The 144,179-nt window shown below is 41.6% G+C and overlaps 1 protein-coding gene across 3 annotated transcripts; it reads left to right on the forward strand.

Annotated features, from left to right (window-relative positions):
- The first annotated feature begins 10,815 nt into the window (after positions 1–10,815).
- On the forward strand, positions 10,816–87,554 carry LOC309568086 (uncharacterized protein). 3 transcript variants are annotated; one of them, XM_082273661.1, is made up of 5 exons: positions 10,816–10,997; positions 13,934–14,053; positions 14,716–14,868; positions 20,588–20,740; positions 24,794–25,132. In XM_082273661.1, the coding sequence occupies exons 1-5, from the start codon at positions 10,949–10,951 to the stop codon at positions 24,934–24,936; spliced, it is 618 nt and encodes a 205-aa protein (XP_082129787.1). In that variant the 5' UTR covers positions 10,816–10,948; the 3' UTR covers positions 24,937–25,132. The 3 variants fall into 3 exon arrangements, with proteins under 3 accessions (XP_082129787.1, XP_082129789.1, XP_082129788.1); XM_082273663.1 differs by lacking the exons at positions 13,934–14,053; positions 14,716–14,868; positions 20,588–20,740; positions 24,794–25,132 and adding exons at positions 73,963–74,082; positions 77,988–78,143; positions 83,522–83,674; positions 87,234–87,554 and having other exon boundaries at positions 10,853–10,997; XM_082273662.1 differs by lacking the exons at positions 10,816–10,997; positions 13,934–14,053; positions 14,716–14,868; positions 20,588–20,740; positions 24,794–25,132 and adding exons at positions 65,368–65,509; positions 73,963–74,082; positions 77,988–78,143; positions 83,522–83,674; positions 87,234–87,554.
- Positions 87,555–144,179: the final 56,625 nt, after the last annotated feature.

The following is a 144,179-nucleotide window of genomic DNA, read 5'->3' on the forward strand; positions in this document are numbered from 1 at the left end:
ATTTTCCAGCTAAATGTCTGTAAGTTGGTTGGCATGTTTTTATAGCCCGCATCCTCATATCAGCCTGGCATTCCCACCCTTGGCTGTCATAGGTCTATCTATAGCATATGTGTACACTGGTCGGTAAGGAATAAGGGCTGGTTGGGGAGTTAACCTGAAAGAGTAAGAGTGCGGAGCTGACTCACAGTTGATTCAGGATGTTTCAGGAAATGAAAATTATGGTAAGTAAACAGTTTTCCATTTTTTTTAATCACAGAATGTTTTTGCATATAATTAGCCTATTTTTTTTATTTTGTATACCTTTTTATTTCTTTCTTTTTTTTGTCTGTTTGATTGTTATTTGTAGACTGTCCCTTTACATGTTTAACTCTCTATTAATTTCTTTCTGTGAAAATAAAAAAGGTAATGGGGGGCTGTTTTTTTTTGCACAAGAACGGGTCCAGTATAATTGAAAAGATCTTCTGTAACCCTCAGAAGCAACTTAACCAATTGCCTACTGGCCACTTTCACCCCCCTTCATGCCCAGGGCATTTTTCAGCTTTACACACGGTCACATTTTGAATCATAATTGCACGGTCATGCAACCCTGTACTCAAATTAAATTTGCATCATTTTTCCCCCACAAATAGAGCTTTCTTTTGGCGGCCACTGTTTATTTTTATTTTTTTGCAAATTAAATGAAAAAATACTGAAAATTTTGGGGGAAAAAAAAGTTTTCATAGCTTGTTATAAAATTTAGCAAACATGTTATTTTCTCTTTCTCTGATGTGAGCTGATAAGGCTGCACTGATGTGCACTGATAGGCTGCACTAATGGGCACTGATGAGGCAGCACTAATGGACACTGATAGGCTGCACTGATAGGCACTGCTGAGGTGGCCCTGGTGGGCACTGATGAGGAAGCACTGATAGACAACACTGATGGACACTAATAGGCGGCACTAATGGGCATTGATAGGCACTGGTAGACGGCACTGATAGGTGACACTGATGAGGAAGCACTGATGAGGATGCACTGCTAGACAACACTGATGGGCACTAATAGGCGGCACTAATGGGCACTGATAGGCACTGGTAGATGGCACTCATAGGTGACACTGATGAGTAGGCACTGATGGGCACTGATTGGCAGCACTGATGGGCACTGCTGGGACTGCACTGATAATCAGTGCCCTGATTATCAGTTTAGATGTCCCTTTTAGAGAAGCCGGTTATCGGCTCTCTTCTCCTCACCTAACCTCATGCTTTAAGCATGAGGAAAGGAGTGCCGATAACCGGCATCTGTTTACCTTCATGATCAGCTGTGATTGGACACAGCTGAGCACATGGTAAAGAGCTGCTGATTGGCTCTTTACCTCAATCTGTGATCAGCAGAGTCTGGAGGACACTACGATCACAGAGCACGCCTCCCGCCTCCAGCAGGTGACAGGCACAATCACAGGACGCCGTCATATGACGACCTCCCAGAACTTGACGACCGTGCTGTAGCTGCCATTTGGCTATAGCGTGGTTTAAGTCCATTGCACACATGAAAACCACAAAGGGGCCTTAAGTTCACACTAAAGGTGGGTTTGAAATTGTGCGAGTTCAGCTGAACTCGCACGATTTCAAACCCCGTTTCTGTGAAAGACATCTGCGTGACTTCATGTCTATTGAAATCGCCCCCGAAGTCACCAAAAGTAGTGCAGAAACTACTTTTGGAAATTGGTGCAGTGCCGCAAAAACGGGGTTGCAGTGATTGGGATAGTATTCCAAGATCTTGGTGCGCATGGTAGGTGGTATGTAAAGTTTGTCGTTGTAGTAGAGGAAGCCTTCTGCATCAGTATTTAGTTGTGGTGGGGGTGAATCCAAACTTATACCATGCAGAACCTCTTCCTTTAAGGAACGGACAACTCCAATAATGCGTTTGTGAGGTATTATAGGAACGGAAGGGATTTCAAAGTAGTTTTCTTCAGTTAGTCGTGATAGTGCATCCGCCTTTTTGTTCTTATCTGCAGGTGTGTAGGTCACTAGGAAGTTAAACCTTAGAAAGAATAGTGACCATCGTACCTGTCGATGCGAGAGAGTTTTGCTAGTCTGAAGATATTGGAGATTTTTATGGTCCGTGTATATAATTATTGGTAGTTGGGTGCCTTCGAGTAGATGTCGCCAATTCTCCAGAGCCAATTTTATAGCAAGCAGTTCCTTTTCACCCACGGGGTAATTTATCTCAGGACTGCTCAAGGATTTAGAAAAAAAAGCGACTGGATGAAGTGGTGAAGTGTGGGTTGGTCGTTGGGAGAGCATTGCTCCTACTGCCATGTTTGACGCATCTACTTCCAGAATGTATTGGAGGGATGGGTCTGGATGGCGTAATATGGGAGCAGAAGTAAACCTTTTATGTTAATATCCAAACAACATTGCAATTTTAAACATCAGTGTCATCATTTTTCTAGGAGGCCTGTTCATCAGGCTTCATTACTTAACAGTAAAGTTGCATGCACATTACAGAAACTGTCCTTGTCAAGGTTCAGACAACTGGCTAACAGGGCAAAAACATGGAAAGACAAAGGCTAATGTCTCAATTTAACCACTTAAGCCCCGGAAGATTTTACCCCCTTCCTGACCAGGGCCTATTTTGCGATTCGGCACTGCGTGAATTTAACGGACAATTGTGCGGTCGTGCGACACTGTAACTAAACGAATTTGGCGTCCTTTTTTTCCCACAAACAGAGCTTTCTTTTGGTGGTATTTGATCACCTGTGCAATGTTTTGATCATGCGCTATAAAAAAAAAAAGAACGTCAATTTTGCAAAAATAACAATATTTTTCACATTTTTTTTATATGAAATTCCCCCCCAAAAAAATGTAAAAATCAAAATTTTTTAACATCTTAGGCCAATTTTTTTTTTTTACCACGTTTGGTAAAAAAAAAATCGCAAAAAGCGTATTTTGATTGTTTTGCGCAAAAGTTATTGCGTTTACTAACAAAGGGAAAGATTTTTGTCATTTTTGTTGTTTTTTTTTAACGCGTAATGGCGGCGATCTGCGATTTTGTTTGCGGGACTGCGACATTGGGGCGGACAGATCGGACCCTTGACTGACATTTTTGACACTTTTGGGGTTACCAGTGACATTACTACAGTAATCAGTGCTATATATATGCACTGTTACTGTAAAGATTACACTGGCAGTGAAGGAGTTAACTGTATTGGAGAGGGAGGGGTTAAGTGTGTCCTAGGGGCATGCTTCTAACTGTGATTGGCTGTGGCTGTGTGTGTAAGAACAATGATCAACGGTCCTACATAGTAGAACCGTTTGATCATCATTCTTACACAGGGAGAACTGACAGGCGGCTTTGTTTACACTAGCCGCCTGCCTTTCTCCCGCTGTCACGGACGATCGCGAGTGCCCGGCAGACATCGGGTCCGCCGGGCACACGCGCGGGGGGGTCCGTGACCGAGCGGGAGTGGGAGCGCGCCTCCGGCGGCGCGCACTCGCTCCCCACACCCTTACAGGCTAGCGACATATCCCTACGTCGCTCTGCCTGTGAGGGGCTGACTGCCGGCGTAAATAGTCGTGCGGCAGTCGGCAAGTGGTTAAAAAAGAGTGCTATGGCTTCACTGTGGAAATACCAATGCTTAAAAAAGTGTTAATAAAATAAAGGATTCCCCGGGTGACAGGAAAACCCTTTGGACTGGGTGATTCCTGATGTAGGGCTGATAAGTTTATTTTAGTGGGCCTTCTTGGATATTGGCAAATACATCAATATTTGGCAAATCTTGGCCAAGTGGTACTACATATACAACAGACCAGTTATACACATGTTGGGCCATTGAGGGGATCCTCCTTCAAGGTGAGCTACTAGTGCAACCACGTCCTTTAATTATTAATGGACCACTATAGAAAAAACATTGTGCCAGGACTGAAGCTGACCATGGCCTGGGGGCAGCAGGGCTGTCAATAACAGCATACAGCCATGCATAAACCATGTTTTTTGACAATCAGCATCTGTCTTGACACTTCTGGGGTGACTGAATTTAAGTGACTGGCTACACATGCCATGGTATGTTCCTGACACTCATTAGGAACCAATTTACATAAAAAGTGAAGAGTCTTCATTGCAGAACAAGTCCAGTTGAATGTGACCAACTACTACTATGTTCTCTGTGGCCCTTCTTCTCCCACATAACTTCCTCTTTGTCTTCCCCTGCACCTTCAACCCAGCCACCATCTTTTATTCAGCATTTTTCTTCATTTCCTGGGTTAAAGGGTACGTAAACCTTAACAATGAACTTTTCTTATTTGGATCCTTGTGGTTTGTTAACTATACAATTAAACATATTATGTTTGATGGTTTTGCCTTATGCTGTGTTGGACTACAGTATACTGATTGACCTCTAAGATATCATAATCAAGACACAATGTTTATCATGGAAATTGTCTTTAACGTATGCTTGCATGAGTTGATGTACCGTTTCTGTTTGTACCTTATTTGATATGTTGGCATTCCTGTTGAGTGCCTTGTTGTATGTACTTTATGCTTTTTCTCCGCTAATAAATAGAGTTTAAAAAAAAATATACAATTAAAAGCCTTTTATGTGTTCTCGGCCTGTGCTGCACTCTTATTTGTTATAATGTTACCATTCTAGGCAATGAACCTCATTACCCACCCCCATAAATGACACAATTATTTGGGGATTGCTAAAATAGTGGCCAATATATTGCTACAACATACCCGGTTTTCCAGTAGGCCTTCATTAAGCAGGTATTATACCTGGCAGAGAGGTTAGGGAGACCCCAGTAAAGACCCTTTCCATTGTAGATTTCGTGGGACTAGAGCACATCAAGGGCCTTCTTCTGTCTACCGATGTGGAGAAGGCCTGTGAATTGGCTGCCTGGAATTTCATAGCTGCTAACCGGCAAGATTTGTCTTCTAGGTTTTCTACCATACATAAATACAATGATCTCTAATCTATACTCTAAATCTTCTTTTTGTGTTTAATATCTGTTTATTATAGAAAAATTATGGAAAACAGAAATAGCACATAATCAATGTATAAAATGTTTTACAAGTATGGATACAAGCATGTGTGTTACCTGTAGACCAACAGGGACAGAAAACTCAAAAAATTAGAAGTATAACAACAGTAGCCTGGGTCCAGGTAGTCATTACAAAATAGGCATTAACCAAATGTTAAGGTAGATAGATTGAGGATATACGAGGAGGAAGTGGGGTGGGGGGGGGGGGGGAGGAAGACATAGAGAGGGAAGGTATACTCTAAACCTTCTACAAAATTACTTCCTCTCTTAATTGCTTTACTAATAGAACATGACAAGAGTTCCCTCTGCCCCCATCATTTTTGTTTTACCTAGTGAACCCTTCTTTAGAACAATAAACTCTACCAATATCAGGGGTGTTAGGGTGGACTTAATGACTACCCTGTAAAAGCCTTCATAGATGACTTACTCTTCTATATAATACGATCTTCAACTCATGTCCCTAATCTTCTACAGTTTTCTGAAGAATACGGCTGCCTTTCCATATTCAAAATCAATTCTAGAGGCCCTAACCATAACAACCCCCTGGCAACACTGGATATCCCTAAATTATTCTTTCCCTTCAAGTGAACATACTCCCATATACAATATTTAGGTACAAATATCACAGTCATACTGTCATGGTCTGGAGTCAAGCTTGGAGGCTAGTAGCTATAGCAGTGGAGCAGCACACAACGACAAACAAGACAGGTATACAATCAGGTAACCCTAGCTGATGATACCGGTTGACTTGGGGTGCGGGGTCTAAATACTAACAGGTAGTCACCAGAGCTCCTGATGGTAGAGATTGTTTTTTCTGTGTGTTAGTACCAGGTCACTGTCCTCAGGATCGCCCCACCGGAAGGAGAGCAAGACGGGGTCCAGTAGCAGATATAACAGGTAGGGATCAAGCAGAAGTGTGTTCAGGAAACAAGCCAAAAGGTCATTAACAAATAGTTGCAGGTTGGGATTAAGCAGGAGTGTAGCCAAGGAACAAGTCAAAGGTTGGTAACGAATTGTAGCGAACATACGGACGACAGCAGGAGAGACAAAAGCGAGATATTGGCTGGAGGGAGCACAATAATCTGGCAATCAGAAAGTGCAGAGACATGGCTTAAATCAGGGAGTTCATGGGAGGAGCAAAGAGCTCAAGTTTCAAGACAAACAAGATTCAAGGCAGGATAATTTAGGATATTGTCCGGGGAGCTGTCCAGCTTTCCAGGGGGCTCAGCAAGCAGAGTCATTGCCAGACCCAGTAGAGGTCCCAGCATCAAGTCCAGGCTCTGACACAACCTTTCCAACTTAGTGGCAGCTAACTTTATACAACTACAAGTGGACCTTCTAAATTTCTTTTGCCTTGGTAGGATTATATTTATCAATATTAATGTTTTCTCTTTTTTTTATATCTAATACCAATGATCCTTATTAGCAAATGTTGTGTCAGTCATGGGTTGGTTAGCAGTAGGTAAAGGGGTAATGGTATCAGTTAAGTCTCTGGTGGTATTCAGTGAGTTACAGTCATTGCTTACCTTGAATGAGGGAGTTCCTGTGGAGAGTCGAGGCTTGCTCTTGGCAGGGCTCTGGGAGAGCGGTGTTGAGGCTGTTGGAGCTCTGGGTTGTGATTTTTTTTCTGGGTGTCGTCTGTCACAGGGCTCTCGGTGGTCTGCGAGGAGCCGCCCAGAAGAGGCTGGCAAGCTGCCACTAGTGCCATCTTATTCATGTGGCCACTCAGCAGGGAGGAAGAAGTGAGGGAGCTTTGATGGGTGCAGTGTAATCTTCTTTCTAGTCATCCTCCAGTTCTAAAGGTGCTGCAGGTGAAGGCGGGTGTTTTTGGAGCTGTGGATCACCCTCAGTCAGCTGTATTCCCTGGTGGTGAGCAGCTGCTCGGTCAGACTTTTCATTCAGCCGAGCTATCCATGCCCCCCCCCCAAAAAAAAAAAAAAAAAACCTCACTGATTATTCATCTATTGAATGTAGCAAAATCACTTATCCAAAACATTGAAGAAGTGATATACCTCGCACTTTAGTGGAATAGATTGCATCAGTAAACTGTAAAGCGAAACTGGAATAGGCCGAGACCAATGCTAGAGACATACTTGATGCTTAGAGAAAAAATAGATATGCTGGCTTCTAACCTAATTCCTAGCAGCTTCCTTCAGGTTTCGTTCACATATTGGCATCTCAGATCACGGACAGAATCGCCACGATTCTGCCCGCGATCCCGAATCATTGCAAGTTTGTGGGATGCCCATGCGATTCCCGTGACTTGCAATGGCACCCTTAACAAGGAGCGATTTTGCCGCATCGTTACATGACAAATTGTGGTAAAATTGTGCAAACAGAATCGTGGGACGCCTGTCACCCAAAAAAAGTACATGAACTTCTTTTGGGCGACAGGCGTCCCATGATTCTGTTTGCGCAATTTTACCGCAATTCATCTGGCGACAATCACGACAAAATTGCGCTGTGTTTGGGGTGCCATTGCAATTTACGGGAATTGCACGGGCGTCCCGCCATTTGCAATGATTCAGGATCGCGGGCAGAATTGTGGCGATTCTGCCCATGATCCGAGATGCCAAAATGTGAATGGAGCCTTACTGACCATCTTTCTCAGACAACTTAAATAACTTGTAACTAACCTGCATGACATTTCAAACCTAAGAGCAAAGGTTCCTACTGTCCAACCAGTGTCTCTGAGTGATGAAAGACTACTGATGTTGCTTTTGAAACACTTTGGCTGTTTTTATATGACTTTTTAGCCAAAAACGAAAATTATCGTGAGCTATTTTACCCAGTTTTGGTCTAGTGCACCTTTTTTTGTATTTATATGGTTGGATTTACTGTTGGGTGCCCACCTGGAGAAGCCTTGCTGTGCAGGAGCTACCGTGCCAGAACTATTGAACTTCTTTGAATTTTCCCTTCGTTTAACTACACGTGCAAGTCTAAAAGTTCCCAGCTCCTCCTTGAGTATGTTGTTATGGATTACTTATTCAGGGCATCCATACTTTAGTGTATTTGCTGCCTGGGTACAAGGTCCTTACATATTATGTTTACCTTTACATTTATTTAGGCTCGGGTCACACTATTGCGATGCGGGAAGGCTGCGAATTCGCAGCCTTTTCCCGCATCGCACACGCACCCCCGGCAGTTCACACTGCCATATGCGATACGCTGGGGGTGTCAATGTAATCTTAACGACACCCCCAGTTTGATCGCATATCGCAGTGCGATCGTGCAGTTCGCACAGGATGGGATCGCACAAGTGTGAACCGCTGTGCGATCCGATCCTGATGCGGCTGCAAAAATGCCTCCTGTGCGTGTTTGCACCGGGTGCGATGCGAATTTAGCCATACAAACTGTATGGCTAAACTCGCACCGCACAGCTGATCGCATGTAATGTCGGAGCAGTGCGCTCCGACATTACATGCGAACCCGGCACTCGCATGAGTGTGAACCGGGTCTTAAAGGTTCTTTAAATTTAGGATACTGTTCTCAGATAAAAGGTAACATTTACAAATTCCTTATTGTATTTTTACTTTGTTTTAAGGCAAATTTCAACAAACAAATGTACATTGGATTAAGCACAGTTTTAACCACAGCCTACCAGCTGGCCGAAGGGTCACAGTACAGATGTTTCTAAGTGAACTTGAAAAGGGTGATGAACCTTTCAAACGGAATAAGGGGAAGGCGGAAAAGCATAGGAGGTTTAAGGGGCAAGGAATGTAAAATTCAGTGTGTGTGTAGAGCCATCCCTCATAGTTTTCATGATTATAGCATCATGCCTTCCTTTTTAAATTACTTGCAAACTTTTTCTCCAGAGCCCCAAATGCTTGGGGTGGATAGAATAAAGTGCGGGGCTTTAAATGTGCCTTAACAGGAGCATATACAGTAATGCAATGTTTAATTATTTATTGTATACCTGCTTGGATGTTGTAAAGAAGAAAGGATTGCATCTATTCAAGACCAGCCCAGGTGAATAAATGATAAAAAGCAGCCTCAGCTTGGATGTTGTCTTACATCGATGTTTGATATTTCTGTACAGCCATATCTTATGCTATAAATATTGCATGGATCCTCAGGAAGCAGAGATAGTGGTAAACGCTTTGATCCACTACTCTGGTCTTGGAAATGTAATCATGTGTCCATCACAGTTGTAATAATATGGCATTCAATGTACTCCTGATGCATGTTTTATCCATGTAACATAGTTCGCTGTTTTTTTTTTACTTTTGCGTTGCATGGTGCCAATGAGGCACTTTATTCTCTCCACCTTTGAGTATTTGGGGCTCTGGAGAAAAAGGTTTGCAAGCAATTTGGGAGTAAGAAATGATCTTGGTCTTGGTCCAGGTCAAGAGGGAGCCCAAACCAAATATTTAGCAGTACAAAATATTCCAGTACCTAAGAGTGTGCTGCTAATGTTCTAGCAAGAGGTTGATATGCTCTGGAGGCAGATTTTTATCTACCTATAGAAATACAGAGTGAAGAGTCTGACCAAAACTGGATTAAAAAGAGCCCAAGATAATTGTAATTGTTGGTAACATCTTAACACCAGTTGTTGAGCAGAAGTGGTCTCCATTACTGCTTAACAACTGCTGTTAAGTGGTTACTCCATGAGGAGAGTACATTAGTGGTTCTTATTTAAATCTGTCAATAAAAAGAAAGAAGGATGGCGCTCAATGGTGCATATAAAGGAACTCAATATGTGGAAGATGGACAAAAAACTGTCTCAAATTGAGCCATAAAAGTTTAATAATGAGAAAATGGACATAAAATTGGTAATAAATCATCCAAACCAGTCTAGGAACCTCTGAATCTCCTTGGGATGCTGTGGGGATCCCTGGTGATGTTGTGGTGGAATCCGATCACATTGGATGATTTATTACCAATTTTATGTCCATTTTCTCATTATTAAACTTTTATGGCTCAATTTGAGACAGTTTTTTGTCCATCTTCCACATATTGAGTTCCTTTATATGCACCATTTAGTGCCATCCTTCTTTCTTTTTATTGTTAGTTTTGATTATCATCCCATGTTAAGGATTTGGCAGCTCAGGTGCTATTGATTAAATCTCAACATAGCCACAACATGGCAGATTTTGGGTTTACAACTTTGTAGGAATCTGCGTATAGGACTAGCGCCTGGACTCTTTTTGTGTTTTTATTTAAATCTGTGAAGTCACTGTTTTATCTTGGGTTGAGCACTGATGAAAGAGTACTGATGTTGCTTTTGAAACACGTTGGCTGTTTTTATATGACTTTTTAACCAAAAACTAAAATTATCTTGAGCTATTTTACCCAGTTTTGGTCTAGTGCACCTTCTTTGTATTTATATTGTTTGATTTATTGTTGGGTGCCCATTTAGAGAAGCCTTGAGGTGCAGGAGCTGCCAGAATTATTGTACTTTTTTAATCATCCCTTCGTTTAACTACACGTGCAAGTCTAAAAGTTCCCAGCTCCTCCTTGAGTATGTTGTTATAGATTACTTACCCATGGCATCCATACTCTAGTGTATTAAATATTCTTATCCACAAAGATCGCCGTTATCTTTTTATGAATCCTTGCTTGGGTGATCTTGTTTTTGATTATGGCGAGGCAGAATATGGGTTTTTTCCATGCCTTGTCTATCGTTTAGCTGCCATGATCCCTTTTTATTGGAATCTACAAATCATTTTTCAGGATTTTGCACAGGTGTCTAAATATTTTAGATCATTGGTTGAGTAAACATAAACATTCCATAAATTTTAATTTCAAGAATACCAAGAGGAAGAAGAACTGTTTGCACCTTGGCACAACATGACACACAATAAAGTATAAATATATATCCTGTCACCATAACTCGTCACTCAAAGCTAGACTCAGATAGATGACTACAAGACCTGACTAGCAACTCAACTATCAGCCTTCAAACCTGAATCGGGGCTTCCATAACCATGAATAAAATCTTCGTCTTTTTGATCTTGAGCTGTTTGGCAATTACTGGTAAGAAATACTTTGAAATTGTATGTTATTATTTATGTTGCACCAACATACTAAGCAGAGTATTCTTTTATATTAGTGCTTTTCCTTTATATGAAGCATTCAGTTGAAGTCCTCCACTTACTCATATGCTCTCTAAAGGCAGCCATTTATAGTACATGTAGACCCTACATGTAGGAAGATATATTAAATTTATTTGTTTTAACTTTTGGCCTAGGCCAGCATGATGTTATACACCCTAATATTATTCCTCTAGCATTTCTAGCAGTGATGGTGAACCTTTGCACCCCAGATGTTTTGTAACTACATTTCCCATGATGCTCACAAACTCTGCAATGTAGTTGAGCGTCATGGGAAATGTAGTTCCAAAACATCTGGGGTGCCAAGGTTCATCATCACTGATTTCTAGCCACAGCCATCTTGAGCAAGGGCAGGTGAATTGGGTGCTTAGCTGAGTTACTCCCCTCCTCCAGATGAAAGGGGACAAAATTACTATTTGTTTCCTCTCATCTGGAGGAGGGGAGTAGCTCAGCTAAGCACCCACCTCACCTGCCCTTGCTCAAGATGGCTGTGGCTAGAAATGCTAGGGGATAGGAGGGTTTTCAAAGTGATTTCTCAACAAAATAAAACATGGAGACATAGATAGATGGGTGAGTTCTGCTTTAAATTTACCAATACATGTGTTTCTGTAAACCTGTTCAGTAAATGAAATGAAAAAAAAAATCCACAAAGCCACCAGTTTGGATTCCTGGAGTGTGGTTCAGGAGGTTGGATACCCTATTTAGGGATTTGATATTTAGAAAAGGCCAAGCTAGAGTACGTCTCCAGGTGCTGCAGTTACCAAGAGGCAGGGGTGGTTTGGCAGTGCCACATCCTTGAAGCTATTTCTTGGTGGCCCAGCTTCAGTATATGGGAGGCTGTGCCTCAGGAAATAATATCACTAGTTATAATTCACGTGCTTTGCTAGCCTGTATTCCACATATTTCTTTGGCGCATTAGAAACAGACTCACTGAAGAAGGAGGGTCAATGCCCTACGCAGGGCTGCTGTTAGAAATTGCGGGGCCTCGTAAAGACTTTCTGGCAGGGCCCCCCCAAGAAAATATTAAAGATATATTTAGATAAAATTACAACAAAATCACTATTACCAGACACAAATATAACATAACTCGCATAATTCCTGGCTAAATCTAAAAAAAAAAACTATGTTAAATAAAAAAGAAGATGAGATGAGAAAAATATACAGGCTGGGCAGTTGGAGCTCAGTGATCAGAGAGACAGAGAGAGAGAAACAAAGTTACAATTTACAAATAAACTCCTGAGCAGAGATACGTGCTAGGAGGGGGGCCCACACAAGGGAGGGGGATTAGTGAGGGACAACTGTCTCTTTCTCAACAGATAAAAGCTGATAGCAGGGAGAGGGACAGATCAGATTCAGGTGCTGGAGGAAGATTTCTGTATTTGTTGTCCATCACTAATCCCCTTCTCTGTGTGGGCCCCCCTGTGTGCTCGGGCCCCCTACAAGAGGGCTGGTGGTCCCCCCCTATCAGCGGCCCTGGTCCTACGATACCATTTTTATCGAAGGTGTAGCATAAAACAGAGTCCTTGTTTCGGTACACAGGGTTTATAGAGTATGCGCCCATATGGGGTAATAAAAACTTACCTGAGCTTGAGGGGCAGGAAAACTTGAATATCTGGAAACAGAGGGGGGTGGTAAGATTGTCGCAACTATATTGTGCTTGGGTAATAAAAATGTTCCAGAAGTTGAAAAAGAAGTTTGGGTTTCCAAGTAAGTTTTATATCAGTATTTACAGATAAGACACATGCTGTCAACTCATTTTAAAGATGTAGGGTTGGAATGGAGTAAAGCCCCCTTATTAAAAAAAACATTGGTAGATGCCACATCCTTAAAAGGATTGATATCAGAGCTGTATACGAATATACACTATATTACCAAAAGTATTGGAACACCTGCCTTTATATGCACATGAACTGTTATTGGGGCCCGTACCCTGACCGTTAATGCAACTGGGGATACTAAACTGACCATCAATGTAACTGGGGCACTACAACGACCACCAATATTACAGGGACACTACATTGACCACTTATATAACTAAGAGCACTACTTTTAATGGTATATTTAAAGCACTAGAGTGAGTTCTGCTTTAAATATACCATTAAAAGTGTTTCTGTAAACCTCTCCAATCAATGCAACTGGAGGTACTAAACTGACCATCAATGTAACTGGGGCACTACAAAGACCACCAATATTACAGGGACACTACATTGACCACTTATATAACTAGGAGCACTACACTGATCCCTAGTGTAATGGCAGAACTTCACTGACTGTAACAGTGAATGGCTCACGTGACCAATGTAACTGGTGGTACTAAACAGATCACCAATGTTGTCCCGGACCTGGGGGGACTACACTGACCCTCAATGTAATAGTGACAATACACTAACTGTAACTGAGGGCACTACAATGCCCTCAGTTACCAACATAATTGTTCCTCTACACTGCAGAACAATATTACAGGTACACTGCATTGGCCACCAATGTAACTGGGTGCAGTGACTGACCACTAGTGTAATAGGGAAACTGCACTGACTGTAACTAGGGACACTTCACTGGACCAATGTAACTGGTGGTACTAAATTGAATACCAGCATAACTAGTGGAACTAAACTGACCACCAATGTAACTGGGGCACTACACTGAACAATAATATTACAGGGACACTACATTAACCACCAATGCAACTGGGGGGGCTTAAGTGAACACCAGTAAATTGGAAGCATTGCACTGACCATTTCTTATACAATATATGTGCATAATGACATTTCGGTTCCCGCAAATGATTTAATATGATTACATTTTTGTACTTTGCCAGGTAGGTTATTAATCCCTGTGCCTCACCTTTTCCTATTTCAGGCCAGCTGACTACCACATGCAATTGGTGCTGGAATATTGGCTCAACCGAATGCTGTGATGAAAGAAAGCTTCAATGTGATGGATCAGGTTGCATGACCTTGTCGGAGTACACCGTTGTCGGTAAGTGGGATTGTGTTTTTTCATCTTCGCTTGTTTAGGGGGTAAGATGTATTTAAAGGGAAATCTGGACCATTTAATTAAAATTTATAATATGTTTTCAAGTCTATGAATGCACATTGTATTTAATGTTTTCATTAATTTCATACCATCTTCATTTTGTAAAAAAAAAGTATCACCAAGTGCTGCCATGACACTTCACTGAATGCTTTGTTGCCACCCATTAGGAGCTATATATATATATATATATATATATATATATATATATATATATATATATATATATATATATATATATATATATACATATACATATATATATATATATATATATATATGTATATATATATATATATGTATATGTATATATATATATATATATATATATATATATATATATATATATATATATATGTATATGTATATTATATATATATATATATATATATATATATATATATATATATATATATATATATATATATATATATATATATAGCTCCTAATGGGTTGCAACAAAGCATTCAGTGGTGAAGTGTCATGGCAGCAAAAAAAAAAAAAAAAATATATATATATATATATATATATATATATATATATATATATATGTTTTAGGGGTTTAAATACATTTGAATGTTTATTTTCTAATTTTCTTCTTCCATCAGCTGGTGTGGAATATCGTACAATAAAGAAAGGCTGTTCTATGCCACTATTATGTGGTAATTGCTTTTCTGTAACAACCAAAGATCCATTTCTTGTCAGAGTGAGCGGTCAATGTGGGGAAGGAGATTGTAGCAATGAAAATCTAAACTATGATGGTGAGTTTATGCATCTATATCTTTGAAAATAAATTTTAAAAAATGTTATAATATAATAGTTACTTTGTTGCATACTTGCCCAAACCAAATATGCAGATAAACTCAGAGGAATAGTGAAAATTCCTGAATGGAAATTTTTGTTCTTTATTGAAAAGAGTGACTGACCTAAAAACTGGTGTCAAGTTAAGTACTGGTCCCATACAAGTTTCATCCTGTGCTGATCCCTGATGAAGGGGTTGTGTTGCTCCGAAATTCATTGGCTGTTTTCATATGCCTTTTTTGTTTTTACAAATTATTTAAACCAGAGTCCCCCTTATCAGAGGTGGGGGACTCGAGTCACATGACTTGACTTAAGTCAGACTTAAGTTACCAGTTTGAGGACTTGAGACTTGCTTGACTAAAATTAATAAAAGACTCGACTTGACTTTGACTTGGTATTCATGACTTGAGACTTGACTTTGACTTGGTATTCATGACTTGAGACTTGACTTTGACTTGAGACATATGACTCGAAATGACTTTACTTTTTTAAGTTATTAAATATTTGCATTTTACTCAAGATGTGCTAAAGCAAAATGAATGTGCCTGTTATGTTTCTGACACCACAGTCACTTAAAACACCTCAGTGTGTTCTGATTTTTAGGACACTGGCTGTTTAACAATGGAAATACTTTACATGTTTTTAGTGACTGTGGTGTTGAAACATAACCGGATGAAGGTTTTTAAATTGTTTGGGCATTCAACGTGTAAAAATAAAACAAAACCTTTCCTGACCACTGACTTTTAACTCATTTAAAGGTGAAGATTGGGGTAGATCGGTATTTTGACTTGATTTGTGACTTGACCAAAATAAATGACTTGACTTGGCTTGCTTGAATTCTAGCAGGGACTCGACTAGACTTGCTTGCTTTCCGCCACTGTAACTTGGGACTTGATTGATACTTGAGGGTTAAGACTTGAGACTTGCTTGTGACTTGCACATGTGTGACTTACTCCCATGTCTGCCCCTTATATTAGGTTCCCCATCTCTGTCCTCCCTTATATTAGGTTCCCCATCTGTGTCCTTCCTTACATCAGGCTCCCCATCTGAGTCCTCCCTTATATCAGGTCCCCTGTCAAAGTCCTTCCTTACATCAGGGTCCCCATTAGAGTGTGCCCTTACCTTACATTTATACCTTAAATGGAGAAGCAGAATGGGAGGAGGGAGGCAGAGCAGGTCTTTCCTTCTGTGATTGCTGGGGTAAACACGTGATTGGTTGCTAGGCTGCTGGCAGTCTTAGTAACCAACAATGGGGAAAATGACAGTGCAGCAGTGGAGTGAACCTGGCCTGAACCAATGTAAGAGCACAGTGGGCCCACACTGAAGGTGTGCCACTGACCAAAACTGTTCCCTTACATCAGGCTCCCCATCTGAGTTTTCCTTTACATCAGGCTCCCCATCTGAGTCTGGCTTACATCAGGGTCCCCATCAGAGCTCCAATTGCATTAGGCTTACCATGTGATGCCTCCATTACATCAGGTCCCCTATCAGAGTCCCTTACATCAGGATCCCCATTAGAGTCTGCCCTTACCTTACATATACAGCATAGCTGGAGCAGCAGGATGGGAAGAGGGAAGCAGAGCAGATCTGTCCTTCTACGATTGCTTTGGCAAATACATGTTTGGTTGCTAGGGTGCTGACAGTCTTAGCAATCAACAATGGAGAAATTGACAGTACAGCAGAGGGAACCTGGAATGAACCTGACCTGAAGAGAGACCACACTGAAGATGTGCCACTGACTAACTGTTCCCTTACATCAGGCTCCCCATCTGAGTTTTCCCTTAGAACAGGTTTCCCATCTGAGTCTTCAGGCTCCCCATTTGAGTCCTCCCTTACATCATAGTCCCCATCAGAGCCCCAATTGCATTAGGCTTACCATTTGATGCCTCCCTTACATCAGGTCCCTTATCAGAGTCCCTTACATTAGTGTCCCCATTAGAGTCTGCCTTTACCTTACATATACAGCATAGCTGGAGCGGCAGGATGTGAAGAGTGGGGCAGAGCAGATCTGTCCTTCTATGATTGCTGGGGCAAATACATGTTTGGTTGCTAGGGTGCTGGCAGTCTTAGCAATCAACAATGGAGAAATTGACAGTACAGCAGAGGGAACCTGGAGTGAACCTGAGCTGAAGTGAGACCACATTGAAGGTGTGCCACTGACTAACTGTTCCTTTACATCAGGCTCCCCATATGAGTCTTCCCTTAGAATAGGTTCCCCATCTGAGTCTTCCCTTACCCAAGGGTTCCCCATCAGAGACCTCCTTTACATCAGGGTCCCCATCAAAGCCCTACTTATATCAGGCTCCCCGTCCGAGTCCTCCCTTACATCAGGCTTCTCATCAGAGCCACACTTACATCAGGCTTCCCACCTTCCTATAGGAGTCCTCTCCTACATCAGGGTCCCCATTAGAGCCCACCATTTCCTTACACTTGCAGCATAGGTAAAGCAGCAGGATGGGAGCTGAAAGGCAGGAACAGATCTGTCCTTCTGTGATTCTCGAAGAAAGCACATGATCGGTTGCCAGGATTCCGGCAGTCTTGGCAACCAATAATGAGGAAAATGAAAGAGCAGGAGAAGGAACCTGACCTAATGTGAGACCCACGTAAGAGCACAGTGGGCTCACATAGAAGGTATGCCACAGGCTGGATAAAATCTTGCGGCATTTTGCTGTATTTCAGTGCATTTCCTTGCAGAACAAAATGCAGCAGTTTCTACTTTTGTTGGAATGGTGTGAACTTTACCATTGAAATCCATGTAACCTATTGTCCATGAGTTTTTGATGCAGAAAGAAAATGCACTAGACTGCACGTGGGGTGAACTGGCCCTAAAAAGACTCTGACATCTTTTCAAATACTAGCTTCCTGGCGGTTGTCTAAATGGTTTGACCCTGAACATTCATAGAGATAAGATAAAGAATGAATGGGACATACTCTGAAACATACTATTGCCACATCCCTGTAATAACGAAATAAAAAAAAGGGGGAGAGGGGAATGAGAGAATCCCACAAATCATTGGGGTCTCTCAGCCTCTCAGATATGTTGGGACTTTATAGGCTACTAGTAAGTGCTGATCTCGGTTGGAATAAGTATAACAGTCATCTAATAAAAATGTATCATTTATTTAACATGAACGTACAAAAGTGCAACAGTAGACATGTGTACAATAAAACATGGTATATACATGCACATAAATCATAAGACAAAATCTTTAGCCACTGGAACCCCAATGCCTCTATGAACTGAGGCAACTCATATGAGTATAATACAAATCATGATAAATCATGATGAAAGGTCATAGAAATGTAGGGTTCACTTGTAGTATATGTGGAATCACGACGCGTTTCGCTTGGTCGCTTCCTCGGGCGATTCCTGAAAGGTTGTCTAAAGAGCGGACACTTTTAATTAACCCCTTAATCAAAATAGGGTGTCCAGTTTATATGCAAGTATATCTCATATGGCTCCACCGTTATATCACTTATTAGCCGCCAATAGAATGCTGGTGATTACAAATATGGTTGTAGGGAACATCCGTTTGTTGCAGAGGAGTCGAATTATCCAGTGCACCCTTCACTTTAGGGCAAATGCTCAGAAAATATTGTGTATACGGAAGGAAACACCGGTCCTATGTGAAAGTGCCGACGGCCTCTCCTCAAGGAGCTCACGCTGTCTCTGACCCTGAACATTCATAGGGATAAGGAATTCCGACTCTTTTCTGGCACTCATTTATATCATACAAGTAACTAGCATAAAAACTCATAAGTTCAGCGCTAAACAATACATACGGTGATCATACATATTACCATATGTCACAACAAAAATAAAGAGGCGTATAGGAATCACACCACAATTCATAACGTGAAAGTTCACAAAGGGCCATCAATAATGTGTCCATGTAAAATAAAAATCTCCAAAAGTGCTTGGAGTGATGATTTATAGATGATATCGGACATTCCCACCACCATGGGTAATAATAACGCACTTATCAGAGAGTGTGGACCCAAATACTTTATGGCAGTGAGTCACACAGACAGGGGTTATTAAACATCACATAGGGAAACCCAATCGCTCAGGTGTCTCATGTATGGATGGATCTCACGCGAATCCACTCAGTTCTGGTAGAGATGGATTTCTTCTTGAATGTACAGTATCTCTCAGATCAGACACATATCTAGAAATAGACCAAGTAGTCGCAGATAGTGTGGAACCATTATAATCAGATTTATTTTAAAAGTACAGAACACTTACAGAAGATTTAAGTATACAATCTTCTGTAATTATACAATCTTCTTATTATATGAAATGACCTCGGCAAAAGCTGGACGCTGATGCGTTTCGTCAAACATGACATCCTCATAGAGCTGGCCTATAAGGTGATACACTATATTGCCAAAAAGTATTGGGACCCCTGCCTTTACACGCACATGAATTTTAATGGCATCCCAGTCTTAGTCTGTAGGGTTCAATATTGAGTTGGCCCACCCTTTGTAGCTATAACAGCTTCAACTCTTCTGGGAAGGCTGTCCACAAGGTTTAGGAGTGTGTCTAAGGGAATGTTTGACCATACACAGAGGCGCATTTGTGAGGTAAGACACTTATCAGAGAAGGCCTGGCTCGTGGTCTCTGCTCTAATTCATCCCAAAGGTGTTCTATCTGGTTGAGGTCAGGACTCTGTGCAGGCCAGTCAAGTTTCTCCACCCCAAACTCGCTCATCCATGTCTTTATGGACCTTGCTTTGTGCACCAGTCCAAATCATTTGGTGGAGGGGGGGTTATGGTGTGGGTTGATTTTCAGGGGTTGGGGCCCTCTTACTTCCAGTGAAGGGAATTCTTAAGGCGTCAGCATACCAACACATTTTAGACGATTTCATGCTCCTAAATTTGTGGGAAAAGTTTGGGGATGGCCCTTTCCTGTTCCAACATGACTGCGCACCAGTGCACAAAGCAAGGTCCATAAAGACATGGATGAGTAGTCAAACATTCCCATAGACACACTCCTAAACTTTGTGGACAGCCTTCCCAAAAGAGTTGAAGCTGTTATAGCTGCAAAAGGGGGCGCTAAAGACTGGGATGGCATTAAATTGTTTATTACCCTAAAAATCAAGCGGTTAAATGTGAGCCAAGGGGAGTGATTCTAACTGTGGGTGGGCGTGGCTTCTGAAATGACCATAGAGACATGTGATCCTATATAGAAGGTTCACAGGGTGTCTGTGATCATTCCAGGGAGAACAACGGGTGGCTGTGTTTACAACAGCTGACCGTTCTTCTCTCTCAGCGGGGAATGATCGCGGGTGTCAGGCGGCAATCAGAGCCTCCTGACACACGCATCGGCTTCCGCATGCTCGCCCCCTAGCCTCCTTAGAGCGAGCGACGTTTCCCTACGTCATTTTGCCCAGGAGTGGCTGCCTGCTGCAGTATATCTGTGGTGGGAGGTCGTAAAGTGGTTAATAAAGCACAGATTCACTTTGTAATCTAACAGAGGGGGTGATGTAAAGATCACATATTGGCTTAACAGCCACTTTAAAGTTCATGTGCTTACAAAGGCGTCCCAAAACTTTTGGTAATATAGTGTATATCGTTCTGCTTGCATGAATATTTCTGACATTACTGCAACAGATATTTTATGAATAGGCCCTTTATTATGAATATTTTATTTCTTATTTTCAATTTTTTTCCCTCTAGACATTTGTGACACTCAGTTACAACCAAACGGATATCAGTGTCCAAGCTGCTTCATCACTGGTTCCCCTACGGGTTGCGAGAGCACAGGATATGTGGACTGTCTTGGACTGGAAAAGGAATGTTTTCAGTATGGTGCCTTTGTTATGCTGTCTGGTAAGTATCTATTCCTATCAATGCACTTTCTGCAGCTAAATTAATCATTTACTGAGTATGCAGCTTCTTTATCTTTTAATCCTTGCCTATGTCCAGTCTATGTTGGTACCACAACCACTGCCCCAGGTTTCCTGTTTCAGGGTGGCTGCTCTCACTTGTAGGGACTAAAGTTGTGTCTTCCTACACTGTGTGCACCAATAGAAACACAAAGCCCCATAGCCTAAGATGGCAGGGCACAAACCCTGCTCTTCCCTCCCCCTCAGTACAAAAGAGTGGTTAGAGACTGCACTGTCCATTGTTAATTCTTGCCAGTCAAGACTGGAAGTTAAAATGGTTTAAAAGGCTCAAGATTTACCTTCATTTATTCTATGAAAACTTCCATGGGTGTATAGCCCCATCTCGATCCAGCAATGTGCACCAGAGTCTCAGATTTTCTGACTCTCTCCCTCCTCATTGGCTGAGACAGCAGTGGGAGCCATTGGCTTTCGCTACTGTCAATCACCGCCAGTGAGCCAATGAGGAGAGAGTGGGGGTGGAGCCGAGCAGAGAGTGTGTGTGTGAATTGACACAGCAGGACACACAGAGCGAGCCTGCTTGGGTGCCCCCACAGCAAGCCGCTCTCTGTGGGGGCACTCGGCAGGAGAAAGGGCCAGGAACGCCAGCAAGGGACTTGAGAAGAGAAAGATCGGGGCTGCTCTGCGCATATATATATATATATATATATATATATATATGCCTTTATTATCACTTTAAGGGGAGCAGCACTGATAGACAGTAGCCAGCAGCACTGAAATGTGTGAATATTTATTTTGCTGTGCTCAATGTTTTAAAATGATTGTAAACTTTCATTTTTTTTTCTATTAAAATAACAAATATGTCATACTTACCTTCTCTGTACAGTTGGTTTTGCACAGGGCAGCCCAGATCCCCCTCTTTTCGGGTCCCTGGCTGGAGCTCCTGGCCCCTCCCTCCTGTTGAGTGACCCCACAGCAAACAGCTTGCTATGGGGGCACCCGAGCCAAGCTGCAGCTCTGTGTATTAATTCAGGGACAGAGCCGCCCCGTTTCTCTCCTGATTGGCTAACTGAGTTTGATTAACAGCAGGAGGCAATGGCACCACTGCTGTGTCTCAGCCAATCAGGAGGGAGAGTCCCAGGTAGCGGAGACACACGTGCACATCACTGGATAGAGATGGGGTTCAGGTAAGTATTAGGGGGGCTGAGGGGGGCTGCTGCACAACTTGCTATGGGGGCACCCGAGCTGAGCTGCAGCTCTGTGTATCAATTCAGCGATGGAGCTGCCCTGCCCCGTTTCTCAACTGATTGGCTAACTGAGTTTGATTGACAACAGCGGGAAGCAATGGCACCACTGCTGTGTCTCAGCCAATCAGGAGGGAGAGTCCCAGGCAGCTGAGACACTTGTGCACATTACTGGATAAAGACGGGGCTCAGGTAAATATCAGGGGGGCTGCTGCACACAGAATGTTTTTTTTATCATAAAAAAAAAAAAACTTCTCACTTTTCAACCACTTTAAGCTAAAAAACGCGAGTTACTACTTTATATGCCATATATATAGGGCCATACTAAGATGTATGTATAGGAAAAACATTTTTTTTTTTTTAGTTTTGAATCAAGTAGGAGAGGATTGAAATGCCTGTCGAACTTTTATTGCTGTCTATGTCCATTGGGGTATTCATCCTCTCTATTCTACCTGATGACCAATGTCACCAAGACAGAGAGTGATGAGAAAATCGAAATCTGACTTGTCAAAAACTGTGTGTTTCTATTTATTGTTTACTTTTTTGTGAATGATTAGGGTTAATACGTGCCTCATACCCATTCACATAGGGGTGCTGTATCTGGGTGCCTCCTGACTGTTAAAGGGGGCGTTCCAGATTGAATAAAGGCTCCTGCCCACAGACCCCCACAACCACTGGGCCAAGGTTGAAGGGAAGAGTCCCTTGTCCTCATGAACATGGAGATGAGGTGCATTGCCAGGCTGATACCTCATGTTTGGGGGCATGATGGCTGGTCTGGTTCTTTAGGTGGGGCTCATGCTTATCATACCTTCCCCTTGTCTACCAGGCTGCATGTCCGAACAGGGTTTGGTATGTATTTTTGAGGGGATTCCAGGAAGTTTTCTATGGGGTCCCCCTTAAAATTCATGTCAGACCTAAAGGGCCTGGAATGGATTTTGGGGGGGACTCTTGTTTTTATGGGGGTCCCCAAGTAACTTTTATTCCAGAATCTTATCTAGGATAAGGGTCTGGTACAGATAACAGAAGCAGCCTAAGCTGTTCATTTTTTTAAATATTTTCTTTGCTTTGCTACATGTTTCTTTTAGCCAAAACTACTTTTTAAGATTCAGCTCCCATTGACTTTAATTGTGTTTGGATTTGGCACCCAAACCTCTGTAATGTTCTGCAAACCTACCTCGAACCAAATGCAGGTTCATTTGGCTCTCTATCCAAAAAAACTGAGACTGATTTCTGAACTTTAACCACTTTATGACCGCCCGCCGCAGTTATACTGCGGCAGGCAGCCGCTCCTGCGCAAGCCGCCGTAGGTATACTTCGGTTGCGCGCAGGGAGCTAGAGGGCGACCACACGCCGCCGGCGGCACGCTCCCGCCCCTGCTCATCAGCGGGAAAGCCGATGCACGGGGCAGGCGGCTCTGATTGCTGCCTGACACCTGCGATCGCTCCCAGCTGAGAGAGAAGAACGGTCAGCTGTTGTAAACACATCTGACCGTTCTTCTCCCTGGAATGATCACAGAGCCCCTGTGATCCTTCTATATATGAGTAAGTGAAGTAGTCAGCGCTGCCTCTCTCTTTGCAATAAATGAATATATGTGCTGGATCATATGAAAGTGCTAAGTGCTATTAAATAGTTTTGCAAAATAATCAATTATAAGTATCAACATATGGTAAATCTCATCAAGTGCTAGTACTGTTATGAGATCTGATCAATATCTAATCAATAAAAAAAAAAAAACAATAATAAACAATCAATATATTCCTTAATGGACGAAAGGATCTCTATCTTATAGGATCACAGGTCTCTATGATTATTTCACAAGCCACGCCCCCCAACAGTTAGAAACACGCCCCTAGGTACACATTTAACCCCTTGATCACCCACATTGTTAACCCCTTCCCTGCCAGTGTCATTATTACAGTAACAGACCATATTTTTAGCACTGATTACTGTAGTAATGTCACTGGTCCCTCCAAAAAGTATCAAAAATGTCAGTCAGGGGTCCAATCTGTCTGCCGCAATGTTGCAGTCCTGCAAAAAATCGCAAATCGCAGCCATTACTAGTAAAAAAAAACAAAAAAAAACAGTAAATATGACATAAATCTTTCCCGTAGTTAGTAGCCCCAATAACTTTTGCGCAAACCAATCAAAATAAGCTTATTGCGATTTTTTTTACCAAAACTATGTAGCAGAAAACAATTTGGCCTAAAATGTTAAAAAATTTAGATTTTTACATTTTTTTTTTTTGGAATATTATATAGCAAAATGTGAAAAATATTGTTTTTTTTTTTTCAGAATTGTCGCTATTTTTTTGTTTATAGCGCAAAAAATAAAAATCGCACAGGTGATCAAATACCACCAAAAGAAAGCTCTGTTTGTGGGAAAAAAAGGACATCAATTTTATTTAGGTACAGTGTCGCACGTCCGCGCAATTGTCCGTTAAAGTAACGCAGTGCCGAAACGCAAAATATGGCCTGGTCATTAAGGGGGCAAATCCTTCCGGTCCAGAAGTGGTTAAAGAACCTTCAGACTCTTAACATCCTCTGCACCTTTAGTAGTTATCTTTAAGAATTAAGTCACATATGTCCAAAAACTGATGAAAGCGACAAGAAAAATAGGGAATAGTTTATCACAAATTATAAATGATAGAAATTATAGTAATCATTTTTTTTTTTGGTTTGTAAGTTATAAAAAGGGTGCCATTTGAGTAGTATTATGCCTAGGCAAATAATATTGTTCATACTTTAGGTATCATGGAAAATAAAACGTTATTTCAATATTTGAAATTTAATTTGCAGATGGAAAAACAATGAATGTGTCACTCAAAGGATGCATGACCACCGGTGGCTGTGACATTGGATATGCAGGTGTACCTGGAAACCAGGAACTGCAAAGGCATCATATGATTTGTACACCCGCAGATAAAAAAGAAGAAGAATAGAATGTTGAATATCACTATGCAAGGAATGCACATCAGACCCTGCATCATTGTTAATGCATAGAAACTTGTATACGAGATCTATAAAACATAAGCTTTGCCATAAAATCTCAGTTTAAGTCAATTAAATCTAGCAATTGTTAAAAAGTAAAAGGTCAATGTGCTTAATAATTCTGAATAAAATCTTGGATTCCTTGTATGTGTCACTTTATTTTTTAAGTTTATGCTCAATATTGCATATGGAGTACATGCTTATGGAAAGATAACTCAGTGAAGGCATCAAAACTCAAACCTTGGAGATTAAAAATGTACTCTATTACCTAAAGTATTGGGACGCCTACCTTTACATGAACTTTAATGGCATCCCAGTCTTAGTCCGTAGGGTTCAATATTGATTTGACCTACTCTTTGCAGCTATAACAGCTTCAGCACTGCTGTCCATAAGGTTTAGGAGTGTGACTATGGGAAAGTTTGACCATTCACCCAGAAGCGCATTTGTCAGGTCAAGCACTGATGTTAGACGAGAAGGCCTGGCTCGCAGTCTCCACTCTAATTTATCCCAAAGGTGTTCTGTTGGTTTGAGGTCAGGACTCTGTGCAAGCCAGTCAAGTTCCTCCACACCAAACTCATCATCTAGGTCTTTATGCACTGCTTTGTCCATTGGGGCACAGTCATGTTGGAACAGGAAGGGCCAAACCCAAACTGTTCCCACCAAATTGGGAGCAAGAAATGATCCAAAATATCTTGGTATGCTGATGTCTTAAGAGTTCCCTTCACTGGAAATAAGAGGCCAAGCCCAAACCCTGAAAAACAGCACCACACTATAATCGCCACTCCACCAAAGGATTTGAACCGGTGCACAAAACAAGGTCCAAAAAGACACGGATGAGCGAATTTGGGGTGGAGGAACTTGACTGGCCTGAGTCCTGACCTCAACCTGATGGAACATCTTTGGGATAAATTAGATCAGAGACTGCGAACCAGGCCTTCTCTCAAAAATTTGTGCCTGACCTCCCAAATGCACCTCCGGAAGAATGGTCTAAAACATTCCCATAGACACACTCCTAAACTTTGTGGACAGCCTTCCCAGAAGAGGTGAAGCTGTTATAGCTGCAAAGGGAGGGCCAACTCAATATTGAACCCTACAGACTAAGACTGGGATGCCATTAAAGTTCATGGGCGTGTAAAGGTAGGCGTCCCAATATTTTTGGTAATATAGTAATATCTAGGAGGGTGCTACAAGAGGTCTTAATTAAACCAAACCAACAGTCAAAGGTTTACAGAGCAAACTATGCTCCCAGCTTATTTGTTGCAGCAATTTCTTGATCTGAAATATTAAAGCCGTTTTGGACTCCTTTATGAATTTGGTCTGGTGCTCCTTCTGTTGGTTTATGTTATAACTGATGTTACTGGAGATCCATTGGAGGGTAGACATGTTTGCTAGAGAGCTGCCTAATCAGAGCCAGTGAAATCTCCAAATTATTGTTTTTACCTTAACCTGTATAATCAGGCATTACAGTCCCAGCACATTCTGGATGCATCCCATTGGAACCTTCATCGTTTTGAGGTTTTAATTACTGTATGTGTCAATGCTAGTGAGAGTCACACTTTCTGTATGTCCCAATGGCCACTGCCACCAAAAGCCAGGAAAAATCCAAAATATTTAGTTCTCACTAGAACAGAAAGAGAAGACAAATAGGCTACACAGGGGGTTTTTCATAGTAAGGGCTACAAGATTGTGGAATTCTCTACCACAAATGGTAGTTACTGCAGGGAGTATGGCTACTTTTAAAAGACTCTTGGACGTACATATCAAGGATCAGAACATTCAGGGGTATGTGAGATGATTGCGTCCACACACACCTACACAGGTTGAACTGGATGGACTATCGTCTTTATTCAACCTCAACTACTATGTAACAATGGAACTCCCGTAACAAATCTTCCAATGTGGACACTTGCTGTAGTGACAACTGTCTTAGAGTAGATTCAGCTCACTTTTGTGACTCTTCCCATTTTCTGTTGTGTCAAGACACACAGGAACGAGAGGAGGAAGGAAATGTGGGAAGAAAAAGAGGGAAGCAGGGAAGCCCAATACAAATATAAAAATATCAAATTTGTCCTCTCGTATCCAATCTGAGGGAGAGATGAGTCTCCTACAAAAGGGACTAAACTTTTCACCAATTTGCAAGGCTAATCTTTTCCAATTGTTAGAGGATTTGAATAAATTTATTATGGATGTAACAGTAAAGCATTACTATTATCTTACACATAGCAAAAAATCCATCCAAACTACCATAGAGAAAGTGGACTGTGACACACAGGAAAATATATTAGCTAATCTTTCGGATGGTACTAATAGGCTGGAATTATTGGTGGTGCTGGAAGTATTGTATGATGAGGGCTGTATATATGATATAAGTGAGATGATGTTGACCCCCTATAGCAGGGATCCTCAAACTACGGCCCTCCAGCTGTTGCGGAACTACACGTCCCATGATGCATTGTGAAACTCTGACATTCACAGACATGACTAGGCATGATGGGAATTGTAGTTCCTGAAGAACTGGACTGCCATAGTTTGATGAGCCCTGCCCTATAGCAATCCATTTGTTCCTACAAGTACGACCTTGAAACCCAAATCCTTATTTTACCTCCATCAAGCTAAAACTAAATTTATCAAAACTTTTTATTCTATGGTGTACGGAAAACTCATGAAATTGAGTAACAACCCCCAGACTAGGTGCTCATTAGGGATGATCGAACGGTTCGGGTCGACCATCGGTTCGACCCGAACATTGACTGTTCGAAATTCGGCCGAATTTCGAACTTTTTGCTGAAAAAGCTCGGAATTCGGCAACCAGAACCGACCAAAATGCAATGGGACAGAGACTGGGCTTTAAAAGCCCGTGATTGGACCAGAACCATCAGTAAAAGCCAACTGAGGGGGCAGGAGAATGCTAGGAATGGGATTGGAGTGACTAGGGGGTCCAGAGGCCAATCATTAGTGAATACGCCCCCCAGTATATAAGATAGCCCCGCCAAATCTCTACCATTTTAATACAGGGCTGTGGAAGAGAGTGGAAGCAGTTCTGTTACTTCTGCTCTCAAAGTGTCATTTAGCAATTATTAGTGTGAGGAAAGGGATATCTAGTGTAGTTAGGGTACTATTTTCCACTATAGTTAGATTTAATAATCTAGTTTCTGTAGGGAAAGTGTTAAGTGTAAGGGGACCGTAGTGTAGTGTAGGGTTAACTGACTCTGACTGCTATGGCAGGGTGACAAAACCCTTCCATGTCAGGGTGACCGCCATAGAAAAAAGATAGTTTCTCTTAGAACACATATGGAACATGATGGTGGCTTCTCCCCTGTCACCCGGCTTTTTGTTGCAGGCGTTTATAGGGCTTTTTTGAGGACATGTTTGGAGTCAGGCATGACATCTGAACTTCTGTGTAGGGGTATGTATACACACACACACACATGTATGTATATATACACATACACATATATAGGTGTGAAAGTAGCAGAAACCTATTATTGCGCTAATGAAATAATTAACACCCATATGGCTTCTCTGCTATAACACCTATATATGTGTATGTGTATAAATACATATAAGTGTGTGTGTATATATACCCTTATACAGAATTTCAGATGTTATGCCTGCCTCCAAAGACCCCCAAAAAGTGCCCAAAAAAAACGCCTGCTGCAAAAACACACCTGGGCGTTTTTGTAGCAGGCGTTTTTTTGGGCATTTTCTGGGCGTCTTTGGAGGCAGGCATAACATCTGTACTTCTGTGTAGGGGTATATATACACACATGTATGTATATATACACATACACATATATAGGTGTGAAAGTAGCAGAACACTATGCTTGCGCTAATGAAATAATTAACACCCATATGGCTTCTCTGCTATAACACCTATATATGTGTATGTGTATAATTACATATAAGTGTGTGTGTGTATATACCCCTATACAGAATTTCAGATGTTTTGCCTGCCTCCAAAGACCCCCAAAAAATGCCCAAAAAACCGCCTGCTGCAAAAACACACCTGGGCGTTTTTGTAGCTGGCGTTTTTTTGGGCATTTTTTGGGCGTCTTTGGAGGAAGGCATAACATATGTACTTCTGTGTAGGGGTATATAAACACACACACATGTATGTATATATACACATACACACATATATAGGTGTGAAAGTAGCAGAACACTATGCTTGTGCTAATAAAATAATTAACACCCATATGGCTTTTCTGCTATAACACCTATATATGTGTATGTGTATAAATACATATAAGTGTGTGTATATATACCCCTATACACAAGTTCAGATGTTATGCCTGCCTCCAAAGACCCCCCAAAAAATGCCCAAAAAAACGCCTGCAACAACACACCTGGGCGTTTTTTTTGGCGCACACCTGGCACACCCATAAATACCAGCCACTTTTACCCCCTTCCTGCCAAAGCCAATTTTCAACTTTCATCGCTGTAACATTTTGAATGACAATTGAGCGGTCATGCAACACTGTACCCAAACTAAATTTTTTTATTTTTGTTCACAAAAATAGAGCTTTATTTTGGTAGTATTTATTCACCACTGGGTTTTTTAATGTTTGCTATTTAAATTAAAAAAAACAAACATTTAAAAAAAAAAACACTTTTTTTTTGTTTCTGTTAAACGTTTGCAAATAAATAATCTCTCTTCAAGAATTTTTGCCAAAATGTATTTTGCTACATTTCTTTGGTGAAAATAACCCAAATCAGTATATATTATTAAGTCTGTAGGAAAATTATAGATACATTTATTTTGAGGCGCTGTGTGATGGTAACGTGAATACGAACTCCTAAAATACTGTGTGCTAATCCAAAAAATTGTATTTATTGTATTTTGTAATATGGATTTGCAGACAGCATTTTAAGAGTTCATATTCACGTTACCATCACACAGCGCCTCATAATTACTTTATTCATTTAGGTTTGGTATTTACCAAAATTGACGGCTGCTGTCTTCACGGATACTAATTTTATTTTACCACTAGGAGGCGCCATTTTAATATATATTTTGTACAGGAAAATTATATAGTATATAGATATGAAAATGGGTCCATCCCATGTAGTGACGGCTGATCTCATTTCTTGAGGCCCTGAAATGCCAGGACAGTACAGATATCCCCCAAATGACCCCTTTTTTGGAAGTAGACTGTCCAAGGGATTTAGTAAAAGGAATGGCAAATTTTTTTTACATTGTCATTTTTTGTCTTTTTTTTTTTTTTTTACATCCTGTCACCAGTGAAGTAGAGCGTCATCATATAACGGGTATGGAGATGATCAGGGACACTGATTGGTGACAGTATAGAAAGAAATTACTATATTCTTTTTCTTCTATTTTTTTTTTACAAAAAGCTTTATTTAACAATGTGCACATAAAAGAGGGAGCACAACAGTTGGACCATTCCAACCAACATTCTCTGTGTTTTTTTTTTTAACACGCTGTGACCAGAGCAATATAATGTTACCATAGTAACATTGCACTACTCTGGGGAAGTGATCAGTGTTTTTTTTTTTTTTTTTTTTACTCATTATGTTTGTTAATAGCAATGAATTTCATTGCCCTATGCATGCATTTTACTGAAAAAAAAAAATCAATTCATTCAGCTTGTTTTGTTGTGATTAGCTATGATTGGCCACAGCTGATTACATGGCACTGATGGGCCGTGAATGGTCCAGTCTGTACCATGCAGTCACTGTGACTAATCATAGCTAGCAATACAATTGTACACAATGGATGGCTTGAAAGGAAGCCTTACATTGTTTACAACTGTCATATAACCTGCTGTGATTGATTAGAGCGATCACATGGTACCGGCAGCGGGTCAGTACGGTGATCAGTCATTGGCTGTGTCCGGTGGCCCTAAGGCCGCGTGGGGGTTAGCGATCGGGGAGGTCATCATATGATGTCCACCTGGATCAACAAGAGGTCCCCCTGCCCCCATAGGCTGGGTGGGAACTGGCTAAAGTGGAACTAAACTCTCTCAATCAACATAACCTATTTTTTATCCTTATGCTGCTAGCATTAGTAAAGAGATAGGAAGGTATATTAGATTTTCTTGTTTTAACTTTTGGCCTAGGCCAACATAATGACATACATCCCAGGAGTATTCAAGGGAATTTTTTTTTTTAATTTGGAGGAGGGGAGTAGCTCAGCTACACACACTCTCTTGTCTGCATGCCTAAGTTAAAGTCAGATGGATTCCGGGAAGTAAATGCTACCTAATTCATTTGCCCTAACTCAAGATGTCTGAGGCTAGAAATGTTAGGGGACTGGAGGTTTTCAAAGTAATTTCTCAGCAAATGAATACATGGAGACATGGATGGAAGGGTGAGTTCTGCTTTAAATATACCATTAAAGTGCTTTATTAAATCTGTTATGCAAGTGCTGCATTGAAATCCCAAGCTGTGTTACCAGTCTTGCCCAGCTCTCTGGGGACTATAGGAAACCTTGCACCTATTTTGTGGAGAAGAGGATGGGGGGGGGGGGGAGGTGGCTACCAGTTTAAAGGAGGCAATACATTTACTATTAATGTAAATGGGTGCACTAGCCTAAGTGTTCTGCACTGAGTGTCACAGTAGTTGGGGGCACTACACAGACCCCCCCCCCCCCCCAGTGTAATAAGGGAATGTCACTGACGGTAACTGGTGACACTTCACTGGAGTAATGTAACTGGTAGTACTAAATTGACCATCATTGTAACTGGGGAGACCACACTTACCCCCAGTGTAATAGTGGCACTACACTAACTAGTACTGGGGGCACTACGTTGACCGTCAATGCAATTGGGGGTACTAAATGGACCACCAATGTAACTGGGGCACTACAATGACCACCAATATTACAGGGACACTACATTGACCACATTTATAACTAGGAGCACTACAGTAATCCCCAGTTTAATAAAGGAGCTACGCCAACTAACAGGGTACACTTCGCTGGACCAATGTAACTGGTGGTACTAAACAAACCACCAATGTAACTGGTTGTAGAAAACTGACCAGCAAAGTGCCTGGGGGGACTACACTGACACCCACTGTAATAGTGACACTACACTAACTGTAACTGGGGCACTACATTGCTCTTCAATGTAATTGTGTGCACTAAACTGACTACCAACATAATTATTCCACTTCATTGAAGAACAACATCACAGAACCATGCGTTGATAACAAACAGTGCAGCGCTAAATTTTATATACGATAAGTGAAATAACTATACACATTAATTAAAATGGTGACTTATGCTCCAAAAGAAATGAATATACATAAAATAAAGTCCCAAATCTCCGGAATCTGAATGGTTAAATAGAAGATTAACAGTCCCACAAACCACGTTCAAGAGGCGGAGATGAATAGGAGAAAAACCAGAGTGTCACCAAAGAAAGCTCCTATTGCTCTTACCAGAACTTGTGTAACCCCTTAATTAAAAGTGGTCAGATCACACTCAAAGTCAAAGGACATACATCCACCATCAAGGTTGCAGAGAGCTCCTGTCCCTTCTCCTCCTCCAGGCAACTGAATGATATAGGGGGCTTGGTTTCTGCTGTTATTAAACACACTATATATCACGTACTTGGAGATGAGCCTGACACTGTGAGGAAAGCCTCTCTTGCGTCTTCGACTCGGGACCCCTGATAGAGCAGACAGGGGGCACCGGAGTATAGAGTAGCACGAGTGTCTGGAGGTTTGCTTGAAGCAGACGATGGCCACTGGTGAAGACCACCAGAGAAGTCCGGTGAGCAGGGTGATGAGCAGGCAGCAGGTGCTGGAAGCAGGAGTTCCTGGGTAACGATGAGCCTCCTGGGCAGGATGGACGGAACTGGGAATGACAGAAGCGTGGTAAGACAAGCCGAGTCAGTAGCCAATCGGTAACGTAGAAGCCAGTAGGAGCAGACAGGAAGAGAGGTCACAGGACAAGCCAAGGTCGGTGCAGGTGGAGAGCAGAGAATCGTCAGGACAAGCCGGATCTGGAACTAGGAACAGATGCAGGTAAACAGGTAACAGGTATCCAAGGCTGAAGACAAAGCAGCACTGGAGCAGTGTAAAGGCTGGGTTTAAATAGTCCCTTTGGCGCCAATGTCTAACGCACGTTGCGTATTCGCGAATGTGCGTGCGCGGTTGCGCGAGTTAGCGCATGCGCATTGGCAATTGTCAGGTTTCTGACGGGAACACGTCTTTGTACAGCAAACGTTCTCTTACACTATATCTCAGGTGGCTTTGGTGGCCACCAAAGGAGAGAGAAAACATAAAACAGATCCCCAGAGAGGGACAAAAGTGCATATAGAGCATTGGTTAGTCTTATCCCCCAGGTGTTTTTCAGCCATGGCTCTAGTTCCAGACACTGGTCTAAACAGAGTGCAAGCAAAAGGGAGACATAAGGATAGACCTAGGTGTAAAAAATGACCTATAGGGATCGTCCCACCCCAGCCACACTTTTTTGAGTATCTGAACCTCAGTCACAAGATGATGACCTCACATTATACCAGAAGCTGGCATGAGATGTCCAACCACTGAAAACAAAGAAATCTAACCTTTGACCCTACATTCCGCATTCAATTAAAGGATGGCTAACATACTGTAACTGGACACCTGAGACATAGTGGGCTTAATGACAGTGGATACCAAGCCCCCCATAGCATTCGGTTGCTTGGAGGAGGAGAAGGACAGGAGCTCTCTGCAACCTGGATGGTGGACATGTATCCCTGGACTTTGAGAGTGATCTGACCACTTTTAATTAAGGAGGTCACAGAAGTTCTGGGTTGCCCAATAAGAACTCTCTGGTGACACTCTGGTTTTCCTCCTATTGATCTCCACCTCTTGAACATAACTTGTGGGACTGTCAGTCTTTTATTTAATCATTAAGATTCTGGATATTTGAGACTTTATTTTACATATATTCCTTTCTTTTGGAGCATAAGTCACCATTATCACAAACTTTTGCATACTTATTTCACCTATTGTATATAAAGTTTAGCACTGCACTGTTTGTATTTAAGCTTTAAATGTCATGTATCATGGCATAGTGTGCAGCAGCTTTAGTGGTTTTCTATAATGTAGGCACAAATTTGCTTTATATATACACAAAAGGACGCTGCATTGGCCACCAATGTAACTGGGTGCACTTCACTGACCCTCAGTGTAATAGGGGAACTGCATTGATTAACTAGGGACACTTCACTGGACCAATGTAAATGGTGATACTAACTTTACCACCAGCAAAACTAATGGTACTAAACTGACCACCAATGTAATTGGGGGGACTATGCTGACCATCAATATAATTAGGGGGTAATAAATTGACCAACAATGTAACTGGGGCACTGTACTGACCAATATTATTACAGGGACACTTCAATGACCACCAATGCAACCGTGGAGGCTTAAATGAACATTAATAGATTGGAAGCACCACATTAACCATTTGTTTTACATATACTGTAAAAAATTTGGGGGAGCATACCCATGTATTTCTAAAGCTGGTGCAGCTATGAACCAAAAAAACATGTATATTAAAAAAGAATAGCGCACACACGCAAAAGAAATTATTACCAAATTTGAAGACAATCCATAAATAAAAATGGGGATTTGGTCCCACCATATGGCCATATAGTGCTCAAGCCCACCACTACGTCAAAGTACCCCATTATCAGTGGGTCCTACACTATCCATGAAAAAGAGATGAATCCAGCCTTTCTAACCCTTGGAGATAATACTCCTTGCTGGGAAAGATGTGCAAATGCACTACAGGGGACTCCTCCTATATCCACTTGATAGTGGACACTGATTAGAGTACAGGTGTGTGTGGGGGGTGGGTGAGGGTTGCTCAAATTCGGTAGTCTGGTCAGACCGAATACATAATAAACAAGCAAAAAATTTTTTTTTGGGGGAGCATACCCCCAAATTTTTTGCTTGTTTATTATGTATTCGGTCTGACCAGACTACCGAGGTTGAGCAACCCTCACCCACCCCCCACACACACCTGTACTCAATCAGTGTCCACTATCAAGTGGATATAGGAGGAGTCCCCTGTAGTGCATTTGCACATCTTTCCCAGCAAGAAGTATTATCTCCAAGGGTTAGAAAGGCTGGATTCATCTCTTTTTCATGGATAGTGTAGGACCCACTGATAATGGGGTACTTTGACGCAGTGGTGGGCTTGAGCACTATATGGCCATATGGTGGGACCAAATCCCCATTTTTATTTATGGATTGTCTTCAAATTTGGAAATAATTTCTTTTGCATGTGTGCGCTATTCTTTTTTAATTTACATATACTGTACACAATGACATTTCTGTTCCTGCAAATGATTTCATATGAATACATTTTGTACTTTGCCTGGTTGGTTATAATCCCTGTGTCTTTCCTTTTCCTATTTTAGGCCAGCTGACTACCACATGCAATTGGTGCTGGAATATTGGCTCAACTGAATGCTGTGATGAAAGAAAGCTTCAATGTGATTGATCAGGTTGCATGACCTTGTCGGAGTACAGCCTTACCGGTAAGTGGGATTGTGTTTTTCAGCCTTGGCACTAGTACCCATAAAAGTCATTGATACATCTTCCCTTGTGTGGGGGGTAATACGTATTTAAAGTGGAGTTCCGGCCTATTTTGCAACTTTAGTGATTCCTGGAGTGCTCGCTATGCTGATCAACAATTGGGCATTTTCAATTTTTTTCAGGGGTTCCTTACCTTATTTTCAGGGCATTTTTGATTGTACTTCCTCCTTCTTCCCCCTCTGTGGCCACGGCCACCGACATCACTTCCGCCTTTGCATTGCATCCTGGGAGCTGTTTGTCATCACTCCCAGGAGGCTGGAATCAGGAAGAACTCCCAGAACACTCCCTGGAATCAGGAAGAAGGACACAGCAGATTACACTGAGGCTTCAGATGCCCACATCCAAGATGGCCACGCCCAGACAGCATTTTTAAAGTAAGATTTTGACTAAAATCCAATACTGTACACCTTGTAAGTATGAGAATAGCGGTTCTGTAAAGGGCGATGGATTAGTATTATAGGGGTATTTTAAGTTAAAAAAGGTATTTGAGGCCGGAACTCCACTTTAAACAGGAAAATATGAGGGCATCTGGTCAATTTAATTAGAGTTTCTAGAATATTTTAAAGGCTATAAATGCACATTGCATATAATGTTTTAATACATTTCATAACATTCATTTTAGAAAAAAAAATATTACCATGACAATTCACTGAATGTTTTGTTGCCACCCATTTGGAGCTGCTTGTGGGTTGCCTCTTTCTAACTGATATGCTATATAGCAGTGATGTTTTACACTAATACACACTTTACACTGCAGAGCGCATGAGCATCAAGGGAAATCTAGTTCCAAAACATCTGGGATGCCAAGGTTCGCCATCACTGCTATATAGGATCTAATGGATTGGAGACTTTGGGAGGGGTGTGTTCTCACTGGCTCCTAATTTTTCTATTTTATTCACATTCGAGGACGTGGGTCCTTTTTTGGGGGCCCACATCACTGCCATGGGCTCCTATTGACTGCTCTGTGATGGGCTTCTCTCAGGCTCCATAAGACTGCACAGCATGATAACCAAATAATGACGTGGGCACAGGTTGCAGTGGCTAAGTGGTTAGCACTTCCACCTGGCAGCGCTAGGGGAGTTATTTGTGTATTGGCTCAGTATGTTTTCCAAAAGCAGACCACTATTTTTCGGTGAGGTATATTACTAAATTACCAAAACAGGAATGCATTTCTTTGAAAGTGTATTTCCTATAACATAAAGTTTAGGATTCTTAAAGAATATAAAAAAATGTACTGTAATATATTACAGGGAGTCATTTCATTATGGTCCTAAAATGTGGTGTTTGCATTTGTTTTCTTTTTTCCGACTAAGTACATTTTCCTTAAGGACAGAAAAATTCTTGTTGACCCTGCCAGAATGCCAGTGTTCTTGTAGCTTTAGGTGCACTAAAATGATATTGCAAACAATATTTCCAGCTTTCCTAGCAAAAGCCCTACTGTGAACTACAAAACACCACATCTATGTAATGAAGATAAGGGGATGGTGAGGTGTTTGTAGTCCAGAGCAGGAGTGAACTGCCTAGGGTGACAATGCTGCTCCTCCATAGACACAGTACACTGAAGGACAGAAACTGTATTACAGGCAGGACTAGGACCACCAGGTGAGAATAAAAAAACAAAACAAAGCCATAAAATAAAAAGACAACTAATGCAACCACCACATGTAAAGACTGGTAAATATATATATATATATATATACAGTATCTCACAAACGTTCAAACGTTTTATGTCACAAAAGTTTTATGGTCTCAGTGATCTTCCTATAGCCTAGGCCATCTTTATGTAGAGCAACAATTCTCAGAGAGTTCTTTGCCATGAGGTGCCATGTTGAACTTCCAGTGACCAGTATGAGAGAGTGAGAGCGATAACACCAAATTTAACACACCTGCTCCCCATTCACACCTGAGACCTTGTAACACTAACGAGTCACATGACACCGGGGAGGGAAAATGGCTAATTGGGCCCAGTTTGGACATTTTCACTTAGGGGTGTACTCACTTTTGTTGCCAGCGGTTTAGACAATAATGGCTGTTTTGAGTTATTTTGAGGGGACAGCAAATTTACACTGTTATACAAGCTGTACACTCACTACTTTACATTGTAGCAAAGTGTCATTTCTTCAGTGTTCTCACATGAAAAGATAGAATAAAATATTTACAGAAATGTGAGGGGTGTACTAACTTCTGTGAGATACTGTACATTAGGGATCGACCGATTATCGGAAAAGCCGATATATCGAGGGTCGATCTGCACTTTCCCCCGATATATCGGAATCGGCCACCAAGTTGACCGATGTTGCGGATATTTCGGGAAAGTGCTGTACCGGAGTGATGCCTGCAGCTAGAGGTATCACCCCGGTACCGGCGTCCATAGCTGACGGTCGGCTGTCTTGTAATGACAACCGATGCCGCTAAGAAGTTGCTAGGCTGTCATTACAAGGAGCGGGAGGGGACAACCCCCGGCCCGCTGCCTTCCGCGGCTTGCCTGGGTCTCCCGTCCCACCGGGAGTCCCGGGCAACCAGCCTGCACGGCCGCTGAAGACCTGATCAAAGCCGCTTTCGGCTCTGGTCGGGTCTCCATGTAAAAACCCAGAAGTGATGTCATGCTATCACTTCCGGGTACTCAGCGCCAGATTAAAAAAATGACAGCATTCAAAACAGCCAAACTTGGCTTTTTGAATGCTTTTAATGTGCAGAGGAGGGGTTTGGGGTCTTTTAGACCCCCAGATCCCTCCACAAGAGTACCTGTCAAAGGGAAAAAAAAATAAAATTAAAATGTACGAAAATATCGGCTCATATCGGCCGATACCGATCAGCATTGAACAAAATATCGGTATCAGTATCGGCAACGAAAAACTGATTTCGGTTGATCACTACTGTACATACATACACACACACACACCTTTGTATTGGGGTTTTATATATATTTTAATGTTTATTTTCTTTGTTTCCTCCATTAGGTAGTGATGAATATTCTACTATACAGAAAGGCTGTTCTATGCCACTATTATGTGGTAACTGCTTTTCTGTAACAACCAAAGATAACTTCCTTGTCAGAGTGAGAGCTCAGTGTGGGGAAGGAGATTGCAGCAATGAAAATCTAAACTATAAGGGTGAGTTTAGGCATCCATATCTGTGAAAATAAAAAATATATATATAATATAATAGTTACTTTGTTACATACTTGCCCAATCAAATATGCAGATAAAGTCAGAGAGATAGCCAAAATTCCAGAATGGAAATTTTTGCTTTGTTTTAATGACTCAGAAAGTATTGAAAAAAAAACGCGTAAAAACGAGTACGAACGCGACCGAACGCGTTCACCCGTGTTTAGCGCTTGCTTTTTCGGGAGGCCTTTATATATGATATATATTGTGTATATGTATATATATATATATATATATATATATACACACACACACACACACACATATATACAGTGGGTACGGAAAGTATTCAAACCCCCTTAAATTTTTCACTCTTTGTTATATTGCAGCCATTTGCTAAAATCATTTAGGTTCATTCTTCTTCCTCATGAATGTACACATAGCACCCCATACTGACAGAAAAACACAGAGTTGTTGACATTATTGCAGAATAATTAAAAAAGAAAAACTGAAATATCACATGGTCCTAAGTATTCAGACCCTTTGCTGTTTAACTCAGGTGCTTTCCATTTCTTCTGATCATCCTTGAGATTGTTCTACACCTTCATTTGAGTCCAGCTGTGTTTGATTATACTGATTGGACTTGATTAGGAAAGCCGCACACCTGTCTATATAAGACCTTCCAGATCACAATGCATGTCAGAGCAAATGAGAATCATGAGGTCAAAGGAACTGCCTGAAGAGCTCAGAGACAGAATTGTGGCAAGGCACAGATCTGGCCAAAGTTACAAAAAGATTTCTGCTGCACTTAAGGTTCCTAAGAGCACAGTGGCCTCCATAATCCTCAAATGGAAGACGTTTGGGACGACCAGAACCCTTCCTAGAGCTGGCCGTCCGGCCAAACTGAGCTATCGGGGAGAAGAGCCTTGGTGAGAGAGGTAAAGAAGAACCCAAAGATCACTGTGGCTGAGCTCCAGAGATGCAGTCAGGAGATGGGAGAAAGTTGTAGAAAGTCAACCATCACTGCAGCCCTCCACCAGTCGGGGCTTTATGGCAGAGTGGCCCGACGGAAGCCTCTCCTCAGTGTAAGACACATGAAAGCCCGCGTGGAGTTTGCTAAAAAACACCTGAAGGACTCCAAGATGGTGAGAAATAAGATTCTCTGGTCTGATGAGACCAAAATAGAACTTGTTTGCCTTAAATCTAAGCGGTATGTGTGGAGAAAACCAGGCACTGCTCATCACCTGTCCAATACAGTCCCAACAGTGAAGCATGGTGGTGGCAGCATCATGCTGTGGGGGTGTTTTTCAGCTGCAGGGACAGGACGACTGGTTGCAATCGAGGGAAAGATGAATGCGGCCAAGTACAGGGATATCCTGGACAAAAACCTTCTCCAGAGTGCTCTGGACCTCAGACTGGGCCGAAGGTTTACCTTCCAACAAGACAATGACCCTAAGCACACAGCTAAAATAACGAAGGTGTGGCTTCACAACAACTCCATGACTGTTCTTGAATGGCCCAGCCAGAGCCCTGAATTAAACCCAATTGAGCATCTCTGGAGAGACCTAAAAATGGCTGTCCACCAACGTTTACCATCCAACCTGACAGAACTGGAGAGGATCTGCAAGGAGGAATGGCAGAGGATCCCCAAATCCAGGTGTGAAAGACTTGTTGCATCTTTCCCAAAAAGACTCCTGGCTGTATTAGATCAAAAGGGGGCTTCTACTAAATACTGAGCAAAGGGTCTGAATACTTAGGACCATGTGATATTTCAGTTTTTCTTTTTTAATAAATCTGCAACAATGTCAACAATTCTGTGTTTTTCTGTCAGTACGGGGTGCTATGTGTACATTAATGAGGAAGATGAAGGAACCTAAATGATTTTAGCAAATGGCTGCAATATAACAAAGAGTGAAAAATTTAAGGGGGTCTGAATACTTTCCGTACCCACTGTATATACTGTATATATATATATATATATATATATATATATATATATATACACACACACACACATATATGTATATATATATATATATATATATATATACTCACCCGCGTTTAGGGCTTGCGTTTTCAGGAGGCCTTTTTATACAGTATATATGTATGTATATATATATATACACACAGTATATATATACACACACACATATATATCTATATATATACATACGATCACCCTGGCATAGCAGAGTCAGGTCACCCTAAACTCCGGTCACCCTGACATGGCAGTGTGGTTGAACCCACATGTGTTTTTTTTTTTACCACTACTATTCCTTTATACTGGCTTTTAAAATTTACAAATGCAGGAATTTAAAATTTGGATGAAAAGTTTAGCACTGGGAAAAACTTTGATAAATAGTGCATTTTATATACAATTATATAGATTATACCAAAATGAGGAACAAAAGGAGGAGGAAAGAGGGACAGAGGGACTTTGTTCCAATTAAGGGACAGTCCCTCGAAATAGGGACAGTTGGGAGCTATGATGATGCCTGGTTTGCTCATGCTCACCATACCTTCCCTTTGCCTACCAGGCTGCATAAGGGTCTGGTATTGAATTTTGGGGGAACTCCAGGTTACTTTTTTGTGGGGTCTCCCTTAAAATTCATGCTAGACCTTAAGGGCCTGGGATGAATTATGTGGGGGGGGGGGGGCTGTTTTGTTTTTGCTAGGGTCCCCAATTAACATTAATTTCAGAATCTTATTTAGGGAAACAGTCTGATATAGATGAAGGAAGCAGCCAAAGCTGTTATAAACTGTATTTTCCTATTTGTAAATGTCAGTTTTCCCTTAGTAGGTTATTACTAAATTATTTTTTTACATTTTTGTTGCTTTTCTACATTTTCCCCAGAGCATTGCTCTTGCTCAGCCCCCCAGGTATTTAATAATCCCTTCCCTATTAGCCTAGAAAACAGCCAAAACTAAATTTTAACTTTCTGCTCCTATTGACTTCAATAGGGTTTGGTTTTGGCAAACAAACTTCTGTAATGTTCGCCAAACCTAATGAATAAATACGTAAAAACTGTGCAAGTTTATAAGTCATATCATACCGGTTACTAGCATACTTTTATCATGACACTTTGAAGATAACACACTGCACTTGGTCACCAACCAAATACTTAATGAGCTCTATTTATAAAACACTCCTTGCCCGAATGTCAGAAACATTCATGCAAGCTGAACAAAATTTCATCATGATTTTTAATACATTCATTCCTGTATCATCAGCTCTATCTAGTGGCCAATATGCGGTATACAGGTAGCTTTCGGAAAGACTGAATAAGAACGTATACCACAATCTGTCCACTAGATAGAGCTAATGATGCAAGAATGAATCTATTAACTTGTTGCCGACCGCCTGCCGCAGTTATATGGCGGTAGGCAGCCGCTTCCAGGTGAATCGCTGTAGCTGTACATCGCTCGCTCTCAGGAGTCTAGGGGTGAGCGCGCGCTGCCAGTGGCACACTCCCGCCCCCACTAGTCAGCGGGGAAGCCGATGCAGTGGGCAGGCGGCTCCGATTGCTGCTTGACACCCACGATCGCTCCCCGATGAGAGAGAAGGCCGGTCAGCTGTTGTAAACACAGCCAACCGTTCTTCCCCCTGGAATGATCATAGAGCCCACGTGATCCTTCTATATAGGATCACATGTCTCTATGGTAATTTCAGAAGCCACGCCCCCCCCACAGTTAGAATCACTCCCCTAGGCTCACATTTAACCCCTTGATCACCCATAATGTTAACCCCCTTCCCTGCCATAACAGCACTGATTACTGTAGTATTGTCACTGGTACCCCCAAAAGTGTCAAAAATGTCAGTCAGAGGTCCGATCTGTCCGCCACAATGTCTCAGTTCCGCAAAAGATCGCAGATCGTCGCCATTACTAGTAAAAAAAAAAAAAAAACACAATAAAATGACATAAATCTTTCCCGTAGTTAGTAGATGCAATAACTTTTGCGCAAACAAATCAAAATACACTAATTGCATTTTTTTTTTTTTTTACCAAAAATATGTAGCGGAAAACAAGTTGGCCTGAAATGTTAAAAAAAAATTTGATTTTTACATTTTTTATGAGAATGTCATACAGCAGAATGTGAAAAATATTGTTTTTTTTTTTTTTTCAGAATTGTCGCTCTTTTTTTGTTTATAGAGCAAAAAATAAAAATCCCACAGGTTATCAAATACCACCAAAAGAAAGCCGCGCAATTGTCCATTAAAGCGGAGTTCTGGCCACAATATCCACATAATCAATTTTGGGCCATCCGCTTGCTTTTGGTCACCTGAAAAAGAAATAGATAGTTAAGATTTTTTTTTTTTTTTGGTTACTTACCTAGTTATTGAAGAAAAATATACTCACCTTTCTTCCACTTCTTCCCTCTGCGGCCGCGGCCCGTGCCGTCTCTTCCTCTTTGCATTGATTCTTGGGAGCTGAAAGATATCGCTCCCAGGAATCAATGCGCCTGCACCGGCCCCGCTCGTCACTTCCGGTGTGGGCGCCTCATTCCCTGCTAAACAGCTTCTGGGCATGCCCCGAAGCTGTACAGGGATGACGCACCTGCCCCGGAAGTGACGAGCGGGGCCGGTGCAGGGCATTCTGGGAGAAGAGGACACGGAAGAGGACGCGCTGGCTTCAGCTGCCCACACCTAAAATGGCAGCGCTGGAGAAGAAATTTTCAAGGTAAGTATTTCTTCTAAAAGGTAAGTGCGACCAGGGACAGTACAGAGGCTATCCATTGTGGAATGTACTCGCCCTGACTGTCCTGGGGGTATTTTTATTGAAAAAAAAAATTTGTGGCTGGAACTCTGCTTTAAAGTATTGCAGTGCCGAATCAAAAAATAGGGCCTGGCCAGGAAAGGGGCAAATCCTTCCGGTCTTAAAGTGGTTAAAAGACGTGTAATGATATTTTGCAGCAAACACAATAAGGGATATCACCTTTTATGCACAAACCTAAATAAAAAGAGTTGTGCTACATATATAAATACATACAAAGTAAAACATATCAACTCTGAAAATTAATAGGTCAATATTTAAGCTCAAATGTGAATAAAAAAAAGTCCCCAATATATTCAAAGTCTTTAAATGTAGTAAAGAAACAAAAGATAGTGACTTCTTTCCATAACAAGGAGTGACCAGAATAAATCCACCACCTTCACCCGAAGTGATAACGCATAGGCTATATACAGATAGGCATGACCTTCTAACCAAAGAGAAAAGGGTAAAGAACACCCCACATAGTGTAGAAAGTCCAATTAAAATGCTTTATTTAAAAAGTAATGCAATTACACATATTAAAAACCCATATGCATGAAAAATAAACAAACTGGCATACAGATCTAAACACTTCTGGGTGGACGCTACAGCGTGATGACGTCAGCAGTTGGCTAACTTTCTACACATTGGAGTCAATTCACTAAGAGTTAAATAACGGCAAATAAAATGCGGTAAAATAACGCATGCGGTAAATCAGTTGTGAAAGTTCAATTCTTTAAAAATTCAGCGTTAAATAACAAATGTTAAATATCGATTTTTCGGTAACTACCGCATTTTCTCATGCAGGAATTTTTTGTACGTGACGGTGGTTAAGAGTTGTTTAACCACTTCAGCTCCAGAAGGTTTACCCCCCTTCATGACCAGGCCATTTTTTGCGATACGGCACTGCATTACTTTAACTGACAATTGCGCGGTCGTGTGACGCTGTAAATAAATAAAATTGATGTCCTTTTTTGCCTTAAATAGAACTTTCTTGTGGTCTTATTTGATCACCTCTGCGGTTTTTATATTTGCACTATAAACAAAAAAAGCGACAATTTCTAAAAAAAATAAATAAATATTTTTTACTTTCTGCTATAAAACACAGCCAAGAAAAAAAAAAATGTAAAATTTAGGCAATTTAATTTAATTTTAGGCCAATATGTATTCTGCTGCATATTTTTGGTAAAATCCTAATAGGAATATATTGATTGGTTTTCACAAAAGTTATAGCGTCTAAAAACTATGGGATATTTTTATGGAATTTTTATTAATGAATTTAATTTTTTTAACTAGTAATAGCAGCAATCAGCAGCGAATAGCAGCGGGACTGCGACATTGCGGGGGACAAATCAGATACTGGTCCCCAAAAAGTTACACTAAGTACTAATCTGCATGCTTACAACTAAGCATAAATTTCCTCACCTCCCAGTACAAATCCATCCCCCTCTCAGCACAAATCTTTGCCCCATCCCCTAAATTCCCAAAGCTTAAAAAATTCACCCCTCCTAGCACAAATCCTGTACCCTTTAAATTCCCCTCTCCTACTTCTAGCACAGATTCCCCCCCCCCCCCCCCAATTTCCCCTCCTAGAACAATACCCTCTGCCACTCCCAAAAATTCACCCTTCCAACACAAAACCCCTCCCCCATATACTCCTTGTGGTGCCCCCCTCCTCACATGATACCACAGTGCCCAGGACAGCTGCCCCTCCTGACCACCCCTTGTCCCCACCCTGACACTATATGCAATATTGAGCATAAACACGAAAAAATAAAGTAACCCTTACAAAGAGTCCAAGATTTTATTAAGATTTATTAAGCATATTGACCTTTTACTTTTAAGAGATTTTTTGGCAAAGCTTTTTTTTTATACATCTTTTACAGGTTTTACTTAGGGGCGCAGGTTGGCATCTTCATCCTGGGCTTGACCTGGCACTCTATGGAGTACATGCTTATTGTAAGATAACTAGGTTGGGAATGTGGCATTCTCCATTTTTAGAGATTCTATTACCACTGGATCAGTGAGCCTACACATCGGCAACCCTATTCCTGAGGACCAGGAAGATTGAAAACATGTTATTTTAGCTTTGGATGGAATGGAGAAGGATTAAAACTCCAGGGAGGTTGTAATTACCAAAAACATAAATCAACAGATGGAACACCATAAAGGAGTCCAAAATAACTTTAGGCCTCTTTTACATGGGTTAAGGTCCCTGATGCCTCTCCAAAAAAACAATCTATGGTGGATTGCTTTTGCAGGTGTCTGGAAGGCCATACTGTTGCTTCCCTTCCAAAATACCTGTTTTTTTTTTTTTTTCTTTTTTTCCTCTAACCTATGCATTTAGGTAAAAAAAACCTGTGCTGCAGGATCCCCCCCCCCCCCCATACTTACCTGACCTCAATCAGGAACCAAATGTGCATGGAAGCAGTTCTCACCACTCTCTCCCTCCTAACTGGGCAGATTGATAGCCGTGGGAGCCATTGGCTTCCGCTGCTGTCAATCATAGATAGTTACATAGTTAGTCTGGTTGAAAAAAGACACAAGTCCATCTAGTTGAAAAAAAAAAAATAGGGGGAAGAAAATGACAATCCTATATACACAAGCTCATACCCACAGTTAAACCAGAGGAAAGCAAAAAAAACCCCAAAAAAACAAAGTATGATCCAATTTGCTCCAGCAGGGGAAAAATTTACTTCGTCATTCCCCCAGGCGGCAATCAGATATTCCCTGGATCAAATTTACCTATAAATCAAGTACTGCCACCGGGTTGGGGCCGAACCATCTTGTCTGGGTCCATTGATGCAGACAGGGTGGCTTGGGAGTGAGTGTCACCATAGAAAACGGCTTTCTGTTTCTATTACTCACCAAAGAGGAGAAGCCAAGAGCGCCACCTGGGGACCTGAGAAGAGGAGGATTGGGGCTGCTCTGCCCATACCATTTCACAGAGGAGGCAAGTATAACATGTTTAATATTTTTATTTTTAAAAATTAAGCATTAAAAGCTACTTTAACCCCCCTGGCGGTATGATTGTTTCGGATTTTAGGTGCTGAAAGCGGTACCATTATTTTGCATGTAATTCTTAAGAACGAGCAGCCCAAACCAACTATTTACATATGATTTTTTTTTACTGTGCGTTCTTCTTTATAACATCTTGGATATGATAAAGTTTGAAACACAAAATCATAAATTATAATATAATAAATAACTATAAATAAGTTAAAGTATGTATGTATATATATATATATATATATATATATATATACAGTAAAACTGCAGGAAAGGGCACTGGGGGGAAAACGAATGTGAATTTTATAATATTTTGTAATGTATCAGTGTGTTTGTGTGTTTTACAATTTGAATTTGCCGCCGGTTACACCCCCCTGCGAGCGTCACGTCGCAGGAGACGGAAGCCGGGGCTCACAGCATTGGACGGAAGATCCGAATGCTGCATGGACACATCGCTGGATCCTGGCGACAAGGTAAGTAACCTCTCTTACAGCATCCAGCGATGCTCACTAGCGGTACCCCGAGTGTGGCTCGGGGTTACCACTAATGGCTCTGAAATTTCACCCCGAGCCGCACTCGGGAATACCGCTAAGGAGGTTAAAACGGACTTCGAGCCTGGGATGAACAAAATTAAAAGTCAGCAGCTACAAATACTTTAGCTGCTGACATTTAATAGAAGGACACTTACCTGTCCAGGGAGACCACGATGTCGGCACCCAAAGCCGACCCGTCCACCAGCATCCTTACTAAGGGAAACATGAAGAAAAGACTTGCGGCTTCACAGCCTGTTTCCCACTGGGCATGCGCGAGTCACGCTGCACTTTCTGAATGGTCCCACTGACTTCTGGGACCTTTTTGTCTCCCAGTCGGCATCGGGGGGGAAAGGAGGAGGGGCCGAAAATGACGTAGGTCTACAGGGCGTCCCTGCACGAAAGTGGGAGCGGGTATCTGTTTTTGACAAGTATCCACTGCCCCCCAAAAGGTGCCAAATGTGGCACTGGAGGGATGGGGGGGGGGGGGAGGAAGCAGTAAAGGTGAGCTTCCAGTTTTGGGTGGAACTCCCCTTTAATGGAACCCAAACAACAGTCAAAGCTTTACAGAGCAAACCATGCTCCTAGCTGGTTTGCTGCATCTATTTTTCTATCTGAAATATTAAAGGGGTTTTGGACTCCTTTATGAATTTGGTATAGTGCTCTCATGTTGGTTTATGTTACGAGTGACATTACTCTACCCCATTGGAGGGTAGACTTGTTTGCTTGAGAGCTGCCTAATCGGAGCCAGTGATATCTCCAAATGATTGTTTTTACCTTAAACGTTGTGCCTGAATAGGCATTACAGTCCCAACACCTTCTGGATGTATCCTTTAGGAACCATCATACTGTTGAGATTTGTATTACTGTCTGTGTCCCTGCTAAGGAAATTTACTCTTCCTATGTATCCCAATGGTCATTGGCATAAGTACTAAAAGTCAATCCAACATCTTTAGTCGTCACTAGAACAGAAAGAGAGAACAAGTCTTCCAATGTGGACACTTACTGCAGTGATAATTGTCTAAGAGTAGATTCAGATCACTTTGGAGACTGTTCACACTTTTCCATTGTATTGAAGGAATAAAAATGCTGACTATGACCCTAAGAACACCATACTTAACCACTTAAGCCCCGGAGGATTTGGCTGCTAAACGACCAGAGGGTATTTTGCGATTCGGCACTGCGTGAGTTTAACGGACAATTGCGCGGTCGTGCGACGCTGTACCTAAACGAATTTGGCGTCCTTTTTTTCCCACAAACAGAGCTTTCTTTTGGCAGTATTTGATCACCTGTGCGATTTTTTGATCACGCGCTATAAACAAAAAAAGAGCGTAAATTTTGCAAAAATAGCAATATTTTTCCCTTTTTTTTATATGAAATTCCCCCAAAAAAAAAGTAAAAATCAAAATTTTTTAATATTTTCGGCCAATTTGTTTTATGCTACCTATGTTTGGTAAAAAAAACCGCAAAAAGCGTATTTTGATTGGTTTGCGCAAAAGTTATTGCGTTTACTAACAAAGGGAAAGATTTTTGTCATTTTTGTTGTTTTTTTTTTTAACGTGTAATGGCGGCGATCTGCGATTTTTTTTGCGGTACTGCCACATTGCGGCGGACAGATCGGACCCTTGACTGACATTTTTGACACTTTTGGGGTTACCAGTGACATTTCTACAGTAATCAGTGCTATATATATGCACTGTTACTGTAAAAATGCACTGGTAGTGAAGGGGTTAACTTTATTTGAGAGGGAGGGGCTGTGTGTGTCCCTAGGGGCGTGATTCTAACTGTGATTGGCTGGGGCTTCAACTGTATGCAGAGTGATCAATGGATCTACATAGTTTACACAAGCTGCCTGACTTTCTCCCTCTCCCCCACCGATCGCAGAGTGGCCGGCGGCGATCGGGTCCGCCGGTCACACGCGCGGGGGGGTCCGTGACCACGCGGGAGCAGGAGCGCGCCTCCGGCGGCGCGCGCTCGCTCCCTAAACCCTCACAGGCGAGCGACGTAGACCTACGTCACTTTGCCTGTGAGGGGCTGACCGCCGACGTAGATAGTCGTGCGGCGGTCGGCAAGTGGTTAAAGTCAAGCATGGATGTGGAAACATTATGCTTTGGGCCGGTTTCCCTGCGAAAGGTACAGGCCGACTTTGCCACATTGAGGGGCCAATGAACGGAGCCATGTATTGTTCAATTTTGGATGAGAAACTTCTTCCCTCAGCTAGAACACTGAAGATGGGTCACAAATGGGTCTTCCAGCATGACAATGACCTAAAACGCCAAGGCAACAAAGGAGTGGCTCAAGAAGAAGCACATTAGGGTCATGGACTGGCCTAGTCAGTCTTCAGACCTTAATACTATAGAAAAGTTATAGAGGGAGCTGAAACTTCAAATTACCAAGAGACAGCCAAGAAACCTTAAGGATTTAGAGAAAATCTGTAAAAAAAACAGTGGACCAAAATCCCCCCTAAGATGAGTGCAAACTTGGTCACCAACAACAAGAAATGTCTTACCTCTGTGCTTCCCAACAAGGGTTTCTCCACCAAGTACTAAGTCATGTTTTGCTTGGGTGATCAAATACTTATTTTACTCACTGAACTGCAATTTAATTTATAGCATTTGTTTGATGTGTTTTTTTTTTAATGGATTTTTTGTTGATATTTTATCTCTATCATTTAAAATACACATATGATAAAAAATTATAGACCCTTCATTTCTTTGTAAGTTGGCAAACTTACAAAACATGCAGGGGATCAAATAATTATTTTTCCCACTGTGTAAGGAGCTGACCTTCTGTAACCTAGGGTAGGGGTCTTGGTGTTTTAGGCATACATGACAGATATTTTTCTACAATTATTAGGAAACTGCAGAAAACACAACAGATTTTTTTTTTTTTTGCCACATTTTGCTGGCTGGAAGGGAAAGAGTGGGAAATTTAAGTAGAGAGTGAAAAACAGTTTTGCTTTTGACTGCTGGCAATTGCTTATGTTTGAAGTTGTTTTCTTCTTTGGGGGTCTTTGCTAGTATTTTTTAAAAACACCCCTTTCTGTCATTTTTTAACCACGTCCCCTAGTTTGATGTCATATGACGTTGTCGGGTTTAAGTGGGGATATCTGAATGATGGGTGCAGCTGCAGGCATCATTCAGATATAATTTTAATTCTTCAGGCGATTCCCTACAATATAAGAACAATCATAGTGGCTGAACAGCTGCTTGATCAATCTTACAGGCGGGGGGGGGCATCCCCCCCTCCCGCCGCCGTTCCGTGCTTCTACCAACTCGCCTGTACAAACGGCGAGCCGGAGAAGGAATCGGCCGCCGGGCAGAAGTGTACCATAGAGACTGAGAGGACCAGATGGTCCCCGGCAGTCTCTATGACTCTCGGAGGCCCAGGCGCAAAGTGATGACGTCAAGCTCGGCCTGGCAGTTTCAATACTGTCGAGATCTCGGCATTCAGCTAAGATCTTTTATTTATTTTTTTCAGGCTTTCTTATTGACAGCAGCTTATTTCTTATTGACCCCAAATCTCCCTATAAAGAGGACATGTCATTTATTTGTGAATACAAAAGTTGACTTTGGTGACCAATCAGATCCTTTGCCTAATTTGCCAAGCGACAATTTCCCAATCAGCCGCTTCTCATAATTTTTTCAATTTTTTGTTTAATATTTTGTTTGATAGCTTGACTAACATTGATAGCTGCAGTTGAAATGTTGGAGAAAAACAATTGTAAGCTATGGATATATTTACGAGTACCTTCACTGTAACTAATTTGGAAATCTGAAGAAATGTAATCATATTTTGTCATATAGGACTCAGGCTTGTTCACACCATCTTGTTACAGTAACATGCAATTTAAATGTGTGAGCTTTTATCAGCTTACTGTAACATGCATTGTCACACGTTGCTCTACCCAACATCATATGTCCATCAGCGGGTGCAGAATGAAAAATGGAACATTTTCAGACACAGCAGGTCTATGTAGCTTCCTGTATATATTCTCAATATTTACCCCATCAATGAGAACACATTCCCTTCTCAAAGCCCACTAGAGGACGTCGGGCCCTCAGGCCACCTTCATGAAGTCAGTTTCTGATTGTTTGGTCAGAGACATTCACCCTAGTGGCTGCTGGAGGTCATTTTGTAGGGCTCTGGCAGTGCTCATCCTTTTCCTCCTTGCACAAAGGAGCAGATACCGGTCCTGCTGATGGGTTAAGGACCTTCTACAGCCCTGTCCAGCTCTCTTAGAGTAACTGCCTGTCTCCTGGAATCTCCTCCCTGCTCTTAAGACTGCTGGGAGACACAGAAAACCTTCTGGCAATGGCAAGTATTGATGTACCATCCTGGAGGAGTTGGAAAGCCTATGTAACCTTTATCGGGTCCAGGTATTGCCTTATGCTATCAGTAGTGACACTGACCCTAGCCAAATGCAAAGCTAATGAAAAACTGTCAGAAAAGATGAGTAGGGAAAAAAATGTCAGTGGCCTTTACCTGTTTGGGGGTTGTCTCATTGTTGCCCATCTAGTGCACCCGTTAATTTAATGAACACCAAAGCAGCTGAAACGGATTACCAACCCCCCTCTGCTACTTAACAGACCAGATCAATATCCCAGGAGTTTCCTTGACTTGATACTATACTCTGATTAAAAAGTGTTCCCTTAATTTTTTGAGCAATGTATATATACTGTGTATATGTGTTATAAAGATTCGGTGTGATTGTACTCTGGTGGTGCATGCGTTTCCAAAAAATTGTGCCAGTCCAGACTGCATTTTTAAGAGCATGGCAGCCCACTTTTATTTAAATGAACAGAACGCTCAAAAAGAACAACAGCAATTTTCCTTGCAAGGGTTTCCGCCATTACTATAACTTGATAGTTCAACCCCCTGGCTTACTCACTTGCCAAACAGCTGCTTCAGGCCTCACGCCTAGGCCTTAGATCTGCTCCTCAGACCAACACAAGTACCCTTTGGTCAAGCTCCCTTGAAGCTTACTTGGGATCAGCTTTGGGATGTGCTATTGAGGACTACCTCTTCCTCCTGCAGACATGTACACAGTGGTGTATTTAGGTTTTGTGCTGCCCTAGGCCTGACTAAACTTGTGCACCCCCTAATTTAAATATGACCCACCCCTTCCTGTAGATGCCACACCCCTTACTGTTTATGACCCGCCCTGTCATCTGTAAAACACAGACCACAACCACAGCCTATCAGTGCCAATCAGGGCAGCCTCATTAGTTCCCATAAGTTCAGCCTCATTAGTGTCCATCAGTGCAGCATAACAGTACTGCCTTATCCGTGAAGCCTCATTAGTGCCCATCAGTGCAGTTTATCAGTACCCACCATTGCCGACTCATCAGTGGCAATCAGAGCAGCATAATTTTGCCCATCAGTGCAGCCGTATGTCACTGGATTAGTAAGATTACTCCTTTCTTTTAGGATATTTGGACTTGTGTTTGCTGCCACTGATTGTAATCATAGGCTTATTTCACTTATTTGTACAATGACCAGGAAGTACATAGTCATTATACAAATAAGTGAAATAATCAGTGGCACCAAACACAATTCAAAATATCTTATAAGATTGGAGTAATCTTACTTACCCCGTGACATATTGCGATAGCACATATGAGGTGAGCAAGTCCAAAATATTATTGAAATCGTATACAATTAGAAGTCATAATTGTATATGATGCAATTCAATATGCTCGCTCAAGGACAAGGATGTTTAAAGAAATGAAATTTTTTTATTGACATGAAGCCTGCCATCCCTTGGGGCAGAGGAGGGTATGTGGAGCATTAGGCTGCAGTGCCACGCTCATTAGCATTGGCGGCCGTCAGGCCAGTTGAGTTAAGTGTGGTCGGCAGCCTGCAGTCTGTCTGAATGTCCTGAATAGTCGGTATTATCATACCAGCAGGTAGCAGTGTGACCGCTTTATGGGGGTGCCAGACTGATTTGTCTCCTGGACCCTGCCCTCCAGCCCAATTTGCCCCATAAGACTGGCACTATACTAAAAGTGTAGCGCAAGCCGGCGGGGACCCTTTTCGTGTGGGAGCCTAGGAGGAGGCTGTTTTTTTTTGTGAGGGGTGCAGCTTTTTTGCTGCCCCCCTGCAAAGTGCCGCCCTAGGCCTGGGCCTTGTTGGCCTAGGCCATGATACAGCACTGCATGTACACTCAAAATGCCGCATACAGTCTCTCTCTCTCTTAGAGGTGGTGGGAGCCCTCCTGACTCCCATGCACAGGCTCCTGGGCCAGGCCTCCTGTCTGCCGAGTGGAGCCGTCTCCACTTGTCCTTTTGCTACACAGTACTCTGCCTGAAGACAAGTCCTTATTAATTCTCACACCACATTGCATTAACTCAGCTTGTACATTGCACAGCGGGAGGGGTACTATATCCCTTGCTTTCTTACACATCTCCATATTCTTGATTTCTATTTTTTACACAGTAAGATATATGTCACATGTTTTTGTGATCCATGGCCTGCTGTGGTTTTCCACATTCGGCCATAGAATTTGTATATCTATGTATCTATGATATGATATGTTGTTTTTAATCAATAAATTTTATACATTTTATTCATTCATTGTTTTTTTCATGTATTATTGCCTTAAAAATCCCCCCTTTCTTCTCAGAGGAGATCAACACTTTTTAGTGTTAGTTTTATGCACAGCAGCAAGTGCTTCTTGGAAACAAAACGTCTCACCGGACTTGTCACCACTTCAACGGCAAGAGAAATAGTCTCCTTCACACAAGAAACAGGTACAGTCTTACCATTCTAGGTGTCATGTGTTGGAAACTTCAATTGGGGGGCATAGTCCCTCCTTGGTTGTGCTCTCACAGGCCAATCCTCCACATGGACATAGGGCGACATTGCAGCCTTCTTGGACTTTCCAACATCCCCTGCAGGCCAAACAGGTTTCTTGTTGCCAGTGGTAACAGCAGACACTTTAGCACAAACATCTTCACTGTTGCTCCTATTTTTTGCAAACAGACTTTCACCGGTTGCTATGGGAGATCACATTCCCCCCCCTGCAGAACTTTTCCAGTGCTATCTAGGACCAGATTGCTGCTTTGTCGTTGTCATAATCATCTTGGTTATGAACTATCCAGTGGTACACTTCTCGGTACTCCTCTGTAAGAAGCGGCTGCACCAATTCAGCCCAGTGGCTTCTAGACCATAATTTAAATGAAGCCATGTCCACAAATTCAGCCAAAAAGTCCTCAATGTGATCATCAGTTAACATAGGCTGTATGAACTCCTTCCTCGTGCAACCACCCCCACCTGTATAGTCCTTGCACTGAGTGATGGCTTGTTTTCCTTTTTCCCCTTGCTCCAGTGTGGCCATATGCATCTTGCACCAGTCTGGGGCTTTTTCTGTCTTTTTCTGTCAGTAACAACCCCTCCAGCCACAGCCACAGAGTAGTAGAATATCTCTAATTTCAGCAAGTCTTGCTTCCTTTTTGCACTTTGACTGCCCCATCTCTGCAGTCAGGAACACGCAGTTCCTTCGAGAAATGTTAGTGTACTGTCTCCTTAAGACTGAGAGACAACACACAACTCTTTGCTCACACAGCAAAGCACAAACAGTCCCTGACACTCAGGGTTTCTGGCATGCGAGGATCTGGACCATCGCCATCTGTGCCCATAGCATTCCTCCACCAATTGCAAATATCCGGGGTGAATAAACTCTATTGGTGCATGCGGTTCTAAGAAATAGGGCCAGTCCAGACTGCATTTTTAAGGGCATGGAAGCCCACTTTTATATAAAGGAACAGAAAGGTCAAAAAGAACAACAGAAATTTTCCTCACAAGGGTTTCCACCATTGCTGTAACTTGATAGATCAGCCTCCTGGCTTACTCACTTGCCACACAGCTGCTTTAGGCATCACACCTAGGCCTTAGGTCTGCTCCTCAGACCAACACAAGTACCCTTCGGTCAAGCTCCCTTGAAACTTACTTGGGATCAGCTTAGCGCTGTGCTGTCTTGGACTACCTCTGCCTCCTGCAGACATGTACGCTCAAACTGTCGCCTGCAGTCTCTCTCTCTCTCTTAGAGGTGGTGGGAGCCCTCCTGACTACCATATACAGACCTTGTGTCTGTAGGGTGGGGGATGTCTCCAACTGGGATCCCTGAGTGTTAACCCTGGGAAGAATATGAACCCAGCCCACAGGTGTGCAATGAGCATGCCTGTCTTTGCAAAAAACAGGCGTAAATTGCTAATACACACAGTGACCCGGGGTCACCTCTCTACAATATACACTGCTCAAAAAAATTAAAGGAATATTTTGAAAACACATCAGATCTGATGAGGAAAAATATCATGATGGACATCTATACTGATATGGACTGGGTAATGTGCTAGGTACAAAAGGATGACATACCACCCATACACTTCCACTGAGGCGAGCTTACCATTGGTATTAGTAATATGCTGCATGAGGGGGTTAATGTATTGTCACTGCTGGTCACTGCTGCATTAGTGACCAACCTGTGGCAGTTAATTAACCCCTTTGTGCTGTGTCAGTGTTAATTAATTATATATACATATACATAAATATATATATATATATATATACAGTGTCTCACATTTTTGTAAATATTTTATTTTATCTTTACATGTTAGAACACTGAAGAAATGACACTTTGCTACAATGTAAAGTAGTGAGTGTACAGCTTGTATAACAGTGTAAATTTACTGTCCCCTCAAAATAACTCAACACACAGCCATTAATGTCTAAATTGCTGGCAACAAAAGAGAGTACACCCCTAAGTGAAAATGTCCAAATTGGGCCCAATTAGCCATTTGCCCTCCCGGTGTCATGTGACTCGTTAGTGTTACAAGGTCTCAGGTGTGAATGGGAAGCAGGTGTGTTAAATTGTGTGTTATCGCTCTCACTCTCTCATACTGGTCACTGAATGTTCAACATGGCACCTCATGGCAAAGAACTCTCTGAGGATCTAAAAAAAGAACTGTTTCTCTACATAAAGATGGCCTAGGCTTTAAGAAGATTTCCAAGACCCTGAAACTGCACTGCATCACGGTGGCCAAGACCATACAGAGGTTTACCAGGACAGGTTTCACTCAGAACAGGTCTCGCCATGGTCAACCAAAGAAGTTCAGTGCATGTGCTCAGCGTCATATCCAGAGGTCGTCATTGGGAAATAGACGTATAAATGCTGCCAGCATTGCTGCAGAGTTTGAAGGGGTGGGGGGGACAGCTTGTCAGTGCTCAGACCATACGCCACACACTGCATCAAATTGATCTGCATGGCGTCCCAGAAGGAAGCCTCTTCCAAAGATGATGCACAAGAAAGCCTGCAAACAGTTTGCTGAAGACAAGCACACTAAGGACATGGATTACTGGAACCATGTCCTGTGGTCTGATGAGACCAAGATAAAAGTATTTGGTTCAGATGGTGTCAAGCGTGGGTGGCGGGTGGCGTGGGTGCTGTCCCAAAAAGCGTATTTTAATTGGTTTGCACAAAAGTTATAGCGTTTACAAACTATAGGATAGATTTTTGGACTTTTTATTTATTTATTTTTTGTTACTAATGGCGGCGATCTGCGATTTTTAGCGGGACTGCGACATTGCGGCGGACAGATCGGACCCCTGACTGACATTTTTGACACTTTTAGGGGGACCAGTGACATTACTACAGTAATCAGTGCTAAAAATATGCACTGTTACTGTAATAATGACACTGGCAGGGAAGGGGTTAACATTGTGGGTGATCAAGGGGTTAAATGTGAGCCTAGGGGAGTGATTCTAACTGTGAGGTGTGGGGCGTGGCTTGTGAAATGATCATAGAGACATGTGATCCTATATAGAAGGATCACAGGGGCTCGGTGATCATTCCAGGGAGAAGAACGGTTGGCTGTGTTTACAACAGCTGACCGTCCTTCTCTCTCAGCAGGGAGCGATCGCTGGTGTCAGGTGGCAATCGGAGCCACCTGCCCCGTGCATCAGCTTCCCACGATGTCAAGTGGGGGCGGGAGTGTACCCCCTAGCTGCAGGCGCGCGACCGACTTAAGTATACGTCAGTTTACGCAGGAGGGCCGCACTGCCGCAGTAAAAAGGCAGCGGGCGGTCGGGAAGAGGTTAAAGATAACTTCTGTACTTCTGCCTTTCTTAATATTCAATTTAACCCTGTCCACGCTGCAGAAGGATAGTACAGCAGCAACAAAGAAAGATGTTCTGCAGCAATTATCAGCGACAGTCCAGGTTTCATGTATATTTTTATATTTTTTGCTTTTTTTCCTTATTTGATTGTTAATTGTGTACTACTGTCCTTTTACATTTTTTACATATTTTAATTTTGTTATTTTTCTGTTTTTTTCTTTCTGTAAAAAAAAAAAAAAAATGAAAGCAAAGATCTTCTGTAACCCTCTATAATAACTAATAATAAAATAATAATAAAAAATACTGTAGCTTTAATCTCACTTTCCCTATTATATACAAAGCATTATGCCAAAATGGTGAAACTTTTCTGTATTTTGATTGGTGAGATTACATTTCTCAATCTCGCTCATCCCTGATTGAGGAATAAGGCTACTTGCATAGGAGATGTACATTGGGAAATATGATTCATTGTGAATGAGAAAAAGAACAGGTTCAGCTTTAGAAATTCTGTAATTCTGTAATTTTTAGTTTATTAGCACATATATTCAAAAGGAAAATTGGCTTGGCCATCTGAGTTAGAGCAGAAGGGGTGCAATGAACTAATTTTGAAAGATCCAAAGATCTCATGACAAGTCATCAAACAGTGATGTTCTTTGGCAGCAGATCTGTAGAACATGTACACAGTTTAGGAGCCCAGGGCAAAATGAAGCAAATTTTATAATCCAAGAAGAAAATGGCAGAAGATGTATGCAAAGTGTATTTTGAGATGACGCAAAGTTTACTTGGCAGTCTCCGCAGAGGCTTCTGCACAAAAAGTGAAGCCTCATATAATTGTTTACCTTTGTAAACAATGGTAAGGAACCAACATCAGAGATGAAGGATTTGGCAGAATAAAATTTAGGTATTTATTTGCAGCTTGGCATGTAAAGCGCAATTCTTAATTTCCAGAACGTTGTGACTTTAACCACTTTAAGACCGGAAGGATTTGCCCCCCTTAATGACCAGGCCCTATTTTTAGATTTGGTACCTTAACGGACAATTGCGCGGTCCTACAACGCTGTACCCAAATAAAATTGACGTCCTTTTTTTCCCCACAAATAGAGCTTTCTTTTGATGGTATTTGATCACTCGTGCAATTTAAATTTTTTGCACTATAAACAAAAAAAGAGCGACAATTTTGAAAAAAAAAAAACAATATTTTTCACATTCTGCTATATAACATTCCCCAAAAAAATTTCAAAATCAAAATGTTTTAACATTTTAGGCCAATTTGTTTTCTGCTACATATTTTTGGTAAAAAAAATTGCAATAAGCGTATTTTGATTGGTTTGCACAAAAGTGCAAACTACGGGAAAGATTTATGTAATTTTTATTGTTTTTTTTTTACTACTTTTACTAATGGCGGCGATCTGTGATTTTTTACGGGACTGCGACATTTTGGCGGACAGATCGGACCACTAACTGACATTTTTGACACTTTTGGGGGGACCAGTGACATTACTACAGTAATCAGTGCTAAAAATATGCATTGTTACTGTAATAATGACACTGGCAGGGAAGAGGTTAACCCTATGGGTGATCAATGGGTTAAATACATGCCTCATGCTTACTGAGGTGTGTGGGGGGGAGGGGGTTCTGTGACACAGACAGAGATTGCAGGTTCAGCTATACTGAATCCTATGATCTCCTCCTGTCTGTCGCTGAGAAGATCCGCCTGCTTTGTTTACATCACACATCTTCTCACAGTTTCCCTGACAATCGGGGAAGGGAGGCAGCAATCACCGCCTCTCCTCCTACGGCCTGAGATTACTAGGAGATCTACGTCGCTGGACCCAGGGGAGCCGCACTGCTGCAGTAGGAATACTATGAGCAGTTGGCAAGTGGTTAAGCATCAACGTGGGTCCAGGTTTCTAGGGGGTTTGGTCAACAGGCTTCATTAATTACCAGCAAAGTTTCATACAGGTGACAGGAACTGTCCTTGTTATGGGTCAGACAACTGGTCAAAAAGGCAAAAAGGCAAAAATTTGAAAATAAACATTAAGGGGTCATGGCCCTAACATGGTCATATTGATGTTCTAAAAAGTTTTATTAAAGCGAAGGAGATTTTCCAGGTCATGGGAGCACCCCTTGGACTTAGTGATTCCTGATGTAGGGCTGATGAAGTTTGTTTTAGCTGGGTTGCTTTGGATATTGGCCGATACACCAGAGAGAGAAAATATGCTGCACAAATCTTGGCCAAGTGGTACTACATATACAACAAACCAGTGGTGCACCTGTTGGGCCTTTGAGGGGAACCTCCTTCAAGGCAAACTACTAGTGCAATCATGTCCATTACATATTAATGGGTCACTATTGTAAAAGCATTGTGCCAAGACTGAGAAGATCTGCCTTCTAGGTCTTCTACCACACATATTCTAAACCTTCTACCAGAATTACTTACTGTCTTAACCATTTGCAATTGTAGCACTGCCCCCTAGAGGACTGCTGGATATAACACTTTCTGGATTCCCCTGGGTTACCCATAGCAACTGCTTGCTGAAACTTATCACTTTAAGTACTTGGCTCAGTCAATGATCAGTCCGGGGGATGATGTTTTGTAGTTTTATTTAGAACTGGGATAGGAGAAGGGATAAGTGGGATACTCCAACTAGTAACTATTCACAGTATTGAGGACATCTGACTTTAGGATGCAGCAAGGCCGCTGCTTCATTCTGCCACTGGAAAGAAGGTAATTTAAGTGTTTCTGCTTGTAATTATCTTCAGGGTTCTAACTTGGCACTCCCTTTCTCTCTCTCTGTGTGCTTACACCCGTCCACTGACTCTACACTCTGGAGTGGTGCCCTTCCTGGGCAGACCCTGGGCAAGTTCCTCTGTATTCACGGACACTGTTTTCCCAGAGTCACCGATGCCCCCAACTCCACCAGTCAGCTTCTCTTGGACCTCCGGATTCAGCCACACACTCTGGTTCACCAGGCTGACCTCCTGAGACCACCATCCACTGCTGCAGAAGAGGAGGCAGCCATCACCCTCCTTCTGGGACCTGGCTTCCCACCCAAAGACCCCCTGCCTCATGTGCCCCTGGCTTTTATACCCTATCCCACAATGCATCAGTCTGTGTGCCAAACCCATGGGATAGTATCAAAGCCTGTGTGTCATTGGCTGGGTTTCCTCCACTGTCCAATGTGCCTCCCCATTGGACACAGTGGGGACACTCCCTCAGTCCAAATGTATCACACACTGAGCATATGAAGCAGGCCTAACTATGAAGCATGCTCCCCTGATAAGCAGAGTGCATCTATATTTTGCCTGCTGCTATCCTGATAAGCAGGCAGAGACAAAACCACTCTCCTTACCTAGCATCTATCTAGGAGGGTGCTACATCATTATTTTTGGGACACAATGAGATTTCCTTCTGCCCCTCATCATTTTCATGTTAAATATTGAACCTTTCATTAGAGCTATCAACTCTACCAGTATTACAATTGTAAGAGAGGGCTTCAATGACTAGCATGTAGTCTTCCCAGTTGACTTCCCAGTAAGGAGGGTTTTGGGTTTCTGGAGAACTGGGCTGACTTCTCAGTCGGCCACCGGCTCTTTGGTAGGGACGGATTACACCTAAATAGGGAGGGTGCAACCGTACTGGGTGAGAGGATGGCCAAAAAGTTAGAGGGGCTTTTAAACTAGGTGATGGGGGGAGGGTACAGATGTAGAATTAGCCAGCAGGGAGCAAGATTCAGAGGGCACAAATGGGGACATTAGTGGTAGGGTGTTTAGAGTACCTAAATCCAAGGTGGGTATGGGGAAAAATCACAAGAGCAGCTGAAAAACAACATCAAACGAGGATATAGTATGCAACCGGTCAAAATTACGAGGTTTGTATACCAATGCCAGAAGCCTGGCCAACAAGATGGGAGTGCTGGAGCTGCTGATGTTTGAGGAGGACTTAGATTTTGTGGGGATAACAGAGACTTGGTTCCACAGCTCTCACGATTGGATGGCGACCATTCAGGGGTATTCCCTTTATCGCAGGGATAGAGAAGGTAAAAAAGGGGAGGGGTATGCCTGTATATTAAGAACAGTGTACAGGTAAATATGAGGGATGGTGTTAAAGATATATACACTAAATAGTGTATATCCCTCGCGCCTATGGATGGCCTATTGGGAGAAGGGCAAGTGTAGGAATAAATAAATAAGTAAATAAATCTAAATATAATGGGGAGGGGGTAATAGCAGCTGCTATAAGATAAGTGATAAGTATAGAAAGGAAAATCCCAAAGTAGCTGGGATTTGTATAGCGCTTGCTATATGAGGGATGATATTAATAATGGAGCTATGGACGAGGCAGAATCCCTATGGGTAGAACTCAAAAGGGAAGGCACTATAGGGAAGGTAATATTGGGCGTATGCTATAGGCCCCCCAACCAGAGGGAGGAGGGGGAGGCGGACCTCCTTTTACAGATAGGATTGGCAGCAAGGATGGGAAATGTCGTTATAATGGGGGACTTTAATTATCCAGATATAGACTGGGCAGAAGGAACCGTGCATTCAGCCAAGGCTCGGCAGTTCCTAAATGTTTTGCAGGACAATTTTATGGGTCAGATGGTGAACGCACCGACAAGAAACAATGCGGTACTAGACCTACTGATTACTAACAATACAGACCTGCTCACGGATATAGAAATACGGGGCAACTTAGGAAACAGTGACCATAGGTCAATAAGTTTCAGTATTAATTACAGTAATAGGAAACACAAGGGTAATATAAGGACAATGAATTTCAAAAGAGCCAATAATTTCCCACAACTGCGCTCTCTGCTAGAAAATATCAAATGGGATAGAACCCTGGGAACAAAGAGCACGGAGCAAAAATGGGAGTGCTTCAAGAGCATACTTAACAAAGGGATTGGCCAGTGCATTCCAAAGGGAAATAAATTTAAAAAAGCAAAACTAAACCCTGGGTGGCTAAACTCCAACATAAAAATGCATATTAATACTAAAGAAAAGGCCTTCAAAAAATACAAGGCTGAGAGGTCATTGGCAGCATTCAAGCATTACAAAGAGTGCAATAAGAAATGTAAAGGCGAAATCAAGGCGGCTAAAATAGAACACGAGTGACATATAGCGGAAGAGAGTAAAAAGAACCCCAAGAAATTCTTTAAGTATATAAACAGTAAGAAAGCGAGGCCAGAACACATTGGCTCCATAAAAGACGACGAAGGAAATTTGGCCACAGAGGACAGAGAAGAGGCGAACGTGTTAAATAATTTCTTCTCTTCAGTCTTCACAAAAGAATCGGGGGGCTACACTAACCCAGCTTGTAATGCTAAACTAAATAATACACCTCAGGAAGTACCGCCATGGCTAATAGAAGATAGACTTAGAACTAAACTAGAGAAACTTAAGATAAATAAATCACCAGGACTGGATGGCTTGCACCCGAGGGTTCTTAAAGAGCTCAGCCAGGTGATTGCCAGACCATTATTCTTGATTTTTAAGGATAGTCTACAGACGGGTATGGTGCCAGCTGATTGGAAAAAAGACAACGTGGTACCAATATTTAAAAAAGAGCCAAGATATATCCTGGGTAACTATAGGCCGGTCAGCCTAACATCAGTAGTCTGCAAGATTTTGGAGGGGATGTTAAGGGACCACATACAAGACTTTAGTAATGAAAACGGTATTATTAGTAGTAATCAGCATGGATTCATGAAAAATCGTTCTTGCCAAACCAATCTATTAACCTTCTATGATGAAGTGAGCTGCCACCTAGATAAAGGTAAGACTGTGGATGTGGTGTATCTGGACTTTGCAAAGGCCTTTGACACCGTTCCCCACAAACGCTTACTGTAAAAACGAAGGAATGTAGGTATGGACCATAGGGTGAGTACCTGGATAGAGAACTGGCTCCAGGGGAGAGTCCAGAGAGTGGTGATAAATGGGGAGTACTCGGATTGGGCGGGTGTGGAAAGTGGGGTCCCCGAAGGTTCTGTCCTGGGACCAATCCTGTTTAATTTATTAATAAATGATCTAGAGGAGGGGATATCTAGTACAATCTCAGTATTTGTGGATAATACTAAACTAAGCATGACAATATCTTCTATGCAGGATGTGGAAACCTTACAAGCCTGAACAAAATAATAGGGTGGGCAACTACATGGCAGATGAGGTTTAATGTTGAAAAATGTAATGCACTTGGGTATCAGAACCACGAAAGCAAGCTACTCACTGGGGGGGGGGGGACCTCTGGGTGAGTCTAGGATGGAAAAGGACCTGGGGGTACTGGTGGACAACAGGCTTGGCAGTGGCATTCAATGCCAAGCCGCTGCAAGCAAAGCCAACAGAATACTGGCATGTATAAAAAAGGGGATTCACTCCAGAAATAAAGAGATTATTCTCCCACTCTACAAGACTCTGGTCCGGGCCACAGCTGGAGTATGCTGTCCAGTTCTGGGCACCGGTCCTCAGGAAGGATGTACTGGAACTGGAGAGAGTCCAGAGAAGGGCAACAAAAATAATTAGGGGAATGGAGGGCATCGGCTATGAGGAAAGACTTCAAGCACTGAACTTATTCTCTCTGGAGAAGAGACGATTGAGGGGGGGATATGATATCAATGTACAAATACTGTACTGGTGATGACCCTAGCATAAGGAACAAACTTTTTAGAGAAAGGGAATACAATAAGGGGTTCTTCACTGTCAGAGCAGTAAGGATGTAGAATTCTCTTCCACAAGCTGTGGTATCAGCAGGGAGCATCAATAGTTTCAAAAAACTATTAGATGGGCACCTTAAAGACCACAACATACAGGGGTATACAATGTACGGTTAACAGCAAACACACACACATCATAGGTTGGACTGGATGGACTGATGTCTTTTTTCAACCTCACAAACTATATAACTATGACTTGAACTTTTATAAAAAAAAAAAAAAAAAACCTTTAGCTACTGCCTCTAATCTTCTAAAATTATTTGTAGAATATGGCTGGCTTTCCAATTTAAAAAATCAATATCAATGTCAGAAGTCCAGACCCTAACCCCACTGGCAACACCAGATACCCTTATATTCTTCCCCTTTCCCTTCAGGTGCAAATATCAAAGCCAAACTTTACAATTTAGTGGGAGCTAACTTTATACCATTACTTCAGTGTATTGCCCAAGATCTCAAAAAATTGGACATTGCACATTTCTTTTGGTTTGGTAGGATGACAACTATAAAAATTAATCTTTCTCTGTTTTTCCATATCCAATGCAAACGCTCCAATCAGCCTACCTTCCTTATCTCTGAAAAGAGCCCAATCCATTTTCAGTTGGGTGGCATGGAAGACAGTGAAAACCAAGCAACTCCTTACTTGTCTTACCAAAATATATCAGTTGATCTTCACCTATGTCATACTTCTCTTTCCCTTTTCATGCAGAATGTCTCATGTAGTGTTGTACTTTTTTGGATAATGTTAAATAAAAATTATATTTATAAAAAAAAAAAAAGAAATACAGAATGGAGTGTCAGAATAAATCCAGATGAAAGAATCCATGACAGTTTTAATTGTTAGTAACAACATAAAAGCAATTGTTGAGCAGCAATGGTTTTCATTACTGCTGCTCAACAACTGATGTTAAGTTGTTACTCCATGAGGAGAGATCAATACTGGTTCTGATACAGATCTGTGAAGTCACTGTCCACCCAAGTTTTATCCTGGGTTGAGCTCTGATGAAACAGGAGTGTTGTTGCCTCTGAAACACGTTAATTGTATTTTTATGACTTTTTTTACCAAAAAATAAAATTATCTTGAACTCTTTCATCCAGTTTTGGTCTGGCGGCCCTTTCTGTATTGATCTGGTTTGATCTACTGTTGGGTGCTCTTCTAGGGAAGCCTTGCCGTGCGAGAGCTACCTTGCCAGAGCTATTGAGCTTGTTTGAAGTTTTACTTCCTCTGACTACACTTGCAAGTCTAAAAGTTCCCAGTTCCTCTTTGGGTATGTTGTTCGAGATTTACCTACCTATGGCAGCCATATTCTATGGCTCCAATCTCGTTATGTATCACTGCTTGGGTGATCTTGTTTTTGGTTTAGTTAAGGCAAGAATATGGGGTTTTTCCATGCCTTGGCTATATTTGTTTGGCTGCCATAATCCCTTTTAATTGAAATCTATTTACACATTATTTCAAAAGAATTTGCACAGGTGTCTAAATATTTTTGATAATTAGTTGTGTAAACACATCCAAAAAAATGTGATTCAAAAGGAAGAGGAACTGTTTGTACCTTGCCACAGCATGACACTCAAAAGGGTATAAATATCTATCCTGTCAGATTAACTTATCACTCAAAGCTAGACAGTTGACTACAAGACCGAACTAGCAACTCAACTATCAGCCTTTAAACCTGAACCGGAGCTTCCATAACCATGAATGCAATCTTCAGCTTTTTCATCTTGAGCGGTTTGGCAATTACAGGTAAGTAGATAAATACTTAAAATTGTATCTTATTATTTTATTTGTGCCACCATATTAGGCAGAGTATTATTTCACATTAGTACATCTCTTTTATATGAAACTTTAAGTTTAGGCCCTCAACTTACTGATTTGCTCTCTAAAGGCAGCCAGTTATAGTGCATGTAGACCCTAACAATGTACTTCTCCCCCCTTACCTGACCTGCCAGGCTGAATGCCCGGATAAGGGTCTGGTATGGATTTTGGGGGGGGACCCCACTCCGTTTTTGCAGGGTTTTTTTTGTAACCAGCACTTTGTTTGTTTCTTATTATGCAGCTGTATGGTTGTTAATGACACTGCAGCCAGCTTCCTGGCCCCGCTCCTTACCAACCAGCTTACACTGCACAGACCATAACAATGTACTTCTCCTATTTGCGCCTACATTGCCTGTTAAAGAGGAACTAAACTATCTCAATCAATATTAACTATATTTTGTATTATACAGCTGTCAGCAGGGAAACCCATTGACAGCTGATGGCACAATGGTTGTTAACGACACTGCAGCCAGCTTCCTGGCCCCGCTCCTTAACAACCAGCTTACACTGCACAGACCCTAACAATGTCTCTTATTTGCTCCTACATTGCCTGTTAAAGTGGAACTAAACTATCTCAATCAGCATTAACTATTTTCATTCTTATGCTTCAAGCATTAAAATAGAAGTATTGGAATCATTTTGTTATTTAACTATACTTACCTTGGTGGATGCAGCATCGTTCTGATGCTGCATCTGTCCCTCTCTGGCTGTAACACTGCAGAGTCCCCCTGCCCCAAAGCACCCCCCCCCCCTCTCAGGGTAAGGGTATGTGGCCTAATATGTTTCAGGAGGGAGGGGGCTTGCTCATCCCCCCCTTACCTGACCTGCCAGGCTGAATGATAAGGGTCTGGTATGGATTTTGGGGGGGGGGACCCCACTCCGTTTTTGCTGTTTTTTTTTTTTTTTTTTGTAAGTAGCACTTTGTTTGTTTCTTATTATACAGCTGTCAGCAGGGAAACCCATTGACATCGGATGACTCAATGGTTGTTAATGACACCGCAGCCAGCTTCCTGGTCCCGCTCCTTAATAACCAGCTTACACTGCACAGACCCTAACAATGTACTTCTCCTATTTGCACCTACATTGCCTGTTAAAGAGGAACTAAACTATCTCAATCAACATTAACTATATTTTTTATTATACAGCTGTCAGCAGGGAAACCCATTGACAGCTGATGACACAATGGTTGTTAACGACACCGCAGCCAGCTTCCTGGCCCCGCTCCTTAACCACTTACCGCATACTGACGTAGGTCTACGTCAGCAAACTTTGCGGTAGTGTACCGGGATGGTGCCTCTAGCTAGAGGCATCATTCCGGTACCGTGGTTTGAAGCCGACGGTTGGCTTTCCGTCGGTACCGACCGATGCGGCTCGAGAGCCGCTCGATCGGTACCCGGGGGGGCGGGAGGGGACGTCCCCCCCTCCCGCCGCCTTCCGTGGCTTTGCTCGGGGCTCCCGTCCCACCGGGAGCCCCGAGCACCCAGCCGGCGCGTCCGCCGGCTGGATGGAGTCCCGATGAATGCCGGAAACAGCATCGATCGGGGCTCCGTTGACGTAACCCGGAGGCGGCGTCCATGACGTCACTTCCGGGTTAGTGTGCTGCAAAAGGCGGCAAATTTAAAAATCGGCTGTATGCAAAAACGCCGTTTTTGGCGTTTTGCATACAGGGAAGTGTAGTGGAGGGGTCTAGGGTCTTTTAGACCCTCGATCCCTCCATAAAGTGTACCTGTCACGACATATTGCTGTCACAAGGGATGTTTACATTGCTTGTGACAGCAATAAAAGTGATCAGATTTTTTTTTTTTTTAAAAAACTGTAATAAAGTTAAAAAAATAAATTAAATAAATGGGAAAAAAAAAAAATTTAGCCGCCCCCGTCACCGTTAGCTCGCGCACAAAAAAAAACGTATACGCAAGTCGAGCCGCAAATTAAATCGCTGTTCAAACCACACATGTGAGGTATTGCCGCGATCGCCAGAGTGTGAGCAATAATTTAAAAAAAAGAGCTACACTCTACCTCAAAACTGGTAACCGTTAAATAAATTTAAAGCGTCGCAGATTGAGATCTCTATTGACCGTAGTTTGTCGACATCCCACGGGGGGGCGCAATTTTAAACCGTAACATGTTGGGTATCTATTTACTCGGTGTGACATGTTCTTTCACAATATACAAAAAAAATGGGCTAACTTTACTGTTTAGTATTTTTTAAATGCAGTGAAATGTGATTTTTCAAAATTTTTCCAAAAAAATGGCGCTTTATAGACCGCTGCGCAAATACCGCGTGACAAAAATTATTGCAATGACCGACATTTTATTCTCCAGAGTCTTTGCTAAAATAATATATATAATGTTTGGGGGTTCTAAGTTGTTTTCTAGGAAAAAATACTGGTTTTAACGTGTGAACAAAAAGTGTCCGAAATAGGGCTGGGGCTTAAGTGGTTAACAACCAGCTTGCACTGCACAGACCCTAATGTACTTCTCTTATTTGCTCCTACATTACCTGTTAAAGTGGAACTAAACTATCTCAATCAGCATTAACTATTTTCATTCTTATGCTTCTAGCATTAAAATAGAATTATTGGAATCATTTTGTTATTTAACTATACTTACCTTGGTGGATGCAGCATCGTTCTGATGCTGCATCTGTCCCTCTCTGGCTGTAACACTGCAGAGCCCCCTGCCCCAAAGCACCCCCCCCCCTCCCCAAGGTAAGGGTATGTGGTCTGGTATGTTTCAGGAGGGAGGAGGACTTGCTCATCCCCGCCTTACCTGACCTGCCAGGCTGAATGCCCGGATAAGAGTCTGGTATGGATTTTGGGGGGCGGTGGGGGGGGGGGGGGGGCTACTCCATTTTTTGCAGTTTTTTTTTGTAACCAGCACTTTGTTTGTTTTTTTATTATACAGCTGTCAGTAGGGAAACCCATTGACAGCTGATGACTCAATGGTTGTTAACGACACCGCAGCCAGCTTCCTGGCCCCGCTCCTTAACAACCAACTTACACTGCACCCTGATTGGGCAAAGCTTTGCCCGATCAGAGTGCAGAATGCACTGTGCAGCGCGCAGTGCATTGCAGGTTGTTCGTCGGGGCCCACACCCTGTAAATTCAGGTGTTCAGCGAATGGCCGTACAGGCAAATATTCATCCCGCACTCATGGCCAGAACAGAACCGTTTGCCCATCACTAATTAAAATTAAATAAATAGCATTTTCAGTTTGCTGTGCTCAGGTACAGTTGGGTTGTACTTTAAATATACCATTAAGGCTTCATGTACATACAGCTCAGAGCTTTTGCCGTTTTTTTGCCAAAGCTCCTAAACTCAACTTAATAAAAGCCTATGTGTCAAGGTAAACATAGGCTTTTAGCAGAGTTTAGGAGCTGCTGTGGTTAGGTGAGCTTCATTCTTGTTCTCCTGAATGCAGAAGAATCACATTCAAGTAAACTCTGGTTTCCTCTCACACTCCAAAAACATGCTGGTAGTTTAATTGGATCTTGTCGAATTTGGTCCTTGTATGTATGAATGTGAGTTAGGGGCCTTAGATTGTAAGCTCCTTGAGGGCAGTTTTAGATGTACAATATATATATATATATATATATATATATATATATATATATATATATATTGTACATCTACAACTGTGTATATATATATATATATATATATATATATATATATATATATATATATATATATATATATATATAGACAGTATATGCATATGATACCTTGCCCCTATATTATGGAGATGTGAAGAGGGGGAGGTGTTTTGTAAGCTAAATAAGGAGCAAGCAGGGTGACAACGCTGCTTCTTTATAGATTAAGTGCAGTAAGTGTTGTCACCCTAAGATTGTGGTAAAAGTGGGTTGCTGGCAGGATCATCAGATGAAAAGGACGGGAAAAAGGAAACCTAATGCAGTCACCACATCTAAGCACTGGTGAGCTGTAATATATTTGTTTTTTTTTTTTTGTTTTTTTTTCTAGGGTTTAGATACACTTTTATTTAGCCAGTATGATATGTACAATGTACAAAAACTCATAGGCTTGGATAAATTTACAAATTCTATGCAGATATTGTTTCTGGTGGGGTGCATTCAAAGGGAAAAAATGTCATAAAACAAATATACAAAAACAGAGGTTATCTGTGCAGATAAAGTTAGAATGTGAACATTTTTTATTTATTTATTTTTTTAAATCCAAAAAGGTTTTTATTGAAAAAATACAAAAAAATACATTTTTCCTTCCAATGCAGAGGTCATGCATTACAACACAATGAGAACATTTTTTTTTAAGATAGATTTGGGACCCCTTCCCCTCTAATTCTTTCTCAAATGTTTTTTTTTTTTTTTCTCAAAGAATAAACTTTATTAGAGAATAAAAACCAGAAAGCGTATACAAAATACATACAACCCAAGTCAGTATAATAACATGGCACGGGGATAGCAATATTGCAATGCATAAGATATAAAGAGCCATGCCTGTATTAGTTACACCTTCCAGACACATATTTAAGGGATATATAACATTCTCCCCCTTCCAGAATAACTATGTCATCAACCTTGATATCTCCACCTCCAACAAGGACTGGAATGTGTCCTGTTCAACCAGCAAGCCCGCCTAGTAGCCTATCCATGACCAGGTCCACCGGGGCCAGCCCAGGTGTTTCCAGCCATGGTCCCCACAGTCCATCAAACTTGTGTGTGCTACCCCTATGTTGATAGATTATTTTCTTCAGTCTGAGCATATTGCCTACATTGCTAATCCATTCCTTTACAGTAGGAGGGTTCTCTGACTTCCAATGTATCATAATCAATGTGGGAGCTAGAAATAAAGACCGAGTCATTGCCTCTCTGGTACTCCCTTCTAAGTCATAATCATCTAGCAAGTTTAAAGAGGTTGTAAACCCACCTCACAAACTTTTACCTATAGGTAAGCCTATATTAAGGCTTACCTATAGGTGCTATAAATATCTCCCAAACTTGCACCGTTTAGGAGATATTTTGAGTGCATACTGCCAATGACATCATCGGCGCATGCGCTCTGAAGAAACGGCCACCCGTGCCGTTCCTTCAGAGCTCAGTGCCGTGAACGCGCGGAAGTGATGTAATCGCGCCTCCAGCCAATCAGATGGCCGGAGGACGCGAACCCGGAAGCAGGACGGCTGAACATGTCGGCCGTCCTGTCGCTGAGCGGGCGGGACACGGCGGGGGCTTCGTTTTATGGTAAGTACTTCATAATGAGCTAGTATGCGATGCATACTAGCTCATTATGCCTTTCTCTTTACAGGGCTTTTTTTTCCTCGTTTTTTTTTTTTTTAGGGACTTTACTTCCTCTTTAAGCAGGCATGGTTTTGGGTCCAAAGGAATAGAGGTCTGAAATATACCATTAAGAGTGTCCAGCACCCCCCTCCAGTATGTGTGTCGCTTGGGGCATCTCCACAGTAGATGGATCAGATCTCCATGGTCCCACCTGCACCTAGTGCACCTATCTCAAATGTTTGATAAATTCTATCCTGGTAAGATTAAAATAGACATCATTAAAATATATGACCTTAACTACGCTCCTTGACAAGACTGGGTGGCAGTAGTTACTTAGAGAGACCCTAGCCCAAACTTAGAAAATTGCAGGAAAAAACACAACAAAATCAGGTATTATAAATATAGCAGTTTTTTTTCCTTTCCATAAATTGCCTTTGAATTAGCTCAAATATTTGATTTTGTAGGAAAAGTCAGTTCCCACAGTGTCTAATTGCTGTCTGTGCTGTCCCAGCTTCTCTGCCCCTCCCTTAACCTCCTTGTATCAACTTTTATGTAGCTGCTGGGGACAAGGAAACGGGAATAATAAAGAGTATCATAGAGGGACAGTTCTGAGTCTGCAGTGGGTGCTGATATCTCATCCAAGATGGCGGCACACAGCAGTAGTTTTAGGACTGTTGGATGTCTATGCAAGATTAATTATGGTATATGCACATATCATCTGATAGGAAGATTGTTGGTGAAAGTCACAATAAGGCAACAGTATCTTAAGCAAAGAAGTAGATATAAAAGCAGAAGTGGAATAGGATCCCACAATATTCAAAACTTCAAAATAAAGTACACTGATCCAGAACATATATACCCTGTGTACAAAGCCAGCCCTATAAAGATATGGTTTACATATTGTGTTTGCGGGGGGGCAATATGTTTGCTATCCAGGGCTTTTTTTCTCTCTGTACCGTTCCTTGGTTCCACCCCCTACCCACCTCCCAGTACCACCCCTACAGAATATGGAGGATATAGAACCAAGTATAATTTTGTGGAGCTAAATTTGTATACAATGTGTTAATGATAACAAAAAAAGCAGTTAAATAGATCCCCTGCAGCCAGCAATTATAGACCCCCCTGCAACAATGGATGCACCCTGGTAAAACCATAGATCCCCAGCAGCAGCAACAGATCTCCCAGCAACCAGCATCAGTAGACCCTCCAGCAGCCAGCATCAATAGACCCTCCAGCAGCCAGCTTTGATAGATCCTCCAGCAGCCAGCATCAATAGACCCTCCAGCAGCCAGCATCAATAGACCCTCCAGCAGCCAGCATCAATAGACTCTCCAGTAGCCAGCTTCGATAGATCCTCCTGCAGCCAGCATCAATAGACCCTCCAGCAACCAGCATCAATAGACCCTTCAGCAGCCAGCATCAATAGACCCTCCAGCAGCCAGCATCAATAGACCCTCCAGCAGCCAGCATCAATAGACCCTCCAGCAACCAGCATCAATAGACCCTCCAGCAACCAGCATCAATAAACCCTCCAGCAGCCAGCATCAATAGACCCCTTCCTCAGCAGTAGATCCCTCAAAGCAGCAGCTGAGGCCCCAGCAACAATAGACCCCCTATGGAAAAATAGATTCCCACCAGTGACAATAGATCCCCCAGCAGCCATCAATAATTGCATGAGGACTCGAGGACATACAATGCGATTAGAGGAGAAGCGTTTTAACCTCAGGCAACGTGGGGGGTTCTTTACTGTTAGGGCTACAAGATTGTGGAATTGTCTACCACAAGAGGTGGTTTCTGCGGGTAGTATGGTGACTTTCAAAAGACTCTTAGACTTACATCTCAAGGATCAGGAGATTGAGGGCTATGTTAGATGATTACAGTCACACACACCTACACAGGTTGAACTGGATGGACTATTGTCTTTATTCAACCTCGCCTACTATGTAACTATGTAACTAATATTGGTTCCTCCAGCACACCCCAGCACCCCTTGAAATTACGGTACATACATTCAGTACTGAAGGTGCCAGAACTGCGTTCGCCTGCGTTCCCGCTGAAAAAAACCCTGTTACTATCAATGTCAATAGGTGCACTAACCTCAGTGTACTGCACTGACCATCAAAGTAGTTAGGTGCACTACATTGACCACTAGTGTAACTGGAAGCACTACACTGACCCCTGATGTGATAGTGAAACTTCACTAACTGTAACTGGGGACACTTCACTAAACCAGTGTAACTGGTGCTACTAAACCTACCACCAATGTAAATGGGGGGACTATACTGACCCCCAAAGTATTAGAGGCACTACATTAACTGTAAGCAGGGGTAATACACTGAACATCAATGCAATTGGGGGCACTAAACTGACCACCAATGTAACTGGGGCACTACATTGACCACCAATATTACGGGAACTTTTCATTGACCACCAATGTAACTGGGGACGCTACAATGACTCTCAGTGTTATGGGGGAACTGCACTTACTGTAACAGGATACATTTCGCAGCACTAGTGTAACTGATGTTACTAAATTGACCACCATTGTAACTGTGAGGACTACACTGACCCCCAAAGTAATAGGGGCACTACATTAGTGTAAGTGGGGATACTACACTAACCATCAATGCAATAAGGGGTTCTACAATGACCACCAATGTAACTGGGGGGCAGTGCACTGACCCCCAGTGTAATAGGGGAACATCACTAGCTGTAATTGGGAATATTCCACTAGACCAATGTAACTGGTGGTACTAAACTGACCACTACCAATGTAACTGGGGGAACTATACTGACCTACAATGTAATGGGGCACCACACTAACTGGAACTGGGGGGACTACACTGACCGTCAATGTAATTGAGGGTACTAAACTGATCACCAATGTTACTGGGACACTACACTGACCAATAATATTAGAGGGACAATACATGGACCACCAATGCAACTAGGGGAGACTTGACTGAACATAAATAAACTGAAGGCACTACATTGACCATTTTTTTTTTTTTTTTCATACACATATATCTAATGGCATTACAGTTCCTGCAAATGCTTTCATATTATTACATTTTGTACTTTGCTCATTAGGTTATTAATTCCTGTGTCTTACCTTTTCTTATCTCAGGCCATCTGACTACCACATGCAATCGGTGCTGGACTCTTGGCTCAACCGAATGCTGCGGCGAAAATGAGCTTGAATGTGATGGAACAGGTTGCATGACCGTGTCCGAATACTGCAAAATCAGTAAGTGGGATTGTGTTTTTCAACCATGGCTCTAGTACCAAGAGAAACCATGGACACATCTTCCCTTGTTTAGGGAGTAAGATGTCCTGGATTTAGGGGAAAAATAAGATGGTACTGTATATGGTAAATTTTATTAGAAATTTTGGAATGTTTTCAAGTATATAAATGTACATTTTTATTGTAGAAAAAAATGGTGCTTCTATGGTGTGTGTGTGTGTATATATACATATAGATAGATAGATAGATAGATAGATAGATAGATAGATAGATAGATAGATAGATAGATAGATAGATAGATAGATAGATAGATAGATAGATAGATAGATAGATAGATAGATAGATAGATAGATAGATAGATAGATAGATAGATAGATAGATAGATAGATCATAGTTTGTAGACTCTAGAACTTTTCTAAAGACTAAATAATAGTCACTGATTTAGGGTTTTTTTGTTTTTCTTGTACCAACTAAATGTAGCAAAATACAATTTGGTCAAGAAAGATAATTTATTTGTAAAATTTTATGACAAAATTAAGAAAAACATGTTTTTTTTTTTAATTTTTAGTCTTTTTGCATTTATTTGGCAATAAATAAATAATTAAAAAACAGTGGTGATTAAAAACCACTAAAAAGAAAGCTATATCTGTCTAAAAAAAAAAAAAGATAAACATTTATTTTGGGTAAAGTGTTGCATGACTGAGTAATTACCATTCAAAATGTGACAGCGCTGAAAGCTGAAAATTGGCCTGTGCAGGAACTGGGTGAAAATGTCTGGTATTGAAGTGGTTAAATACAGAAAAACTACTGTTGATACTACCAAAATGTTGGTGTCTTTGCAACGTCCTGCGCAGATATCTCAAATAATGGTTCCCACTTTCCTAGCAAAAGCTCTGCTGTGAATGGCAAAACACCACCTTTATGAAGAAAAAAAAACCCTAAAAAAAAAAAAAAAAAATAATGAAAAAAAAAAGGGAAATTAATGCAGCTACTTCATGTAAGGACTGGTAAGCTGATATATATACATACAGTCAGGTCCATTAATATTGGGACATCAACACAATTCTAATCTTTTTGGCTCTATACACCACCACAATGGATTTGAAATGAAACAAACAAGATGTGCTTTAACTGCAGACTTTCAGCTTTGAGGGTATTTACATCCAAATCAGGTGAAAGGTGTAGGAATTATAACAGTTTGTATATGTGCCTCCTACTTTTTAAGGGAACCAAAAGTAATGGGACAGATTAACAATCATAAATCAAACTTTCACTTTTTAATGCTTGGTTGCCAATCCTTTGAAGTCAATTACAGCCTGAAGAAGTCTGGAAAGCATAGACATCACCAGACGCTGGGTTTCATCCCTGGTGATGCTCTGCCAGGCCTCTACTGCAACTGTCTTCAGTTCCTGCTTGTTCTTGGGGCATTTTCCCTCCAGTTTTTTCTTCAGCAAGTGAAATGCATGCTCAATCGAATTCAGGTCAGGTGATTGACTTGGCCATTGCATAACATTCCACTTCTTTCCCTTAAAAAACTCTTTGGTTGCTTTCGCAGTATGCTTCGGGTCATTGTCCATCTGCACTGTGAAGCACCGTCCAATGAGTTCTGAAGCATTTGGCTGAATATGAGCAGATAATATTGCCCAAAACACTTCAGAATTCATCCTGCTGCTTTTGTCAGCAGTCACATCATCAATAAATACAAGAGAACCAGTTCCATTGGCAGCCATACATGCCCACGCCATGACACTACCACCACCATGCTTCACTGATGAGGTGGTATGCTTTGGATCATGAGCAGTTCCTTTCCTTCTCCATACTCTTCTCTTCCCATCACTCTGGTACAAGTTGTTCTTGTTCTTTTTTAGATGTTGTTTGGCAAACTCTAATCTGGCCTTCCTGTTTTTGAGGCTCACCAATGGTTTACATCTTGTGGTGAACCCTCTGTATTCACTCTGGTGAAGTCTTCTCTTGATTGTTGACTTTGACACACATACACCTACCTCCTGGAGAGTGTTCTTGATCTGGTCAACTGTTGTGAAGGGAGTTTTCTTCACCAGGGAAAGAATTCTTTGGTCATCCACCACAGTTGTTTTCCGTGGTCTTCCGAGTCTTTTGGTGTTACTGAGCTCACCGGTGCGTTCTTTCTTTTTAAGGATGTTCCAAACAGTTGATTTGGCCACACCTAATGTATTTGCGATCTCTCTGATGGGTTTGTTTTGTTTTTTTCAGCCTAATGATGGCTTGCTTCACTGATAGTGACAGCCCTTTGGATCTCATATTGAGAGTTGACAGCAACAGATTCCAAATGCAAATAGCACACTTGAAATGAACTCTGGACCTTTTTTCTGCTCCTTGTAAATGGGATAATGAGGGAATAACACACACCTGGCCATGGAACAGATGAGCAGCCAATTGTCCCATTACTCTTGGTCCCTTAAAAAGTGGGAGGCATATATACAAACTTTTGTAATTTCCACACCTTTCACATGGATGTAAATACCCTCAAATTAAAGCTAAAAGTCTGCAGTTAAAGCACATCTTGTTTGTTTAATTTCAAATCCATCGTAGTGGTGTATAGAGCTAAAAAGATTAGAATTGTGTCAATGTCCCAATATTTATGGACCTGACTGTATATATATATATATATATATATATATATATATATATATATACATATACATATACATATATATATATATATATATATATATATATATATATATATATATCCCTCACATTTTTGTAAATATTTTATTATATCTTTTCATGTGACAACACTGAAGAAATGACACTTTGCTACAATGTAAAGTAGTGAGTGTACAGCTTGTATAACAGTGTAAATTTGCTGTCCCCTCAAATGAACTCAACACACAGCCATTAATGTCTAAACCGCTGGCACCAAAAGTGAGTACACCCCTAAGTGACAATGTCCAAATAGGGCACAAGTGTCATTATATTGTGTGACCACCATTATTTTCCAGCACTGCCTTAACCTCTTGGGCATAGAGTTTACCAGAGCTTCGCAGGTTGCCACTGGAGTCCTCTACCACTCCTCCATGACGACATCACAGAGCTGGTGGATGTTAGAGACCTATGGTCTGGCGTATGGTCTGAGCACTGGCAGGCTGACCCCCCCCCCCCCCCCCGGTGAGGGAAAATGGCTAATTGGGCCCAATTTGGACTTTTACACTTAAGTGTACTCACTTTTGTTGCCAGCGGTTTAGACATCGAGCCCCGGTTCACATTAGTGCGATCGCGGAGATCGCATGTCATTTGGAGCGAACTGCTCCTAAATTACAATCAATCTCATGTCCGGCGCAAATTGCAGCCATACACTTTGTATGGCTGAACTCGAACCGCATCCGCACTAAACTCGCACATGAGGCTTTTTTTTATCCGCAGAAGAATCGGATCGCATAGTGGTTCACACTAATGCGATCTGATTCTGTGCGTACTTGCAGATCGCACTGCGATCGCAACTGGGGGTGTCGTTAACTTTTAATTGAAACCCCCTGCGTATCGCATATGGCAGTGTGAACTGCCAGAGGTTCGGATGCGATGCGGGATCACGCTGCATATTGGCAGCGATCCCACATCGCACAAATGTGAACCGGCACTAATGGCTGTGTGTTGCATTATTTTTAGGGGACAGCAAATTTACACTGTTATACAAGCTGTGCACTCACTACTTTACATTGTAGCAAAGTGTCATTTCTTCAGTGTTGTCACATGGAAAGATATAAAAATATAATAAAAAATGTGGGGGGGGTGTACTCACTTTTGTGAGATACTGTAGATATATATATATATATATATATATATATATATATATATATATTAATTTTTTTTTTGTTTTCAGGTTTAAATACATCCTAATGTTTATTTTATGTTTTTTCTCCCATCAGACGATGTAGAATATCATGCAATACAGAAAGGCTGTCCCATTCCACAATTATGTGGTAATTGCTTTTCTATAACAACCAAAGACAACTTCCTTGTGCGAGTGAGCAGTGACTGTGGGGAAGGAGATAACAGCAATGCAGAACTAGACTATAATACCAGTAAGTTTATGTATCCTGGTCTCTGAAAGTAATAGCAATGTAATAATATAATAATTACTTTAATGTGGAGAAGTGTAAGGTTTTGCACTTGGGGACTAAAAGCATAAAAGCACAATACACTTTAGGGGGGGGAACCTTTGAGGGAATCAAAAATGGATCTGGGAGTCCTGATAGAGGATAGACTAAGCAATAGCATGCAATGTCAAGCGGCAGCTGCCAAAGCCAGCAGAATATTAGCATGCATAAAGAAGGGGATGTATTCCAGAGATAAAACTATAATCCTACCACTTTATAAAACTTTGGTCCGACCGCATCTGGAGTATTCTGTCCAGTTCTGGTCACCGGTCCTCAGGAGCTGGAGAGAGTCCAGAGAATGGCAACTAACTAATTCGGGGATTAGAGGACCTTAATTATGATGAGCGTCTGTAATCGCTTGATTTATTCTCCCTGGAGAAGAGACGCCTGAGAGGGGACATGATAGCAATTTATAAATAACTCACTGGTGATCTCAGCATAGAAAAAAAGCTGTTCAGTCGGAAGGATTGCATGAGGACACGAGGACATACAATGCGATTAGAGGAGAAGCGTTTTATCCTCAGGCAACGTGAGGGGTTCTTTACTGTTAGGGCTACAAGATTGTGGAATTCTCTACCACAAGAGGTGGTTTCTGCAGGAAGTATGGTAGCTTTCAAAAGACTCATAGACGTACATCTCAAGGATCAGAACATTCAGGGGTATGCAATATGATTACGGCCACACACACCTACACAGGTTGAACTGGATGGACTATTGTCTTTATTCAACCTCACCTACTATGTAACTATGTAACTTTCTGACATACTTACCCAAACCAAATAGGTAGATTAAGTCAGAGAGAAAGTCAAAATTGCCTATTGGAAAGTATCGAAAGGAGCGCCAGACCTAACAACTGTTTTCAAGTGGTTACTCCATAAACGCAAATTCAATATTGGTTCTTATATTGGACTGTCAAGTCCATCCAGGTTTTATCCTGTGTTTGAGCCCTGATGAAGGGGGTCCATGGCCCTGAAACATATTAGATGTCTTCATATGACTTTTTACCAGCCATACAAATTATTTTGGACTCTTTTGTGTGGTTTTAGTCTGGCACTTCTTTCTGTATTTCTAAGGTTTAAGCTAGTGTTGGATTCCTAGCAAGGAAGCCTTGCTGTGTGGGAACCACTTTTCCAGAGCTATTGAGCTTGTTTGGAGTCTTCCTTCATCTGACTACACATGGAAGTCTACAAGTTCCTCTGGGCCTCTTTGAGAATGTTGTTTTCTTATTCTGTATTGAACCTTGATGAAGGGGCATGTTGCCCCGAAATGCATTAGGTATTTTTACGTTACTTTTTTTTTTACAAACCATTCAATTTATTTTGGTACCACTAATCCCTAGTAGTTTTTGGACCAAAACATTTTTTGTGAGGATTATTCCTAGTAAGAGCAGTCCTCACTGCTACAGAGAACGGCGCTCATACATTGATGCTGGTGCTGTTTGCTAAAGGATTGTACTATAAGCCCAAGTGGGAGATGGTTGAATATAGATATTTTTAAAGCAATTTTATATATATGTATATGATCAACAAAACAAGTGTTAAAATTTGCCGTAGATAATACAACCCCAATGCTTACTAAATGTGTTGTACTGTAAATATGAGAATATATATATATATATATATATATATATATAGTGGCGGCTGGTGCATTGGGGGCACAGGGGCGCCACCCCCCCCCATCCATGCGTCCAGCCCCCTAATCTACATGCAGGGCGCTGGACGCATGGATTCCAATTGTTTTTTTTTTTAAGCATGTGATTAGAGGCAGAGGCTCTAATAGGCTTCAAAAAAGGGTGGGCTCAGGGCGCAGAGCACTGCGCCCCGAGCCCACCCACTTATGTGACAATAGCGAATTAATATTCACTATTATCACACTGATTCTCCTCCCAGCGATCAGGAAGCAGGTCCTGAGACCAGTTTCCTGATTGGCCGAAAGGAAAGGCCATGGTATTGGCCAAGTAGGAGGAGGAGGGAGGAGACACAGGGGAAGCGTCAAAAAGTGTCAAAAATGTCAGTTAGGGGTCCGATCTGTCCGCCGCAATGTCCCGCTAAAAAATCGCAGCTTGCCGCCATTACTAGTAAAAAAAATAAATAAAAAAAATGACATAAATCTTTCCCCTATTTTGTAGACGTGATATATTTTGCACAAACTAATCAAAATACACTTATCGGGATTTTTTTTTACCAAAAATATGTAGCAGAATACAAATTGGCCTAAAATTATGAAAAAAATGTGATTACATTTTTTTTTTTTTTTTATCGGGAATGTTATATAGCAGAAAGCGAAAAATATTGTCGCACGACTGCGCAATTGTCCGTTTAAGTAACTCAGCGCTGAATCGCAAAAAATGGCCTGGTCATTAGGAGCAAAATTTTCCGATCCAGAAGCAATTAAAGTTCATGTGCGTGTTAAGGCAGGCGTCCCAATACTTTTGATAATATAGTGTATATACACCCATTACATTTTTGTAAATCTTTTATTATATCTTGTCATGTGACAACACTGAAGAAATTACACTTTGCTACAATGTAAAGTAGTGAGTGTACAGCTTGTATAACAGTGTAAATTTGCTGTCCCCTCCAAATAACTCAACACACAGCCATTAATGTCCAAACCGCTGGCAACAAAAGTGAGTACACCCCTAAGTGGAAATGTCCATACTGGGCCCTAAGTGTCAATATTTTGTGTGGCCACCATTATTTTCCAGCACTGCCTTAACCCTCTTGGGCATGGAGTTCACCAGAGCTTCACAGGTTGCCACTGGAGTCCTCTTCCACTCCTCCATGACGACATCACGGAGCTGAGGGATATTAGAGACCTTGCGCTCCTCCACCTTCCTTTTGAGGATGCCCCACAGATGCTCAATAGGGTTTAGGTCTGGAGACATGCTTGACCAGTCCATCACCTTTACCCTCAGCTTCTTTAGCAAGGCAGTGGTCATCTTGGAGGTGTATTTGGGGTCGTTATCATGTTGGAATACTGCCCTGCGGCCCAGTCTCCAAAGGGAGGGGATCATGCTCTGCTTCAGTATGTCACAGTACATGTTGGCATTCATGGTTCCCTCAATGAACTGTAGCTCCCCAGTGCCAGCAGCACTCCTGCAGCCCCAGACCATGACACTCCCACCACCATGCTTGACTGTAGGCAACACACACTTGTCTTTGTACTCCTCACCTGGTTGCCGCCACACACACTTAACACCATCTGAACTAAGTAGGTTTATCTTGGTCTCATTAGACCACAGGACATGGTTCCAGTAATCCATGTCCTTACACTGCTTGTCTTCAGCAAACTGTTTGCGGGCTTTCTTGTGCATCATCTTTAGTAGAGGCTTCCTCCTGGGATGACAGCCATGCAGACCAGTTTGATGCAGTGTGCGGTGTATGCTCTGAGCACTGACAGGCTGATCCCCCCACCCCTTCAACCTCTGCAGCAATGCTGGCAGCACTCACAGGTCTATTTCCCAAAGACAACCTGGATATGAAGCTGAGGACGTGCACTCAACTCCTTTGGTCGACCATAGTGAGGCCTGTTCTGAGTGGAACCTCTCCTGTTAAACCTTTGTATGGTCTTGGCCATTATGCTGCAGCTCAGTTTCAGAGTCTTAGCAATTTTCTTATAGCCTAGGCCATCTTTATGTAGAGCAACAATTCTTTTTTTTTCACGTCCTCAGAGAGTTCTTTGCCATGAGGTGCCATGTTGAACTTCCAGTGACCAGTATGAGAGTGAGAGCGATAACACCAAATTTACCACAGCTACTCCCCATTCACACCTGAGACCTTGTAACACTAAGAAGTCACATGACACCTGGGAGGGAAAATGGCTAAATGGGCCCAATTTGGACATTTCCTCTTAGTGGTGTACTCACTTTTGTTGCCAGCGGTTTAGACATTAATGGCTGTGTGTTGAGATATTTTGAGGGGACAACAAATTTACACTGTTATACAAGCTGTACACTCACTACTTTACATTGTAGCAAAGCGACATTTCTTCAGTGTTGTCACATGAAAAGATATAGTAAAATATGTACAAAAATGTGGGGGGTGTACTCATTTTCGTGAGATACTGTGTATCTATATATATATATATATATATATATATATATATATATATACATACACATATATATATATATATATATATATATATACACATATATATATATATATATATATATATATATATATATATATATATATATATATATATATATATATATATATAGATAGGTAGATAGATAGATAGATAGATAGATAGATAGAATTATTAATATTAAATATTTATTAGTCATTAATTATTAATTATTATTATTATTTTTAAATATTATTAGTATTATTATTAATAATATTTATTATTATTTTTTATTTTTTTTGGAGGAAAAAAAAAGTGGAACATCCCTGCTGCAACTAATGACCCCGGAAACCGATATGTATTACGTCACTCCAAGGATCACAGCTGTCATTCCCCCAATGTCTCTATAAAGAGGACTTGTCACCTGCCCGTGCTATCACATTCGGGACTTGTTACCCCCCTTGTGATAGTAATAAAGTTTAAAATATATATATATATACAGTTATATAAAATACATTTAAAAAGAACATAAAGTATCCCTGTCCCCCCCTTGCACACCCCATAATAAAAGTGCAAGAAGTGCAAAAGAGTAAGACGAGCATGTGCATGTAAACATCAATTGCGGCACGCTTGTGAGGCAAACCTCAGAGCTGAAAGAGTGACAGAGCCACTCAATGTAAAACTAAAGGTAAAACACTGGACTTGGAAATCAACCAAATACTTAGGAGGCTATTTATAAAACATTCTTCACAGGAATGTCAGAAACATTCATGCAAGCTAATTGAAATGTCATCATAAGTTTTCTAATAGATTCATTCCTGAATCCTCAGCTCCATCCAGTGGCCAATATGCGGTATTGTTTTCTGAAATAACTCAATAAGAACTTAAACCACATTTTGGACACTAGATGGAGCTGATGAGATAGGAATGAATCCATAACATAAAACTTTTGTTCCACTTGCAGGCAGGGCCGTCTTTATTCTTGATTGGACCCTGGGCAAAAATTTTCTTGGGCCCTCTTGAATCCGCTTATCAACTATTTGGGGGCTCAAGGGGCAGCTGCTTTGAGCCCCACAACAATGACTAGACCCGGGGCAGCTGCCCCTTTTGCCCTGTGTTAAAGACAGCCCTGCTTGCAGGAATGTTTCTGACATTTGTGCAACAAATGTATTAATAAGTAGTCCCTTTATTATAAATAGTTTATTTATTATTTTTCACCTTTTTTTCTCTAGACATTTGTGATACTCAGTTAGAACCAAACAACTATCAGTGTCCAAGCTGCTTCGAGGTTGGCACCACCACAGGCTGTGAGAGCACTGGATTTGTGGACTGCCTTGGATTGGAAACACAATGTGTGGATTTTGGTGCAATTATTGAGCTGTCTGGTAAGTATCTATTCCTACTATCCATGTTTGCTTAAAGTCATATTTAATCCTCTGTTTTATGCACTTTCAGCACCTGATTTAATCATTTCCTGAGTAAGCAGCTTCTTTATCTTTTAATCCTTGCCTATGTTGCAGTTTAGTTGGTGCCATGACAACTGCCCAAGGTTTCCTGCTGCAGGGTGGCTCCTTTCTCAGGCAGCATCTTGTGGAGCCAACCTTGTCTTCAGGGACTAGGGTAATGACTCCCTACACTGTGAGCATCAATAGAAACACACAGCCCCATGCAGTGCAGGGACAAGCCCACCTAGAGCCCAGGGCAAACATGCCAAACTGCATCCCCCCCCCAGATGTATGAGCATTATGTGTTAGCAAACCCCCCCCCCCCACCCAAAAAATAAATTGACCACTAATCTGCATGCTTACCCCCTAAGAATAAATGATACCTCCTCCCAGGACAAATCCACCCCCCCGCTGAAATCCCCCCTCCCAGCACAAGTATTTGCCCCACCCCAGATGTATAAGCAATATGTTTTAGCAAACCCCTCCCCCCAAAAAAAAAGAAATTGGCCACTAATCTGCATGCTTAAAACGTAAGAATAAATGATGCCTCCTCCGAGGACAAATCCACCCCCCTGCTGAAATCCTCGCTCCCAGCATAAGTATTTGCCCCCCCCCCCCAGATGTATGAGCATTATGTATTAGCAACCCCCCCCGAAAGATAAACTTACCACTAATCTGCATGCTTACCCCCTAAGAATAAATTATACCTCCTCCTGGGACAAATCCACCCCCCCTGCTGAAATCCCCTCTGCCAGCACAAGTCTTTGCCCCCCCCCCCCCCAGTTCCAATCCCCTCTCTCCCCAAATCTCCCCAGCACACATCACCTCCCCCCAAAAAAAATCACTCCCAAAACCTCTTCTCCTCAAATCCCTCCACCCCCCCCAAAACACATCCTCACCCCCTACTCCAAATCCACCCTCCCAGGACAAATCCACCCCCCTGCTGAAATCCCCCCTCCCAGCACAAGTATTTGCCCCTCCCCCCAGATGTATGAGTATTATGTGTTAGCAACCCCCTAAGAATAAATGCTTACCTCCTAAGAATAAATTATACCTCCTTCCACCCCCTGCTGAAATTCCCCCTCCCAGCACAAGGCTTTGACCCCCTCCCCTCCCCCCAGTTCCAATCCCCTCTCTCCCCAAATCTCCCCAGCACACATCACCCACCCAAAAAAACAAAAACAAATCACTCCCAAAACCTCTTCTCCTCGAATCCCTCCAACCCCCCCCCCCCCCTCAGCACACATCCTCTCCCCCTACTCCAAATCCCCTCCTAGCACAAATCCCCTTCCCCCTCTACCATATCACCTGTTCTAGCACAAACACCCCAAATCCCTCCTCCTAGCACAAATCCTCTTCCCCCATTCCCCTTCCAGCACAAATCTCTCCAAATCACCTTTCCTAACCCCCCCCCCCAATTTCCCATTCTAGAACAATTCTTACCCCCCTGCCCCCAATTTCCCCCGCACCATACAAATCCCCTCCCCCCATCTCCTTGTGTCCCCCCCCCCCACACCATCTATCTCACATAATAAAACAGTGCCCAGGGCAGCAACACCTCCTGCCCACCCCTTGTCCTGGCCCTGGCTCCATGGCCTAAGATAGCAAGACACTCCCCTTTCCCTTCCTCCTCCTCTCCCCTCCCTTCTCCGAGCAAAAAGAGTGACTCCAGACTGCACTGTCCATTGTATCTCTTCCATCTAAAGACTGGAAAGTTAAGGGAATCAGAACTGAGAGAACAATAGCCAGCAACACTGAAAGTTGTAAACTGCTGGGCTAACAATTTTAGCAAATGGTTTACTGGGAGATGTTTCTATGAGCAATATTAAAATTGATTCTCACTAATAAACTCAATTTTTAATTTTTTTTTTGCTTTGCTACATGTTTTTCAAGGCATTGTTTACCCCCCCCCCCCCCATGTTATTTGTTCTATGTTACTTGCCCCATTTTATTTGTTCCAAAAGAAAATGTTATTTTTAAATTATAATATTAAATATTAAAATTGCTACTCGTTACCAAACTAATCTTTTTTTGTTTGCTATACTACATGTTTACCAGGGCATTGCCTAGCTCCCCCCCCCCCCCATGTTATCTGTCCCATTTTATTTGTTCCAAAAGAAAGATACATTTTTAGATTATAATAATAAATATTAAAATTGCTACTCATTACCAAACTAATGTTTTTTTGTTTGCTATACTACTTGTTTACCAGGGCATTGCCTAGCCCCCCCCCCCCATCTTATTTGTCACATTTTATTCATTCCAAATTAAAGATTAATTTTTAAATTATAATAAAAAATATTAAAATTGCTACTCTACCAAACTCATTTGTTTTTTTTTTTTGCTTTGCCACGTGTTTACCAGGGCATTGCCCAGCCCCTCATGTTATTTGTCCCATTTTATTTGTTCCAAAAGAAAGATACATTTTCAGATTATAATAATAAATATTAAAATAGCTACTCACTACCAAACTCATTTTTTTTTTTTGCACTTTACTACATGTTTACCAGGGCATTGCCTAGCCCCCCCCCCCCCCCCATCTTATTTGTCATATTCTATTCATTCCAAATTAAAGATGAATTTTTAAATTATAATAATAAATATTAAAATCATTTTAGACACATACAATAAGTCCAATGGTTGCCACGTGTTTACCAGGGCATTGCCCAGCCCCTCGTGTTATTTGTCCCATTTTATTTGTTCCAAAAGAAAGATACATTTTTAGATTATAATAATAAATATTAAAATTGCTACTCATTACCAAACTAATGTTTTTTTTTTTTTTGCTTTGCTACATGTTTACCAGGGCATTACCTAGCCCCCCCCCCCCATGTTATTTGTCCCATTTTATTAATTCATTCCAAAAGAGAGATTAATTTCTATATTATAATATTAAATATTAAAATTGCTACTCACTACCAAACTCATTTTTTTTTTTTTTTGCACTTTACTACATGTTTACCAGGGCATTGCCTACTTGTTTACCAGGGCATTGCCTAGCCCCCCCCCCCCCCATCTCATTTGTCACATTTTATTCATTCCAAATTAAAGATTCATTTTTAAATTAATTAGTAAATATTAAAATTTCTACTCTACCAAACTCATTTGTTTTTGTTTTTTGTTTTGCCACGTGTTTACCAGGGCATTGCCCAGCCCCTCGTGTTATTTGTCCCATTTTATTTGTTCCAAAAGAGAATAATATCTAAATTTTAAAAAGCTTTTTAATTCCTCTTAACATCTTCTACACCATTTTCTATTTTTTTTTTGATAATTTTAGACACATACAATAAGTCCAATGGTTGACAAAAGAGGCAAAAAAAGGAATACGTTATCACAAATTGTAATTGATAAAAACGATAACAATAATTTTTTTTGGGGCAAAACATAAACAAAAATGTTGTTATTTGAGTAGTATAATGTCCAGGCAAGTCGTTTTATTCATACTTTAGGTATTATGGAAAATAAAACTTTATTTCAATATCTGAAATTTGACTTGCAGATGGAATACCAAGGAGTGTCTCAGTTAAAGGATGCGTTATCAATGGTGGTTGTGAAATTGGATTTGCAGCAATAGTTGGAGGCAAGGAATTGCAGAGGGATCATTTGACGTGTACAACCGCAATTGAAAAATAATAGAATGTGGTATATCACTATACAAGAAATGCACATCAGACCCTTCATCATTTTTAATAAATAAGAAACCTGTATAAGAGAAGAACTGTGTAAAAAAATAAGCTTTGTTTAAGAGCAATGTCATTTAAATCTAACAATCACTGAAAAGGAAAAGGTCAATGTGCTTAATAAATCCTATCAAAATCTTGGACTCCTTGTAAGTGTCCGTTTTTTTTCCACATGTTTATGCTCAGTCTTCTACTCTTGTACATGGCAGGGGTACTCAACCTTTTCAATAGGGAGGACCCCCTAAGGATGGACGTCTGCAGGTAGGGGCAAGGGGGGGGGGGGCAAATGCCCCCCCCCCCCCCTCGGAATCTAAAATTCCCCTTTAAAGTGGTTGTTAAGCCACTTTATACCATCCTGTCTGGTCTGTATAATAATCCTATGTGTCTGTGTATGTGTTTTAAAAAAATAAGGTGTTCTTTACTAGTTTTCAGAGCGCCGAGCGCCGCTCACGTGACCCGTTGGCTCTCTCCTCTCCCCATCTGACAGCTGCCTGCAGCGGGTGGGGCCAAGGATTCCTCGCTGCAGTCAGTCGGGAGGGGAAGAGGAGTGGAGGGGGAGAGGCGGCGGGTCACGTGAGTATGTTAACCGGAAATGGCCAGGAAGCCATCTTTGAAAATCTCCCCAACCATATTATGCCTTATCAATATTCAGCTTCGTATTTACTACATTCTGAGACAAGCCAGAGAGCCCGGCAGCCATATTACTATGGTCCAAAAATAATTTCACTTTTAAAATTGCTGATTATTTATTAATTTGGAAAAAAAAAAATAAAACCTATAAGAATGCATCCTAAAATTCCGAACCCTGAAGTGAAGTATTGTATATGTCAAAATGTATCCTAGAAATATTAAAAAAAAATCAATGAATAAGTAATTAATTTTAAGAATATGCTGTTACTATTAAAAAAAAAATCACTCAATGTATATATAATTAAACTAGAAAACATGACAGTAAATATATGTCCATCAGCAGAAAAAAATATATACACTGATAACTCCTATTATTACACTATAAAAGTCCGTAAAATTATTAAAAAAGGTAGATTTATTAAAATATATTTTGGATTAAATTTAAGGTATACATTTTTATTTTAAAAATAAAAGTTGTGAGTAGAGGACTTGGGGTGATACGGAAGGGAGGGGGGAATGTTATACAGCACTGTGCTGTATAACATGCTTTAATTAAGCCCCGGAAGATTTTACCCCCTTCCTGACCAGGGCCTATTTTGCGATTCAGCACTGCGTGACTTTAACGGACAATTGCGCGGTCGTGCGACGCTGTACCTAAACTAATTCGACGTCCTTTTTTTCCCACAAACAGAGCTTTCTTTTGGTGGTATTTGATCACCTGTGCGATTTTTGATCATGCGCCATAAACAAAAAAAGAGCGTCAATTTTGCAAAAATAACAATATTTTTCAAATTTTTTTATATGAAATTCCCCCCTAAAAAATGTAAAAATCTAAATTTTTTAACATTTTCGGCCAATTTTTTTATGCTACATATGTTTGGTAAAAAAATCGCAAAAAGCGTATTTTGATTGGTTTGCGCAAAAGTTATCGCGTTTACTAACAAAGGTAAAGATTTTTGTCATTTTTGTTGTTTTTTTAACGCATAATGGCGGCGATCTGCGACTTTTTTTTGCGGGACTGCGACATTGCGGCGGACAGATCGGACCCTTGACTGACATTTTTGACACTTTTGGGGTTACCAGTGACATTTCTACAGTAATCAGTGCTATACATATGCACTGTTACTGTAAAATTACACTGGCAGTGAAGGGGTTAACTTTTTTTGAGAGGGAGGGGTGGTGTGTGTTCCTAGGGGCGTGATTCTAACTGTGATTGGCTGTGGCTTGAGCTATAGGAACAATGATCAACGTTCCTACATAGTAGAACCGTATAATCACTGTTTCTATACAGGGGAGAATGACAGGCGGCTTGTTTACACTAGCCGCCTGCCTTTCTCCCTCTGCAGCGACGATCGCCGAGTGACTGGCGGACATCGGGTCCGCCGGTCACACGCGCGGGGGGGGTCCGTGACCGCACGGGAGCAGGAGCGCGCCTCCAGCGGCACACGCTCGCTCCCCAGAGCCTCACAGGCTAGTGACGTTTATTTACGTCACTTTGCCTGGCCGGGGCTGACCGCCGCAGTATATTTACTTGCGGCGGTCGGCAAGTGGTTAAGGGAACAGGATCCATTTTTTTTTTTTTTTTAGGTTAACAAATGCTTTAAAAATAAATGCTGCCATCTGCTCTTTAAAAATAAATACTCAAAATAAGTATAATGACTAAGCCCCTCCCCTTCATGACATTGTTAAAAAGGGGCGGCGCATGGGTGAACTTAAAATGATGCCCCCCTCTGAAAAAATTTCTGTGGACGCCCATGCCCCTAAGTGATTTTATAATTGGTTGCAAACCACAATTAACTATGGGGTTTTACTGCCCTCCAAACCGCAAATGTAAACGAGCCCTTACTGTCCTGAGCACCCTATAAGGCTGCTTTCACACTGATGTGCTGCAGTTTACCGACACCTTGGGTGCAGCTCAGTGCAACTGTGGCTTTTCTGCAGGTTAGCTGCACTGAGCCTAATACTTATATATATATATATTTTTTATTTTTTTTTATTTATTTATTTATTTATTTTTTTTTTTTTAGCAGAGACCCTAGGCCTAGAGAATAAAATGGCAATTATTGTAATATTTCATGTCACACGGTATTTGCACAGTGGTCTTTTAAAACACAATTTTTTGGTAAAACATACACTTTATTGAATTAAAAAAAAAAAAAAAAAAACACAATATTTACCCACATTTCTTTTGTATAATATAAAAACTGATGTTACGCTTAGTAAATAGATACCTAACATGTCATAATGGCGACAAGCTATGGTACTTCAATATCTCTATAGGTGCCACTTTTTTTTTTTTACAGGTTGCTTGTTTAGATTTACAGAGGAGGTCTTGTGCTATAAATATTGCTCTTGCTCTAACACGGCGATAACTCACATGTGTGGTTTGAGCACCATTTACATATGCTTGCGTGACTTACGTATGCGTTTACTTCTGCAAGCGAGCACGGAGGGATGGGGCGCTTAACATTTTTTTTCCTCTTTATTTTACTTTTTATTTTTTATTTTTACACTATTTTTTTTTTTTTTTTTTCTGACCACTTTTATTCCTATTACTAGAAATGTAAGCATCTCTTGTAATAGAAAAGAGGATGGCATGTCCTCTTTATTGAGGGATCTGGGGTCATAGTAAAAAACAAATTGTGGGGTGATGGCATCTAGCTGCTGCCATAACACCAATATTTAATGTCAAAGTAATGACGTATTATTACTATGGGCCGGCAAGTGGCATCTCCTAAGCAACTTTTTTTATCATTTGCTGCCTACAGCAGTAGAAGTGGTGGAAGAGCTTGGATTTTACACTAAGGTCCTGAGATCTGAGATGCTGAAAATGACTTCAGACTAATGGGGAAATTATTGTCATATTATCAAAATTGTGTCCCTGAAGAGTTTGCTAAAGTCAAGTTGGCATCCCATAATCTCTATTCATAATCCCCATTCAAGTTTTATCAAGTGCTAGACTGTTTCCTGACTCAAGTAAATACATATTCGCCAGCACACCAAGGATCTTGCAAAAGCAGTCCAAAAAAACTTTATTCAGGTTACGATCACATCAAAAAATAGTGCAACGTTTCGGAGCCGCACAGGACCCCTTCGTCAGGCATGTCCAGAAAACTTTATTCAGGTTACGATCACATCAAAAAATAGTGCAACGTTTCGGAGCCGCACAGGACCCCTTCGTCAGGCATGCCTGACGAAGGGGTCCTGTGCGGCTCCGAAACATTGCACTATTTTTTGATGTGATCGTAACCTGAATAAAGTTTTTTGGACTGCTTTTGCAGGATCCTTGGTGTGCTGGCGAATATGTATTTACTTGTAACTAATCCAGTTGCCAACTGGTGATTGCTTCAGCACCCAGTACACACGAGCCTACAAACCAGGAAGGTGTGCAATAGGAATATGAACTATATGTTTCCTGACTCAAGTGGCTCCTACATCGGGTGTGCTACATGTCCTTATTGTGGTTCAGTTTAAAAAGAAAGCAACATCCCAAAGCCTGCAGAGCATTATAAAAAATAATGGGGTTCCTCAGGTCACAGGGGATGCCCTTGGACTGGGTAACCTCTAAAAAAGAGCTAAAGCAAGTAATTTGAGCAGGACTGCTTGGGGGCCAGTACACCAGAGGGAAACTACAGTATACTGTGAAAATCTGCTCTTAGTGGTACTACACATAGATTGGTGGTATACCTGTTTGGCTTTTGAAGGGAACCTCCTAAAGGCGAACTACTAGTGGAACTATGTCCATTAATTATTAAAGAACCACTATCATGAAAACATTGTACCATGACAAAGGCTGTGCCAATTTAGGCTATGACTTGGGGAGGCAGTGCTGCCAACAGCAGTACATACCTACCAATAAATCATTTAACACCTCCCATCATATTCTTGGACAATGAGTATCTGCCTTGACACATCTCTTAGTAATTGGTTTTAAAGTGGTTGTAAACCCTTGCATACACCCATTGAAGTGACTGGCTACAGGTGATACACTGAAATTAAACAAATCTTCTTACATAAGAAGGGCCACAATTACCCTTCACACAGCACACAGGAAGAGAGCTGATGCTGCAAATCACAGGCTGTGTGCTGGAGCTCTCTCCCCTGTCACCTTTTTCCTTTGGTGTCAGGAAAACTTGTCAGAAGTAACTCAAGCATATAGCAGAGGAACTAGGCAGCAGACAAAAATGACACTTAGTGCTTTGGATTGTGTCAAGCACACACTATAGAGGGATATGCTTTGTTCGTATTTCATATTGGAGTTTTACAAGAACTCTAAGTGACTGGGCTATCAGTGTAGCTATAAATGCCAAGGTAAGTTATTGAGACACATTACAGCTAAGCAAGCTACTTGGATGAGAAGTGAAGAGTCTTTTCACCAAAACTAACCCTGGACTGTTTATTGACTATGCCTCTGCCTGCCATCTGCACTGTTTATCCACCATGTGTCTGCATTTCACCTGAACTGACCCTGGACTGTTTATTGACTATGCCTCTGCCTGCCATCTGGATTATCAACAACATTTCTGCCTTTTACTTGCACTGATCTCGGCTTGTGAATCAACCATGTTTTCTGCCTGCCGCTGGGACTGATCTTTTGCCCTGCTACTGTAGTAGTGGGATTCAAGATAACACAGGGGACTCGCAAATGTGGTGGGCTTCAGAATAGTGTTCTGAGCAGAGAAAAACAGTTTTTAGTTTTCTCTGAGTTTTGTAATTCCCAGAACAGGGTCTGGAGACTGGAGGCTTTAAAAAGATTTGGTTGGGGGAAGCCTCTACCCTTGTCCCCATTCCTTCCTGACCTAGGCCCTAAGCTTGATGTCCCTGCCTGCTGCTTGGACCAATACTTTGGATGTGCTGACCATATTTCTGCCGGCTTGTATTGACTATGGACTTTTTTCCTGCCTTCTGCATGCACGCTTCCTTTCACTGTTGCTAACCACGTCCCTGCCTGCTACCTGGACCAATGCTTTGGCTGTGCTGACAACATCTCTGCCTGTACTGACTATGGACATTATTCCTGCCTGATGCCTGGACAATCCTTTCGCTGGCGCTGTCTATGTCCCTGTCCGCTGCCTGGACTAATGCTTTTCTCTCTGGACCCAAACAAAAGAAACAGAGGGCGAACCGACCTAGTGCATTATCCTAAGACAAATAATATATTGAATAAAAAAGTAGTAAGTATTATACTCATAAAACTGGCTATTGTTAAAAGAACATCATAAATTCCAGAATAGTTCAAACAACTCATAAGACAGAAATTAGAGGTCCAATGGGCTGACGCGTTTCGAGGGTTAACCTCTTCTTGAGAGCCACCTCTTCTCTATGGACCACTGCACTACTAAAACCTCAGGTAATCTTTTGTTTACCCTTTGCTCAGCAGAATGTATTTTGCAGGTGTAATTGGTATGTACTGTACATGTCATGTGTTAGAAATATGAAGGACCTTCAAAAATGTGATAGGTTGTCAGGAATTTATATGTGTAGTTTATGTCCCTAGAGCCCCTGATGGTGCTCCTTTGATGTTGGGCATCTCTATGTTGCTAGGCTGTGAAAAAGTCTCATACATGTGGTACAGTATATAGCCATACTCAGGAGGAGTAACAAAATGTATTTTGGAATGCAATTCTTGCTATGTCAATGCTGTGTTTTAAATTGACAACTCTGTGTAAAAAAATAGAATTTTCATTTTCTTTTCACATTTTACAAAAATATGGAAAATAATTACATGTTCAAAACACATTATGCCTCATAGAATATATGTTGGGGTGTTTACTTTCCAAAAATTTAATAATTTTGTGGGTAATTCCACTGTTCTGGTGGTCCAGGACCTTCAAAAATTTGATAGGGAGTGAGGAAATAAAAGTAAAATGTATGCCCCTAGAATGCCTAAATGTGCTACTTGGATGTTGGGCCTCTGTATGTGGCCAGGCTGTGTAAAAGTCTCTCCAACATGTAGTATCGCCATACACAGGAGGAGTAGCAGAATGTATTTTTGGTTGAAATGCTTGCTATATACTTGCAATTTGTTAGAAATATCTTATAAATTGACAACTTTGTGTAAAAAAAAAAATAGGTTTTAATTTTCTTTCCACATTTTCCAAAAACTAGTGGAAAAAAATTACATGTTCAAAAGACTCATTATGCCTCATAGAATATTTGTTGGGATGTTTGCTTTCCAAAAATGGGGTCATTTTGTGAGTAATTCCACTGTCCTGGTACGCTAGGGCCTGTGATTGGTAGTCAGGAAATTAGATGTGTAATTTATGTCCCTAGAACACTTGAAGGTTCTACTTGGATGTTGGGCCTCTGTATGTGGCCAGGCTGTGAAAAAGTCTCACATATGTGGTATCGCCATACTCAGGACAAGTAGCAAATGTGTTTTGGGGTGAAATTGTAAGTATGCCTATGCCCTGTGTGAGAAACAACCTGTTAATATGACAGTTTTGTTTTTTATTTTCTTACATTTTTATTAATTTCTTCATTTCCCCAAAAATTGTGGGAAAAAATTACAACTTCAAAAAACTTACCAAGCCTCTTACTAAATACCTTGGACTGTCTACTTTCCTAAAGGGGTTAATTTGGGGGGTATTTGTACTGTCCTGACATTTCAGGGCCTCAAGAAATTAGATAGACAGTCAGTATATCAGGACTGATCAATTTGTAATGATACGTAGCATAGCTTGTAGACTCTATAACTTTCACACAGAAGAAATAATACACACTCATTTGGGTAAGTGTTACCAAAGATATGTAGCAATGTAAATTTTGCCCAAAATTTATGAAGAAAAATTACCTATTTGCTAAATTTTATAAAAGAAACTAAAAAAAGTTTTTGTTTCTTTTTCAAAATGTTCTCTCTTTTCTCACTTATATTGAAAAAAAAAAAATTAAAAATGCAGTGATTAAATACCACCAAATGAAAGTACTATTTGTGTGGAAAAAATTATAAAAGTTTTGGTTGGGTACAATTTAGCATGCCTGAGTAATTATCATTCAAAGTGTTGGAGCACCGCAAGCTAAAAATTGGTCTGGGCAGAAAGGGGATAAAAGTGCCCTGTAGTCAAGTGGTTAGCGGGATATTTCAATTAAATGTAGCATCCTCTAGTGCAGTGATGGCGAACCTTGGCACCCCAGATGTTTTGCAACTACATTTCCCATGATGCTCAACTACACTGCAAAGTGCATGAGCATCATGGGAAATGTAGTTCCAAAACATCTGGGGTGCCAAGGTTCGCCATCACTGCTCTAGTGTAAAGTGCTAGGATGTACATAGGTTTTTCTGTTGTGTAGGTACATTGTTTGGCTTGGCTAGCAGCCAAGCCTGTTTTGAATCTGGGTCAGGGTGAGTGACTCAGGAAGGCTGGATGACTCATTAGGCAGCACCTCTGGTACCTCCCCCTACTTTCTGGAACCTTGGAGAAGTTTCCAGAAGAATGGGAGGGAGGCTAGGAGGAGCTGCCTGGAACCATAGGCGTGCGCAGGGGGTGTGCCGGGTGTGCCTGGGCACTCCCCAATCTCCCTGTGTGGTACAGATTCCCCCTGCTGATATTTTACCAAAGCCCTAAAAAAAGTTGTAGAAAATAATAAAGAATGAAATAATAAAAATAAAAAATACTGACACCAACCTCTGCCCTACTGAGAACTCCACTGCTCTATTGACACCAATTAATGTTTTAAAATATTTGGGTGCACACCCTAATGCAATAGGCTGCGCACACTTATGCCTGGAGCATTGAGGAGGGGCTGGCAGGGGGTAGGACCCTCTTAAATACTTAGAGTCAGGCCAACAGGAGCAGTGTGGTGTCAGGTGGAAGATTGGAGATGGAGTGTTGAGAAGACTATTGGGGCCATTGAGGGTGCCCCCTTGTCTGGAGGGTGACCTTGGGCCAGGGGCTCGGGTGCTGGAGAGATTCTCTACAGCACACAGAGAAGTCCTATCCTGGATGCACAGTAACAGGTGTAAGGACAGCGGGGGAGAGTCAGCACATCTGGGAGATCTCCAGGGAGAAGTCAGCCAAGATGGCTGATGTGTGAGCACTGGTAGGGCTGTGGGAAGTAGCCAACTAAGGGGCTCATGGCCACTGCCTGTAAAGGGCCTTTGCTGCATCTGAATGTTGCCTTTTGTCAGATTAACTAACAGTGTGCCAGCTGGAACTGTGATTTTGTCCTGCAAGCAAGAGGTGCTGGAGGAAGCTGAGGACTGTGTACTGTATATAGTTGAAGTGTCCCTGAAGAGTTATTTGAAGTCAAGTGGGCATCCAATAATAATCCCATCCCCCATCCAAGTTAAATACCCCTAATAAAATAATAATAAAATAAAATTCCCTTTTTAGGGACATTTATTTTTATGTACAGTATATGTATATATATATGTATATATATATACATACACACATATATATATATATATATATATATATATATATATATATATATATATATATATATATATATATATATACCCCTATACAGAAGTTAAGATGTCATGCCTGCCTCCAAACGCCTGAAAAACGCCTGAAACAAAAAGCCCAGGTGTGAAAGGAGGGTAACACCATCCCTGCGCTATTGAAATTCTAAGAAAAATAATCTGTTTTTTTTCTGGTTCTGGACATGCTACAGAGCTGAAACTTCACAGGTACACTTTTAAGACCCCCCCCCAGATACTAAATCCAAAGAAATCAAATTTTTTTTTTTTTTCAACAATTTTTTCAATAATTGGCTCTCTATCAAAAACGACAATTTTTAAGAACTTTTTTTTTTGTGTGATTAATAGTCCCTGGGGCATGACCCAGAACCCTAGGCACTTTTTAGGGACATTTACTGGGTTTTAGGGCTTCAAAATTGTGTTTTTTGATTCCAGAAGTTCGGATTCCCCTTGATTTCAATGGGGTTCTGGAATCCGAACCGAACTTTCGGGAAATTCGGGTGTTCTGGCCGAACCAAACTTTTCAAAAGTTCGATCATCCCTAGTCTTTAGCAGTCCTGCTGAGTAAAGATCTCCCCGTGCGAAAAAATGTGGCTGTAACATTCATTTTTTATAATAAAGAGGCTCTGGTGGGGAGCTTTCTGAAGCAAGGCTGTGCAGCTCTATGCAGGGCTGCACTGTGAATAACACTGAATCAAGGACAAAGGTAAGTATTGTATGTGGATGGTAAAGGTAAAGGTTGTCCTTTAAGCTTTATTCTGGGGACAAAGGTTTGGATTCCAGATGCTACTCATATGATTGTAGCAGTACTCCCATGGGAGCCGCTGAGTGTGGGTTCCCCTGGGTTACCATTAGCAACAGCAAAACGACAAGAACCAGTCCAGTTTCCTTGGTTTTTATGTTTTATTTGGAACTTGGATGGGAGAAGGGATGAGTGGGATACTCCAACGACTGAACTATGCACAAAATTAGGCAAGGACTATACAGAACTGCTGATTGACGCTGGTTAGCGCTGACTGGCGCTGATTAACGCTGACTGATGCTGGTCACGGCTATGCCGCTTACTTTAAATTCACCTTTGACTGTGAAAAAGTATTTTTTAGCTCCCTAAGGTACTCTTTCCTGAGGTAAAATAAAATAAAGAAAAATGCAGCGCCAAAGGAATAAAATGAAATACCAATAAATATATACCACTCTAAAGTGCAAATAGTGTGGTGATTCAATACATAGCAAAGTGTTGTAAAACATTTTAGCCAGTAGGTGGAGTGTCACAAAGGACAAAAGTGCATGTGTGCTACAACACTGTGATAAGACTAATAACCAAGTGGTAAATAAATAAATAAATAAATAAATTATTTGCAAACTCCATATAACATATTCTGTGCAAAGTGATACAGTAGAGAAAGTGCACATGCTCAAATGATTGTTACAATCAAAATAATGGATAACCTAGTGGTATTATAAAGAGATCCAATATATATTTATAATGATAAATCAATCCAAAAGCGAAATAATATGCAAAGTCCATCTGCAATCTTCTGTGCAAATCAAGCAAACAAAAGTGCTGGTGCTCCAATCCCCATCTAAGGGACTCAAGGTGCTGGTTAAATGGATATATACTAGCCGCTCACCTCAAAGTCTGGCTTACAAGTTATAATGAGCCAGACTCACTTTGTGCACTCTCAGGTGCTAATAGGGCATGGGCTGAATACCTCTCCTATTCCTTTCACAGAGCAGGGGATCTGCTGGGTAATACAAGATATGGCCAGATCAACTGTGTCCACTCATACAGCTATGCTGAGACATCAACTCCTCTGACTCCTCTCTCCCTCGATAGGATGACACCATAGGAGGAAAGACACAGAATCTAGTGCTCTCTGTATACAGCGTTTTATTAAAGCACATAAAAATATATATAACACTCACATTTGGTGGCACTATCCAGTGCAGGCATACAAGCAGGGATGTGTATAGATGTCGGCGTGTGTACAGGCTCCTCCCCTGAGGAGCTGACTTGTAATGCTGACTGTACTGCTGAGACACTTCAGGGCCCTTCCTGGCGCCCTCTTTACTCCATAATCTTCAGAGCTTCACAACTTGGCGGCACCCCCTTTACTATAACATCCCGGGTTAGCTGGCTCTCTGATCCCTTTGACCTCTCTGGAGTGGTCCCCTCTCTTAGGCAGACTCCTGGGCAGATCTTGAGTACTCACAACCGCTGGTTTTCCAGAAGAATCCTGCCCCACAGCTCCACTTGGTCAGCACACAGTGAATCCCCTGCAGCACCGCTCAACCCCTGGTCCCTAGGCCGACTGCCTGGACCACCTTCCTCACTTCAGCAGGAGGAGAGACAGCTGTCACCCCCTCCCGAAACTCTGCTTCAGCCAAAAGACACCCTGTCACATGCTCCCCCCCATTTATGTGCAATCCCAAGATGCATTGCCAGAATGCCCGCCCACTGGGACTGACATAAAACAGAGTGTGTCACTGGCTGTGTTTCCTCCACAGTCCAATTAGCTCCTTCATTAGCTAAAGTGGGGACCCTCCCTCAGACCCTGTGAATCACACTTGGAAACACGTGACAGGCTAAACTAATAAACCAGACCCTCCTGATAAGCAGAACAGGGTCCCCAATATGTTTTACCTAGCACCTACCTAGGAGAGTGCTACATGATCATAGTTCACATTTGGAGGGATTGTCCCTCTTTTGGAACCAAGTCCCCCTGTCCCTTCTTTTTCCTTAGTCTTTTTTTTTTTTCTTTTTGGTCTGATGTATAAACCTCTGTGAAAAATGTGCTATTTAACTACCAATACTTTTATTTGGTATCAGTAATACATTTTAACCCTGCCAGGGTGAGTGACTAAGAGATACAGTAACTGAGATAAATGTCCTCTATCAGTTTTCCTGAAGAAGCTATGTCTGCAAAACGCATTGGGAGTTAAAATAGACTTCCACTGGTGTCAAGAAAGTTAAAAAGGTGGAATACTGTTAATGTACACTGAAATGGCTTAAACACTACGGAAATTCTTTTTAGAGAAGAAACTCACATTGAGAAATTCTTTTTAGAGAAGAAACTCAAAGTGTATTATACTGTATATGCTGTGTTCCAGGTTAAACAACAGGAAGTGTCTGTGTGTCTTTAACTTTTAGGCTTTATTACTAAATAACAATGTATATTTTATATGTTTTTTGAGTCTGATGTAATTAATGTAACACTTTGAATTTCACATGGAGCTATTGTTAGCATTTTTTGGTGTTTTACATACTTTTTGCTAAAAAGTGCCATTTCAGAAAGTTGGGAGGTATGAATTTGAATAATGAACCTAAAGACTGTGAGGTAAAGGAATGCAAATAATCCATTGTGAACCAGTTGGCAATTAGTATTCAAAGATACTCCTATAGATTTAATTGACTTGCTAGGGCAGCCATTCATAGACAGGGTGCCTCCAGAAGTGACCAGGGATTCCTTGAGCTGTTGCTAACTGACCTCCCATGTGATGGTGCAAGTATAGTTCCAGGTCCAACACCACTTTGTAGAGGCAAAGGTATGACTGTAAGGCTGGCAATCTGACCACCACTGTAAGGGGAGCATTCTTCCTACTGACCAGAACTAACGTAATCGGCATTTTCCCAATGGCCAATAATAAACTAATCTTACACGAGTGGAAGGGTTTGTTTGGAGTAAAAAGGTTGAGAAAGGCTGCTCTAGGGTTTGAATGCTCGTGCAACATCTTGGAGGTACCAGCATGGTGCAGCGTATTGCATGTCATAAATACAGCATAGATAGATAATAATGATAAATGTAAACTGTCTTAAAAACATTTGTAGCACCCTCCTAGATAGGTGCTAGGCAGGTAAAGTATAATTTGCTCTGTCTGCTTATCAGGGCAGCCTGATCATTAGTTATGCCTGTTGCATGTGTCCATGTGTGATTCATCTGGTCTGAGGGAGTGTCCCCACTGTATCCAATGGGGGGGGGGGGCTGTTGGATAGTGGAGGAAACCCAGCCAGTGACACACAGGCTTTTGTAGCTGTCCCAGTGGGTTGGCACAGACAGTGGTGCATCCTGGCATAGGCTATAAAAGTCAAGGGCACATGTGGCAGGGGGTCTTTGGGCGGGAAGTCAAGTCCCAGAAGGAGAAGATACGGCTGTTTTTCCTTGTGCAGCTGTGAATGGTGGTCACAGGCAGCCGGCCTGGTGAACCTGGAGGTGTGGCTGAACCCAGAGGTCCAGTGGATGCTGACAAGGGGAGTTTGGAGGCAACAGTGACTATGGAAAAACAGTGTCCATGAGTACAGGGGAACTTGCCTAGGGGTCTGCCAGGAAGGGGACCACTTCTGAAGCTAGAGTCAGCGGACAGGCGTCAGCACACCAGCATAGAGGGAAAAGGGGGTGCCAGTTTCAGAACCCTGAAGAGAGTATTTACTCAGGAGCACTTAAAAGTGACCTCACTTAGTGGCAAAGTGAAGCAGCAGCCTTGCCGCATTCTACAAGTTAGTTGTCCTTCAGACTGTGAATAGTTAATAGTTGGAGTATCCCACTCATCCCTTCTCCCGGATTGATTATTGACTGAACCAAGAACTTTTAACGCTGTTATCTGCTGTATGTTGCTAAGGGTAACCCAGGGTAATCCAGAAGGTGTAATTCTCAGCAGTCCACTAGAGTGCTACACATACAAAGTGACATTTATGGGGAGTTAAAGATTTTATTAGCATGCACTTAGCACATTTAATGTTTGATATATCTCAGGGCTGTTTTCAGCTGGATCTGGCAGTGTTTCTAAAGAAAAACTTATATAAACTTATATTATAATTTCACGTGCATCAATGTTTTATCAAAGACACAGGCTTGGCTTGCAGTTGCGTTGACTTGTCATTGATCTCCAGCAACTGGCTCTGCATGGGTACACTTCAACAGCACCCTTATTATTTCCTTTGTTTTGGGCGTAGCTTGAAAATCCAGTTCACAACCACCTTTTGTAATGCAGCCTTTCATTGAAACCCTTAACACACCACCATCTGCAAATAAAACAGTATTTTCTTTAATACAATGCTCAAAAAAATTAAAGAAATACTTTTTAATCAGAGTACAGTATCAAGTCAGTTGAACTCCTGGAATATTGATCTGGTCAGTTAAGTAGCAAGAGGTAGTTGTTAATCAGTTTCAGCTGCTTTGGTGTTATATAAATTAACAGCATGTACAATAGATGGGCAACAAATAGAAAGACCTCCAAAACAGGAATGGTTTTACAGGTGGAGGCCACTGACATTTTTTTCCCTACTCATCTTTTTCACTAGTTTTGCATTTGGATTGGGGTCAGTGTCACTACTGGTAGCATGAATGGTTTGGTGATGGGTCAGCAATGGTCTGGGGAGGCATATCCATGGAGGGACGCACAGACCTCTACAGGCTAGACAATGTCACCCTGGCTCCCATTGGGTATTGGGCTGAAATCCTTGGACCCATTGTCAGACCTTATGCTGGGGCAGTGGGTCCTTGGTTCCTCCTGGTGCACGACAACACCCGTCCTCATGTGGCAAGAGTATACAGCCAGTTCCTAGAGGATGAAGGAATTGATATCATTGAATGGCCCCCATGCTCCCCTGACCTAAATCCAATAAAGACAATAGAGACTGTTGAGGGTGACAGCCCCCCGTCTCTTCTGGGTGGAATGGTCACTCAGTAGCTGGCTGAGATGGGTGGCAATTTGTGGAAACTTAGAGATGAACCACCAATAGTATCACACCAGCTCCTGGAAAGAGTGCAGCACAGTGATAGTCTTTTAGGGGTGCCAATCCTGCACTGCCTGAATTTTGGCTGGGTCCAGGGAGACCCCCCGGCTTCCACGATATGCCCCAGGAAGTGGATTTTCCAACGCATTCAGCGGCTCTACACCCAGGTCTCCTAGCACTTGGGGACAGGAACACTGGGACCAGTTGCAGAGAGCCAAGCAGATGGACAGACTCAAGGGCTTGGCTGGGGATTCTGCCCTAGAGGAGATTCCGTTGGGACCGGGAGACCAGGTGTTTGTGAGGAACACTAAAAGTTAAAGAGGCAGTAATCTGGATCCTAAGTGGGAGCACACCCCATATTGAGTAGAAAAGCAGCCCTTTCCACCGACTCCTGTAAACGACGTCGTTCTGTAGGGACCTAACCCCATTAAAAGATGACTTCACTGCAACCTGATGAGACCCTGTATACTAAGTGGTGATTGCTCTGCCCAGGGCTGCTGTTAAAAATCATGGGACCCCATACAGCCTACCTGATGCCCCCCCCCCCCCCCCTGAAATTTTCACAATAATATTTTCTCCAAAAAATACACTACAACCATTATTAGCAGACACAAAGATAATATAACTATTACTACTAAGTAGTCAGTTTCTGTTAAAACTATTTACTATAAACTTTTTGTATGGCTATTGCTGTGTGCAGGCAGTCCATGTTGCGCTATGGGGATGCAGCAGCTGTATGAACATACCTGCAGGTCCTAATGTGACAGGCGTGCGGATGCAGATGTAGGGCCCCACACACAGACAGTATGCATTCAGGGCCACTCACCCACACCTGCACACTTATCAATTTAGGACCTGCGGCTGAGTTCATGCAGCCATTGCATCCCCATGCATGGGATCTCCAAACTACGGCCCTCCAGCTGTTACGGAACTACACGTCCCATGAGGCATTGTAAAACTCTGACATGCACAGACATGATGGGAATTGTAGAACAACTGGAGGGCCATCGTTTGGAGACCCCCTATGAGTAACAAAATTGCTCATTTACACTGTATGGGCCAGAGAACCCATGTTAATGAGCCCTTCATTTTTTTAATATTTTTTTTACATTTTTTTTTCAATGCTGTTAGGGGGGCTTGGGTGGCATATCAGGTGTCTAAACAGACCCCTGACAACTCAACTTTGAGACAGAGAAAATAATTGGGGACACAGATTCTCCAATTCCTTTCTCTGCAGCCTCAACATTGAATATGAATAAACAGGAGACAGGGGCTCCTATTCATTCATAAACTGAAGCATAGTAAACACAGTCCCCCCATGTTGAAGGCATGTGGCCTGGTCTGGTCCAGGAGGGGGAGGGGGGGGGGGGCGCTTGCTCGCCCCCCCCGCCAGGCTGCATGCTCAGAAAAGGGTCTGGTATGAATTTTGGGGGGGACCCCACATCGTTTTTTTAAATCTTGGCATGGGGTTCCCCTCAAAACCCCTAGCAGATCTGAAAGGCCTGTATGGATTGGGGATGGGGGGGGGGGGACTCCACTATTGCTGGCATTCTTTTATTTACTTTTCAGCTCTTAGTGGGGAAGCCCGCTGACAGCTGATGAGTCATTGGTTGTTAAGGATGTGGCAGCCACCTTAACAACCAGCTATTCCTAACACAGAATTTGAATTGGTTGATCATTTTTCGACTGATCCAAATTCAAAGCATTCTGAAAAATTTGGAGTTTGTTGGAAAATGAATAAACGAAATGAAATTTAACAAATTTCAACGAAATTTCTTACTATTTCATTCAGAAATTTGGATACATCTGAATCGCCAAATTACCAAAAATTCATCCGAATCTACATTCGGACCGAAACGAATTGCACATGTCTAGACAGGTCACCCGTCTGTGAGGAAGAGTGCTCAGGGTTAGGGAAAGGTTCTGGAGTAGTAGAGAAAGTGCAGGGATACATCATGCTTCCTGGAAGCCCCCCCAGCTGGGTACAGACCGGCTGGCCGCATTTCGTTCCTCAATTCAGACGCTATCGGCACCCCTGAGCCACCATATTGCTGTCACATTGCTGTTCCAACTTGTGAGTGCTCCCACCCGGGTTGCCTTCCCTCTGGGCCTGTTAGGTATTGCTGGACTTCTATTACAATATATTCCTGTTACTGCACTTGGACTGTGTTTTTCTGCCCCGTCGCACCAAGCTGTACCTATCCACAAGCAAACTCAAGTACCACTGGGTGGAGTGTATGTCACATGTTTTGTGGAACAGGGGAGCACATTCAAAGAAAAGTTTTGGCACTGTTCAAATTATGCCCCGTTTCCACTGAGCTTTCTGGTACGGTTCGGTTCACTACGGTACGCTATTTATGCCGTTTCCATTGTGAATGGTACCCTAATTCCGAACCGTACCGTACCACTTTTTTGGGACCCTTTCGTTGGGGTACCAAGCACATTAGTACCGTACCAACAGGGTGGAGCTACACTCTGCAGAACTTTGATTGGTTGACAGAGAATCGTCTATCACAGCTTTCCTGCTACACCACGCCTATCATGAAAGGGTACTATTGGCAGTGAAAACGCAAGGTGTACCGTTCCGAACCGTACCGTACTGAACCGAACCGAACCGTACCACTCAGTGGAAACGAGACATTAGAAGATTTTTGTTGGACTATATCTTTATTAATCCAATTATATGATGTGTTTTGACTTTTATCTCATCTGCCTCTGAATATGGAGAATAGACGACTAATTGAAGATTTCTAAAAGTCATATGGATATATTTTGTCATAACAATTTTTATTTAAACACATAATTTAGTTGTTTCGGTAGTGCTACACTTTTTATTCATTATCTTATTTCCTAGGTGGTGTGGAATCTCTTTTTCTGTGTTGCTTGTAACCCATATTAGATAGGTGACTGACTGCGCAGATTGATTTTATTTAATTATTTTTTAGTACAACAGTATACATGCTGAAGTTGTTCAGTAAGTAGGAATAGATACATACTGGACCGCCTTATAATTCCCCTGTATTCCACACAATCCAATTCATTCCCACCGCACAACACCGTATCATTGCTCTCGCAACCATCAGTAGATCCCTTCACATAGCAGCTTGGGCATGTCAAGTTGTTTTTTGGCAATGGATCAGGACACCCTTCTGAAAAAAAAAAAGAATTGAAAAAAATAAATTAATGATCTACACCATATTGTCAAAAGTATTGGGATGCCTGCCTTTACACGCACATGAGCTTTAATGGCATCCCAGTCTGTAGGGTTCAATATTGAGTTGGCCCACCCTTTGCAGCTATAAGAGCTTCAACTCTTCTGGGAAGGCTGTCCACAAGGTTTAGGAGTGTGTCTATGGGAATCTTTGACCTTTCTTCCAGAAACGCATTGGTGAGGTCAGGCACTGATGTTGGACGAGAAGACCTGGCTCCCAGTCTCCTCTCTTATTCATCCCAAAGGTGTTCTATTGGGTTGAGGTCAGGGCTCTGTGCAGGACAGTCAAGTTCCTCCACCCCAAACTCACTGATCCATGTCTTTATTGACCTTGCTTTGTGCACTGGTCCAAATAAATTAGTGGAGGGGGGATTATGATGTGGAGTTGTTTTAAGGGGTTGGGCTTGACCCATTAGTTCCAGTGAAGGGAACTCTAAAGGTGTCAGCATACCAAGACATTTTGGACAATTTCATGCTCCCAACTTTGTGGAAACAGTTTAGGATGGCCCTTCCTGTTCCAACATGACTGGCAGAACTTGACTGGCCTGCAGAGAGTCCTGATCTTAACCCGATATAACACCTTTTGGGATAAATTAGAGCAGAGACTGCGAGCCAGGCCTTCTAGTCCAACATCAATTCATGCTCACAAATACCCTTCTGGAAGAAAGGTCAAACATTCCCATAGACACACTCCTAAACCTTGTGGACAGCCTTCCCAGAAGACTTGAATCTGTTATAGCTGTAAAGGGTGGGCCAACTCAATATTGAACCCTACAGACTGGGATGCCATTAAAGCTCACGTGCATGTAAAGGCAGGCGTCCCAATACTTTTGACAATATGGTGTAGATAAGCAGCTCTCTGCTCGGGGAGCTGTGAGAACCAAGCAATCAGCGGTGTTTGATCGCTCGGTTCTCAGTGTAGAGGCGCCGGGGGACCGAGGCTGCATCCTCCAAGGTAAATATAAATTGGGAAAAACACTAAAAGCCATACGTCTGTTTTAAGATAAAAAACCTTCTGTGTGCAGCCCCCCTAATACTTATGTAAGCCTCATTCTCATCCAGGGATGTTGCACGAGAGCCATGTAGTCCAGGGACTCTCACTCCTCATTGGTTGAGACAGCCAGTGTCACCTGATGATCAAAGTCAGTGAGCCCATTAGGAGAGAGAGGGGATGGGCCTGAGCCACCGCTCTGTGTCTGAATGGACAGACAGAACATTGACTTGGCTCGGGTGCCCCCATAGCGAGCTGCTTGCTGTGGGGGCACTCGGCAGGAGGGAGGAGCCAGGAGTGTGGCCGAGGGACCCAGGGAAGAGGAGGATCTGGGCTGCTCTGTGCAAAACCACTGCACAGAGCAGGTACATATAACTAGTTTGTTATTTTTAAACAAAAAACCCCCCAAAAAACCAAGACTTTATTATCACTTTAACCACTTTAGCTCCGCCCGCTGCAGTTTTACTGCGGCAGGCAGCTGCACCTGGGCAAAGTGACGTTATACTACGTCCCTCGCTCAGGAGACTCTAGGGGGCAACTGATTACTGTAGTAATGTTACTGGTACCCTCAAAAGTGTAAAAAATGTCAGTTAGGGTTCCGGTCTGTCAACCGCAATATCGCAGTCCCGCAAAAAAAATCACAGATCGCCTCCATTACTAGTAAAAAAAAAAACAATAAAAATGACATAAATCTTTCCCGTAGTTAGTAAACGCAATAAATTTTGCGTAAACCAATCAAAATACGCTTATTGCGATTTTTTTTTTTTACCAAAAATATGTAGCAGAAAACAAATTGGCCTAAAATGTTAAAACATTTTGATTTACATTTTTTTTTTTTTGGAGAATTTCATATAAAAGAATGTGAAAATGATTTTAATTTTTTTCAAAATTGTCACTCTTTTTTTGTTTATAGCGCAAAAAAAAAAAAAAAAAAATTGCACAGGTTCGTTTGGGTACAGGATCGCACGACCGCGCAATTGTCCGTTAAAGAAACGCAGTGCCGAATCGCAAAATAGGGCCTGGTCATTGAGTAGCCAAATCCTCCGGGGCTAAAGTGGTTAAAGTAGCGCAGTGCTGAACAGCAAAAAAACGTCCTGGTCATGAAGGGAGTAAAACCTTCCCAAGGTCAAATGGTTAAACCTTACAGTTGCTGAATTTATACACTTCTTTACTACTTTCCCAGATCTAAGAAAGTCTACTAAACCGGCAAATTTTTACTATTATTAATGTAATTTTTAAAATAATTTTTTGCAGGTATGGATATATAAACTCACTCTTAAATATCATGTTTGAGTTACTGTTGTTTCCAACCCCACATTCGCCACTGACTCGGACAATGAAGCCATGGTTCGTTGATACAGAGAAGCAATTATTGCACAATGGCTCGAAGGCACATGTTTTCCTCACTGTATTATAAATCTCCTTAGCTGAAAAAACAAATAAATAAATCATAAAGCATGAAAGTGAAAATTTGTCTTACAGAAGATCACCGGTTCGGGTCAAATCAACAAATCAGCCCTCATTAACCACTTTACCACCGGAGGATTTTCCTGCTTTACGTCCAGGCCACTTTTTGCGATTCGGCACTGTGTGACTTTAACTGACAATTGCGCGGTCATGCAACGCCATACTCAAACAAAATTTACGTCCTTTTTTTCCCACAAACAGAGCTTTCTTTTGGTGGTATTTGATCACCCCTGCGCTTATAATTTTTTGCGATATTAATAAAAAAAAGCGACAATTTTGAAAAAATAACAATATTTTTCTACTTTGACAGTTAAAAAATATCCAATATATTCAATTTTTGTCATATATTTAGGCCAAAATGTATTTATCTCCATGTCTTTGACAAAAAAAATCTTAATGAGCGTATTTTTAATCGCTTTAAGACGAAGATTTTACCCCAATCCTGACCAGGCCATATTTTGTGATTCGGCACTGCATTAATTTAACGGACAATTGCGCAGTCATGCGATGATGTACCCAAAGTAAATTTATGTCCTTTTTTCCCCACAAATAGAGCTTTCTTTTGGTGGTATTTGATCACCTGTGTGATTTTTACTTTTTGCGCTATAAACAAAAAAAGAGCGACAATTTTGAAAAAATAACAATATTTTTCACATTTTTTTATATGAAATTCCCCCCAAAAAAATTTAAAAATCAAAATGTTTTAACATTTTAGGGCAATTTGTTTTCTGCTACATTATTTTGGTAAAAAAAATCGCAATAAGCGTTTTGTGACTGGTTTGCGCAAAAGTTATTGCAGCTACTAACTACGGGAAATTTATGTCATTTTTATTGTTTTTTTTTTTTAAACTAGTAATGGCGGCGATCTGCGATTTTTTTTGCGGGACTGCGACATTGCGGCGGACAGATCGGACCCTTGACTGACATTTTTGACACTTTTGGGGGTACCAGTGATATTACTACAGTAATCAGTGCTATAAATATGCACTGTTACTGTAAAAATGACACTGGCAGGGAAGAGGTTAACTTTTATTGGTGATCAAGGGGTTAATGTATGCCTGGTGCTTACTGATGTGTGTGGAGGGAGGGGACTGAGTGACACAGGGACAGATCATTCAGCTATGCTGAATCCTGTAATCTGTCCCTGCCTGTCACTTAGGAGATCTGCCCGCTTTGTTTACACAAGCGGGCGGATCTCCTCACTTGATCCCCGACGATCGGGGAAGAGCTGCGGTTATCATCGCTCCTCCCCTGGCCCGACTCCTGCTGTGACTGAATACAGTGGAAGCGAGCCTACGGCGGCGCGCGCGCGCGCCACCCACAAGGGGAGGAGTCCAGCGACGTAGACCTACGTCGCTGGACGATAACGAACCACTTTGCCACAGTACGCTCAATGTGAGCGGTCGGCAAGTGGTTAAGGTAAGTTTGCTGCTTCAAGAGCTAGATCAATCTTTACCAATCATTAGGTATGATGGCTGCATCCATTTTCTTTTACTTGGCTTTTTCCCCTCTGTTTTCACCTGGTGATTTGGCCAGTAACAAACCTAGACATGTGCGGTTCAATACGTTCCCAAATCATAATTCGGACACATTTTTCGTTATTTAGAAAGTTGGACATATCCAAATTTCTGATTTACAATAGTAACGAATTAAAACAAATTTGAAATAACAAAACAACATTTCTGCCAAAATTTGAATTTGAATAGTTTTCAAATTCAAACAATTTTCAAAAGTGAGTCATTTTCTAATTCAAATAATTTTCAAAATCAAATAGTTTTTGAATTCGAAACATTTTTTAAATCAAATCGTTTTCAAATCGTTTTCTGAAGAGAATAAAATAGAACAGGAAATAAAGGAATAGAACAGAATAGAATAGAAAATAAAAGAATATAATATAATAGAGTAAAACAGAACAGAATAGAAAAAAAAAATAGAATAAAAAAGTGATAGAATAGAAAATAAAATATTAGATTGATAGAATAAAAATAAAAGAATAGAACAGAAACAAATAGAGTAAAAGAACAAAAAAGAATAGAAAATAAAAGGACAGAATAAAATAAAATAGAAAATAAAGGAAAATTTCAAATAGAACACATTTCAATTTGAATACAATATGAAAGAATAGAAGAGAAAAAATAAATTAGAATATAATAAAAAAGAAAAGAATAAAATAAAAAAAGTAGAATAGAATAGAATAAACTATAATATAACCCTCTTCTGAAATTTGAATTTTGAATAGAATAGAATTCGAATTTTTGAATAGAATAGAAAAGAATGGAATAGAAAATAAAATAATAGAATAGAAAAGAAAATAGAATAGAACAAACAACAGAAAAGAGTAGAATCGGATAGAAAGAATATAACAATATAACTGTTTTCCGAAATTTGGATTTCAAATAAAATAAATTTGAGTTTGAATAGAATAGAAAAGAATATAATATAACAGAAACGAATAGAACAGAAAATAAAAGAATAGAATAGAATAGAAAACAAACAATGAAATAGAATGGAATAGAAAAGAATGGAATAGAAAATAAAATAATAGAATAGAAAAGAAAATAGAATGGAACAAACAACAGAAAAGAGTACAATAGGATAGAAAGAATATAACAATATAACTGTTTTCCGAAATTCGGATTTCAAATAGAATAAATTTGAGTTTGAATAGAATAGAAAAGAATATAATATAAGATAAAAGAATAGAACAGAAAATAAAAGAATAGAATAGAATAGAATATAAAACAAACAATGAAATAGAATGGAATAGAAAAGAATGGAATAGAAAATAAAATAATAGAATAGAAAAGAAATAGAATAGAACAAACAACAGAAAAGAGTAGAATAGGATAGAAAGTATATAACAATATAACTGTTTTCCGAAATTCGGATTTCAAATAGAATAAATTTGAGTTTGAATAGAATAGAAAATAATATAATATAACAGAAAAGAATAAAACAGAAAATAAAAGAATAGAATAGAATAGAATAGAAAACAAACAATGAAATAGAATGGAATAGAAAATAATGGAATAGAAAATAAAATAATAGAATAGAAAAGAAATAGAATAGAACAAACAACAGAAAAGAGTAGAATAGGATAGAAAGAATATAACAATATAACTGTTTTCCGAAATTCGGATTTCAAATAGAATAAATTTGAGTTTGAATAGAATAGAAAATAATATAATATAACAGAAAACAATAGAACAGAAAATAAAAGAATAGAATAGAATAGAATAGAATAGAAAACAAACAATGAAATAGAATGGAATAGAAAGAATATAACCATCTTCCTAAATTCAAATTTTGAACAGAATACATTCGATTTCGATTGGAATTCGATTCAAATGCAATTTATGAGGCACTCTGATGGAGATTCTAATGGGGACCCTTTTGTAAAGGCAGACTCTGATATAAGGGGGGAACCTGAATTGGGGCTCTGCTGTAAAAGGGACTACAATGGGAACTTACTGATGTTGCTGTATTGTGAAACCATCATGCACTCGGATCCTTCACAATTAATCTCATTTTCTATGGGGCATTTAGTTGAACTAAGAGCCCAACACCCACTGCATTTGGTTTTGAGATGGCCTAAAATACAAAAAAAGGCAACATGAAGGAAATAAAGTGGAAAAACCATCACATCTACAATAAACAGAGGCTTCAATCTGACAATGGGGCTTATTACCAAGAGGTCAATTTACTAAACAGGCTGTTCACTTTGCAAGGGAATTTGCTCCAAATCATAGGGAATGAAGTGAAATGTATGTTATGTCTTGTTTGTATGTTGCAATTGTATTGTAGCCAGGTGTAGGGACTACTAACGAGTGGAAGAGAATGGACATCTTTATAATGTACAACAGACTTATTGTTTCCCCTCTTATGCTCAAGCTAGCATTTCCAGTATCTAGAGGGAAATCTTTCCTAACTTCTTGGGACTTTTTCCCAGCTAGCATCTACTGAGGAGTCAAGAGGCCTGTGGACCACAATCCCAGTGTTCTGAGACAACTGGGAATTTATGAGGGAAGCTAAAAGTTCAACAGCGTTGTTGGGCTCAGGGCCAGTGCCATCTTAAGAGCCTTATAGGCCCCTGGGCAATGCAGTGCACTGGGGCCCCCTGCCTACACAATCACGCAAGAGAATAAAAATGCAAGTTATCGATAAGGCGATATTTATTTTTATTAGTACCTCAAACTAAATCAGTGTTTAAACATTAACAAAACGTTTGGACAACATAACATATATACTCCAGGTAGTAGTTGCACTCTCTTGTAGTATATATCGGTCCCTGTAATATGTATATAGACTATTTACATATTACAGGGAACACTATACTACAAGAGAGTACAACTACTACCTGGAGGATATATACCTTACTATATACATATTACAGGGACCAATATATATAGAAAGGTATATCCTCCAGGACAGAGTTGTCTGTCTCTTGTATCATCGATTCCATCATTATCATTGCCAGCCATGAGAGAGTTAAAAAAATAATATATATCATCAGATTCATTGAGCCTGGCATGCTGTGGGCCGTGGCAGCCTTACCTTTACAACGGCTCAGCAGCTGCACATGGGAGGAGGTGGGTGGAGGCGGAGCCAGTCGGGTCGAGACGGAGCCGGAGGGAGGAGAGGTGGACGAGCCGACGAGGAGGAGGATCCTCCTCCGAGTCCTGCGCTGCGGCGCCGTGCATCCTGGGTCTGCTCTGCTAACGTCACTGGTTGCTAGATGCCAATCGGGCTGGCCTTAGCAACCAGTGTGCACTGCAGTGCAGAATCAAGCCACGGCCGCCACGGCCGCCACCGCCGCCACCGCCGGTGGGCGAAAGCAATAAGGGGGGGGGCCCGGGCCGGCGGACAACATAACGGGGGGGCCCTAGACCACCAGGGACATGCCACCATCCATGTTGGGCCCCTTGGCAAGTGGGGCCCCCGGGTAACTCAGCTCCAGATTCTCAGTATTACAGTCCACCCCAGCGATCAGAGATGCGGCAATACTGCATATCTCAACGCAAGACATCCATAGGCAGAGACATTCATACTTATTGGCACCAGCATTTTCCCACCATCTCCATTGCCTCATGACTACACCCGCTCATCTTGCTACAGTCCCAGAGTCTGATCTCCATCATTACTACCATAGAGTTCCATCTACAGTCAGGATTGGTGAGAAGACATTTGTCCAGTCTTTATTCCACTTTATTACATGAACACTGTTAGCAGACAGCTTTACTCTTTCTTAGATGCCCATCTTTCACACACGGACACTGCTAATAGACACCAAGCTAAGAGGATCCCTTGCTTTCTTTTATCTAACCATCAGAGCTTATGTGTCAAAGTGTTAAAGGACCCTAACCAGTATTAGAAGGCCTGCCTTTACACGCACATGAACTTTAATGGCATCCCAGTCTTAGTTCGTAGGGTTCAATATTGTGTTGGCCCACACTTTACAGCAGGGACGGGGAACCTTTTTTCTGCCAAGGGCCATTTGGGTATTTATAAAATCATTCGGGGGCCTTACAAAATTATCAACTTAAAAATTTGCCTGTTATATTTGGTCAAACATTTAATTAACTCACCCCTAATGTGATGGCTGCAACTGCTTATCTTTGGTGAGGTGTGTGATGTTAGCTGGTATTGATGATGTTGCTACTCGGAACTGGTTTTCCAGGTTGCGTCGGTCAGTCTGGAGCGCAGTCGACTTTGTGGTGGTAAGTTTTGAAAAGAACTGCTGGCAGGCAATGTTGGTGAGCATAGCTGGCTGGTACTGTTGGTGGGTACAGCTGGCTGGTACTGCTGGCTCAGGCTGGTACTGCTGGCTTGTACTGTGCTATGGGTACTGCTGGTTGGTACTGCTGTGGGTACTGCTGGCTCAGGCTGGTACTGCTGTAGTATTGCTGATTCAGGCTGGTACTGTGCTGTAGGTACTGCTGGCTGGTACTGCCTTGGGTACTGCTGGCTCAGGCTGGTACTGCTGGCTGGTACTGTGCTGTGGGTACTGCTGGCTCAGGCTGGTACTACTGGCTGGTACTGCTGGCTCAGGCTGGTACTGCTGGCTGTTATTGCTGTGGGTACTGCTGGCTGGTACTGTGCTGTAGGTACTGCTGGCTAGTACTGTTGTGGGTACTGCTGACTCTGGCTGGTACTGCTGTGAGTACTACTGGCTCTGGCTGGTACTGCTTTGGGTACTGCTGGTTCTGCTGTGGGTACTGCTGACTCTGGCTGGTACTGCTGGTTCTGGCTGGTACTGCTGGCTCTGGCTTATACAGTACTGCTGTGAGTACTGCTGGCTCTGGCTGGTACTGCTGTGAGTACTGCTGGTTCTAGCTGGTACTGCTGGCTCTGGCTGGTACTGCTGGCTCTGGCTGTGTGTGCTGCTGGCGGGAAATGCTGGCTAGCAGCAGTTCTGCACTGGAGGAAGAGGCGATGTTTCCTGTATTGGTCACAGGTGGAGTGCATTTGATATTACTCCGCCTGTGACTCACTCAAACTGTCACAACGGAGCCGGAACTATACAGGGAGCATTGGCTCCATTCTGACAGATCAGCTGAGAGACACAGACTCAGCTGCACGGGGGGCCGGACCAAATGACTTTGAGGGCCGCATACGGCCCCCGGGACAAAGGTTCCCCACCCCTGATTTACAGCTATAACAGCCTCAGTTTATCTGAGAGGGCTGTTCACTAAGGATGATCGAACTTTTGAAAAGTTCGGTTCAACCAGAACACCCGAATTTCCCGAAAGTTCGGTTCGGATTCCCGAACCCCATTGAAATCAATGGGACCCAAACTTCGGGAATCAAAAAACACCATTTTGAAGCCCTAAAACCTAATAAATGCCCCTAAAAAGTGCTTAGGGTTCTGGGTAATGCCCCAGGGAATATGAATCAGGCAAAAAAAAGTTCTTAAAAATTGTCGTTTTTGATAGAGAGAAAATTATTGAAAAAATTATTGAAAAAAAAAATGAGATTTTTTTGGGATTTAGTGTCTGGGGGGTCTAAAAAGTGTACCTGTGATGTTTCAGCACTGTAGCATGTCCATAACAAGAATTATAGCATGCCAAACCTTCAAAAATGACTTTTTTGCTTAACCGCGCCTTTCTTTTGCTCCTAATAAAGCAGATGTGTGTGTGACGCCTTTTGCAGTGGACTTAACGCTTACAAAAAGAACAGGCATTAACTTGTCACTGAGGCTTTAAGTCCACTGCAAAAGGCTTTGCTACTCTGCGTCACACAGATCTTCTTTATTTAGCGACAATTTTGGGTCGCATAGCAGTGTGCATCTTGCAGGTGATTTTCACATCGCACAGTTGATAAAGCCTCAGTGACAACTATAGATAAATTAAAATTCATCACAAAAAAACTGATTATTTTTCTTAGAATTTCAGTAGCGCAGGGATGGTGTTACCCTCCTTTCATAAAGTGCAAATAAATAAAGTGCATGAATTACATAAATAATCCAAAACATCCAACTAAGCAAGAACAGAGTCCTTCAAAAGTCTTTGTTTATGTAGTGCCAGAGCTGGTGGTGGTGACATTGTACGGTGGTTCCTATAACTGACACCAATGACCCTGCATTAAAGGCACTCTGTATTGCTCTGGCACTACATAAACAAAGACTTTTGAAGGACTCTGTTCTTGCTTAGTTGGATGTTTTGGATTATTTATGCAATTTATGCACTTTATTTATTTGCACTTTATGAAAGGAGGGTAACACAATCCCTGCGCTACTGAAATTCTAAGAAAAATAATCATTTTTTTGTGATGAATTTTAATTTATGTATAGTTGTCACTGAGGCTTTATCAAATGTGCGATGTGAAAATCACCTGCAAGACGCACACTGCTATGCGACCCAAAGTTGTCCCTAAATAAAGCAGATGTGTGTGACGCAGAGTAACAAAGCCTTTTGCAGTGGACTTAACGCTTACAACAAGAACAGGCATTAAGTTGTCACTGAGGCTTTGGCAACTCTGCGTGGTGAAATTCACCTGCAAAACGCACACTGCTATGCGACCCAAAGTTGTCGCTAAATACAGCAGATGTGTGTACCGCTGAAATGTATTTTGCACAATAGCTGACTAGCAAGCATGTATACCTGCTGTAGATATATCAGCAGTGCAACGTGCTCACTAGACGGAACCCTGACACTTAAAAGTATCCCTACAAAAACTAGATTATTGAATCTAACTATAGTGGTATATAGTACCCTAACTACACTGCTTATCCCTTTCCTCACACTAAAAGAACAGCTCCATACAGCAGAAGATCATTTCTAACTGACACTGTCCCTTTAAATTTTTTTTTTTTTTTTTCTAACTCAAACAGCACAATTGCTGTATTTCTAACTACACTGACAATCTTTCTGTAAGCTGACTGCTCTTCTGCTGATATGGAGCTTTACAAGCAATCACCTATGCAGCAACGTTGTTTAACACAGCAGGAGAAACACAAATGCTTCCACTCTCTTCCAAAGCCTCTGTATTAAAGTGCTAGAGGTTAGGCGGGGCGATGTTATATACTGGGGGGGTGTATTCACTCTTGATTGGCCACTGGTCCCCGTAGTCACTCCAATCACGTTCCTAGCAGACTCCTGCCCCCTCATTGGCTTTTACTGACGTTTCTGGGCCAATCCCTGGCTTTTAAAGCCCACTTCCTGTCCCATTGCATTTTGGGCGGTTCGGGTGACCGAATTTCGAACACCCAATGTTCGGGTGGAACCGATGGTCGAACCGAACCGTTCGATCATCCCTACTGTTGACAAGGTTTAGTGTGTGTTTATGGAAATGTTTGACCATTCTTCCAGAAGTGCATTTGTAAAGTCAGGCACTGATGTTGAATGGAAAGGCCTGGCTCACAGTCTCCGCTGTAATTCATCCCAAAAGTGTTCTATCGGGATGAGGTCAGGACTCTGTGCAGGTCAGTCAAGTTCCTCCACCCCAAACTCGCTCATCCGTGTTATGGACCTTGCTTTGTGCACTGGTGCGCAGTCATGTTGGAACAGGAAGGGGCCATCCCCAAACTGTTCCCTCAAAGTTGGGAGCATGAAATTGTCCAAATGTCTTGGTATGCTGTTGCCTTAAGAGTTCCCTTCACTGGAACTAAGGGGCCAAGCCCAACTCCTGAAAAACAACCGCACACCATAATCCCCCCTCCACCAAATGATTTGGACCAGTGCACAATGTAAGGTCCATAAAGACATGGATGAGTGAGTTTGGGGTGGAGGAACTTGCCTGGCCTGCACAGAGTCCTGACCTCAACCTGATAGAACACATTTGGGATGAATTAGAGCAGAGTCAGGTCTTTTCATCCAACATCAATGCCTGACCTCACAAATGCACTTCTCGAAGAATGATTAAACATTCCCATAGACACACTCCTAAACCTTGTGGACAGCCTTCCCAGAAGAGCTGAAGCCGTTATAGCAGCAAAGGGTCGGCCAACTCAGTATTGAACCCTATGGAATAAGACTGGGATGCCATTAAAATTCATGTGCGTATAAAGACAGGCGTCCCAATACTTTTGGTAACATAGTGTAGAGTAGAAATAAAATACCTAGCAGAATAATACAATTTAATAAAGGTTTCCTTCTTTTTCCTCTCATCTTTGTACACTAAATTCCCAATGATAATGTAACATGTTTGCTATAATTTCTTGCCCAGCATACTGTACATGGTGGATAAGCTCTTATCTTGCAGCTCTGGGTTTAGGTTTTCTATGATTTCCATTGTATAGCAAACTGACCAACTGAGATTATCTACACCCAAGACAAAATCTAATATATTAAAGCTTATCAGCTCTTAGATGTAACTGTATTAGGTATTTTTCCCTTTTTTCTTTCATCTGTAGATCCTGCCAGTAACACACTCATTCACTGTCCTGTATCTATGAAGAAGCTGCGTTGTCACCCTAGGCTGCTCACTCCTAATTTGGTGTACAGAGCTCCTCACCCTCTGCCCATCTATACAACATAGGGATGAGGTTGTCTGCAGTCCACAGGGAACTGGGCACGACTGATAACACTGTTTGGGATTGTAACTCAAGCAGGGAGCACAGAAAGTTATCAGCTCACTGGATTTCTGGCAGAATCAATAGATATGTTTGTGCACTTCTGGGAGCAAATCAAAGAGGCAACTGGCTGCTTTCCATACTACTTTTAGAGTATATGTAAATACGTTGGGGACTTAGATTGCAAGCTTTTTATAAAGAACTAATACTAATGTGAATACATTTAAGTGCTCTATCCAACTCTGCTTGGTATGTTGGCGCCAAATAATCAATAAAATATAATTCTGTGTCATAAGAATTTCTTACCTGTAGTTACCATAGCGCTCAAGATCAAAAAGCCGAATATTTTATTCATGGTAGGAAAGCCTCAGTTCAGATTTAAAGGCTTATATTTGAGTTGCTAGGCAGGTCTTTATAGTCACCTATCTGACTGAGACTAGCTTTGAGTGGGAGGTCATGATGACCGGATAGAAATTTATACTTTATTGAGTTACATGTTGTGCCAAAGTTCAAGCAGTTCTGCTTTGGCAAAAGATACGGTCTATTGAATTACATTATGTATACGTAATTGTTTACTCAGCTATTGCTCTGAACTATTTGGACACCTAGGAAAAAACTTGAAAGGGTTCACGTATCTGAGAACCATTTTTCTACATTGGAAGAAGGAAGGGAGTCCCATAAATTGTAAAATATACAGTAAGAAATATGTAAGGACTATGTACTGAGGAAGTGACATACTTCCACTGCTATCCCTGAAGGCTATGATTGGTGCCCCATGAAAACACATAGCCATGGGTTTGACAGTTGGAAACTCTTGCTGCAAAATGCCTCCTAAAGCATAGCTAAACCCCAAAACAAAAACATAATATACAATATTTCAGCTTACCAGTCCTTTAGATGAGGAGATTCAATTGTTTTAGAGTTTCTTTTTTCTTTTTACTGTGTAATTGTAACGCTCCTTGCGTTTCTTATATGGTGTGGATTTTCAGCGGCAGAAATAGTTCCACGTCAGTAGTCATGTAGGAGATATGCTGAGATACCATTCCCAACCTCAATGACTCATCATGTGTGGAAGGTCTTATTTCAGCCAGTAAATACACACAGTAATTAAGCTGGTTCCTAGTGTGACTTTATATACATGTGGTAAGACAATGATAAAGGTCTTAGGGATAGGTTTGAGTGGAAGTGTTAGTTGATAGACTCTTGAAGGTGAGACAGTAGCAGATGGATGCAGGAAGGTTAGCAATCTAGTATGATAGCAGATGACAGAGTAGGAGGTGGTCATACGAGAGAGATCAACCCAGTGCAGGAATAAGTAGCATTAGCCTCAAGAGCTAGCAATCTAGTTATGCAGATGATATAAACAGTCCTTGCTATGCAGAGCTAAATAGTGAAAGCTTAGTATAAGTCTATAGAGATTTCCCCTGTGGGGTACTTAGCACTATAAGCAGTATAGCCGAAGGGTGGTTCCAGAGAAGCGGATGATCCTAGTAGCGGGATGCAGGGATCAGCGCGGTAAGGTTCGTCAGCGGGGAAAGCTTGCAAGCATGGAAGCTTCAAGCAAGGTTAGTCTCCAAGTAAAGGTGTTTGAACGAACACATGTGAGTGAGAACCGACGCCCTAAATAGCCATCTAGTCCGGCGCTGGGTGATGACAGCTTCAGCCTTAAAGGGAAACACACCTATATGTGTTTCTTCTGTCTAGGTAGATGGAAATCACCCGGAATAAATGTGATAGGAGGCACTGAGAGTGCCAGAACCTTACAGTAATCCTGCGACTAACACGCATTCTGTTTGTGGGTGGCTATGTTCACTCAATCCACTGTACATGGGCATTGATAGACCTGGTAACTGGGGTACATACCCCAGGTCTTCTACTGAGTGCCCTGGGTCTCTTTTGAGATACGTTGATGATACATTCTGTGTGGCCGGGGTAGGCAACTTTGGCACACAAATGGCAACCACAAATCCCATCATGCTTCTGTCTTCACGAGTCATGTCTGTGGTTGTCAAAGTCTTGGAATCCTTCATGAGACTTGTAGTTTTGGCTAGAGTGCCAAGGATGCCCACCCCTGTTTGATGATTTATATTGTTTTGCAATATTGTATAATCTATCTACTTTTTATTCCATTTTTATTTGTTATGTCATCATAATGGGATTCTCCTGATGAAGTCATGTGACTGTGATAAAACATATTGGGCGGGGCTTAATGATGTAATTGAGCACATATCAGAAAGAAACTTGCATGACAGTGGCTGTCTCTCCCCCTCAGAGGGGTAACGGATCCTCTTCACTCCAGACTAGGGATTTGTCTCTCTGGCTTCTTTCTTCTATGGTTAAGGTGGGCTTCGTCCGGGTGAATACCTGAGGATTTCCGGTCGTTGGGGAGTGGGGTGTTATTTGTCCCCCCCTTCCTCTGCGGGTACGGGACTCGGCACTCTACTTATCTCTAAAGTTGGGGAACTGGGGGTTAATTCATCAACAGGTTGTACCCCTTATCCGTAGTTTGGAGTGTGCTCTGGACAGCTTATGCCTATTTTTTCACTTCCGTATCCTTACTTTGGCAGCACTAGTATTTTGTCAACTGGGGATTATTAAGTGGTCTTTGAGAAAGCTTTATCTAAGCGAAACGCGTCAACCATCCCTACCGGTTGTTACTACAATAATTGCCTGCACTGTCATTGTGAGATATGTGATGTTAGGTCTTTGGATCTTGTTCCATTTTAATGTTTATATATGTATTAAATAAAATGAAATTTTTTATGACTATTTATTATCTATTTTTCTTTACTTACTTTATCACGATGCTCAGACTCACTGGTTTTTGATGCCCTCCTCACCATCCCCTTATTTTATAGGTTTAGTCAGGATCCTGCTTTCTGGTTAGTAGTGGGACCTTACTACTCCTGTTCTTTCTTTTATCTATATATTCATTGGGATTGTAGGGTTATCTTACCTAGTGACTACAGTTTATCCAACAACCAATCTCTTTAAGTATATAAGGAATTTCATGCTGATTTTTGCTTTATGCCAATTGCGCACTGTCCTCCCGAAGAGGACAGTGTGGACCATTGGGCAATCTCCCCTGTTTCTGCTGTGTTTTTTCCCACGTTGGTTTGGTTTATGCTATAAATGTACCCTACACAGAAGAAATCTTTTGACCAAGTACAGATCCAAAATGAATACATCTGAACTATATTTAGATATTTTTCTCCTGAGGAAGCAAGTGTTATCTCGCGAAACTTGTAGAGATTCGATTTATAGACGTTTGCTGCCTGGATCACTAATCATGTCATGATTCATGTAATTATAGATATCTTATGTGCATATATTTGGAAATTGTGTCCTAAGACTTTTTTTTTTACAGTATGTGATTGAAAAAATGTTTTTAGATATTGCATTTAAATGATAAACTGTATTTTTTTTAATATGGTCTATGTCTTCCAAAGTCCAGTGGTCACTCTTGGATTGTATTTGAGCATACACATAGGGACTAAGACACATTCATACCTTACACATACAGCCAGTATATATATATATATATATATACCCTCAAAAACTGTGTACAAATGTACTTAGAAGAATTGATGTTGTTTTGAAAGCAAAGGGTGGTCACGCCACATAATTAATTTAATAAATCGTTTAATTAATAATATTTTATTTTGAAATCTTCTTCGGTTAATTTACCTTCCATTTTGTTGTTTGTTTTTAAATAAACCATTAACACTTCTATTTCTGAAAACATCTATATGTCATCTATATTATTAAATGCCCATGTGGCTTAATTTTGGTGAAACAACCCAAAAAATTACAGACCGCATCGCCCGACATAAATAGTCTATTAGGGACAAATTGGTACAATTACCACTTGCTAGACATTTTATAGAGAAAGGAAATCTGAAATTTATGGTTATTGATGGGGTATAAAAAACTAGAAGGGGTGGTAATTGTGAATTACTTCTCATAAAACGAGAAATTCAATGGATCAATTCTTTGGATACATTACAGCCTAAAGGTTTAAACTCGGAACTAGATTTATATTTATTTGTATAAAAATTTTTTTTTTTTTTGTATGTACTTTCTAGATGTACATAAATATATATATATATATATATATATATATATATGATATTAGCCATATTTGATAGTCATTTATTTTGCATGTGTGCGCTATTCTTTTTTAATATACATGTCGCTTGGTCCATAGCTGCACCGGCTTTAGATGCACATGTTCGGGGTTTGCTCCCCCAATTTTTTGCTTGTTTGTTATGTATTCGGTCTGACCAGGATATATCCCCCTGAGGAAGACACGTGATCCCTGTGTCGTCACACGTAGGGGAGGGGACAGGACGGACGGAGCGATACACTATTGTCAGCTATCGGCGCATGCTGTGGAGACCGGCGGCGCTGTGCAGTCTCTCCCACTATACCACCACGATTTCCACCATTTACTTGATGCTATTGTCCAAGTGCATGTGTTGCACCTACAAATGTGAGTGAGATTTATCCACCTTTATTTAATAAAAGCTGATTGTTTAAGGATTTCATACACTATTGCAAGTCTTTTTGTTTGCATATATACTGCATTGATTGATGCTGCAACTCCTGTGAATGAGAGGAGCCCTGAAGGATATGGATGGATGATCTTTTTGGGATAACAATCTATGCGCTCTTTTTAAGGATTTGAGGTGAGCACCCATTCACAAGGGGGTGCATGGCTGGCTGTCCACTGTGACACTCTGGTCACTTCTCTCTGGGAGCACAGATCACTTTAGGATTACATTTTGGACTTTATTTAGTGGCTTTTTTGCACTTTGCACACTGGACTTTTATATCTATATATCTTATCTTTTCTATGAGTATTATATTATATTATATTTACCACTTTATTAGCACTATTGGCACTTTAATATCATGTCACATATAAATATTTTGGATTTTTAATAATTTAAGCACAAATTAATTGATTTAATAATTTTTTATTTGCTCAACACGATATATTTATTTCAATTAAGCACACTATTATGAGAAGTGGAGTGTCTGCAGCAAATAACTGATCGATTTAGAGCCTCAGGGTTGCTCACAGGACGTATTCCTAATGGTGCAGCGTATTGCAAGTCATATGTACAGCATAGGTAGGTAATAATGATTAATGTAATCTTTTAAAAAAAACACAAAGCATGTATCTCAATTCAGATTTTTTTTGTGTCAATACATTTTTATTAAAGTTTGACAAGTTACAAAAAATAAAAACAGTATGTCAACATGTATGACGAGTTGATCGCAAGGAGTCGTTCGTATGTGAAGTTAGTGTGGATGATATTGACAGTATCCGTTATATTTGGTGCATCTACTGACTTCCGTTTTCTGAGGATGGTATTCCGTGCTGCTAGTAAGATATGCCTGACTATGGGTCTCATGGGATGTGGGAAGTGGTCAACTCCTAGGCCGAGGGTGGCTGGGTCCGGGGTGGGGGTAGTGACTATACCTGTAACTTTAGAGATTAGACAAACTCAATTCAGATTTTGATGTTACTCATTTTCCTAATGTTTCTAACAATGTTCCTTCTTTTACATTTTATTATTTTGGGTATGGCCTGCTTACAGTCTGATCCCTTCTGGGGTAAGCGGGTTATGACAAAGAAGTACTATACCTATAACTGTTCCTTTCCTTTTATTTTATTTTGGTATTACTTTACTTGCTTGACTACCACTTACATTGTATCTGAAGTAATGACTTAATATGATTGTAATGTAATGTTACGCATTATACTTTAATAAAAATGTATTGTTTAAAAAAAGAAAAAAACACTTATGGGAATTAAAGATTTTATTAGCATACACTTAGCACATTTAATGTTTGATTTTAGCTGGAAGTGTTTCTAAAGGAAAGCTTATGACATTTTACACATACATATGTTTTAACAAAGACACAGTCTTGGCACAGTCTATGTTCTAACAAAGACACAGTATTGGCACAGTCTATGTTCTAACAAAGACACAATCTTGGCACAGTCTATGTTCTAACAAAGACACAGTCTTGGCACAGTCTATGATCTAACAAAGACACATTCTTGGCACAGTCTATGTTCTAACAAAGACACAATCTTGGCACAGTCTATGTTCTAACAAAGACACAGTCTTGGCACAGTCTATGTTCTAACAAAGACACAATCTTGGCACAGTCTATGTTCTAACAAAGACACAGTCTTGGCACAGTCGATGTTCTTACAAGACACAGTCTTGGCTTGCAGTTGCGTTGACTGGTCATTGATGTCCACCATGATGAACTGGATTTGCAGGGGTACACTTCAGTAGGACCCTCTTTAATTCCTTCGTTCCAGGTACAGATCCAAAACCCATATCACAAATGCCTTTTGTAACGCAGCCTTTCACTGAAAACATGAATTCTTCACCATCTGCAAATCAAAATAGAATTTTCTTTGAAAACTTTTAAATAATGAAGGGTAATTAATGTTGCTGGGGGTGATTTCTGCATTAAATTACCAATTTAGATTTGTATTTCTGTCTGTGTTCCTGTTTTCAAAATTTCCTGTCTGGTAAAACCATCAAAGAAAAGAAACTCACTGCTCAAGGTGGTATGAAAGCCTGATGACACACACCGGTGCACGCCCCGGCTCGCCTCCGTGGATTAATCAGTAAAGAAAAAAGGAACGGCTGCACTCCAGATGAGGTCAAAATCCAGATTTATTGACTGGACGTTCCAGTGTGACAATGGTGGCAAGATACCTTGCCACCATTGTCACACTGGGATGTCCAGTCAATAAATCTGGATTTTGACCTCATCTGGAGTGCAGCCGTTCCTTTTTCTTTACTGGTAAAACCATTACCAGCAGGACAGGAAGTGAGGGGAAATCTCTATAATACATCCTCAGATAGCAGAAAAAAATTGTCAAGGGTTCCTATCTTAAATCAAAAGGGGTACGGTAAGATGTGTGGCAAGACTACTTTTCAGAGGTGTTGGACAGACGGTGCAGAGGCAACATGATACCTCCTCGCCACCTACTTAAATTCAGTGCATTGCAGGAGTTACTGCTTGCTGAACGTGGCGGGACTGTTAGTTTTTGCTAAGGTCATGAAGCAAAGCATTGCAACAGCGGCATGTGAACACCTCTGTCCACTGCTTTTGCAGCTTGAGTGGGGCAGTTGGGGGTGCTAAAAATGTATCTCAACTGCATAGTTTTAATGCTCCCCAGTTATTAGTCTAAACAAGCCCTAAAGGTTTTGGCTTGATATACACATTAAATGGTAACTAAAGGCACTGTGGCTGCCTCTACTCTAATGGTCCTCACTGGAGCTTGAATGTTCTCTCCCATTGGTGGTCTTCAGGCATCTTCTTTAACAGGCACAGGATGACATAACTCCTGCACATTTGCAAGAGTCAGTCATCCCGACACACAGGGACAGCGCTGGCCTTGCAAGCTAAGCTGTGCATGGGCAGCTCTTGGGAAGGCTGCGATTAGGCAGGTAGATGTATTTTATTGCAAAAGAGACATTGCGTGCCTGTTTTATAATAATAGCCTGCCTGCTTGCAGTCTGCTGTAAAAATGCCTATTGATCCTGCAAGAAACTCAGTGAACTTCTAACTTTGCAGAAGTGAGCTGACAATGCCTATCCTGACTTCTCTCTGTGGACTGCAACCTCCTCATGAAGAGGGATTGCTAGATTTATAAGTTGTTTGTTGAGGAAATTGTCTAGTTTGCAGCTTTTGCAAAACTTAGGTCATGTCTTACTCCATCTCAACAAGCAGTTTTAGTACATGATGAGGGCTTGCTGATACCTTTACAGGTGCTATTGTAGCTTTTAGAATATATTTGACCATGATGGTCAGTATTTGTTTGGTAGAGAGGTGTTCTGTTCTCACTACACGTATGCCCCAGGCGTATGCAGCTCAACATACAGCTAAACCTTTAATCCTGCAATAACCAGTCCTTTTGTAACTTAAGGCTTTATTCCAGAGATAGAATAGTGGTCACAGGTTACAAGTTAGAATGGAAATGGGAATAGGATTGTGAATAGAGGTGAAACTGTAAATAAACATATAAAGCATACAGTCAGTATACAAACATTAACAAACATATGCATTGAGTATATAACTGACAGTTCTGAGCATACCAGCGATGCTACAAAGGGGGGTTCAGAAATCTTCCCACAGGAACCTCAGAGGCTTTCTGGCTGTCTCTATGAGGTAATTGAGATTCTCCTCAGAGAAGGGAGGAAGTAATCCAGCAATAGAGAACAGGAAGTACCATGAAGTGCTGTACAACAGTCTATGTCACAGTGGCATCTTGTGGACAAGATTGGTATTACAAGTTCAAATGGAATTAATTATTTTCAAGCTGAAGGCATGACACTCCCCGTCTGGTATCATCAGATACCACTATTTATTCTTCAGATGATAACAACAGAACTAGTTTGGAAACTGGTCTGAGGAACAACTTTGTCTCCTTGATTCTCTGGATCTTGACTTCCACTTTACATGGGAGTGATGACGTGACACAATCAAGTGAACGATGTGGTGGTGACCAGGAACTATTAGAGGATTTCTCTCTTCTGACTCTAGGTTGGCTTGTCTTAGACGACCACCTACCCTAAGTAGTCCATTTTGATCAAGGAATGGGTCGAGTTTTCTCAGGACACTGTCTCTAGGGATAGGTTTTCCGTTCAAGGTACAGTCAATCTCCTTAGCATATGCTTCATGCTGTACAGTGCGGATGATAAGATCCTGAGACTGCTGTAGCTCTAATACTGAACTTACCCTTTGGCAATGGTGCCATCCCTTGCGGTCACAGTTGTTTGAGTTACCTTTAAAGGAGCGAGCTATGTGAATAAGACAAGAAATAGCTCGAACGAGTGTCTTCCATTTTGAGAATCTGGTAAATCTGTCAGATTTAAGCTGGCAACCTGAAGTTGCAGTATGAAATGTTGAGATCTCAGGACGGATGTCATTATCTGAGTCTGGATCTATTAGTTCAACAGTGTTACTTTTAGGAAAAGTTTGTTCTGCATCGTACAAGAATGCAGGTCCAGTAAACCATGTTGTGTCTTTCAGGTTACATGCAGCAACAGCTCTTGTAGCATGGTCTGCAGGGTTGTAGTCAGTAGGTACATAGTGCCATTGTGTTGGAATGGTAGATCTCCTAATCCTCAACACTCTGTTGTTGACATAGACGTAGAAACGTCTGGTCTCATTGTAGATGTAGCCTAGAACTACCTTGCTGTCTGTGTAGAGTTGAACATCCTTGAGGTCAATGTCCATCTCTGAGGCTATTAGCTCTGCTAGTTCAACAGCTAGTACTGCAGCACAAAGTTCTAGCCTAGGTATAGTATGCTCAGGGTGTGGAGCAAGCTTTGCTTTGCCCATGATGAATCCTACGTGGCATTGCGCTGTAGTGTCAACAGTCCTTAAGTAGGCCACAGCAGCTATTGCCTTGACAGAAGCATCACAGAATATACAAAGGTTTTGACTCTGTATCTCTGTAGAAGGTACAGGAGCATATGGGCGTGAAACATGGAGATCAGATAAGACTGATAGAGACGGTAGTGGGGCATCCCAGTCGGATGTTTCACGAATCAAGTCTCTAAGTAAGGCTTTGCCTTGAATTGTAACAGGTGCCGCAAATCCTAATGGATCGTACAGACTATTGATTGTAGACAAGACACCTCTGCGAGTGAAGGGTCTTTCTTCTCCATTTACTTGGAAGGTAAAGGAATCGGATTTCAAGTCCCAAAGTAGACCTAGACTGCGCAGTACAGGTAAAGAGTCTGTACCCAGATCTAAGTCCTTTAGATCACTGGAATGGTCTTGAGCGGGGAAAGCTTCCATTACCTCTTTGCTGTTAGAAGCAATCTTGTGAAGCCTGAGATTGGAGCAAGCGAGCATTTCCTGCGCTCTTTTAAGAAGACAGATTGCAGACTCACTGGAAGGTAAGGATTTTAAACAGTCATCCACATAAAAGTCTTTCTCTACGAATTGTCTTGCATCTGAGCCAAACTCAAGTTCGCCTTCTTGGGCGGAATGTCTGAGTCCGTAGATGGCGACTGTAGGTGAAGGGCTATTGCCAAAGATGTGTACCCTCATGCGATACTCTGAGATATCTTTTGAAGGATCATAGTCTTGGAACCAAAGGAACCTTAGGAAGTTCCTGTCTTCCTCTCTGACCAAGAAACAATGGAACATCTGCTGGATGTCAGCTATGAAGGCAATAGAATCTTTGCGGAAGCGTAAGAGCACTCCCAGGAGTTTGTTGTTAAGGTCTGGGCCTGTCAAGAGGACATCGTTTAAGGAGATACCCTTGTATTTGGCACTAGAGTCAAACACTACTCTGATTTGACCTGGCTTTTTGGGATGGTACACTCCGAATATAGGGAGATACCAACACTCTTCAGAGTCTTTAGGGGTGGGAGCCACCTCGGCATGACCGTTCTCAAAGATCTTCCCCATGAAAGAAAAGAGATGTTCCCTCATCTCTGGCTTTCTTTGTAAATTACGTCTAAGGGAAGCAAAACGTTGTAAAGCTTGTTCTTTGTTATTGGGCAAGCGTTGTCTCTGTGGTCTGAAGGGAAGAGGTGCGACCCAGCTGTTTGTGCTGTCTTTGACTAGACCTTGCTCCATTATTTCTAAGAAGAGATTGTCTTCGATAGACATTGCCACACGATTGTCATCTTTAGTTCTCTGAAAGACTGTGCACCCTAAATGGTCTTGGTCACTGTCACAGGCAAAGTTGTCACTAGTGAGGCTTGTGAAGGGACAATATGAGTGGGTGGCGTAGGCTGATTCCTTAACAAGGAAATGGTTGTGGCATGGCTGGCAAAGAGAGGGACGCCCATTCTCTAGGGTATTTGTGAGCATGCTGCTAACGGAGTTAGGTTTGTGCACGCTTCCTAGACAGACATCTCCTATGATGACCCATCCAAGGTCTAACTTCTGAGCATAAGGAGCATTATTGGGACCATTAATCTGAGCTCTTGATTTGTGGGCTTGTAAGATATCTCTCCCGAGGAGTAGGATAATCTGAGCCTGAGGATCAAGTTCTGGTATCAGATGTGCTATTCGTTTCAAGTGTGGGTGATTAGCCGCTACATCTGGTGTAGGAATATTAGATCTATGATCAGGGATCTGATTGCATTCAATAAGAGTTGGCAAAGACAAGCGAGATCGCCCATCGATGGACTCGATTTGGTAGCCGGATGCTCTCCTACCAGCCGTCTCCACTATTCCTGCACAAGTTTTTAAGGAGTAGGGAATGCTGGGGCCTTTAATGCCGAACATGTCAAAGAAAGTTGAGCTGGCTAATGACTTGTTACTTTGGTCATCCAGGATTACGTAAAGCTTAATAGCTTTGTCTTTTTGGCCTGCTGGGTAGACTCTGACTAGGCAGATTTTGGAGCAGGACCTACCACCTATGGCTCCTTTGCAGATCTCTGTACATTGTGAAGTGACCTCTGGTGTAGTTGTGGTGGTGTGCTCCTCCTCCCCGCCGTGCTCACTAGTGCTGAGGGTGTGTTGTAAAGTCCATGGAGCTGGCCCAGGATGCAACCCTGTGTTGTGATCTGAGCTGTCACATTCTGTGCATTTCAAACTGACCTTACAGTCCTTGGCGAGATGAGATGTTGAAGAGCAGCACCTGTAGCAGATGTGGTTCTCCTTGAGGAAGGCTTTGCGGTCCTGCAGGGTTTTCTCTCTGAAGGCTCTGCATTTTAGGAGAGGATGTGGCTTCCGATGCAAGGGACACTGCTTACCAGGATCATTGACCTTTGTCTCTGAGTTAGAGAAGTTGGCAGACCTGTGAAAGGAACCTGGAGGAGACACGTTAGTTTTGTGTACTGCTACTGGAGGTTTGCGAGGGTTAAGTCCCACAGGAGCAGCACACAACAGCGTAAAATCAAAACTTGGATCATTTCTGGTTTTAGCTTGCTGGCACACAAAGTCCACAAGAACAGAAAAAGGAGGGAATGAAACATCATGCTGTCTTTTATATTGGGATCCATGTGTAATCCACTGCTCTTGCAAGTTATAGGGTAACTTTTGCACAATGGGGTTGACACCTCTGGCTGTGTCAAGGAATGCAAGTCCTTGTAAGTCTATCTCAGATTTAGCTACTTGAAGTTCCATTAGCAAGTCACTTAACTCTCTAAGTTTATGGTAGGCTTTGCTAGGTATTCTGGGAAAGTTATCAAGTCTTTTGAATAATGCATTTTCTACTACTTCTGCTGAACCATAACACTCATCAAGTCTGTCCCAGATTGTTCTAAGACCAATGTCTGGGTAGTTTATATTTATTGTCCTGATTCGCCTGGCGTGCTCGGCAGACTCATTTCCAAGCCATTTGATCAGGAGGTCTATCTCTTCGCTGCAAGATAGCCCTAAGTCTCTGATAGTGTTTTGAAAGGATGACTGCCAGGCTCTGTAGTTTTTAGGGCGGTCATTAAACTTTTCAAGTCCTTTGGTGACTAACTCGCGTCGTGCAAAGAACCTTGCAAAGTCTATGGTGGCTTGGTTAGCCTGTTGTGTGTTGTCATGGTAAGATGGCTGTGTGTAGTCATACCTTTTGCTGGCACCGAGCTGTCCTCTGATGTACCGTTCTGGCTTGGGCGTTGGTTCTGGAGGGCGATTAGAGGGTGATTCTATTATACCACTTATGGGGAGTCTGTCGTAGGAGACGTCACTTTGCACAGATTTCTCCCGTTTGCAGGCTGGAGGCTTGTCACTGACTTGCGGCGGTACCGTGGAGTGTCTTTGGCTTGTCTCTTTGACATCATCTTTGACACTGCTTGTTTTAAAGTGTTGATTGATGTAATCTGAAGTTTGTTGTAGAGAATTTGAAGTTTCAGCTGCTGGATCGAGAATATTGCTGCGTCTGCTGCGTTCACTTCTCGGGTATACAGCTAATTCTAAGGCGTCTGCTTCAGCTATGGCTGCTGCTACTTCCTTCTCTACAGTGAGTTTCTCTAGGGCTACTTCTAGGAGGGCCTCCTCTGCCTCTTTCTGTGTTTTCAGGAGGGCTTCCTCTGTCTTTGCTTTTAGGAGAGCTTCCTCTGTCTCTTTTTTTATCCTCACTTTCTCCTGTTTAATCTGCATTTCCTGCTCAGTAAAGGCTGCTCGCACCTTGGCGGCTTCAGCTTTCGCACGTGCTATGGCGAGTGCACTGCTTGAGGAGGAAGATCTAGAGGAGCCGGAAACTCGGGACCTTGTCTTGAGTGAGGATGACTGGCTGTGTGACATGTTGCTTGTAGGAATGCTTGACTGTGTAGAGACTGCTGTATTGCATATGCAGATGACTGCGCTGGCAGGGTAGCAGGCCTCTGTATAGTCTCTGTCCTAAATCCCACTTGCTGGATAGTCGCTGTTTCACTGTTCTGTTCTCACTACACCTATGCCCCAGGCGTATGCAGCTCAACATACAGCTAAACCTTTAATCCTGCAATAACCAGTCCTTTTGTAACTTAAGGCTTTATTCCAGAGATAGAATAGTGGTCACAGGTTACAAGTTAGAATGGAAATGCGAATAGGATTGTGAATAGAGGTGAAACTGTAAATAAACATATAAAGCATACAGTCAGTATACAAACATTAACAAACCTATGCATTGAGTATAGGGTGACCACGTGTCCCGGATCGCCCAGGACAGTCCCGTTTTTGGGGAGTCTGTCCCGGGTCCCGGTCACCCTCATTACGGGACAATGCAGTGTCCCGGAATGTCCGCCGACCGTGAGTCTCAGTCTGGACTGTCTGTCTGTATTATGTCCGACACAGACAGTCCGCCGTGGCTGGATGAGGGAGGATGACTCATGCATGCTGGGCAGGGCTGTGTGTACCATGTTGGGCGAATGGGCGGGCTGCAATTCGAGCCAACCAATAGGAGAGCAGTGAGCAGAGGTGGATGGTGACGTCAGCCGGAGCATCTACTGTGCGGCGCCGCCTCAGCTCTAGTGATGGGAAGTTCGACTCTTTGAAGTGAATCGGTTAATTTCGACTCACTCACTGAAATGAACCGATTCATTGAATCGAATCTTCGGTTCACTTGCTGAGTCTACTGACAAGCAGTGAACCGAAGCTCTGACTCGACTCTATACAAAAGAGCTGAATCAGAGGAGTGACTCATAGGTTCGGCAGCTCTCTGGGGATGTTTTCTTTTTTTTATTTAACTCCTTGGCTCCTCAGAGCTGTCTCAAGCCTACGGTATGTCAGACACAATACACTTTCAGGACTTCAGGTGACAGCTGTATACATTTAAAGCAGGTTTCTGTGCATGTGAACTGCATTCTGATGGGCAAACTTCACAGTTAACATTGCCAGCTATCAGATTTGTCCGGTTTTTACAGATTATGCACAGGAATAACGATCGGATTTTATTACTGTGTGTGGGTACTTCGGCCACAGTAATAAAATTAGATTTTTATTCCTGTGCATAATCTGTAAAAACCGGACAAATCTGATAGCTGGCAATGTTAACTGTGAAGTTTGCCCATCAGAATGCAGTTCACATGCACAGAAACCTGCTTTTGATTTATACAGCTGTATGTGCTGCTGGTGATGAACGGTTCTTCTAGTGTACTGTGTGCTAACAGAGACCGACTCGTAGTTTAGATTCTTTAGACTCAGTAACCGCTGCACTGAACCAATCAGTGAAATGATTCGACTCTTCTCCCTGATCGGTTCATTACAGGCTTTGTTTCTGGCCAGCTATTCAGTGTGCTGGCCTGGGAGACGCTGATTGGTTAGAGGGAGGAGCTGAGCTCCTCACTCTAGGATCATATTACCATCAGCCCAGAGCAGCTCTCAGCTCTCCTTCACTGAATACTGAACCGTTTCCTGCCGACTCATTCAGTAAGAAGAACCGAGTCATCCGGCTCACTGAAAAGAATCGATTCAAAAGAACGATTCGTTCATGAACCGGACATCACTACTCAGCTCAACTCAGCCTGCTCCTGTAACTCCAACGGCCGGCCGCCGCCGGGTTATCAGAGGAGGACAAAAAAATGTAAGTTAAAATTTTTAATGGATGTCTGCAGCTGCTGCCAGAGTGCCAGTGCCACACACTGACCAGACCCAATTCTCAATAAAACTCTGACAGACTGACACCAGTCCTGGGCGAGATTGCTAGAAATCGTTGCCATCACAGCAACATTGCAGTGCAGATCAATGCTACCACATTTTTGAAAGCACAGAAAAAGTATATGTGAAAGAAATGAATAAAACGATTTGCCTAGCAGAAGCCAATATTAATAACATTTTTACTTCAATGGCCTGAGATTTGTTTATGGCTGGGCAGGCAGATACTGTGGTACTGGCAGGTCTGTGTCCCTTACATTATTTACCTTGCTGCAAGTCCTCTTGATGTGGGGAACATTAGATGGGGGGCTCCTGAGGTTATGATGTAGTGAGGAGGTCAGGTGGTAAAAGCCCCCCATGATATTTAGGGTTTGCACCCCGGAAAGTACGGCAATGTACAAATCCAATGGAAAATCCTCATGCTAAGCACACAGCGTGCGCTCAGCGCTGTGCTTCAGCCATTCTATTTTTTCTGATTGGGCTGTGTAATGTGACATGTGGCACCCCCCCCCCCCCCCACACACACACACACTGCTGAAAAATTGGCAAATGAAGGTATCAAAAAACATCATTTTTTTGGGGGGGGGGGGGGGGGTCCCGGAATGGCAGTTTGGAGATGTGGTCACCCTAATTGAGTATATAACTGACAGTTCTGAGCATACCAGCGATGCTACAAAGGGGGGTTCAGAAATCTTCCCACAGGAACCTCAGAGGCTTTCTGGCTGTCTCTATGAGGTAATTAAGATTCTCCTCAGAGAAGGGAGGAAGTAATCCAGCAATAGAGAACAGGAAGTACCATGAAGTGCTGTACAACAGTCTATGTCACAGTGACATCTTGTGGACAAGATTGGTATTACAAGTTCAAATGGAATTAATTATTTTCAAGCTGAAGGCATGACAAGAGGTCTTTCAGAAAACTGGCACTGCTAAAGAATTATCTGAATCCACAAAGACCCATGAAAGGCAAACTGCTCTGTGCTTAATGGCTGTTGAAAACCGTGTCCTCAAGACGATACAGTTATAAATATTTTGCAGATGCTAAAGATTTTTTGACTTTTTATAAATATTGTAGCGTGATTCATAACTGTGATGTATGACTTGCTAGTTCCAATTACTCACAGTCAATAAAATTGAGAAAAAAAATCAGACAACTGTCTTCTTTGAAAATGAAATTATATATATTTTTTAGAACGAATGTGGTATATTTTTTATTTGTCACATTATTTAATTTTCTATGATGGAGAGCTCCCAAACTTCAAGTGCCCGAAGCCCCTCAAGGTCTAAATCCAGCACTGGGAAGAGGGATATTCTGTGGTCTAAAGCAGCCTTTTTTAACCAGGTTGCCCAGGCACCCTTGGGTGCCTTGAGGTCTCTTCAGGGGTGCCTTGGCAAAATGCCTAAAAATTGATAAAAAATTGTATACAAGCCAGCTAGTGGATGACGCCTGCCTTTTAGTTACACAAAGCCACTGGATTCCATTATGGACCATTACGACTTTCGAGACCAATGGTTCTCAACTCTTGTTCTCAGGACCCACTATCAGGCCAGTTTGCAAGATAAATTAAATACATTGCAGGTGATATAATTTGTTGCTCATTGATTGCAGTATTCTAGTCTGCATCTCTCCAAGGTAATACCTAAAATCTGATAAAACAAGGTAGCGCCAATATAATGAATGTTAAAATGATAAAAAGCCCATAGTCCAATACTGAATTAAATTATAAGTCCATAAAGGGTTGAAGAAAGTGCATCCAACACCAGTGAAGGGAGGTATATAAGATATAATAGGTCACCTCATGGGTATTCCAAAACTGCTTACCAGATACACAAGACTCTCAGATTATAGAGCGGTCATAACAGGCATTGGTGGCAAGTATGATGTCAAACAGGTTATGGAACGGGCGACTCCCAGCTTATCATTGAAGATAATATACCTCATGGAAAAGACTTCAATAGTGAAGCACATCCCAAGGTAATAAAGTTTATTAAAGAATCACACTTACATTGATCCATAAAAAACCATGATGTAAACATGGATCAATGTAAGTGTGATTCTTTAATAAACTTCATTACTTTGGGACGTGCTTCACTGTTGCAGTCTTTTCCATCCTGAGGTATATTATCTTCAATGATAAGCTGGGAGTCGCACGTTCCAGGGGTCATATGTATCTGGTAAGCAGTTCTTGAATACCCACGAGGTAACCTATTACATTTTATATACCTCCCTTCACTGGTGTTGGATGCACTTTCTTCAACTCTTTATGAACTTGCAATTTCATTCAGTATTGGACTATGGACTTTTTATAATTTTAACATTCATTATATTGGCCCTACCTTGTTTTATTATATTTTACTTTGGGTGTGTAATCTTACCTTATGATTAGCTGCCTTTAACTGTTTTACTTATAGGGTATTCCAAGCGCAAAATCATTTTCTCTTTTCCCATACCTAAAATCTGGGTCCTGACTCCCGAGGACTGGAGTTGAGGAGGATGTCAGTTGCCTCCACAGCATCCTTGTTTGACCCACCTTTGCCTCTCTCCCTCAGCACTGGGGTGACATTAACTGACTGATGGAGAGAAATTGAGGGAAAAGAGAAACATTGGAATACTGGTCAGTACCAGTGTACAAAAGTGTATTTGCTTTGGAAGAATAAATCACCTCTAACTTTGGGTGTCCTTTGTGTGGATGTTGCTGCATTGTGTAAAGCTATTAGAATAGTTTTTTACATTTTACAATGGGGTGACTCGAAGACTGTCCATAATTTTAAAGGGTGCCTTGAGATTGTTTATAATTTGAAAGGGTGCCTTGATTGAAAAAAGGTTGAGAAACACTGGTCTAAAGTGACAATGTTGCTCCTCGGGTGGTGAGTATCCTCATCTTAGGGCAGGAAGCATGTTGCTGAAAAAACAAAATCTAATTCAACTACCTTATCGAAGGACTCATAAGCTGCAATATTTTAAATTTGTGTTATTGGGTTTGGTTGTTCCAGGCAACATGTATATTTAGTCTATTTAAATAGGCAAAGGGAGTGCTATGGTACTTTACCTTTGTGATGTATTTGTGAACCGGTAAAGTGATCTTCGAAAACCTTATACCAATTTAAAGGTCACTGAATTTTAAAGTGAATCGCAATGTATGTGTAGTATGTATGGTAGGGAGTACATCGATCACCCCATATATATTTGGCAATCACAACATTAATTATGCTGAAGTTGTATGGTAAGTAGTAATGGATACATACTGCATAGCTCCGTAATTCCCCTATATTCAATACACTCCAATTCATTCCCACCGCACAACACCATTTCTGTACTGTTACAACTATCAGTAGATCCCATCACATAGCAGCTCGGGCACGTCAAGTTGTTCAATGGCAATGGATCAGGACACAGATCTGAAAAAAAGGACAGAAAAATAAATGTTCTATATATCTATCTATCTATCTATTGACTGACCAGTCCATCTATCTTTTAACAAATCAACACTCCCACTGTAATGGGCCCAAGTCCTTCAAGATGGTGAATTTTTAGTTCTAAATAGATTGGTGAGAGGTTAGAACCTCTTTCAGGTTTCTGTTGCTGTCTGTGTCTCCTGGCAGCTGACTTTTTCTATGCTTTCTGGTCTTGTGCCAACATACAGTATCTCACAAAAGTGAGTACACCCCTCACATTTTTGTAAATATTTTATTATATTTTTTCATATGACAACACTGAAGAAATGACACTTTGCTACAATGTAAAGTAGTGAGTGTACAGCTTGTATAACAGTGTAAATTTTCTGTCCATTCAAAACTCAAAACACAGCCATTAATGTCTAAACCGCTGGCAACAAAAGTGAGTACACCCCTAAGTGAAAATGTCCAAATTGGGCCCAATTAGCCATTTTTTCTCCCCGGTGACATGTGACTCGTTACTTTTACAAGGTCTAAGGTTTGAATGGGGAGCATGTGTATTAAATTTGGTGTTATCGCTCTCACTCTCTCATACTGGTCACTGGAAGTTCATCATGGCATCTCATGGCAAAGAACTCTGTGAAGATCTGAAAAAAATAATTGTTTCTCTACATAAAGATGGCCTAGGCTATAAGAAGATTGCCAGGACCCTGAAACTAAACTGCAGCATGGTGGCCAAGACCATATAGCAGTTTAACAGGACAGGTTCCACTCAGAACAGGCCTCGCCATGGTCGACCAAACCAAAGAAGTTGGGTGCACGTGCTCAGGGTCATATCCAGAGGTTGTCTTTGGGAAATAGATGTATGAGTGCTGCCAGCATTGCAGCAGAGGTTGAAGGGGTGGGCGGGGGGGGGGGGGGCAGCCTGTCAGTGCTGAGACCATACACTGCACACTGCATCAAATTGGTCTGCGTGGCTGTCATCCCAGAAGAAACCCTCTTCTAAAGATGATGCCCAAGAAAGTCTGAAAACAGTTGCTGAAGACAAGTAGACTAAGGACATGGATTACTGGAACCATGTCATGTAGTCTGATGAGACCAAGATAAACGTATTTGGTTCAGATGGTGTCAAGCGTGTGTGGTGGCAACCAGGTGAGGAGTACAAAGACAAGTGTGTCTTGCCTCCAGTCAACCATGGTGGTGGGAGTGTCATGGTCTGGGGCTGCGTGGGAAGCTACAGTTCAATGAGGGAACCATGAATGCCAACAAGTACTGTGATATACTGAAGCAGAGCATGATCCCCTCCCTTCGAAGACTGGGCCACAGGGCAGTATTCCAACATGATAACGACCCCAAACACACCTCCAAGACAACCACTGCCTTGCTAAAGAAGCTGAGGGTAAAGGTGATGGACTGGAAAAGCATGTCTCCAGACCTAAACCCTATTGAGAATCTGTGGGGCATCCTCAGACAGAAGGTGGAGAAGTGCAAGGTCTCTAACATCCACCAGCTCCGTGATGTCGTCATGGAGGAGCGGAAGAGGACTCCAGTGGCAACCTGTGAAGCTCTGGTGAACTCCATGCCCAAGAGGGTTAAGGCAGTGCTGAAAAATAATGGTGGCCACACAAAATATTGACACTGTGGGCCCAATTTGGACATTTCCACTTAGGGGTGTACTCACTTTTGTTGCCAGCGGATTAGACATTAATGGCTGTGTATTGAGTTATTTTGAGGGGACAGCAAATTTACACTGTTATACAAGCTGTACACTCACTACTTTACATTGTAGCAAAGTGTCATTTCTTCAGTGTAGTCACATGAAAAGTTATAATACAATATTTACAAAAATGTGAGGCGTGTACTCACTTTTGTGAGATACTGTACAACTTTTCTGGAGGCAGATATGCAGCTTTATTGAAACTGCCTTAGGTCTCTTTATTCCAAATGTCCCAAAGCACCCCTTATATCGCTACTGGAGGATATTTCCATTAAAACTCATGCCAAAAAATTGTTATTTAGATTTTTTTAAAGTTTTTCAAGCAACTGACGTCAGTAATTTATTCACTGCACCTGAACAGTGCATTGATGGGCGGCTTGTGACATCAGGTCCCTATAAAAGAGATGTCAAAATCAAAACAGCTCAGAGCACGGGAAGCGTCTGTAGAAGGAGCAGCTTCTTTTATTTTTTTTTCTATTTTTCAGACGGGTGGGCGGGCGACTGATCATCGGGGTACACTATTTTTTTCTTTTTTAATAATGGACTTTTCCAAAACTGGCTTTTGTCTTCATTTTTTTTGTACACTTTTTGGTGAATGGGTAGGGGTACGATGTACCTGATATCCATTCACGTAGGGGGGCGGGATCTTAAAGGGGGCTTCCAGATTCTGATAAGCCTCCCCCCCGCAGACCCCCACAACCACAGCCCAAGAGACCCCTGTCCCCATCAACATGGGGGGCAAGATGCTTTGGGGTGGGGGGGGCCCAAAGCACCCACCCCCTCATTTTGAGGGCATGTGGCCTGGTATGGTTTGCGAGTAAGCGCCCCCACCCCCATCCTGGCCAGCCAGGCTGTATGCTCGGATAAGGGTCTGGTATGGATTCTAGGGGGAACCCCACGCCATTTTTTTAAAAATTTTAAGTTCCCCTTAAGACCTGATCTGAGGGGCCTGGTATGGACTGGGGGGGGACCCCACGTCATTTTCTCATTTTTTTTATCTGTATTGCCGGGAGCCGAAAATACACTACAGTCGCGAGCAAGTTTAAATTACATTTTTTCCTTTAGAAATATCAGTATTGCTGCAGCAGGCTCTATATATCGCACAAATGCCACTTTACAGGCACATTAAGAAGGCCCTCCAGGCACGATATTTAAAGGAATTTTTCATTTTTATTGTTTCCCTTTAAGCATTATTAAAATCACTGCTCCTGTAAAAAAGATTGTTTTAAAAAAAAATGTTTGCATTGATTCATGTCCCCCAGGGCAGTACCTGGACCTCCATACACTTTTTATTGGGCCAATAACTTGCATTTAAGCCTTTAAAATTATGACTTTTGATTTTTCATGTTTGTGTCCCATAGACTTTAATGGAGTTCGCATGTTCTCAAGAACATTTCCCCTGTTCGAGATGTTCTGGTGCGAACCGAACAGGGGAGTGTTCAGCTCATCACTACTTATCATCAGAAAGTGGACCGCTGGCTCTAAAAAACAGTACCGGGGTGATGCCTCTAGCTGCAGGCATCACCCCGGTACAACCACTTCTTCAAGCCGTTGTACAGGTACGTTGGTTTGCGGGAAGTGGTTAACTTACTACACTATCACTGGCTTTATGTTGGCACCTTAATAAGCTCTATCCGTTCCAGTGGGAGTTGCCTTTTGCTGTTGAATGACTTCAAAATGGAAGTCATACACATGGGTAGGCTCTGTGCCTAAGAAGCATGCTGTGTCCGTTGTACCTTTTACATCTTAACTTCTAGTGAGTGTGAATTTTGAATAAGGTGGTGACAATTTTTGTTTTCATTACACTTTAAGGATCTGTTGGAAGGTGGATCTATATATTTTTTTTAATATACACTTACCGGCCGCTTTATTAGGTACACCTTTTCAATTGCTTGGTAACACAAATTGCTAATCAGCCAATCACATGGCAGAAACACAATACATTTAGGCATCTAGATGTGGTGAAAAGGACTTGCTGAAGTTCAAATTGAGCATCAGAATGGAGAAGAAAGGGATTAAACGTGGCATGGTTTTTGGTGCCAGACAGGCTGGGATTTTCATGCACAACCATCTCTCGGGTTTACAGAGAATTGTCCCAAAAAAGAGAAAATATCCAGTGAGCGGCAGATGGGGACGAAAATGCCTTGTTGATGTCAGAGGTCAGAGAAGAATGGGCAGACTGGTTCCAGATGATAGAAAGGCAACAGTAACTCATTACAACCAAGGTATGCAGCAGAAGACCAAATCGGGTGCCACTCCTGTCAGCTAAGAACAGGAAACCGAGGCTACAATTCCCACAGGCTCACCAAAATTGGAGAATAGAAGATTGGAAAAATGTTGCCTGGTCTGATGAGTCTTGTTTCAACTGTAACATTCAGATGGTAGGGTCAGAATTTGGCATAAACAACATGAAAGCATGGATCCATCCTGCCTTGTATCAATGGTTCAGGCTGGTGTTGTAATGGTGTGGGGGATATTTTGGTGGCACACTTTGGGCCCCTTAGTACCAATTGAGCATCTTTTAAACCCCACGACCTACCTGAGTATTGTTGTTGACCATGTCCATCCCTTTATGACTACAGTGTCCCCATCTTCTGATGGCTCCTTCCAACAGGATAATGCACCATGTCACAAAGTTCCAATCATTCCACCACTAGATTCTTCAACATGACAATGAGGTCACTGTACTCCAATGGCCTCCACACTCACCACATCTCATCCAATAGAGCACCTTTGGGACTGGAGATTTGGATCATGGATGTGCAGCCGACAAATCTGCAGCAACTGCGTGATGCTATCATGTCAATATAGACCAAAATCTCTGAGGAATGTTTCTAACACCTGGTTAAATGTATTCCACAAAGGATGAAGGCAGTTCTGAAGGCAAAAGGGGGTCCAACTCGGTACTAGCAAGGTGTACCTAATAAAGTGTCCAGTGAGGTTAAATGGACTTTAAGTTAAGAGGGACTTCAAACTTGGCACATTGAACACTGTTTATCTGCTTATTTTGTGTAAGTTTTTATTATGCTCACTGCTTCTGCATCATTTCATGATATTATAACATGTTTGTAATTAAAACCAAAAAAAAAAAAAACCTTTTAATATCACTTTAAATACACTTTAAACCTTATGGTTGCAAAATTTTTTACACTTCTTTTCTACTTCACCAGATGTAAGAAAAACTACTAAACCGGCAAATCGATTATATTATTGTTTTTACTATTATTTTTACTATCATTAATCTTATTTTAATCATTTCTGCAGGTATGGATATATAAACTCACTTTTAAATATCATTTTGGAGTTACTGTTGTCTCCAACATCACATTCACCACTGACTCGGGTAATGAAGTCATTGTTCGTTGATACAGAGAAACAATTGCTACACAATGGTTCGAGGGCACACATTTTCTTCATTGTATTGTAAGTCACATTGTCTGAAAAAAAATAAATAAATCTCAAAACATATAGGTGAAATTTTTTCTTACAGAAGATCAACGGTTCAGGTCAAATAAGCTAATCAGCCATGATTAACCACTTCTGGACCGGAAGGTTTTACCCCCCTTAATGACCAGGCCATTTTTTGCGAATCGGCACTGCGTTATTTTAACGGACAATTGCGCGGGTGTGCAATGCTGTACCCAAACACAATCGATGTCCTTTTTTCCCCACAAATAGAGCTTTTGGTGGTATTTGATCACCTGTAAAAATTTTTTTTTTTGCACTATAAACAAAAAAAGAGCTCTTCTTGTTGAGCCTCCTGAAATGCTGGCATCCTGCCTGATTCCTTAGATAATCTTGCCTTGTGCTTGTTTGTGATAAACCTTAAACTCTTTGCTCCTCCCAGGAACTTCCTATTTAAGCCATGCCTCCGCACTTCCTGTTTGCCAGATCATTGTGCTCTCTCCAGCCGATATCTTGCTCCTTTGTGAACCCACAGCTGTCCTTCCCTCCACTACTACTGATTATTGACCTCTGGCTTCTTCCTATACTACGTTTCCCCTTTATCCCAACCTGAAACCACTTGTTCCCAACCTTTGGCTTGTTTACTTACTACACTTCTGCTTGATCCCAACCTGCTAAATCTGCTACTGGACCCCCGCCCCCCTGCTCACCTCCTGGGTGAGGTGATCCTGAGGACCGCAACCTGGTACTCACATGCAGCAAAAGCCATCTCCACCATCAGGAGCTCTAGTGAATATCTCCCATGTTCTTTCCAAGCGGTGTACTCATATGTAATCTATCCATTTATGTGCTTGAACTCATCTTTCAGTTTTGGTGTATACCTCTCTTTTTGATATGCATTTGAGATTATCACCATCATGTTGCTGTTCAGTGTTTTCTTGTTAGGTGTTCTTTTTCTTTTCTCTTATGATCTGTTATGTTGTGTTGTACCACTGTTTTGTAAACTTTGAAAAAAACTCAATAAAAAACGAATTTAAAAAAAAAAATGTTTGGTTCCTTACTTTCAGTCGTAGTTATAATGATCACGAAAACAATTAGAGAGAGTAAAATTCCCAAAACAGGTGTTTTAACATCTCTCCAGCATAGAACCCACCTCATTATTGTAAAAGAGGATTCTGATGGGAATTCTAATGGAGACCCTGTTGTAAGGGAGGAGTCTAATGGAGGAGGGAACCCATAAGGGGGCTCTGCTGCCAATGGACTCCGATGAGTACTTACTGATATTAGTGTATTGTGAAATCATCATGCACTTGGTTCCATTACATTCCACCTCCATTTCTTTGTAACATTTAGTTGTGTCTTGAGTACAACACTTTTTGCATATGGTTGTGAGATAGCCTGAAACACAAACAAGGCAACATGAAGGAATTAAAGTAGAAACCAATTATATCTACAATAAATAGAGTCTACAATAGGGCTTGCCCCCAAGGGGTCGATTTACTAAAGGCAATGGGGATTTGCTTTAGAGCTTAGTGACTAAAGTGTAATGTATGTTACATCTAGTTTGTTAATTCAATTGTATGTAAAATCTACTGATCTCTTTGACTTTGCTACTTATATGTGGACATTATAGGGGCGGGATAGTTAAGGAAGGGGCGGGGTAGTTTTTTTTTTGTATTTTACAATTTGTAAAATTAAAAAAGAATGCATCTGATTAAGAAAAGTAAAAATCCATCCAGGACAAAGGAAAAGGTTCATTTAACTGCTGCCCTTTTTAGTTTTATGTACTTGCCCCCTCTTGCACCCAATCCACCTCCCCCACTGCTTTTCTCATGTCATGGGTGCAGCTCTTAATTGGTAAAATAAAGATTTTGTGTATCAAAAAATAATATATAAATCACCAATGTATTAATATACAATCAAATAATATAAAATTGACCCAAAACCCTTTAAGTAAACTGAAACAAACGTAATGCTATTGGACATAACAACCAAATGACATATTTCTCAACTGTCCAGATTTTACTAACATCTTTACTCAAAAATCTCATCACCAGACCATTAAAGCGGAATTCCGGCCTCAAATACCTTTTTTAACTAAAAATACCCTTATAATACTAATCCATCGCCCTTTACAGAACCGCTATTCTCATACTTACAAGGTGTACAGTATTGGATTTTAGTCAAAATCTTACTTTTAAAAATGCTGTCTGAGCGCGGCCATCTTGGATGTGGGTATCTGAAGCCGCATTGTATTCTGCTGTGTCCTTCTTCCTGATTCCAGGGAGTGTTCTGGGAGTTCTTCCTGATTCCAGCCTCCTGGGAGTGATGACAAACAGCTTCCAGGATGCAATGCAAAGGCGGAAGTGATGTCAGTGGCCGTGGCCACAGAGGGGGGAGAAGGATGAAGTACAATCAAAAATGCCCTGAAAATAAGGTAAGGGATCCCCGAAAAAAAATTGAAAATGCACAATTGTTGATCAGCATAGCGAACACTCCAGGAATCACTAAAGTTGCAAAATAGGCCGGAACTCCGCTTTAATTTCATAATTTCCATAATTCCCAAATTCATCATCCCATAAGATTACATGTGCTTTTAACCAATGTGTGCATGTTATTTATCTGTAAAAGCTTCCCTTCTGTAGACATTCAAAATCCCAGAGACTGCTGGTAGCACTGTCACTTGGGATATGATGTCAGCAGCCCCA

Source organism: Pelophylax lessonae, assembly GCF_965119305.1.
Source record: "Pelophylax lessonae genome assembly, chromosome: 12".
NCBI classification, from domain to species: Eukaryota; Metazoa; Chordata; class Amphibia; order Anura; family Ranidae; genus Pelophylax; species Pelophylax lessonae.

Excerpts from the sequence above, each read along its gene's own strand:
- LOC309568086 (XM_082273661.1), top strand. The coding sequence starts at position 10,949 with ATGAATAAAATCTTCGTCTTTTTGATCTTGAGCTGTTTGGCAATTACT. Across the intron at positions 10,998-13,933 it reads GAGCTGTTTGGCAATTACTG|GCCAGCTGACTACCACATGC; the intron begins GTAAGAAATACT and ends TTCCTATTTCAG. Across the intron at positions 20,741-24,793 it reads TGCCTTTGTTATGCTGTCTG|ATGGAAAAACAATGAATGTG; the intron begins GTAAGTATCTAT and ends TTTAATTTGCAG.